This window comes from Bufo gargarizans, chromosome 6 (assembly GCF_014858855.1).
Source record: "Bufo gargarizans isolate SCDJY-AF-19 chromosome 6, ASM1485885v1, whole genome shotgun sequence".
NCBI lineage: Eukaryota > Metazoa > Chordata > Amphibia > Anura > Bufonidae > Bufo > Bufo gargarizans.
Genome location: NC_058085.1, coordinates 277,059,136 through 277,203,314, shown reverse-complemented (window position 1 = coordinate 277,203,314; position 144,179 = coordinate 277,059,136). Strand labels below are relative to the sequence as shown.

General features: G+C 45.3%; 2 protein-coding genes across 2 annotated transcripts; one reads left to right on the top strand and one right to left on the bottom strand.

Annotated features, from left to right (window-relative positions):
• Nucleotides 1-24,227: 24,227 nt before the first annotated feature.
• Nucleotides 24,228-46,308, bottom strand: RAB22A (RAB22A, member RAS oncogene family). The gene is made up of 7 exons (XM_044298047.1): nucleotides 46,178-46,308; nucleotides 44,488-44,567; nucleotides 42,510-42,591; nucleotides 30,538-30,609; nucleotides 28,696-28,802; nucleotides 26,975-27,084; nucleotides 24,228-25,133 (listed from the first exon to the last, which is right to left on the bottom strand). Exons 1-7 carry the CDS (start codon nucleotides 46,211-46,213, stop codon nucleotides 25,039-25,041), a joined length of 582 nt encoding a protein of 193 aa, XP_044153982.1. The 5' UTR covers nucleotides 46,214-46,308; the 3' UTR covers nucleotides 24,228-25,038.
• Nucleotides 46,309-55,682: 9,374 nt separating this feature from the next.
• Nucleotides 55,683-104,454, top strand: LOC122940087 (serine/threonine-protein phosphatase 4 regulatory subunit 1-like). Its single transcript, XM_044296432.1, has 20 exons — nucleotides 55,683-55,787; nucleotides 58,589-58,633; nucleotides 61,766-61,898; nucleotides 65,077-65,183; nucleotides 65,702-65,844; nucleotides 76,720-76,866; nucleotides 77,023-77,130; nucleotides 82,184-82,249; nucleotides 82,495-82,653; nucleotides 84,698-84,864; nucleotides 87,168-87,547; nucleotides 88,886-89,067; nucleotides 96,766-96,846; nucleotides 97,105-97,290; nucleotides 99,043-99,204; nucleotides 99,384-99,484; nucleotides 101,691-101,811; nucleotides 101,934-102,068; nucleotides 102,247-102,388; nucleotides 103,884-104,454. The coding sequence occupies exons 1-20, from the start codon at nucleotides 55,781-55,783 to the stop codon at nucleotides 104,036-104,038; spliced, it is 2,727 nt and encodes a 908-aa protein (XP_044152367.1). The 5' UTR covers nucleotides 55,683-55,780; the 3' UTR covers nucleotides 104,039-104,454.
• Nucleotides 104,455-144,179: the final 39,725 nt, after the last annotated feature.

Here is a 144,179-nt window from a genome sequence, read left to right as displayed (position 1 = left end):
GGGCGGAGCCTATCAGTGTGATCGTACTGCACTACCGCTCTGCGGCGCTGTGTGGAAAAAAAAAACAGCGTCAGCGATTTAAGATTTTGAAGTTGCAGAGGACAGCGCCCCCCTGCAGTGTGGCGCCTGGGGCAACAGCCCTTCCCACACTACGGCCCTGTTTAGGGGTCATTATTTCAGAAGACTTAAAGGGAATCTGTCACCTGCTTTTACCATTTTAAGCTGTCCCCATCGCTATGTTCACTAAAGTACCTTATTTCCAGCAGTCTTCTTTTTACTTTATTTCGTTTTGTCCTTTTGATATAAAAGCGCTTTTTATGATATGCTAATGAGGCTCCAAGGTGCCCAGAGGGGCGTTTTTTTCCTTCTCCGGTGCCCAGTGACGCCCCCCTGCAGTGCCCAAATACGCCTCCTGATCCTCAAATAACCTCCCACAGCCCGGCAAACGGTTCCGCCCCCTCCCCACGTCATAGTCTACCTTCTAGAAATGCCCCGTCCTTCTTCCTGTTGGCGGCCAGAAAACTCGCGCTGGCGCAGTACCACCTGCGGCCTGCGCCTGCACGATCATCAACCTCCTCAGGTCAACAGCGCTCAGGTTACATCACTGGGCTCAGCGCATGCCCAGTGAGACTTTTGAGGCTGTTGCCCTCAGGAGCTTGATGATTGTGCAGGCCTGCGCAAGTTTTCTGGCCGCCGACAGGAAGAAGGACGGGGCATTTCTAGAAGGTAGACTATGACGTGGGGAGGGGGCGGAACCGTTTGCCGGGCTGTGGGAGGTTATTTGAGGATCAGGAGGCGTATTTGGGCACTGCAGGGGGGCGTCACTGGGCACCGGAGAAGGAAAAAAACGCCCCTCTGGGCACCTTGGAGCCTCATTAGCATATCATAAAAAGCGCTTTTATATCAAAAGGACAAAACGAAATAAAGTAAAAAGAAGACTGCTGGAAATAAGATACTTTAGTGAACATAGCGATGGTGCCAGCTTAAAATGGTAAAAGCAGGTGACAGATTCCCTTTAAAGGTAGGCAGACAATGTCATAGAGCAGCAGGAAACGCTAGCAGAATGCTTGGGTGTATAGGGAGAGGCATTACCAGTAGAAAGAGGGAGGTGCTCATGCCGCTCTACAGAGCACTAGTGAGACCTCATTTGGAGTATTGTGCGCAGTACTGGAGACCATATCTCCAGAAGGATAGTGATACTTTGGAGAGAGTTCAGAGAAGAGCTACTAAACTGATACATGGATTGCAGGATAAAACTTACCAGGAAAGATTAAAGGACCTTAACATGTATAGCTTGGAAGAAAGACGAGACAGGGGGGATATGATAGAAACTTTTAAATACATAAAGGGAATCAACTCGGTAAAGGAGGAGAGCATATTTAAAAGAAGAAAAACTACCACAAGAGGACATAGTTTTAAATTAGAGGGGCAAAGGTTTAAAAGTAACATCAGGAAGTATTACTTTACTGAGAGAGTAGTGGATGCATGGAATAGCCTTCCTGCAGAAGTGGTAGCTGCAAATACAGTGGAGGAGTTTAAGCATGCATGGGATAGGCATAAGGCCATCCTTCATATAAGATAGGGCCAGGGGCTATCCATAGTATTCAGTATATTGGGCAGACTAGATGGGCCAAATGGTTCTTATCTGCCGACACGTTCTATGTTTCTATACCGGAAAAGAACTGATCAGTTATATACTTTCACACTAGCGGCTGTTACCCTGTCGGATCCGTCCTGCCGCTATTTCGCCGCGCCGCCGGCTCCGTCCCCATCTACTACGCAGTAGCCTAAGATGTACACTCATTGCTAGTTTGGATCACATTACACAGTTCGCATGTAGAGAGCTGCCACATCTAAAACACCCGACTGTAGAAAGCCAAGGTTTGTGCTGGCTAGATCCTGTGGAAAATAGACAGGGAGATAAAGCTGAAGCCAGAGTAGGCGCTCTCCTGGCAACCGGTCCAATCAATTCTTGTGCCACATCATCTTGCGCTAACAATGGGAGGTATTTATGAGGTTATGGATGTAATGTGGACCACGTGACTGTATTGTCCTTCTTAGTTCTGTGCTACAAGTCACTATGATCAAGAACTAACGCCTTCTGATCAGCCTTCCCCAACACGTGTGGAGACCATGCCCCCATGTAAACACCCCAGTTATTAGAGTGGATTCATTTTTGATGACTGCAGTAAAAAACATGTGCAAAAGTTGTTCTTGTGGCAATTCTGTGTTTCTGAAGTGTTTTTGTCCACTGAAGTTCAAAATAGCAACAAAACGGTGCAATTTTGTAAAAAAAAACAAATAAAATGCAACCGTTCTTCACAAATAGGAAAATCGAGGCTGCCACAAAAAGTCCAGGGCTGTGGAGTTAGTGGAAATGTACCAGCTATGGCTTCAGGATAGAAATATGAAATATATATAATTAATATCGTATAATTTTGTATTATTTCGTCATTTTTCGAGTGTTTGATATTGATATTCAATATCTGATTGTGGGGGTCTGACACAATGACTTGGGTTATGAAAGAAGCAGTGATAATTAGGAGGGCTTAGGGCTTAGTTATTGGGGTATGTTCACACTGCAGATTTTGCTTCTGAAATATCCACTGCATTTTCTGCGGCACAAACCATGCAGCGGATCCGCTAGCCATTTAGCCCCTCTGAATGGAGCTAAACTGCGAACGGACACCTGCTGCGGCTTCCCGCGCCGTCTGACCGGATGTCGTGCCAAGAAAGGACATGTCTTTTCTAGGCATGGTGGCAGCTTTAAACCACTGGCTACCGTTGGTGGAATTTTGCCACAGAATCTGCCGTGTGAATCTACTCTTAGGCTTCCTACACACATGATTTTGGTCCAGCGTATTTTGCGCAATAAAAAACTCCATGAAAACTGCTTGCGGTTTCTTGCATACCATATACGGTTTCTATGGAGTTTTAAGGCCTATGGAGTTTTATTTAATTTTTTTAAGGCCTTTTCTGTCTAAACAACTGTGTGAACCATGTTTTTTCCTTACGTTTTAAATCCCTATAGAAATGATATCAAAACTCTAGGAAAAAAAAATGGCAAAAGCTTCAACAAACCCCAAAAACACAACCAAATTAAAGGAGTTCAGGGCAACCCTAGGCGGAGGCTTCTGCGTAGCAGGGAGCATAGTGACGTCACCACCACTAATGGGCGGGCTTTAGCGCTGCCCTAGCTTGTAAAACGGCTAGGGCAGCGCTAAAGCCCGCCCATTAGTGCCGGTGACGTCACCGGGAACACTGCTAGGTGGAAGCCTCAACCTAGCAGTGTAAAAAATATAAACAATAAAGCATCTGGTGGCATCGGAGGGAGAGCTTGCTAAGAGCTCATTTGCATACCCTTTTTCTGTAACCTTAGCAGAAATATTTCAAATTTTCAATATGATTTTCAAAACCTATTAGAAACCCCTCATAAATCACCTTATTTCAAAAACTGCACCCTTCAAAGTATCCAAAATGATACGTTACGTTTGTTAACTCTTTAAATTGAAAACATTTTTTGCAGATTTTTTAATGTAATCTCTTTTTTTAAAACACTCTTGATTCAAGAGTGCCACTAATGAAGGTGCACCTTTTGGATTTTGCGGACTCCATTTTGTGAGGAGGAAAGGTACAATTTCATGTTTGCAGGGGCCTTAGGCCTCATGCATACGACCGTTGTGTGCATCTGTGGCCGTTGTGCCGTTTTCCGTTTTTTCTCGCGGACCCATTGACCTTCAATGGGTCCGTGGAAAAATCGGAAAATGCACTGTTTTGCAGCCGAGACCGTGATCCGTGTATCCTGTCCGTCAAAAAAATATGACCTGTCCTATTTTTTTTGACAGACAACGGTTCACGGACCCATTCAAGTCAATGGGTCCATGAAAGAACACGGATGTACACAATATTGGCATCCGTGTCCGTGATCCGTGGCCGTAGGTTACTTTCATACAGAGGAATCCAAAGATCCGTCTGCATAAAAGCTTTTTCAGAGCTTAGTTTTCACTCCGTGAAAACTCAGATCCGACAGTATATTCTAACACAGAGGCGAATCCGAAGATCCGTCTGCATAAAAGCTTTTTCAGAGCTTAGTTTTCACTCCGTGAAAACTCAGATCCGACAGTATATTCTAACACAGAGGCGTTCCCATGGTGATGGGGACGCTTCAGGTTAGATCCTCCAAAAATCAAGGAAGACCCACGGACGAAAAAACGGTCACGGATCACGGACCTACGGACCCCGTTTTTGGGGACCGTGAAAAAATACTGTCGTGTGCATGAGGCCTTAAGGTGCTAAAACATAAGAAAGACCCCATTTTGGAAACCACAACCTCGAGAAATACATCTAAGTGGTGCAGTGAGCATTTTGACATGACAGGAGCCCGGACTTTTAGGAGAGGTCACCATGGCATTATAGTCAGTCATGGGGTTTTATTCTTTTGGCTTTTGGAGGGAACTTTTGTCAGATGGGTTACGGGGAGGTCATCGCTGGGCAAGGGTTTCTGGGATGGTAACGGTCAGGGATTAGGTGAGAGTTGTTGTTGGGTGTTTGGGTAGAATCTGCCCAGGACGGTAACGGCTTTTTATTGGTTATTGTTTTGGACCAATCGTGACTGGGTCAGAATAGAGTTGTCATGTGGTGTATGTTCATGTATAAATTCTGGTGTAGGTGAGGGGAATTTTCACCAGACCCCCCCCCCCCCCTTTTCCGTTGTTTGTCACGGCCTTTTTGGTTAACTGGGATAATATTGCTTAGGCCTCTTTCACACTTGCGTTGTCCGGATCCCGCGTGTACTCCACTTGCCGGGATTACACGGCGGATCCGGAAAAACGCAAGTGTACTGAAAGCATTTGAAGACGGATCCGTCTTCAAAATGCGTTCAGTGTTACTATGGCATCAAGGACGCTATTAAAATCCTGGTTGCCATAGTAGGAGCGGGGAGCGGGGGAGCGGTATACTTATAGTCCGCGCGGCTCCCGGGGCGCTCCAGAGTGACGTCAGAGCGCCCCATGCGCATGGATGACGTGCCATCACATCATCCATGCGCGTGGGGAGCCCTGACGTCACTCTGGAGCGCCCCGGGAGCCGCACGGACAGTAAGTATGCTGCTCCCCGCCCCCCACTACACTTTACCATGGCTGCCTGGACTTTAGCGTCCCGGCAGTCATGGTAACCATTCAGAAAAAGCTAAACATCGGATCCGGCAATTCGTCGAAACGACGTTTAGCTTAAGGCCGGATCCGGATCAATGCCTTTCAATGGGCATTAATTCCAGATCCGGTCTTGCGGCAAGTCTTCAGGATTTTTGGCCGGAGCAAAAAGCGCAGCATGCTGGGGTATTTTCTCCGGCCAAAAAACGTTCCGTTCCGGAACTGAAGACATCCTGATGCATCCTGAACGGATTTCACTCCATTCAGAATGCATTAGGATAAAACTGATCAGGATTCTTCCGGCAGAGGCCCATAGGCTGTCGCACCTATATCTAATTCATAGGGTTTATAGAACTCCTCAATTTCTGTTTAATATTGGACTCTAGTTGGATTCCAAATGCCTGCGATGCGGGTATGTTGCACATGCTGTGGTCATGCTCGGCACTGGAGGGTTTTTGGCGCACGGTGCTGCATCTCATTGATTCTCTGTATGAAGTTACACTGGATGTGACCCCATTTGTTTGTATATTGGGTTATGTGGAGGACTTGCCAATCACTGACCCCAGGAAGATAGCAGTGGCCAGAATGTTGTATATGGCTCGTAAGCTGATTGCTCAACATTGGCTGGATGAGGGTAGTCCTAGTAAAACCGAATTTATAGCCAAGATTAATTGGTTACTTAATTTGGAACGAGGGGTTTATAGGAAGAGGGGTGCTATGGCCAAATTTGAAAAGCTCTGGACTCCTTGGATTGATGCCCCCGGGCTGGCGTCCAGGGAACTTCAGAAATACCATCTGGGATTAGTGTGAGGGTACTATTGCTTGCTGTGCATATCTGGCTCCGTGGTTGGCGATTTCTTGCAGGATATATGGAATGTTTCTACGCTATGTAATGTGGGGAAGTTCTGGCTGATAACAAATGTATATTCCTTTATATGTTCGCAGTTCTGCTATCATTGTTCTGTGGGGAATGCTGTAGGGAAAGGGCATGTGCCTTTGTAATTATTATGCGGGTGTGATGGTGTAGCCGAATGTTGGAAGTTATGAAAGATGGTGGGCATCATAATGATGTTTGTGGGGGGAGGGTATGTGGGTGTTCAGGACTTATGTTTGTTTTATTAAAATGCTAATAAAAGTTACTTAATACAAAAAAAATATACCATACCGCTTGTGATTTCCGTTTACTTTGTCAGCACGTCAGCAGGGAAAGAAAGCAACCCTTCATTCCTTCTCAGACCTACACCTCTTCTGCGAGACGTTGGGACTCCCCGTACCTGCCCTCACTGACTGGGAGAGTGAACCTCCTGTGCCACCACCGCCCTGTTTTTGGTCACAGACGGCAAGGAAGAGAAGAGCGGCTCTAAATGCGGGTCCATCCTCGTCCACACGGAACCCACCATCTCCGGGACATAGACCGCCAGATTGATCCCCCTGCTTTAAGTGGAGAGTGATAGTCTCCATTTCTCTCCTAGGCTGTTTGCCCAAATACCAACTTCCCATGGTTGTGGGCACCTCGCCCCTTTCTGCTCCTCATTGTTACCACTTTTTGCTAGTTAGCCAGTTACTTACATCTTGTTATTCTGATTACTACTTCTATGGTGCAGGCACCCCTGAGCACCGGTTAACTTTAGAAGTTCTTACTAATTAGTATATGCTCCATAGGGAGCCTCGGTCAGTTGACCTTCGACACTACTACCCCAGAAGAGGCCCTGATAACAGCTTCTAGCAGGGAAATAACCCCCTGGGAATTGTCATTTATTGTTGGTTATATCTTCTTCTTTTTTTCTGAAGCTTTGTCTTGTCTTCCCTCCCTCTTGTTCCCATATCCTTTTTTAGCTACCTCACAGTCCTTGATCAAACTCCCCACGGACTCAGTCCTCAGCTTGAGAATCCATCGGGAGTGGACCTCCACGACTAACGGACAAGAAACACACAAACTTATTTCCTGCGGACATTGGTGAGCTGTATCCTCCTTTAACATCACTCCCCTCTACTCTAACATGGTGCAGTATGTGACCTTAAATGTCAAGGGACTCAACTCCAATGCCAAGAGGAGACTTTTGCTCTTGGAGCTGAAATCCCTGAAAGCGGACATTACTCACTTTGCCGAAAATTCCTCCTTCTGTTTTTCATCTCATTTATATCCCATAGTATACTCGGCCACCCACTCTCGTCATAAGGCGGGAGTTGCCATTCTCATTTCAGCTCAATGCCCCATTACAACACTAGACCCCCAGGGGCACAACATCATCTTGAGAGGTAAACTCACAGGCCAGGCAATCACGCTTTGCAATTTGTACGCCCCGAACACATCACAGATACATTTTCTTAGTAGAGTGTTCCATAAGGTCTTCGGAGTCCCTGATTCACTGGTCCTACTGGGAGGGGAATTCAACACTATTTTCTCGGATTCCATGGTAAGGACCTGGCTTTACCGGGCAGGTCCTTACACCCAACACAACAGAGATTAGCCAGGAACTTTCGTAAATTAATACGATGATACTCCCTATACGACTTCTGGCGACTTAACCATCCCACTGATTGGTCCTTCTCATTTTACTCCCACATGGCACCCACACCCGAATTGGTTCCTTTTTTGGAACCATCTCCACCCTCCGGGTGTTGAAGTGGGCTCACATGGGCCAGATCACCTGGTCCGACCATGCACCAGTAATAGACCTTGGGTCTGGTCACACCCGCCAATGTCATTGGTGTCTCAATGACACCCTCCTTAAGACACCACCCCTATGGAACAAACTATGCGGTTACTTAAAATCCTATTTTGAATTTAATGAAGGGTCGGTAGGGGATATACGTTCCTTATGGGAGGCTCACAAGGCGGTAATGAGGGGGCACTGTATCGCCATGGGTTCAAGGTTAGAGAAGGACTCGATAGCCACAGTGCGATCCCTGAAATCCCGTTTGCATGCTCTGGAGGAGATAATGTCTGCTCATCCTACCCGATGTACGCTAAAGCGTATAGTAGATGTCAGAGCTCACTTGCATAGGATAGCCCAAGGCGGGGTTGACAAAATTAATGTTATATACTCAGCAACGGTATTATGTGTTGGGGAACAAACCTCATACAATGCTAGCCAGACAACTTAGAAATCGCCCTCAGCACTCTGGTTCCTGTGCAATTAAGGGCACAGATGGGACAGTTCATTATGATCCGAAGGAAGTGGCAGAGCAGTTCTCGACTTATTATGCCTCGCTCTACAATCTGCCCAGTGACCTCCCCATAAACTTAGGAACCAGAAAGCATCTATTGCAGTGATGGCTAACCTTGGCACTCCAGCTGTGGTAAAACTACAACTCCCAAGATGCCCCCCTTGGCTGCTCTCAGAACTGTATAGAAATAAATGGAGCATGCTGGGAGTTGTAGTTTCACCACAGCTGGAGTGCCAAGGTTAGCCATCAATTGCAATCATACTTGGACTCGTGTAACCTCCCTACCCTCTCAACTGCTGATATCTCTGCTCTTAATAGACCTGTGACTCAGGAAGAGATAGGAGAGGTCATTGACCAACTACCGGAGGGTAAGTCCCTGGGCCCTGACGGCTTCTCCTATAAATACTATAAGATTTTTAAGACCGGTCTGATTTCCCATATGGCAACTCTCTTTAATGGATTGCTGGCGGGAGACACAGTGCCTACCCCAATGTCCCACTCATACCTCACGCTGATTCCACTCATACCTCACGCTGGGAAGGACCATCTTGACTGTCAAAACTATAGGCCCATTGCTCTACTTAATTCTGACCTCAAGATTTATACTAAAATACTAGCCTCTCATCTAAACGCCCTTTGTCCCGTCCCTGATCCATAAAGACCAGGTAGGATTTGTCCCATGTCGACAGGGCAGTGACAACACAAGATGAAACATCAACTTGTTGGAGGTGGTTAATCGCTCGGGAAAGGAGGTATTGCTCCTAGACGCTGAAAAATCGTTTGATCAATTACGCTGGCCATTTTTGTTTGCGACCTTGAGAGCATAGGGTTTCTCTGGCCCTTTTGTTCAGGCTTTTCAAGGCTTATACTCCTCCCCCACAGCGACAATCAAGCTCTCACACGCTGAGTCGCCCAATACGCATAACCAATGGGACAAGGCAGGGATGTCCCTTATCCCTTTACTATTTGCAATGTGTATTGAACCCCTTGCGGCCAAAATTAAGACCTGCCCAGATATTAGGGGAATTATGGTCAGGGATAAGGAGTTTAAGCTGTCACTATATGCGGACGATGTTCTCCTTACCCTGACTAATCTTCATGTCTACCTCCCAAACCTCCACTCCATTTTGCAAGAATTTGGACGTCTTTCGGGGTATAAGGTCAACACCCATAAAACTGAGGCCCTCCCCCTTAATATACCTCAGTCGACTCTTGATATCCTCCGTGCAAACTTTCCGTTCCGATGGAAGGACTCCTTGCGATACTTGGGCGTGGATCTTACCCCCCATTACGCGGACCTCTACAGGGCTTATTTTCCACATAAGTATGGCTACTTTCACACTTGCGTTCAGAGCGGATACGTCTGGTGTCTGCACAGACGGATCCGCTCCTATAATGCAGACGATGGGATCCGTTCAGAACGGATCCATCTGCATTATAGTTTAGAAAAAATTCTCTAAGTGTGAAAGTTGCTCAGACGGATCCGTCCAGACTTTACATTAAAAGTCAATGGGGGACGGATCCGTTTGAAATTGAGCCATATTGTGTCAACTTCAAACGGATCCGTCCCCATTGGACGGATCCGTTTGCCTCCGCACGGCCAGGTGGACACCCGAACGCTGCAAGCAGCGTTCGGGTGTCCACCTGCTGAGCGGAGGACAAACGGTGCCAGACTGATGCATTCTGAGCGGATCCGCATCCACTCAGAATGCATTAGGGCAGTACGGATGCGTTCGGGGCCGCTTGTGAGAGCCTTCAAATGGAACTCACAAGCGGAGCCCCGAATGCTAGTGTGAAAGTAGCCAGGAAGAAATTAGAGATCTTCTTACCAAATGGCATACAAAAGAACTTAGAGGCGTGTTTATGTCCGCCCGAAGGATCATATAATTTTTTTATACATATTTTTTTCTTGAGCCTCTCTTTTATATGAAGATTTTTTTTATATAGAAGCTATATGACATTTTTAGGCCGTATTGTGGCGGTAAAAATGACTATCTTACCTAAGCTCCTGTATCACTTTGAGACTTTACCTGTTCCAGTCCTTCTCAAAGATTTGAGATCCGTCCAGTCCCAGCTCCTCAGATTTATATGGGCTGAGAAGCGCCATAGGATCTCTAAGTCGGTACTTCTATCTAGAAACTCTCAGGGTGGTCTGGGAGTACCAGACCTGACCAAATATTATTGGGCAGCTCAGTTACGCTGCATTAGAGCTTGGGCATTTTTGCACCCATATTCTATCTGGAGAGACTCTGGCTGGCCCCTTTACACCCTAACTCTTTGCTATGGACTAACCCGTATAATACACCATCAACTAGAGATCTGCTAGGACCCATGGCTTCCACTAAATCCATTTGGCGGACCTGTAGTAGTAGGTTTCCCCTGGTCTCTCGCCATTCTTCCATGACCTCCTTTTTATACCATCCCCTACTCCCAGCGAACCTCACCACGTCAGTGATGAAACTATGGTTTCAATGTGGCATCTTCCGCTATGCGGACATTGTTGACCCATTCACTAGGCACCTCCTATCCTTCTCGGATATTCAGAAAAAATATGACCTTCCCTCATCGACTAATTATTTCTACATTCAACTTAGGGCTCTTTCACACTTGCGTTCTTGTCTTCCGGCATAGAGTTCTAGAGGGCTCTATGCCGGAAGAATCCTGATCAGGATTATCCTAATGCATTCTGAATGGAGTGAAATCCGTTCAGGATGCATCAGGATGTCTTCAGTTCCGGAACGGAACGTTTTTTGGCCAGAGAAAATACCGCAGCATGCTCCGGCCAAAAATCCTGAAGACTTGCCGCAAGGCCGGATCCGGAATGAATGCCCATTGAAAGGCATTGATCCGGATCCGGCCTTAAGCTAAACGTTGTTTCGGCGCATTGACGGATACGACGTTTAGCTTTTTCTCAATGGTTACCATGGCTGCCGGGACGCTAAAGTCCTGGCAGCCATGGTAAAGTGTAGCGGGGGAGCAGCATACTTACCGTCCGTGCGGCTCCCGGGGCGCTCCAGAGTGACGTCAGGGCGCCCCAGGCGCCCCAGGCGCATGGATGATGTGATCGCATGACACGTCATCCATGCGCATGGGGCGCTCTGACGTCATTCTGGAGCGCCCCGGGAGCCGCTCCCCCGCTCCTACTATGGCAACCAGGACTTTAATAGCGTCCTGGCTGCCATAGTAACACTGAAAGCATTTTGAAGACGGATCCGTCTTCAAATGCTTTCAGTACACTTGCGTTTTTCCGGATCCTGCGTGTACCTCCGGCAAGTGGAGTACACGCCGGATCCGGACAACGCAAGTGTGAAAGAGGCCTTAGACATTTTGCCCAATCCACCTTCTCGAGGTTTAACGTGTCTCTCCTGATGGCATTTGAACGCCTTTGTAGAAGAGGAGTACACATGAAAGGGCTGATATCTGAATTATACTTTATCTTATTTACATGGTCAGATGGGAGGAATACTTTGGGAGAGTTCTCCCAGATGCACTGTGGCGCATTATATGGAGGAGAGCAGCAAAATCCTCAATGTTGGTTCTTTGTCAAGAGAACCAGTATAAGATCCTGATGTATTGGTATCACACTTCCGATCTTCTCCATAGACTGAACCCAGCAGTGGTGCGGGTCTGTTGGCGATGTGGGATACATAGGGGTACGTTGCATCATATCTTCTTGGATTGCCCTCTCATACGCCCCTTTTGGACTAGAGTCAGTATTCTTCTTAGGGCTCATGCACACGACAGTATTTTGCGTTCAGTATACTGGCCGTTTTTGTAGTTCAGTATGCGGAACATGTACTGAACCATTCATTTCAATGGTTCAGCAAAAAATACTGAAGTGTCTCAGTGTGTATTCCGTTTCAGTATTTCAGTATTTCCGTGCCGTGAAAAGATAGAACATGTCCTATTCTTGTCCGCAAATCACGGTGCTTGGCTCCATTCAAGTCAATGGGTCCGCAAAAAAAACTGAACACATACGGAAATGCATCCGTATGTCTTCCGTATCCGTTCCGTTTTTGCTGAACCAACTATTGAAAATGTTATGCCCAGCCCAATTTTTACTATGTAATTACTGTATACTATACCGTATTTTTCGCCGTATAAGACGCACCGGCGTATAAGACGCACCTAGGTTTTTGGGGAGGAAAATAAGAAAAAAAATATTTTTAACCAAAAGGTGTGCTGTGGGTTTGGAACTAGGTGGTCTGTGGATGGCACTATTACTGGGGATCTGTGGATGACGGACACTGTTATGGGGGGATCTGTGGATGACGGACACTGTTATGGGGGGATCTGTAGATGACGGACACTGTTATGGGGGGATCTGTGGATGACTGACACTGTTATGGGGGGATCTGTGGATGACGGACACTTATGGGGGGATCTGTGGATGACGGACACTGTTATGGGGGGAACTGTGGATGACGGACACTGTTATGGGGGGAACTGTGGATGACGGACACTGTTAGGGGGGAACTGTGGATGACGGACACTGTTAGGGGGGAACTGTGGATGACAGGGGGATCTGTGGCTGGCACTGTTACAGGGGGGGATCTGTGGATGGCACTGTTAGACATGTGTCATCCACAGACCCTCCCAGCCCATAACTGTGCCATCCACAGATCCCCCGCCGCTCCTGTATACTAATATCATATGTCTTATTCAATTAATAGTTTTTAAATATGCCTCTTTATTCCTAAAAGTACCTTAAATCCGAAGCGCTTCAGTACAATGCCGGCAGGCCGGGCAGCCGGCGCGGCGCGTCACTCACTGACGTCACTTGCCTGCGCCGCCTGCTTCATTCATAAAGTAGGCGGTGCAGGCACGTGACATCAGGGAGTTACGCTGCCGCCCGCCCGGCCTGCATTGTACGGATGCGCTTAGGATTTAAGGTACCATTAGGCATAAAGGGGCATATTTAGTAACCATTAATTGAATATGACATTTTATTAGTACACCGGAGCGGCGGGGCGGGCCTTTAGTACAGTGACTGCACCGCCCCGCCGCTATTGCCGGCCCCAGCTCCTCCTCCCAGTCCCTCCCCGAGTCCCCGCTCGCTTTACATCGCATCCAGCGATGTAAAACTGACTGCATTCGCCGTATAAGACGCAGGGGCATTTCTCCCCCATTTTGGGGGAAGAAAAAGTGCGTCTTATACGGCGAAAAATACGGTATATGGCATACGGAAAAACGGAAAGGAAACGGAAACACAACGGAAACAAAAAACGGAACAACGGATCCGTAAAAAACGGACCGCAAAACACTGAAAAAGCAATACTGTCGTGTGCATGAGGCCTTAGTGACATTTTTGCCTGCAGCATTCCACCTGACCCCATATCCTTCTTACTCAATGTCACCCCTACGCACATAAGGAAACACTCACTTAAACTCTTAGTACAAGTGCTTACTGCTGCCCGCTGCCTTATTCCCCGATTCTGGAAACGCTCCGACCCTCCAAGGATCTCTTATCTATATATTCCAAGGTGTCCGAAATCTAAACCTTGGAATACACGACTGCAATGTTTCAGGACAAAGTAGACCTATTTCACGCTATTTGGGATGGCTGGGACAACTATTGGGCTAATAGGCAAACCTTAGAGGAATCTGAGGTAATGAAATACCCCCCCTTTCCTCTCCCCTTATGTGTCATTGTCTGTACTGTCACATCTTTTTTTGTTTTGATAATTATATAGGTCCTAGATTAGACCATGAGCTCCTCAAGATTAGATTACCATAGCTACTCTTTCATGAGAGTCCCTCATATGCTAGAGTACCACTGATAATTTATTTTCTTTTTCGTCCTTTTTGTTTCTTCACATCTATACTGACCGGTCTCGAAACAAACAAACGCTGGATCTATATGTACCGAATAGCTAGAAGAGCGCTATTCTGTACTTTTGTGCATACGAAGGAGGGGAACAATCGCTGCTAGGAGCCAGGGCACTCCATGTGGTACTTTATTCGTTTTTCCCTTTTACTGAAGTGACCGGCAAAAACACCCAAACTTATGGAACTATTTTGGGCAGCCCACCCAGGGTGAACCGGTCACAGAAGACTTCCATGTCTCTTTGAGAACCCCTAAACCGATCTGGGTGAAATTTGAATATGTTGATCACCCAGATTGGGGCTATCAGGGGACATATGATTTGTTAGGATACCTCATGTATAAAGGGGTGTTCCAGATATTGAGGAAAACTGTGACTTTTCTGCCTAGAGATAATCAAGTTGTTACTTTATCAGGCATGATTATCTCCAGGACTAGGGGAGGTCATTGTATGTTTATGCTGGAAGGGTTTTATGTTTCCATTGTACTTGATTGGCTATACTGTGTCCCTCCATGTGGGATGTCCCCTTGCATGGGGACTTGCATAAAAAGCCTGTGTGTGATAATTAAAGCGTGTTCTATTTGTACCCTTCTTCTTGACTTCGGCTGATGTTTGGGGATCCGCATGCTTTATTATGGGAATCATCTTATAAAGTTATTGGCATTTCAGATGGAATTTGTCTACTTCAACTGCCGAACGGAGCGCTATATTCACCAGGCTCTGGCGGTTCGGGAGGAAAACTACCGAATTTGTTTTAAATATACTTGGTTTCCTTAGGCCTCATGCACTCGACCGTTGTGTGCATCCGCGGCCGTTGTTCCGTTTTTTTCCACGGACCCATTGACTTTCAATAGGTCCGTGGAAAAATCGGAAAATGCACTGTTTGGCATCCACGTCCGTGATCCGTGTTTCCAGTCCGTGAAAAAAATATGACCTGTCCTATTTTTTTCACGGACAACGGTTCACGGACCCATTCAAGTCAATAGGTCCGTGAAAAATCGCGGATGACAATCTTGTGTGCATCCGTGATCCGTGATTCGTGTTCGTTTTTTCCTATCATTTCAAAGGCAGTCATAGTACATGTCCATCTGTTACTTACATCATGGTTATTGCTTGGCTCACTTTATCCTGTACAATTGTGCATATTGTTGAAACTGAATTGTTTTGTTGTACCTCAAAAATACAATTATAAAAAAAATCTAGATTCTTTTTTAATAAAAAAAATAATAATTATAAACTAGGGCACTTGAAGTGGTCTAATAACTGGTAAAATACACTGCCATAATTATCTACTGCAGTGCAATTTACCTGTTTTAGGCCGAATGCACACGGGCTTGTTCCGCGGCCGAGAGCGGTCCGTGGTATGCCGATCCTGTTCAGAGCAGGAGCGCACGGAGTCATTGGTTGCTATGAAGCTGTGCGCTTCATGTCTCCGCTGCACTACAGTAATACACTCGTATAGTGTATTACTGTAGTGCAGCAGCGACATGAAGCGCACGGCGTCATAGCAACCAATGACGCCGTGCGCTCCTGCTCTGAACAGGAATCCAGCCCGGCATACCACGGACCGATCTCGGCCGTGGAACACGGCCGTGTGCATTCGGCCTTACACTGAGATGTCACCTATGAGGTCACCTCTGGCAGGGCCTAATAGGCTGCTGTACTTGACAGACCAGACCTCCGCCTCTGTAAACCACTTAGATTTAAACAGCTGGGATTGGAGCTAGTTCCGATCTCGGGTGTTGCAGCTGATGATGCTAGCTTAGTGCCTGAACTGGTGCTATAAGCTATGCCTTAAAATGTACAGCATGAGGAGGGGCATGCTACTTGCCATGGCGTACAATTTCAGCATGCTGCAGAAGGGATTCAAGTCAATTTTGCAAGAGTCTACACTGCTGTGAATTGTGCCAAATTTATTAAATGTCACACAATGTTCGATACATATGGTGCATCTTTTGGTCTAACACTACTGTCTTGAGATGTTGCTGCACTTTCACTTTCTATGCCACTCCATTACTAGAGTAAGACTACAACTTTCTTAAAAGTCGAAGTTGATGAACCTGGCATAGATCAGCTCAGCAGACTAACCACAGCCACTTTGCTATCCACTTTTCGGTGCAAAATTTTTGCACAAATAAGCCCCAAAAGGCTTTTTTTTGCATTTGCTTTCTTTTTTGAAGTGCAGTCTCCAGTCAGCATGGATTTTATTTCATTCTACTGAAGAGTAGTCCATTTCTGTTTCCAATACAAGGGGATTCGCAAATAAACATAATGTTTTGTGCAATGGTAGACGTATGCAACTATATGCTACATACGGCAGATGTATGCACCGAATATACCATTAGCTTGTGGTGTCAAGAGACGACACTTTATTAAACCTTGTATGAGCAATCAACAACATTAACGGGGTAAAATCCCAATAATCTGGTATGGCTGGGTGTCAGATTATTGGCCTTCGACCCCCTGCTGGACCATGAAGTATTAAGTCATGTCCAGCTAAGGCTATTTTCACCTGAGTGTTTTTGCTGGATCCGTCATGGATCAGCAAAAACGCTTCCGTCATAATACAACCGTCTGCATCCTTTATAAAACGTATCCGGCTGTACTATCTTTAACATAGCAAATCACTGTAAGTCAATGGAGGACGGATCCATTTTCTTTTGTGTCAGAGAAAACGGATCGGTCTCAGACTCTGCTGACTTACATTGTGAGTTATGACTGATCCGTCTTGCTCCACATCCCAGGACGCCCTCAAAAACGCTGCATTCAGTTCTTTTGTGTGCGTCATTGGAACGCAATGAAACAAAACCGAATGCATTCTGGTGCGCTCCGTTCCCTTTAGTTCAGTTTTGTCCCCATTGACAATAAATGGGGACAAAACTGAAGCGTTTTCCTGCGGTATTGAGACCCTATGACGGATCTAAATAGCGGAAAGGGAAAGTGCAGATGTGAAAGTAGCCTAATCCAGCATAGGAATATTTTTTCCAGAATGTCCAAATCAGGGGTGCAGGCGCGGATTGGCCATAGACCTTACAGGGAATTTAACTATATGAAACAGGAAGGCCTGTAAAATGATTTTTTTTTTTGGTTGTCTAAAGTATGAAGAAGCAAATTACGGATCACAAAAAACAAGAGCTTTTTTTTTTATTAGAAATGATTTTACTGTTTTCAGCAAAGACGAGAGACGACTAAAATAGTTTGCGGTCAAAAAGCTTCATTTTTCCCTTTATAATAAACACATTGCTAAATACACAAAATTAAGAAAAATAATATTAGCACAAAACACAATACAATGGTTACATTTTCTCTTGGGACCAGCCCAAGTCTGACGTACAAAAATTACATATTATTTTTAGCTTTGCTGTTTAATATTAAAAACTAAATATTAAGCTGCTGGTCAGGCAGGATACTGGGTAAATGACAGATTAATCAGAAGTTAATTAAATAGAAAGACGTGAAAATTGCTCAGTGTGTTATCTACATAAAGGCCAAAAACTTGGATCGGACAGCAATGTGCAAACTGACCCTAATAAGGTAAATACAAATTCATTTTAGTTAGATCTATCAAAAAATATAGTGATAATCCATAAAAAATGCATCATTCTACATGACCAGTACTGTCACCTACATGTCGGTGAATATTAGTGTTGTCCCATGTAAGGATGCATTCAGTACAATGAGACCTTCTATCTGTCTAATACTGTATGTAAGATGGCTGCTGAGAACTATTAGCCGTATTCATATATATATATGGAAAAGTTACGACATCTTGACAGGACTTCAGTTGGTGTACGCTATCATTTCGTGGTATATTTAGGAATACAAAGACTGTTCTTAAAGGGATTTTCCGGGATTTACAATTGTTGACCCATCTTTAGGATAGTTTATGAAAATCAGACCATCGTGGGTCCAACACCCCACATGCCCAGACAGTCCGTAAAAATAGACAACTTTTTTTCTTGTGCCTATGAAAAAAAATAATTCGTGTCCGTGACTTTTTTTTTTGAGGCTGGTGGTAAATCATTTCACAGCTCACAGTACATGCTGGTAAGGCCTCATGCACATGGCCGTGTCATTTTTCGCGGTCTGCAAAAAACGGAAGCCGCCCGTGTTGCCTTCCGCAATTTGCGGAACGGAATGGGGCGCCGGCAATATAAATGCCTATTCTTGTCCGCAAAGCACGGACAAGAATAGGACATGTTATATTTTTTTTTTAACAGGGCCGCGGATGCGGACAGCACATTGAAAAGAATGGGTCCGCCTCTGAACCGCCAAAACTGCGGCTCGGATGCGGACCCAAACAACAGTCGTGTGCACGAGGCTTAATGAGTTCCTATCGGTATATGGAGCTATAGATATGGATTACTCATAATCTGCATCATTCATTATGGCTTTCTAATTTGTCCGTAAAAAATATTTGCAGATTTAGGGATAAGTTGTCCAGAAAAAAAAAAAAATAATAATATGAAAAACTGGTTGGCAACCCTGCCCGCTGATCAGCTGTTTTGCAGTAGCTTTGGTACTGGAAATAGGCACCAGAACTACATCCACTACGGAGTGGACAGAACTGGTTACTGCAGCACTGCTCCCATTTAAACGAATGGGAGCAGTGCTGCAGTAACCAGCAAGGTCCACTCCACAGTGGATGGAGGTACATAGTTCTGGCCCCAGAAATATAACAGCTGATTGATGTGGTGTTCCCGCCTATACCATACTGACTATCCTATGGATAGGTCTTCAACTTTTAAATCCTGAATAACCCATTTAAAGTGTTATTCCCATCCTATAAAGTGATGGTATATCACTTAATGACTATTGGTGGGGTCCCACCTCTGGAACCCCCAGCAATCCTGAGAATGAAGGGCCCACAGTGCTGGTGTAGCACTGCTTGCCCTTCACTGTTTTCATGCACAGTGGTGCTGTGCGGGGAATTGCAGCACATCTCTATCTCCAGAAGCAGTTCCTGGCACAGCCGGGTGGGCAGAAGGACTGTTGAGCAGGCCCCTTCATTCTCAGGATCATAGGGGTTCCTGAGGTCAGCCCCCATAATCATAAAGTGATGGCACTGCTTTTCCTCCAGTCCATGACAAATCTGACAGGCCCCACTATAAGGGCTCATTCAGATGGCCGTAGTATTTTTCAGTCAGCAAAACATGGATACCGGGCCTGTGTGCGTTCCACAGTTTGCGGACCGCACATGGCAGGCACTATGATATAAATATTTATTCTTTTCATCTTTTTTTAAATGAATGGGTCCGCACCGGTTCCATAAAATTTCTGAAAAAAAGGATGCAGACCCATTCATACGGTCGTGTGAATGAGCCCTAAGGCTAGGACAACATAACATGTGACATAAAGATCACGATGTCGCATTGTGATATCACAGCTAACGGTTTGTGACCCAAGCACAACTGTCACAAAGAAATCTGTCGCAGGTGACATTGCTGTGACTTGTGTTGCAGTCAAACATGTTGCCATGTAGCCCTAGCCTAAATGAAGGAGGGGATATGTTGTACGACAGGACAGGCGCTGCATCATGGCTTCCATTATAAATGAAAACTATGTGAACACAAAGATGTAGAGTTATTTCCCCCCCTTTCAAATCTAAATTCAAAATTCAGCTGATTCTTTGATCCCAGAGAGCAGTGCATTATGGGGGCTTCGAGGATAGTTATACATATAGGGGGGGCATCCATTAGGTCATATAATTGGCAGCACAGTGGCACTAAACCGCTGTCTGTTTCCAAGGGCAACCAGTTGAATTTTAAAATCAGCCAGGAATATGGAATAGAAAAAAACAACATAAAGTTACTCAAAACTACATACAAAAGTACATAACAAGTAAAGCAAAACATTTCCAAAGCCACTTAACTTTTTGTAAATGTGAAAGAGTTGTCCATAGGAAAAGATATCTGTAAAAACACTGAGCATGATGTAAAGGCAAAAAAGAGGAATACCTCCCTGATCTCCCCACTGCTCCTGTTCCGAGACCTCTTGGTCCCCCACCATTCTCTACATTCTGCTAGTGATGACGTCCTGACACAGGGACATGCGACCACTGCAGCCAATCGCTGGGTGCAGCAGTCACATGTCCCTGTGTCAGGACGTCATTGCTGCAGCTGAAGAACAGGAGGGGGCAGTGAGGGGAGTATTTATATTTACTTACACCATGCAGAGCTATTTTAAAGATATTTCAATAGAAAATTCCAAGTGGAATAACCCTTTAAGTTAGTGCAGACACAATGTGTAGGTGATGCCCATAACAATTGAATGGGCACTGCGTGAGGGTACATTCACAAGAAAGTGAATACGGACGTTTTCAGAACCACTGCAGGCTTTTTTAATAGCCCTATTTTTGCTTGTTTTCATGGCCAGACAGACCCCACTGAAATCAAAGGCCCAGTTTTTAACCCATCTAATGGCCACACACCTCACCATAGGCACACGCGGGGACACTTATTCCACACTGGAGGCAGCAGGACCTGACACACTCAGCATTGTGACGTCACATGACCATGCTGGGAGCTTCAGGTCCTGCTCTCTCCAGTGCAGAGCAAGTGTTCCCTTGCATACCAATATATATATATATACACACATATACACACACACACACACACACACACACACACTGAGGGCACGGTGGGGGTGGGGAGAATAATATATATATATAAAAATCTATCAGTTTCTAACAGCTCTTAAAAATGCATGTAAAATGGATGTAAAAAATGGATAGGTGGACAGAAAATAGATACACAAATTGGTGCAAAATGGCCATGAAAAACTGTCAGTTTATCCGTTCCCCCCCCCCCCCTCACTCTTGTGTGAATGTACCTTCCCCTGTGGTGGCGCTGTAGGTAAAACTTAACAATTACTGCCTACCCATTTTTTTACGTGTCATAAAAGGAGGTTATGAGTTGCCTAAAGAATGGAGCTGCTACAAAGAGGGCCTCCCCCCTGTGCGGAGGACCTGCATGTCTGCACATCACATGGATGGCCTACTGATTTCAGCTTCATTCCCGCACCTCATTTTCTAACATACAACGTGCATTAAATAGGGTCTCTAACCTCATCTACTGCAACTACAATGAGCATCTCTCTCTCTTTGGAGGACCCAGCCCATAGTAGTATCACATGAACAACCCCCAGAGTACTGTGTAATGCTTTATTTCCCCAGTGGTGGCACTGCAGGGAAACTTAGCACTTTTTGCCAGATTCTCCTAAGATTAGATCTGATTGCTGGGGGTTTACAGAAGACAAATCTGCACCACTGTCTCCAAGCTTCACCATGGTGGCCTTCTGTGTAACTGCAGTGCCCATCTGGTCTATGACTGCTATAGTAACTATCACGCGTCTTGTGCAAATAACCATCGTGTTAAACATTACTAAGGGTACAATGACAATTATTGATTTCCCTGGCATTTACACAGCAAGGCTCAGTACCTACCGACTGGCTGGAAATGACAAGGAGATCTGAGAAAATGCAAAATATCAGCTAAAACAAGTGTTATTTTCCGGTGTTTGTGGCATCCACACGGAGAGAACAGGCCGGCTGTCACCTATGTGGGTCTCACTAACTGCACTCAGTGTCTAGATTAATGCAATGTGCAAAATTCAGCAGAATTGGCCAAACCGCTTATACCCTCTGACTACTCCATTGGATTCAAAGCAAAGTTATAAGCGGCACACATTCTTCCTTAAATATAGTGTACGGGAAATTGGAGCATTTGACCTTTAACATTTTTAAAAGATAGTCATTATTTTATTTGCATGAATTCACTGTTTGTTTCCAGTGGTTACGACCGCCATGTAATCCAGTGGTGGTCGTGCTTGCACACTATAGAGAAAGCTCCGACCTATGTGCACTTTCATGGTCCTGGCCACCGCAGAGGCCAGCGCCTTTTCTTACAGTATGCCAGCACGACCACCGCTGCTGGAGTGCAGGGTGGCTGTAACCGTAACCATGGAAACAAGCAGTGTATAATGGGATGGAAAAATGATTTAAGCCATCAAAAGAGGCAATATGGACGATCCCAATACATTAGTAAGTGCCTTGTGTTATAAGTGAGACAACCACTTTGAATAAAAGTTGGCCAATGTCAACGTGATCGGCTGGCGATCTAATGTGTATGGGGGCCTTCCGACATCCAATGGCTGCAGATGTCTGGAATTTGAACATGCCTAATTTTTTGCTCCCAAATAAGATAAGCTGCTGTCAGAGGTTTCTGAAATAAACAGGGTCAGTCGAGCAGAGCATGCTTGTTGATGATGATAAATCCGTCCAACAGCTAACTCATGCGTATGGTCAGTTTTAACTATTTCCATTCCTTCAAATGCTGGGGAAAAATATATCAGCCTCCAGGAGAGCTGGAATGGTACTCCATATAGGTTATCACTCAGGAAACTGAAGAACGTACATTTTACTGGTGATTAAATATTTTTCCTATAAAAATAAGTTAAGGGATTGTCAGGTTTGGTAACAACTTTCAAATGGCGAATTTGGGAAAGGGAGCGGTCTCCGATTCAGGTCCGACGTCTATTGTCCATGACTCAGAGCAGCTACAAGAAGCGTTTCTCTCTGAAGGACCTGGCATATCCATGCATTATACATACAGCACATGGATTTCAGTGGAAACGATGTAATTCTTCATTTCACCTGTTGTGGCACTGCAGGGAAACAGAATACCTGTAGATTCCTCTGTAGCTTACAGCTGATCACTGGTAATCCTGTAGCTGGACACCCTGTGATCAGATTATTGTTGGGGGAGCCTTCTAACAAAAAATGGTTGTCAGACCCCTTAACGTTTTAATTAAAAAATATATAAAGTAAAACAGTTAAAGGGGATGTCTGCTTTTGTTATATATACCTATAAGATAGGTCATCAATATCAGATCAGCGGGCAGCTGACACCCACGCCAATCATCTGTCGATTATACGAGCCCTGTGTTCGTCTCAATGTTTACCTCATTGCTGTCAAAGATAGGTCAGGATAGATCATCAATATAAAAAAAAAGCGAACAATCCCTTTAACACTAGTACAGCTGAATAGCTAAGGACACCTTTGGAGGCAATTTTCTTATTCTTGCATTCTACTTACTTTGGGCTAAAACTTTTTTTTTTTTTCCAGTTAAACTTTATTACATTTTTTTTTAGCTATTTTCCCATTATTCCTTCTGAGTAACTGCAGAGTAGCAGGCTTTGTCTTTAGTCAAGGAACTGATCTGATGGCTCATGTGAAGCTCTTATCTCTGAACTCCTGACAGCTCATGAACACTTATTTAAGTCATATTCTTATCAGTGTAATAAGAATTGAGCTATAGTAAGTGATTATGAGCTGTCAGGAGTTCAGAAATAAAGGCTTCACATGAGCCATCTGATCATTTCCCTGATGGGACAAACAGAAAGCTTGCTAACCTGCAATTACTTAGAAGCCAAAGGCCATACTAGGAAAATGGATATAAATGTTAATAAAGACTAATTGGGATTTTTTTTTTTTGCCCAATATGAGTAGAATGCCAGAATGAAAAAAAAACTGTCCCAAAGGTGTCCATAGCCTTTAATCCCAAAATAGGAGTAATAGTTTAGGTGGTAACTAAACATCCTTCTACACTAAGATTATCTACTGGAAATGCTTTCCATTTTGATCTGTTACATAAGTGTGCTGCTAGTGTGATCAGAGCCATAATCATGGTGTACTAGTTCACAAGCCTGTGGCTTGTTAGAAGACATGTTCAGATGCTGCAGAGTAAGGCTACTTTCACACTAGCGTTTTTTGCGGATCCGTCATGGATCTGCAAAAACACTTCTGTTACAATAATACAACCGCCTGCATCCGTTATGAATGGATCCGGTTGTATTAAGTCTTATATAGCCATGACGGATCCGTCATGAACTCCATTGAAAGTCAATAGGAGCTGGATCCGTTTTCTATTGTGTCAGAGAAAACAGATCCGTCCCCATTGACTTACATTGTGTGTCAGGACGGATCCGTCTTGTTCCGCACCACATTCGCCAGACAGAAAAACGCTGCTTTCAGCGTTACTCTGTCCACGATGGGGATGCAACCAAGCGCATTCCGTTTCGTTCAGTTCTGTCCCCATTGACTTGACATGAATGGGGACAAAACTGAAGCGTTTTCTTTTGCTATTAAGATCCTATGACGGATCTCAATAGCGGAATTAAAAATGCTAGTGTGAAAGTAGTCTTAGTTGTATCTTACATTGCAAGTGAACAGGGTTCACAGAACCATATTCACATGCAGTGGGAGATGCCTGCACGGATTTTAGGGCATGCTGCAGACTTCCGAATCCAGAGCATGTCTTATATATTGCAGCTTTGTAGCTCTTGCAAAGCAAAAGGAAAAATCCATGGCAGAATCCGGATTTAAGACATGCAGATTTTGCCTCAGGGAATGTTTCCATTCACCTACAGCAACGAGTGATCTTGAAAGCTACAAAAGTTTCATTATCAGGGGTGTAACGATAATGGTACAGAGGATACGGGGAACTTAAAGGGTCTACAAGGTCCCTCTGTAAAAACCAGTTACAAGGAAAATCAATGATGATTTCCAGAAAAAATTGGCTTATGAGATTCAGATCAACTACCGGACGGCAATTGGCTCCTATTCTGTTGGCGATCAATGTCCTCCTAGAGGACATACGTGAAAACTATGCGTTATACTGCAAAGTAGGGGAAGAGGGTGAGAACATAGATTCTGTTAATGCACCTAGCAAAAAATAATATGGACGGTGTACACACAACATTTTCCCTTTAAAGTAGATAGAGTCTGTGCAAAGCTTGTAGCGGAGGAAGCGTACACACTGTGTGCATAGTGGTGATCAGTTCGGTGGAGGCTTGGGTGCCATATAGTGTCTACCGCTCCATATGCGTCTGGTCAACAGCACCTGTGATCAGCCTCTGATGATTGTCTTCGAAGCTTGAATCCCTTCCCGGCACCAGCATTGGCATTACTGGAGGGTATCCGTCTACCTAAAAGGGTAAAACAAAAGGTTCATTACTGCTGCACCGCATCCGATTTCTTCATTCCAGGAGAGCTGCAGTGAGTAAGTGCTATGAAAGTGCTCCCCAACCTGTGGTTCTTCAGCTTTGGAGAAACTACAACTCCAATCATGCCCTGACAGCAGAGTCGTAGTTTTCCAACATCTTCACTGTCAAGGTTGGCAACTACTTTGACTCTAATAGATCGAAAATCATCAGTTCCTATCCACTTCCCTTTTATTAAAGGGGTTTTCTCGGAGTACAAACAATATCAGATTGGTGAGGATCAGACTACCAGCACCCCCACAATCAGCTGTTTGAATGGGATGCAGCACTGGGACAAGTGCTGCAGACTCTCCACAGAATACCAATCACAGCGCTGTACACTGTATAGTGGCTGTTCTTGGTATTGCAGCCCAGGCTCATTCACTTGATTGGGACTGAGCTGCACACAGGCCATGTTACCTATGATCCTGACCTCAGTGGATTAGGAGGTTGTGGGGCTCACCAGAACATGGCGGCTTCTTCTTCTGAGGATAGTTCATCAATATTTTACTCTCAGAAAAACCCTTGAAATAGGCCATTACGTAGTGGTGGTTAGAAGCATCTACTACTAATGTCCTTTGGGACTTTTTAACACCTATTATTCCTGCACCTACCAATTGCCTAAGACTTAACTTTTAATACTTATTGAATAAAACTTTTGGTAATGCGCCGACATACATTTGTGTTTTAAAATTTCCAGTATCACTGGCCTTTATTTGTCACTTATGACGTTTTGTCAGTAGTCTTAACTGGGGGGGCAGCGTGAGGCTCTAATTTTAAAGCAGCAATCACTGGAGCCCATGTATACAAATGAACACTAGATACAGTGCCGCTAACAAATACAGGCAGGCGCGCAGCCTGTTATGGCAACAGTGTGTCTAGTTATATGAAGTCAGTTAAGACTACTGACAAAACGTCATAAGTGACAAATAAAGGCCAGTGATACTGGAAATTTTAAAACACAAATGTATGTCGGCGCATTACCAAAAGTTTTATTCAATAAGTATTAAAAGTTAAGTCTTAGGCAATTGGTAGGTGCAGGAATAATAGGTGTTTAAAAGTCCCAAAGGACATTAGTAGTAGATAGTTGTTGATTAACACACCTTATCCTAGCACTTAAAGGGAAAACGTAGAAGTTGTGGTTAGAAGCACACTTAAAAAGGATAAGTGCCCACAAAACTTTTAATTAATAAAAAACAAAAAAAAACTGGAAACGCTATAAAATAAAATAAGATAAATAACACTACCCAACTCCACAATCCACCTCCGATCCAGTGTAGACACTCCAGCAGTCCCCCCTTTCTTTATTTACAACTGGCTGGGACATGACCACTGCAGCCAATCAGTGGTCACATGCCAAATTATATTTAGTTTTACAGCTCCTTTAATTTTTGAAAAATATTTTTAGAAACTAATTAACCTTTTAACTGCTGTTGTCGGTTACTGCTAATAAATGATATAATCCTGCAATCGTATATTACTCCTCTGATTTTCTGTAATCAACTTATGAGCTCTTTAAAAACAGCTGTGGTCAGAGCAGGTTGGCATCATGATTTATATTGCAGATTAGACCTGTGAGCTGAATTTCCTCCCAGAATTCATAGCATGCATCGTCAAAATGACAGATGGGGAGGAGACATGGGCACACAGGCTAAAGCACAGAGAGGGCATGCTTTACAGGGAACGCCCACCTCTGAAAATACGGGTAAGACGATTCCCAGCATAGCCCCACTATGTAGAGGAATATTCACAACTACCCTGAGAGCCCTAGTCACTTAGCTACTTACTAATTTCTAAGAAGAGCTCATTGATGTTGATGGCATTCTTGGCACTTGTCTCCACAAACACAGCATTAATGGAGTCAGCGTAATCCTTGGCATCTTTTTCCAGCACTTCTCTAAAAAAAAAAAAAAAAAAAAAATTGAAAAATACATTTGGTCGCTGCCATGGTTTACTCTCCATGTTGTTTAGGGTGTATTCACGGTCCACACCCGATCCGCATTTTTCGCGGATTGCTTGCGGACAGGGGTGCACCTAGCCTTTCTACTGCCTGAGGCGAAAACTGAAATGGCCATGCCAATTTCTTAACCTAATCCCTTTGCCACAATGAAAGCGCTCATTGCCCATGGCCTTTCCGCTGCCCCCCTTTTGCCCCTACCTTGTGCTGCCTGAGGCGATTGCCTCACCTGGCCTCTTTGGTGGTGCACCCCTGCATGCGGACACATTAATTTCTACAGGACCGCAAAAAATACGGACAGCATATCGATGTCATCCGTACCGCTGAGCCGCAAATGATATGACATGTCCTATTCTTGTCTATTTTGCGGACAAGAATAGGCATTTTTTAATTGAGGCCAGTAGAAAGTGTGGGATGCACACGGACTGCATTCGTGTCTTGCAGTTCTGCAATTTGCAGACTGCAAATCGCGTGAATGTACCCTTAATTTGAATGGAGCTGTGCTGTGGTACTGGATACAGACAGATGGACATAGACATCACTGTGTTTGAGATCAGTTATTTAAAAGGGTTGTCTGGGTTCACAGCTGAACCCAGACATAACCCCTTCTTCACTCATTCGGCATGATGTGCTGCATCGCGCAGGCCAAGGGCTTTTTCTTTGCCTCCGGTGACTTTCCTGGATTTTCATGGGTATGCTAGGCAGAGGCTTCCGCCTAGCAGTGATCCCAGTGACGTCACCGGCACCAACGGGCAGACTTTAGCTCTGCCCTAGCCTGTAAAACAGGCCAGGGCATCGCTATAGACCGCTCATTAGTGCCGGTGACATCACTGTGACCACTGCTAGGAAGAAGACTCTGCCTAGCAGTGTGACGATGTGAACAAAATAGCCCTTGCCATATGCATTGCAGCGCAGGGCAAGGGGGAGCATCTGTGCATGAAATGCTTCAATGCGCCACTCATTGATGCCGAATGAGTGAAGAAGGGGTTATGTCCGGGTTCAGCTCTGAAACCGAACAACCCCTTTAAAACTAGAAAAGCTCCCCCTTAGGGCTTGTTCACACGACCGTTGGTGTCCCGTTCCCGTATTGCGGACCGCATTTGCGGATCTGCAATACACAGGCACTGTTCCGTTGTCATTCCGCATCACGGATGCAGACCCATTTATTTCAATGGGTCCGCAAATCCGGAGATGCGTAATGGAAGCACGGAGCGGAACACTACGGAAGCACTACGGAGTGCTTTCTGGGGTTCCGTTCCGTGCCTCCGCACCGCAAAAAGATAGAACATGCTGTATATTTTTGCGGAACGGAGGGATCGCGGACCCAATCAATTTGCGGTTCATAGCACAGGCACGGGCCACCAACGGTCGTGTGAACAAGCCCTTACACATGCATGCTTGTATGAGGGAGGCGGGAGGAATAGCTATCAGCCAATCAAGCATTCAGCTAGGTAATATATCAGCCGTCACTTCTCTAGCGCAGAAAAGGTTCGCACTGATCTAACAGATTATTACTTCCATTACTCTGTCCTGTATTCCTCACTCAGTTACCTGGCATCATTCAGGTCACACTTGTTTCCAGTTATTGCCACCACTATGTTAGGGGGTCCGTGCTGACGTAGTTCTTTCACCCAGTTTTTTAATGTTGAGAAAGTCTCCTGGAAAAGATACAGTTATATTGGGCAGATTATTATTTTTTGGGCAAAAGGTAAAATGAAAAATTGCAAATCCATAATGATGGTACAATGGCGGTGACAACTACATTTTAGGCCGGATTCACACAGCTTCACACCTTCATTTTTCCACATGAACCAAGAACCATATGTGGAGGAATTCGGAGAAGCACTACTTTGGTCCATTTCTCATGGAACATGGACCAGGAAACCATTGGAGACAAGTGTTTGTAGGGGTCAACAGCTCCGTTTCCTGCACGGACATGTGGCCCTGACTGCATATTAATACAGTGGTCCTTCAAGTTACCATATTCATTGGTTACAGGACGACCATTGCAAGTGGAAACCAATTGTAACTGGAGTCCATAACTCTATGGGAAACCAGAAATTAGTTTCAAAGCCCAAAAATGTCAACCAAAGTAAGAAAAAGTGATGTTTTAAGAAAAATAAGCAGATAACCAAGACAGATAAAACAAGCCCTTACGTAAAACAGACAGGAATACATGCTGGAGAATGTAAGCCATTTTCTATGGCGAGGACGGGAGCTAGCATAGTACACAGTGTACCAGAAAAATAAAATGAAGTGGCCGCTCACCTGTCGAAAGGAGCAGACACTGGGCAGTACAGCACATATAGTGCCGCAGAGATGCTACTAGACAATAAAGGTGTTTTACCAGAGAAATGGCCATGTTGATTGGTTGCATCTCAGTCTGAGGCATTGTATGTCGAGTCTAGTTTCAAATTCTGATGTCCCAGAAAATATTGTATCTTGAAGCCATTGTATCTTAGGGGACCACTGTAATCATTTGTGGGTTTCAGCCACAACATGGACGACTTTGAATACAGCCGTCTGAATCCCACCATAGAGAGATTCTCCGGATCTCAGTATCGGATTGGTGAGGGTCCCATGCCTGTTACCCCCACTATCAGCTGTTTGGGGCTGCTGCAGTACCTTAAACGAATAGAAAGCTCTGTACACCATGTAGTTTCTAGTGCCGACTTAGGATACTTTCACACTAGCGGCAGGACGGATCCAACAGGCTGTTTAGTCCGACGGCCTCTCGCCGCACTGCGACGGAGCTCTGCCCCCTGTCCCCATTATAGTCAATGGGGACGGAGCGGCAGGGTGAACAGCCTGTCGGATCCGTCCTGCCGCTAGTGTGAAAGTACCCTAAGTCGGCACTAGAAACTACACGGTGTACAGAGATTTCTATTCGTTTAAGGCACTGCAGCAGCCCCAAACAGCTGATAGTGGGGGTAACAGGCATGGGACCCTCACCAATCCGATACTGATGATCTATCTTGAGGATAGGTCATCAATAGCTGTAGCCTAGAGAACCCCTTTAAACAGGATCTCTCACAAACAAAGACCACCTATATGTGATACACTCATTACACACTGAATGGTGTGCCCCTCTCAGCTGTATGGTCGAGAGAGATTACACTATGCCCGAGGCACAGCATAACCGTCAGCCAAATGACCCATTTACAATTATTCAACCCAAATCGCCAGATATGCATGTCATTGAAGTAGAGCCTAGGGATAAGTGGCTGCCAGACACATTTGGAGCCCCTTATCCCAAAGGAAACATAAGTGATAGAGGGAATTCATCCAGTGGGATTCTTGTTCCCCCTGAGGTCAGCCCTCAGACAAGAGATTTTCAGTGACCCTGAATGCTGAACAACCAGAAACACCGTACAAGTCTCAAGGATTTCTTACCTCTTTTGTGATGTCATATACTATGATGGCTGCGGCTGATCCCCTGTAGTACATTGGCGCTAAGGCTCGAAACTGCACCCAAAAACAGAATAAACCAAATAATCACAAATCTACCCAAAATCCTTGCAACCATATAGAGAGTTATATAGATTATTAAAACCAAATGTTATTACAGTACCAACCATTGCCAGTAGCCAGGTTTGTGTCTTTGCAGCCCCAAACCTCATGCAACTCACGGGTTTTCTGAGATTTTTGTTTACTGATCACCTATCCTCTGGATCTGTGGGGCTCCTGGGAGCACTGCGTCCTTCTCTCTGCTTTTCCTAGGCCAAGGACATGTTCATCGGTCATGTGGCCTAGGAGCAGCTCAACCTCATTCAGGTGATCGGGGCTAAGTGCGATACCTGGCAGAACGGCTAAACAATGTACAGCGCTGTGCTAGGTGAGCAGAGAGAAGGTGGCAGCGCTCACAGGAGCACTGGTGCCTCCTCAAACAGCTGATTAGCGGGGGTCCCGAGTGTCGGACCCCACTGATTAGATACTAATGACCTATCCTCAGAATAGGTCATCAGTAAAAATAAAATCTTGGAAAACCCTTTTAAAGCCTTGCATCATTTTCCAATTCTACTAGTGCAGTTGGTAGTGTAGAATGGAGGTTTTAATTCTGGATGTCAAGGCTATGTCCAAGATTAGATAGATACATAATAGACAGATAGATAGATAGACAACATATAATAGAAATTCCACGGCATTCCCATAGGTCGTCGTCAAAATATGCTCTTTAAAGAGGACCTTTCATCGGTCCAAACATTGTGAACTAAGTATCATGATCTGTACAGCGGCGCCCAGGGATCTCACTGCACTTACTATTATCCCTGGGCGCCGCTCCGTTCTCCCGTTATGTCCTCCGGTATGTTCGGGGTCTCGGTTATAGTCGGAGGAGACTGCCCTTGTTCTTCTGGGCACTCAGCTCATAGCCTGGGAGAAAAAAAACTCTCAGGCTATGAGCTGAGCGCTGCGATTGGCCAGCGCTACAGCCTGGGAGAAGGAGACGCACAGGAGAACTAGAGCAGGCTACCGGAGAACTAGATACCGGAGCCTATACCGGGAGAACTGAGCGGCGCCCAGGGATAATAGTAAGTGCAGGGAGATCCCTGGGCGCCGCTCTCCATGTCTGTATACTTAGTTTAGATTTTTTATCGTAATGAAAGGTCCTCTTTAAGTCACATTATTATGACCACTTCCTACCTTCGACACGTGACGTGTGGTGAGCTGGCTTGGTGGGTATATAAGGTGTGTGATAGGCTCTCTGCACACATATACCTTATCATTGTCATGGGTAAAAGGGGCAATTTATCAGAGTTGCAAAATAGGATGATTATTGACTTTCGGGCCAAGGGTGGTGGTATTTCTGAAACTGTGCAGTGTGTAAACTGTTCTCCTGCTGCTGTGGTCAACATGTTAGGCGAGTGGACAAATGGCAGCATTGTGAATACGTGACATGGAAACTGTGGAGCACCACGTGCCACTGATGTGAGGGGTGAATATCTGCTTTGAAGGTGCATGAGGTGTGTCAGGTGAGAAACATCAGAGAACAAACACCTTGCCACCATTGCTGGAAGAACACAAGCCGGTGGTGGCAGTGTTATGGTCGAGGGGAATGTTTTTGAGCATTCTCTGGGCTAACTCATCCATGTGGAGGCATTCTCAACCAATTTGGGTATGAGTCCATCCTTGCAGATCACATACACCCATACATGCTGATTGTCTTCCCTGGGGTCGATGGGATCTTTCAGCAAGACAATGCAACGTCACACGGATGTCTGACATTGGTTGGAAGAACATGACCAAGACTTCCAGGTACTATCCTGGCCCACTAATTCCCCAGACTTAAACCCAATTGAGTATCTGTGGTACCACCTCGATCGTCGTGTTCGCTCTATGGATCTTCCCCCACACACCCTCCAGCAGCTGTGGGATAAACTCAGTGTCAGCAGGGTCGGTGCAAGGATCTTTGCCAACGCAAGCGAAGCTACATTTTGGCGCCCCCCCCCCACGCTTCTCCTCTCTGTGGTCCTGGTATCTTCTCCCTGCTTCAGACAATGGCTGGTTTAAGGACCATATTTTTTACCCTCTAAGACACACCTAGGTTTCAGAGGAGGATAATAAGAAAAAAATATTTTCCATTACACCTCAGGTCAGACCAGCAATCAGACCTCAGCTCACAGCCCCAATCAGACCCCCAATGTTAATCAGACCTCAGATCATAATTTCATGTCAGACATCATCCCCCAGCCATCAGACCCCCATGTCACATTTCTCCCCCTCAATGTCACATTTTTCCGCCCTCCCCCAGGGTGCGCCCTAAGGCGGCCGCTTGGTCTGCCTTATGGTAGCACCGGCCCTGAGTGTCAGACTGGGGTGCCTAGGGCCCACCAGTAAAATTTATTTGGGTGCCCACCGTACAGATACATTCAAATATAATAAATAATCTAACAAGTTTTTATATGAACATAGGGGGGCCCACCGAGGGATTTACCTGTACCCCTGTGGGCCAGTCCGAGCCTGGATGCACTGCAGTCAGCATGGCTCCAGAGACCTGTGACAACCTAACAGGACCTTACTGTGTCACCCCAGCCCGTCTGGCTGCTGTCCGTGCTGCACACTGTGGTTACTCCGGATATTACCGGGTGTCATAATAATATGACTTGACTGTATATATAAATTCATGTAGCACTGCTTTTAGCGAGTCCTCCTACACAAATTGCTCTCCCAGAGGTCTTTTGCTATTTCAGTTGCAGCATACATTCCTATCTCTCACATTCAAGTCACTTGCCCTCATTCCTCAACTATGTGTAAATGAAATCCCTAGCGTGACTGTAGTTAGAGCCCTCACCCTGATAAGGGCGACCCCAGCCGTCTGGAACCACGGACCTGCTCTGACTATCCCTCTCTTCACATCAGGATGGACAGGGTTATGAAGCACTCGCCCTGTATATTATAATATTATTGAGCCCTCTGCTGTAATTTTAAGGGACCTGACTGCATCTCTCATCAAATAACACTTTTTTAGGCGTATACCTTGCACGTTTATATGTATGTTATTAATCATGCATACTGTATATATATTTTTATTTACCTATATAGCGCTGACATATTCCTTTACAGACATATATACCATATTTTTCGCCCCTATCATGTATACTGTATATATATTTTTATTTACCTATATAGCGCTGACATATTCCTTTACAGACATATATACCGTATTTTTCGCCCTATAAGACATACTTTTTTCCCCACAAAGAGGGAGGAAAATGTCAGTGCATCTTAAGGGGCGAATAATAATAATGAAAGCTCTTAGGCTACTTTCACACTAGCGGCAACCTTCTCCGGCAGGCTGTTACGGGGGGTGCACTAGTTCCAGCATGGATCCGGCAGGCTGTTCACCCGCCGGAACAGCCTGCCTGGGAAGGCTGCCGCTAGTGTGAAAGTAGCCCAATTGGTACAGGAGGACCTGGGAACAGTAAATGTAGCGCTCCCAGTGCTTGATCTGTACTCAGCGCTTCCTGGCCTTTGTCTGCTGCACGCTGTGCTGTGACATGCGCAAAGCATGAGGATGTCAGAGCACTCTGTTACCTCACGCCATGGGCGTTGAGTCATAGCGCAGGAACAGCAGGAGTTGGATCACAGTAACGGCGGGTCCAGAGCAGGAGGTTTTATTAAGGCCACTTTCACGTCTGCGTTTTTGCTGGATCCGTCATGGATCAGCAAAAACGCTTCCTTTAGCATTATACAACCGGCTACATCCGTTATGAACAGATCCGTTTGTATTATCTCTAAAATACCCACGACGGATCTGGCACTAAAACCATTGTTGATGGGTGCCAAATCTGTTTTCTTTTGTGTCCGAGAAAACGGATCCGGCACCATTGACTTACATTGTGTTTCATGCCAGATCTGTTTTGCTCCGCATTCCATGAGTTTTCCTCTGGTATTGAGATCCTATGATCTTAATAGTGAAAAGGGAAAACACAGATGTGAAAGTAGCCTAACATGGGGCTCTGATCTGAGGTCTGAATGGGGGTCTTATATAAACATTAGAGGCCTCATTGGTTGTCTGATTAGGGTTCTGAGCTGAGGTCTAATGAAAAATATTTTTTTCTCATTTTTGGTGTCTAAAACATAGGTGCATCTCATAGGGCGAAAAATATGGTATACAGTGGGATGCGAAAGTTTGGGCAACCTTGTTAATCGTCACGATTTTCCTGTATAAATCGTTGGTTGTTACGATAAAAAATGTCAGTTAAATATATCATAAAGGAGACACACACAGTGATATCTGAGAAGTGAAATGAAGTTTATTGGATTTACAGAATGTGTGCTATAATTGGTTAAAAGATAACTGTCACACTTAGACCCTAATTTCAGTTTTCATTTATGTAGTTACTGATAACACGATATTCCAGAATCAGTTACTATTAGACTGACTTACCCCATATTTAATAAGATTCAGCCCTTAGCAACCAGTCTGCATAAAACTGCAATTTCAATATTCAGTTAAGATGGCTGCCACTGCCCTCACCGTGAGGCTAATCCCGCCTGCCCTCACTAGCCAGTAACAATAGCCCCCCAAAAGTGTCAGTAACCACAGCCCTCCCCCTAAAGGGTTAATCTCCTGCAGCACAAAGGGGTCCTCTGACCACATCTTGCCTTCATTTATACACTGAGCAGACGGCAGATCTCCCTTCCCTGGTCTGCGCTGCACCAACTCTGCATTCTCCAGGTCTGCTGAGTGAGGGAGCGTCTGCCAAGCGCATGGACAGGGAGAAGTGCACACAGCCCAGGCACTGTTATCAGCTGCTGGGGAGGACCTGGCTTTAATCATTTACTTATAGTCCCTGGCTGTCAGTAATCTGACCTTGCAGGCTGCGTGCTTCTGCGTCCTCCGTCCTTCAACACCTAGACGGACCATGCCTAGAAACCTGATTTTAAGCAGAGGTAAAAGTAGGCAGTACAGGGAACAAAACTGTGGAATTAAGGGGTAATTGAGTACACAGTGAAAAGTTGAAATAGGGCCACCAAGATAGATATTAATCACCACAATCCAATACTCCAAAAAAAAAAAAAAAAAAAAAAGATGACAGTTATACTTTAAACAAAATTAGGCAGGTGCATTCATTTGGGCACCACAAAAGAGAAATTAAATCAATATTTAGTAGATCCTCCTTTTGCAGAAATTACAGCCTCTAAATGCTTCCTGTAGGTTCCAATAAGAGTCTGGATTCTGGTTGAAGGTATTTTGGACCATTCCTCTTTACAAAACATCTTTAGTTCATTCAGGTTTGATGGCTTCCGAGCATGGACAGCTCTCTTTAAGTCACACCACAGATTTCCAATTATATTCAGGTCTGGGGACTGAGATGGCCATTCCAGAACGTTGTACTTGTTCCTCTGCATAAATGCCTTAGTGGATTTTGAGCAGTGTTTAGGGTCGTTGTCTTGTTGAAAGATCCAGCCCCGGCGCAGCTTCAGCTTTGTTACTGATTCCTGGACATTGGTCTCCAGAATCTGCGGATACTGAGTGGAATCCATGCGTCCCTCAACTTTGACAAGATTCCCAGTCCCTGCACTGGCCACACAGCCCCACAGCATGATGGAACCACCACCATATTTTACTGTAGGTAGCAGGTGTTTTTCTTGGAATGCTGTGTTCTTTTTCCTCCATGCATAACGTCCCTTGTTATGGCCAAATAACTCAATTTTAGTTTCATCAGTCCACAGCACCTTATTTCAAAATGAAGCTGGCTTGTCCAAATGTGCTTTAGCCCACCTCAAGCGGCTAAAGCGGAGAAAAGGCTTCCTCTGCATCCCTCTCGCATACAGCATCTCCTTGTGTAAAGTGCGCCGAATGGTTGAACGATGCACAGTGATTTGACAGAGTGGATTGGGGCTTTATGCAAGCTACCCTTGCAAGGTTCGGCTTTCCCCAGATCTTCATTTCTGCCGTGCTCTCTCTGTACTCCTCCCCCCATGCCAGAGTACGTGTCAACGGGATACTATCCCCCTCATTCCCAATAACTAATGGGACGCGGCAAGGCTGCCCGCTATCCCCCTCCCTTTTCATCCTATGTCTGGAGACACTGATCCAGGCAATACGTCAGGAGGAGGCGGTTGAGGGGCTGCAGGTGGGTCCTGTGACACAAAGTGGCAGCATTTGCGGATGACATGCTCCTCCTGTTGTCCGAGCCTGCGGCAGCTTTCCCTGCCTTGCCTAATTTACTGGAGACTTATGGGGCCATATCCAATTTTAAAATAAATCTTGCTCTCTCCATTAATCTCCCTCACAAAACTGTCTCAAACCTAGCCGCTAATTTCCCCTTTGTATGGGCCCCTTTACATATTAATTATTTGGGGATAAAGATCTCCTCTAAGCCTTCGCAGCTATGTGACCTTAACTATAATCCGATACTGATAGAGGTTAAAAAACAATTAGATGACCTGTGTATCCCATTCATGTCCTGGTTAGGCAGGGTACACATGATAAAGACCTATGTGCTTCCTAAAATGCTCTATACTATACAGACACTCCCAGTTTATGTCCCCGAACAATTCTTCTCATCTCTGCGCAAAATTCTTTCCTCCTTCGTCTGGAAACAAACTAAACCTCGTTTAGCTCATGATACGTTGATACGCCAGAAACATAAAGGTGGAATCGGATTGCCAGACTTTAGATACTATTATTTATCCTCCTTCCTTCGGTTACATTCAGAAATACTAAATCCTAATAATCACAAATTAGGCTGTCAAATTGCGAGAGTAGTTCTCACCACTTCGGAAATTGCTAGGCTTTGGAAGGTCAAGAAGGCATCTAGTTCACCCACACAACGACACCGCTGGGTCTTGGCTAATTCCTCACCCTTCTACCAAGGTGTCTTATCAGCCTGGCAGAAGATGTCACATCTTTTAGGTCTCCAGACTTGTCCTTCGCCCTACATGCCGATTAAACTCCTCCCATATTTCCTGCTTAACGGATATTCCGACACATTCGGCATGTGGTCGAGGATGGAGAATCACACTGTTGGGGATGTACTGACTAACAACTGTGTACCATGTGAAAAGGATCTCCTGGAGTCTCTCAGGTTGGTTAGTTGGTCCACATTACACTACGCCCACTTCAGCTTTTTCTGTAGGCAATTTCTGAACTTGACCCACGCGGCATATATCCCCTCCTGGTATGATGTCCTTCTGACAACAAAATTGCCAGTGAAGAAAGTTCTTTCACTAATACAGACGTGGACAAAATTGTTGGTACCCTTTGGTCAATGAAAGAAAAAGTCACAATGGTCACAGAAATAACTTTAATCTGACAAAAGTAATAATAAATTAAAATTCTATAAATGTTAACCAATGAAAGTCAGACATTGTTTTTCAACCATGCTTCAACAGAATTATGTAAAAAAATAAACTCATGAAACAGGCATGGACAAAAATGATGGTACCCCTAGAAAACACAGAACATAATGTGACCAAAGGGACATGTTAATTCAAGGTGTGTCCACTAATTAGCATCACAGGTGTCTACAACCTTGTAATCAGCCATTGGGCCTATATATATGGCTCCAGGTAATCACTGTGTTGTTTGGTGATATGGTGTGTACCACACTCGACATGGACCAGAGGAAGCAAAGGAAAGAGCTGTCTCAAGAGATCAGAAAGAAAATTATAGACAAGCATGTTAAAGGTAAAGGCTATAAGACCATCTCCAAGCAACTAGATGTTCCTGTGAGTACAGTTGCACATATTATTCATAAGTTTAAGATCCATGGGACTGTAGCCAACCTCCCTGGACGTGGCCGCAGGAGGAAAATTGATGACAAATCTAAGAGACGGATAATCCGAATGGTAACAAAAGAGCCTAGAAAGACTTCTAAAGAGATTCAAGGTGAACTTCATGCTCAAGGAACATCAGTGTCAGATCGCACCATCCGTCGTTGTTTGAGCCAAAGTGGACTACATGGGAGACGACCAAGGAGGACACCATTGTTGAAAACGAATCATAAAAAAGCAAGACTGGAATATGCCAAACTACATGTTGACAAGCCACAAAGCTTCTGGGAGAATGTCCTGTGGACAGATGAGACAAAAATCGAAGTTTTTGCCAAGGCACATCAGCTGTATGTTCACAGACGAAAAAATGAAGCATATCAAGAAAAGAACACTGTCCCTACTGTGAAACATGGAGGAGGCTCTGTTATGTTCTGGGGCTGCTTTGCTGCGTCTGGCACAGGGTGTCTTGAATCTGTGCAGGGTACAATGAAATCTCAAGACTATCAAGGAATTCTAGAGAGAAATGTACTAGCCAGTGTCAGAAAGCTTGGTCTCAGTCGCAGGTCATGGGTCTTGCAACAGGACAATGACCCAAAACACACCGCTAAAAACACCCAAGAATGGCTAAGAGGAAAAAATTGGACTATTCTAAAGTGGCCTTCTATGAGCCCTGACCTCAATCCTATTGAGCATCTTTGGAAGGAGCTGAAACATGCAGTCTGGAAAAGGCACCCTTCAAACCGGACACAACTGGAGCAGTTTGCTCATGAGGAGTGGGCCAAAATACCTGCTGAGAGGTGCAGATGTCTCATTGACAGTTACAGGAAGCGTTTGATTGCAGTGATTGCCTCAAAAGGTTGCGCAACAAAATATTAAGTTAGGGGTACCATCATTTTTGTCCATGCCTGTTTCATGAGTTTATTTTTTTACATAATTCTGTTGAAGCATGGTTGAAAAACAATGTCTGACTTTCATTGGTTAACATTTATAGAATTTTAATTTATTATTACTTTTGTCAGATTAAAGTTATTTCTGTGACCATTGTGACTTTTTCTTTCATTGACCAAAGGGTACCAACAATTTTGTCCACGTCTGTATATAACAAAACTCTGGAGGCTAGCTCCGAATTTACCCCCTCGTTTATTACTCAATGGGAAAAAGATTTGGGCGATCCTCTTGAAGACGCGGACAGAGGGGACATTCTCAGCCATTCCCATGGCTTCTCTAGGTGCGTCCGTATCCAAGAGAACTCTTATAAACTTATAGCCCACTGGTATCATACTCCTGCTATTTTGCATAAAATGGACCCCACTTACTCCCCATATTGCTGGAGATGTAACGGGGATCTGGGCACGGCTTACCATGTGTGGTGGACATGCTCGGAAATTGCAGCGTTTTGGGAAATAGTGTCGAAGGACATACAGGATATATGCTCCATAAGTACTCCTTTGACTCCCAAGATTGTACTACTGAATCTGCCAACTAAAGACTACCCTCTTTCCAAAATTTCATTAGTCTCTCACCTAATAGCCGCAGCCAAGATCCTTGTTCCACGACATTGGCTATCGACGGACCCTCCGTCTAGAGGGGAGTGGATAGATGAAGTGAGAGAGGTTTGTAGATTTGAAGAGTTATCCAGTTGGGAAACCTTCACCCATGATAAATACCTTAAACTATGGGCTCCTTGGTTTGACTGGTGTAGCTCCAATGGGTAAGATAACTTGCATTCTATCCCTCCACGCATGGTATAGCCCTCTCTGATTGCCATGACCTCCAGACCAGCTCCATCTAATTAGCTCCTTTACATGGTTATCTCATAATATGGTAACTCAACTGCAAGTTTTAGGGAATTCGCTCATCTGAATTCAACTCGCCAAACCAGCTGCAGCGATTCTGTCTTGCCCTTCATATGTGTTCCACGACTTGTACCTAGTTTATTGTTTATTTTTACTTTATTGGTTTTTGTTTAACTGATACGCTTATAGCCTGTCCGACGGAATCAGGCTTTTGTTGAACAGGGATGTAATTCTGCCTATAAGATTTACTATTGCTGTGCTGTGTATGTACAAACTGGAATGTATACCCTGTACCTTTGCCATGCATCAATAAACAAAGATTTGAAAGAGAGAACGATGCACAGTGACTCCATCTGCAGTAAGATGAAGTTGTAGGTCTTTGGTGCTGGTCTGTGGGTTGACTCTGACTGTTCTCACCATTCGTCGCCTCTGTCTATCCGAGATTTTTCTTGGTCTGCCACTTCGTGCCTTAAAGGGATTCTGTCACCTCCCCTCAGCCAAAAAACTATTTAAAAGCAGCCATGCAGCACAGCTTACCTGGATTAGGCTGTGCTCTTTTATCTTGAAATCCGTCCAGCAGTTAGTGCAAAAAACGACTTTGATCGATATGTAAATGTGTCCTGAAGGTGCCCAGAGGGGCGTTTTTTTCTTCCTAGTGAGCCCAGTACCGCCCCTCTTTCAGTGCCCAGCCCGCCTTCCTTGTACTTTCTAACCGCCGCCCCCAGCCTGCCACAGCCTCTCCTCCCTCTCCTCCCCCTCCCTCACGCCGAACGAAGTCTCGCACAGGCGCAGTACCCACTGAGGGCTGCGCCTGTGCGATCAGCAGGAGACTGAGGGCGGCAGCTTCATCTTCGTCACTGGGCATGCGCCGAGCCCAGTGACGTCCGATGTTAGCGCTTTCCCTCAGTCAGCCTGGTAGGAAGCGCAGAGGATTGCCGATCGGCTGCTGCACCCTGCGCTTTCTCCAGTCTGCCTGCTACAGTGAAGACGGCCAGCGATTTCTTTCCCCACCCTCCCTTCAGGAAAGAAATAAGTATTTGTTGGGGCGAATTAGGTATTATTATATTAAGTAAAGGCAGGCAGACTGGAGAAAGCGCAGGGTGCAGCAGCCGATCGGCAATCCTCTGCGCTTCCTACCAGGCTGACTGAGGGAAAGCGCTAACATCGGACGTCACTGGGCTCGGCGCATGCCCAGTGACGAAGATGAAGCTGCCGCCCTCAGTCTCCTGCTGATCGCACAGGCGCAGCCCTCAGTGGGTACTGCGCCTGTGCGAGACTTCGTTCGGCGTGAGGGAGGGGGAGGAGAGGGAGGAGAGGCTGTGGCAGGCTGGGGGCGGCGGTTAGAAAGTACAAGGAAGGCGGGCTGGGCACTGAAAGAGGGGCGGTACTGGGCTCACTAGGAAGAAAAAAACGCCCCTCTGGGCACCTTCAGGACACATTTACATATGATCAAAGTCGTTTTTTGCACTAACTGCTGGACGGATTTCAAGATAAAAGAGCACAGCCTAATCCAGGTAAGCTGTGCTGCATGGCTGCTTTTAAATCGTTTTTTGGCTGAGGGGAGGTGACAGAATCCCTTTAACTTGAACTGAGCCTGTGGTCTTCCATTTCCTCAATATGTTCCTAACTGTGGAAACAGACGGCTGAAATCTCTGAGACAGCTTTCTGTATCCTTCCCCTAAACCATGATGGTGAACAATCTTTGTCTTCAGGTCATTTGAGAGTTGTTTTGAGACCCCCATGTAGCTCTTCAGAGAAAATTAAAAAAGGAGGGAAACTTACAATTGACCCCCTTAAATACTCTCTCATAATTGGATTCACCGGTGTATGTAGGTCAGGGGTCGCTGAGCTTACCAAGCCAATTTGAGTTCCAATAATTAGTTCTAAAGGTTTTGGAATCAATAAAATGCCAACAGTGCCCAAATTTATGCACCTGCCTAATTTTGTTCAAACAATTATAGCACACTTTCTGTAAATCCAATAAACTTCGTTTCACTTCTCAGATATCACTGTGTGTGTCTCCTATATGATATATTTAACTGACTTTTTTTATTGTAACAACCAACGATTTATACAGGAAAATCATGACGATTAACAAGGTTGCCCAAACTTTCGCATCCCACTGTGTGTATATATACACATACACAGATCCACAATTTTGTTTTTCTCTGGTTTATAAGCTATATTTCATTATTTCATGTGTGAAGTTTAGTTGCTGGAGATTTATACACAAGTGACATCCCCCACTGTTTACAATGCCGGCTGCAAATGGGAAATAGAAATGACGTTTTAACTGTGAATGGATTGGTTACTGCAGAGAACAGTGCTTTACAGTGCAGTACTTACCCGCTCCTGCCCAGCAGTGTCCCATATAAGAAACTTATGCAGTTCATTCTGGTACTGCACAGTCTTGGTCATGAAGGATGCTCTGGAGGGAATGGGATAAAAATATATTATTTTGCCTTGAAAAAATATATTTCTTAACCCAACTGTCTCTGTTAATATATTCTGATGAATGTCCCAGTTATAGTAGTATTTTTGGTGGGTTATTACTTTAACCTCTTAAGAACCCCGTCCACTTTTCCTTTACGCTGGGTTCACACCTGAGCGTTCGCGATGGAGCGCTCTGTATGCGCGATTGTACCGGTGTTTGCAATCGCGCATACAGAGACAAGCGAACGCCCATTGTCGCGCATTCCCGAAAGTCTATGTACGGGAACGCGCGACAAGACGCCCCAAAGAAGCTCCTGTACTTCTTGGGGCGTTGGGCGTTTTACAGCGCGATCGTACGCGCTGTAAAACGCCCAGGTGAGAACCATTCCCATAGAGAAGCATTGGTTTCTCCTTGTTGAGCGTTTAACAGCGCGTAGGAACGCGCTGTAAAACGCTCAGGTGTGAACCCAGCCTAAAGGGGTATTCTGTTGTAGCAAGTTATACCCTATCCACAGGATCACGAAAACGGGGAAAAGTGCTCGGCTATTTTCCGAACTCCCATAGAGATGAATGGAACAGCAGTGTGCATGTCCGACTTGCCATTCGGTCATTTTGGGGGCCCTGCTGGGTACAGGGGCCCCATTTTTGTGATCAATGGGCGTCTCAACAATAGGACCCCCTCTGATCTAATAGTTATCCCTTATGCTGTGGATAGGGGATAACTTACTACAACCAGAATACTCCTAAAAATTACATTAAAATTGGAAAAACCCTCCCAAAAATGTCACATTTTAATTGTAGATTTTTAATATGTGTCTGCAATAAATCTTGTTGGCGCACAACTCAGGGGACACAATAGCATTTTTAACCCCATAGTGACATAAGTAATTTTAAATTTAAAGAGGACCTTTCATCGGTCCAAACATTGTGAACTAAGTATCATGATCTGCACAGCGGCGCCCAGGGATCTCACTGCACTTACTATTATCCCTGGGCGCCGCTCCGTTCTCCCGTTATGTCCTCCGGTATGTTCGGGGACTTGGTGTGAATGCACCCTAAAAATAATACCTGTATTGTTTCTTTCACTTTATAATGATATGCAAATTAGGGCCTGCAAGTGCCCAGGCGCCTCTCTGATGTGCCCAGATAACCGCTCCCCTTGGATTCCTTTGGCCCGCCCTCCTCTCATTATTCATCCTCCTCTGGCTTAGATCTCACGCGAGCGCCGGTCACCGCTGGGGCCATGCATGCGCGCTGTTAGTATCAGTGCCTCTGCCCATAGTAGGCAGAGCAGTGCGCGGGCCCAGTGGTGACCTGCGCTCGTGTGAGATCTAAGCCAGAGAAGGAGGATGAATGAAGAAGGAGGTGGTTAGAGGGCATCTGTCAGCAGATATGTACCTGTGAGACTCGCTGACCTGTTACATGTGCACTTGGCAGCTGAAGACATCTGTGTTGGTCCCATGGTCATATGTGCCCACATTGCTGAGATTTTTTTTTGAATATAGGCAAATGAGACAGTAGGAGCAATGGGGGAGTTGCCATTACACCTAGAGGCTGTGCTCTCTCTGCACTTTGATTGACAGGGCCAGGCAGTGAAAACATAATTATGCCTGGTCCTGTCGATCAAAGTGGAGAGGGTGTAGCAGTTACAGAGAGAGCAGAGCCTCTTGGTGTAATGGCAACGCCCTCGTTGCTCCTAGAGGCTCATTTGCATATATTAAAACATCATTTTTCTCAGTAATGCGGCACATATAAACATGGAACCAACACAGATGCCTTCAGCTGCCAGGAGCACATGTAACAGGTCAGCCAGTGTCATAGGTACAAATCTGCTGACAGATGCCCTTTAAAGCAATCAGCTCTCAGTCATCCATTCTCAACCAACTCTTACCCGATAGTGGGATTAATGTTAGGGTCAAAGCTGTCCTCTACAAACCGCCACACAATGCTTGATTTGCCAACCCCTGTATCCTGCAGAAAAGGCAGAGAATTAAAAGTCAATGATGGATGATATTTACACACTGTACCCTACGAGCACTGGACAGGAGGGGTTGTCATTTCGGCTTTTTAGAAATCAATTATACTTTTCAGTGTAGGTAAAAATGTTTGGGGTCATTTAACAAACTGGTGTAAAGTAGAACTGGCTTAGGGTACTTCCACACTAGCGGCAGGACGGATCCGACAGGCTGTTCACCCTGTCGGATCCATCCTGCCGCTATTTCGCCGTGCCGCTGCTCCGTCCCCATTGACTATAATGGGGATGGGGGCGGAGCTCCGGCGCAGCACGGCAGTTCGCGGTGAGAGGCCACCAGACTAAAAAGTCGGACATGCAGTATTTTTAGTCCGGCGGCCTTTCGCCGTGCACTGCAGTTCTGCGCCGGAGCTCCGCCCCCGTCCCCATGGTCCGGATGTCTAGAAGCTCAAGTTCTCGCGACAACTTGAGCTCCTTCTCCCTGGCTAAGAGCGGGGCGCTGCGATTGGATGTGCTCGCTGCCAGGGAGAGCATAACCGCACCCACCAGAACTTAGAGAACAACGCCTACTATAACTTTGTCGCCTCATTTGCATATGAGGCAACGAAACTAACGGAGAGCGTAGCGGCCCAAAGGGGGGGTCCATTTGAAAAAAAAAATAATAATAAAGTGTCCGGACTTCCGTGAGAGCAGCCCCATAAGGTCGTATTTTCTGATGAAAGGTCCTCTTTAAAGTATTTTGGGTCCAGTATAATTATCCAGCACACTGTACGACACCATATAATTAGTAGATATATAGTAACTCACATCTGCATTAGGAATTTGATTTCTCTGTTCCGTCACAGGAGCAGAAAGCCGAAACTCAAACTCTGACGGATCTGTAACATAACGGAAATAGCAGCGACCCATAATGGGGTCTTTTGCGTTTCCATCATGGTGTGCGTCATTTCACTGGAAAATACGGTCTAGACTCCAACGCAGATGTGAACACAGCCTGACACACGTCAGCCGACAACCTGCAGTGTCATCTGTGTAAATAACGTCCATATGGAGTCACAAGGTGCCAATTATACAGAACCTACGGCAGAAGTCTTCTGTATGGAACACTACAGTATACAACATCAGGGGGTCTTCAGGGGCCACAATGTGGAAAGGTGGGCACTTTTCATAGATCACAGTATAAAAGCCAACCAAAGGATGTCCTTAGAGTATCAGATGGTAGCACAATGGGCACAGCCAGTATTAGGTGGCAGCAGAAGGGGCACTGTCAGTATCAGGTGGCAGCAAAGGGGGCACAGCCAGTATCAGGTGGCAGCAGAGGGGGAACAGCCAGTATCAGGTGGCAGCAGGAGGGGCACAGTCAGTATCAGGTGGCAGCAGGAGGGGCACAGTCAGTATCAGGTGGCAGCAGGAGGGGCACAACCAGTATCAGGTGGCAGCAGGAGGGGCACAAGCAGTATCAGGTGGCAGCAGAAGGGGCACTACCAGTATCAGGTGGCAGTGCAGACATGTATGTAGGACGTGATGTAATGTCTTACAAGGGGGGCAGGGAGCGGGTACCGGGTATTTGCATGTATTTCCATATGGGCACCGTCCCCCTCACACTCACCCCCAGTAGGCAGACCTTCAGCTCCCGCAGCGCCATGGCATCTATGCCCACCACTACGTAGCGGCAGCCCCTGGTCTACAGGCAAATCTTCGGCCTCCTTGGGCCCTGCTGCAGCCGTGCCCGCCTCCCCATCCCGCCCAGCACCGCCTCTCCTCCCAGGGCAGTGCAGTCAGCCGAGCCCTCCTCCATTGTCCTCGCCGTTACCGCTGTTTTCTAGGGGGCTGCTCTTATTGACCCAGTGCCCACTGGCAGTAGATGTCACAGTGGCACTCAGCTACAGTGTGCCAACTTAATGCCCCCTCCGATTGTCCACTGCCATGAGTTCCACCTTTGGTGCATGATCCAGGTGGTGGCTTTCAGATTTATCAAAACTGGTGTAAAGAAGAACTGGCTTAGTTGCCCATAGCAACCTTTTATTTTTCAGAGCTCCTTCAGCAAATGAAAGGTGGAATCTCACTGGTTGCTATGGGCAACAGCCATTTCTCCTTTACAAAATAAATCTACCAGTATAGTATTTTTCAGAACTTTTGTGTCATATTTTTTGCACCAGCGTTTTTAGCATTGTTTTTTGCTCCAAGGCCCCGTTCACACAGCATCCTCGCAGATTCCGCCTCCCTCCATGGCACCACGTTTGTCTGTTCCGCAGGCCCACTAAAGAGATAGAACATGTCCTATTCTTGTCTGCTTTGAGGAGGGGTAAAGAAAATGAAGGGGATGCAAACAGCGGGATCTGTGTTTTGTGGGTCTGTTTTTTGCAGACCGCAAAACGTATACCATTGTCTGCATAAGGCCTCCTTCATAGGGCCCCAAATAAGATGGGGCCCCGACCACCTAGTGTAAGAAAATTAAAACAACAGCAAAAGTGGCAGTAATTAACAGTATGTATATTAGCACCATATCCCAGAAAACCCATATTACAGCAAGAAGCCGCCATATTGTATTCCCCACAAACGGTACAATGTCCTTGCACCTGATTGAGCCCCCCGCAAGTGCTATGGCTATAGTTACACCCATGACGCCAAGATGAGACGTCGTTTCTTGGCGTGTGGTCTGGCTGGAAGCCGCATGCTGGAGCTCTTGGCGGTTTTTCAGATTTTTTTACAGTTCTTCTGTATAGGGGAAAAATGCCATGGAAAAAACACTAGTGGTAAGACCCACTGGGGGTCATTTACTATTACCCTCCGTGCCAGAAACTGACAGTCAAAAATTGTGACATAGAGGCACAAATGGCGCCTCTATGTCGCACTCATCACTTTCTGAAAAGTTGAGGTGAAGAGGTGTGGGCGGAGCCATATGTCTTCATTTACACCAATTTTTCTGGCATAAAAGATGACCGAAATCTACGTCAGCTACGAGCTAGTGTATAATTCATTCTGGGCACATAGACTGGCAGAGGATGCACTTAATTGATGATGAGGTGTGCGCCTTGTCTTAAATTAAGCGCATCCCTCAGCCGGAGCAGAGTACAAATGCCGGTCTTGATAAATGAACCCACGGACTAAAGTAGTGCATATCTCCCTCGTTTTTCCACTGACTCACGATCAGTGATTGGTTGATATGGGCTGTAAGAAGGTACCTGGAATTATCGTGGATGGAAGGTATGTATCATCGAGGTTCCTGGCCTCGGTGAAGTAAGAGCCGGTATTTTATGTGTCAGCAGCAGCTATTGCTAATTGACACCTTGAGATTTAGCATGGCTGTCATGGCTGATCCGGGACAGCTCTTACTGGGAGTAGTCAAAGTGCTGGGTTGCTGACTACACCCCATGTTCCAGGCCGGGTTTTGCCAGGCATAAAAACCAGCCAGCACTGGATCGAATCCGGACAGTGTGTGGTGTCCGATTATCTTGCACATTGAGGTCCTCTATGCGAACCATTTGGAGCCTGTCATTAGGCTGGAGATAAGAATTGACATTCCTAATTTACGAAATTTCTCCTGCGACTATTTTTGATTTCTAAAGAATCGCTCCAATGAGTATTGTGTAGACTGCCATATATTCACCATCACGATTTTTATGGAAAGCATTTCTATGAGTAACCACGTCTTTTCCTATGATTGATTAAGATCCTATTTTTAAGTGTTTTATGGCTGTTTTTATTATTTTATGCACTGGCTTCTTGTGATGTATATGTAATAAATATGTACTAATATTGACTTATCCATTGAGCATCTGCTGCTTTCTTTTCCCAAACGTGGAGTGCCCCTCATTATTTATTGCTCTACTTATTTTAGTGCATATCTCCCTTATTTTTCCACTGACTCACGATCAGTGATTGGTTGATATGGGCTGTAAGAAGGTACCTGGAATTATCGTGGATGGAAGGTATGTATCATCGAGGTTCCTGGCCTCGGTGAAGTAAGAGCCGGTATTTCATGTGTCAGCTGCAGCAATTGCTAATTGACACCTTGAGATTTAGCATGGCTGTCATGGCTGATCCGGGACGGCTCTTACTGGGAGTAGTCAAAGTGCTGGGTGGGTGACTACACCCCATGTTCCAGGCCGGGTTCTGCCAGGCATAAAAACCAGCCAGCACTGCCAGGTGTGTGGATTTGCCTCCCTCTGACAGTGGAGCTCAGGAGTCTGTGTTCTGTGAACTGAGGGCTGTGCTGGGATTTGAGGTTTAAGCCGGGCTGAAGGACTCATCCCCCTGTAAAGGCGAACAGGCTGCCTATGGATTAATGAGGCTGTACGGCTAAGGCTACTTTCACACTAGCGTTCGGGGCTCTGCTTGTGAGTTCCGTTTGAAGGCTCTCACAAGCGGCCCCGAACGCATCTGTACTGCCCTAATGCATCCGCTCAGAATGCATCAGTCTGGCATCGTTTGTCCGCCACTCCGCTCAGCAGGCGGACACCAGCATTCGGATGTCCGCCTGGCCGTGCGGAGGCAAACGGATACGTCCAGACTTACAATGTAAGTCAATGGGGACGGATCCGTTTCAAGTTGACATAATATGGCTCAATTTTCAAACGGATCCGTCCCCCATTGACTTTCAATGTAAAGTCTGGACGGATCCCATCGTCTGCATTATAGGAGCGGATCCGTCTGTGCAGACACCAGACGGATCCGCTCTGAACGCAAGTGTGAAAGTAGCCTTACAGGGTGTAAATTAACACCAAGCAGAAAAAGGTGACTTTTATTGTTTATGGACTTTCCTTGTGGGTGAACAAACACCAAGACACCTGCGTTTTGTGACACACCTTATCTACATTTTGTTATACACCAATGTGTGAATAAACACCGCTGTTTGATTCAAGAACTGTGTACTTTGCCTCTATACTGCATCCGCTAGTCCTAACTACCAGGATGAAATGCAGGGAGATGAGAGAAAGGCTGAAATGCAGGGAGATGAGAGGCAGGCTGAAATGCAGGGAGATGAGAGGCAGACTGAAATGCAGGGAGATGAGAGGCAAGCTGAAATGCAGGGAGATGAGAGGCAGGCTGAAATGCAGGGAGATCAGAGGCAGGCTGAAATGCAGGGAGATCAGAGGCAGGCTGAAATGCAGGGAGATGAGAGGCAGGCTGAAATGCAGGGAGATGAGAGGCAGGCTGAAATGCAGGGAGATGAGAGGCAGGCTGAAATGCAGGGAGATGAGAGGCAGGCTGAAATGCAGGGAGATGAGAGGCAGGCTGAAATGCAGGGAGATGAGAGGCAGGCTGAAATGCAGGGAGATGAGAGGCAGGCTGAAATGCAGGGAGATGAGAGGCAGGCTGAAATGCAGGGAGATCAGAGGCAGGCTGAAATGCAAGGAGATGAGAGGCAGGCTGAAATGCAGGGAGATGAGAGGCAGGCTGAAATGCAGGGAGATGAGAGGCAGGCTGAAATGCAGGGAGATCAGAGGCAGGCTGAAATGCAAGGAGATGAGAGGCAGGCTGAAATGCAGGGAGATCAGAGGCAGGCTGAAATGCAGGGAGATGAGAGGCAGGCTGAAATGCAGGGAGATGAGAGGCAGGCTGAAATGCAGGGGCGATATAAGATCCAACAGACTTTATTCAATGGGCAATTCCAAAATAAGTGCAAAGATTTTTCCTCCGTGAATGGGCACCTGTGGCAGTAGCAGGTTTTGCTAATTTTGTAGGCATGACCAAAGTGTTAGGGTGGCCATACACATTCAATAGCTGTTGGCCAAATGATCAGCTACCTGTCTCCCCTCTCAGCTTCCCCATACATATACACATTTCACTTGGCTGAACGTATATGTGTATTCAGGGGAGTAGCGTTGGGGGGGCCAGGGGGGCCATTGCCCCGGGCGACAAATTGTAGGTGGTGCCAGGCAGAAGGCAGTATAATGAGGGTGATGGATGCCTATGGCTCTTATCCCCTTCGTTCCGCCTGGCCTGAAGCAGTAAAGCGGTGCAGGAGATCGCGATATCACCCTGACCTCCTGCGCCGGGTCTCGCGAAATGACGCGATGACATGATGCAGGAGGGGCAGGGTGATGTGTTCCTGACTGCCTGGGCCGGAACGCCCAAGCAAAGACTACAAGAGGTGATGAAGAGAGGTGAGTATATACATATTTTTTTATATAAGTACTGGGGGCACTATGGAGGTGGACAGAAGAGATACAAAGGAGGCCAGTATATTTAGAGAGAATGGACACCGTTTTATATTATACAGAGGGGCCATTATATATTATACAGGGGGGCATTATATATCATAGTTATACAGAGGGGCCATAATATATAATAATTATACAGAGAGGCTATTAATAATGGGCCCTCTGTATAATTCTAATATATAATGGCCCCCCTGTATAATTATTATATATTATGGTCCCACTGTATAATTATAATATATAATGGCCCCTTGTATAATTATTAGATATAATGGCCCCCTTGTATAGTGATTATATATTATGGCCCCTCTGTATAACTATAATATATAATTCCCCCTGTATATTATATATAGTGACCCCTCTGTAATATTAGGATATATATAATGCCCCCTCTGTATTATTATTATATATATATATATATATATAAAATGGCCCCTCTGTATAATTATTATAATGACCCCTCTGTAATATTAGGATATATAATGGACCCTCTGTATAATTACTATATATATTGACCCCCCCCCCCGTGTATTATTATAATATATAATGTCCCATTATATATCCGAATATTACATAGGGGCCATTATATATAATAATAACTAATAATAATAAAACTCTGCAGAGATGAGACGCAGCAGAAAGAAGGTATCATGGCGGTCTAATCTCCGAATGAAGACGCTGAGAAAAGTCTACATCACTGGAGACGTCACTGGATGGATGAGGTATGTGGTGCTGTATTATACTGTATATTTTTTTGTGATGTATGTAATGTCCAAACACATATTTGTTTCACGGTAGGGTTGGGGGGTGGATTGAGAATTTGGCCCACCCTGCCCCCAGACTTTGGGTCACACTGTGTGTGTTCTGGGGCCTTATACCCATCTACTACATCATCTGTACTTAGAGAGTTACCACCATGTTATCTGTGGTGTTATATAGGACTGCTACATTATCTGTAAAAAGGTCGTGTCCACAGGTTGGGGGGGGGGGCGCAATACATGGCTTGTTATGTCTAGTGAGCCCTTAAAGGGAGTCTGTCAGCAGATTTACCCCTTTTTAACAGTTGCCATTCCGCTGTAGCCGCAAAACAGATGATTAACACAGTACCTTTATATGCTTTGGTGGACTTTTAAATATGCCAAAAACGAACTTTGATGAGGGCTCGCAAGTGCCCAGGGTGGAGTCCACTGGGTTGGAGCCCAGGCAGCTCTGCCTCTTCGGCTCTTATCCCCGCCCAGCCTCCTCCTCTGCTCGCCTATCTGTTGTCTCTCCCCCTCAGCGAGATCCCGCGCCGATGCGATGACTTCCTTGGCCGGGGCATGCGCACTGCCATGCCCATTGCTGACACGGCATCGCAGTAGCTTATGCGCATGCCCCGACCAAGGAAGTCATCGCATCGGCGCGGGATCTCGCTGAGGGGGAGAGACAACAGATAGGCGAGCAGAGGAGGAGGCTGGGCGGGGATAAGAGCCGAAGAGGCAGAGCTGCCTGGGCTCCAACCCAGTGGACTCCACCCTGGGCACTTGCGAGCCCTCATCAAAGTTCGTTTTTGGCATATTTAAAAGTCCACCAAAGCATATAAAGGTACTGTGTTAATCATCTGTTTTGCGGCTACAGCGGAATGGCAACTGTTAAAAAGGGGTAAATCTGCTGACAGACTCCCTTTAAAGCAATTAAATATATAATTTAATCTTGTGCTGTTCTGGTATCTCGATCACGAATCCCCACGTCCGTGTTTCGGCCTAGTTATACGCTACTGCGGGTTGGTTTCTCACCCTATATAATCCTGTTAGCGGACCGGGCTTATATCAAACGAGAAGCTGGTGTCAGTCTTCCCGGGCAGTGACCAGGCTCCCCCAGCTTGTTGCCTCTCTGAGTCCGTGTGGACAGGAGGAGTCTGTGAACACTGTACCAAGCTGACCTTACCTGATCCTCAGGGACGGCGTAACGTCACGCCTTGATAACCAGTGACTAAACCGTATCTCGCTGGCTCTACATATTTGACATCTGGCAGCAGCGAGGTGCGGTATTCGTCACACCATCCAATTCAGCACCGCCACGCTGCTTCTCCCTGCCGCGCAGCCATGTCATGTTTTTGACAGCACTGACGGTGCGCCCGTGTACGACCTCAGTGGTATTCCACACAAGACCGATGAGGCCGGTGTTTGCAGTGGTCATAAGGACTACACAGGCACATCACCGCTGCACTCACAAACATAAAGCTTGGAAGGGAGGATCGGTGCTGGAAAGGAAGTTCAGAATGGCCCAACTTTTTTTTTTATTGTGACAATATAACTCCTTTGCCTTTTGCAAAAAATAAATACAAATATTTGAAACCTCCAAAAACAACCTCAGCCCCCCTAGCTTAAACACCCTTAAAGGGGTTGTCCAGGTTCAGAGCTGAACCTGGACAGCCCTCCATTTTCACCCCAGCAGCCCCCCTGACATGAGCATCGGAGCAGTTCATGCTCCGATGCTCTCCTTTGCCCTGCGCTAAATTGCGCAGGGCAAAGGCATTTTTCTGAGTTCCGGTGACGTACCGGGCTCTCCATGGGGCTGACAGGAACCCCGGTGACGTCACCGGCACTGATGGGCGGGATTTGGCTCTGCCCTAGCCAGTAAAACGGCTAGGGCAGAGCTAAAGCCCGCCCCTCAGAGCCAGTGACGTCACCGAACACACTGCCGGGCGGAAGTTACCGCCCGGCAGTGTGTTATTGAAAACACAAGAGCCTGTGCCCTGCGCGATCTAGCGCAGGGCACTGGAGCGCATCGGAGCATGAGATGCTCCGATGCTAGGCTCAGGGGGGCTGCCGGGGTGAAAATAAGGGTATGTCCGGGTTCAGCTCTGAACCCGGACAACCCCTTTAATGACCACTTTTTACACTTCTGCACTACACTACTTTCACGGTTTATCGCTCGGTCATGCAACTTACCACCCAAATGAATTTTACCTCCTTTTCTTCTCACTAATAGAGCTTTCATTTGGTGGTATTTCATTGCTGCTGACATTTTTTGAAAAAATGACATTTTTCACTTTCAGTTGTTAAATTTTTTTAAAAAAACGACATCCATATATAAATTTTTCGCTAAATTTATTGTTCTACATTTGATTAAAAAAAAAATGTTTGGGTAAAAGTTATAGCGTTTACAAACTATGGTACAAAAATGTGAATTTACGCTTTTTGAAGCAGCTCTGACTTTCTGAGCACCTGTCATGTTTCCTGAGGTTCTACAATGCCCAAACAGTAGAAAACCCCCACAAATGACCCCATTTCGGAAAGTAGATACCCTAAGGTATTCGCTGATGGGCATAGTGAGTTCATAGAACTTTTTATTTTTTGTCACAAGTTAGCGGAAAATGATGATTTCTTTTTTTTCCCTTAAAAAGTCTCATATTCCACTAACTTGTGACAAAAAATAAAAACTTCCATGAACTCACTATGCCCATCACGAAATACCTTGGGGTGTCTTCTTTCCAAAATGAGGTCACTTGTGGGGTAGTTATACTGCCCTGGCATTTTAGGAGCCCTAATGTGTGGTAAGTAGTTTGAAATCAAAATCTGTAAAAAATGACCGGTGAAATCCGAAAGGTGCTCTTTGGAATGTGTGCCCCTTTGCCCACCTTGGCTGCAGAAAAGTGTCACACATGTGGTATCGCCGTACTCAGGAGAAGTTGGGGAATGTGTTTTGGGGTGTCTTTTTACACATGCCCATGCTGGGTGAGAGAAATATCTCTGTCAAATGACAACTTTGTATAAAAAAAATGGGAAAAGTTGTCTTCTACAGAGATATTTCTCTCTAGTTCCCCCGGCGCGTCCAGGAGGAATAACAGGGCCGCCGCAAAGACGCAATCCTGCGTGCCGCGGTCCTGAGCTGGTTAAAGGGGTTTTCCAGGAGTAAACTATTAAGACCTATGTTTAGTATAGGTAATCAGTATCTGATCGGCACTGCCACCAATCAGCCCCAGTGCTTCACAATCCTGATAACGCACCAAGCACAGCGCCGTACGTTGGTTAGTGGCTGTGCTAGGTATTGCAGCTCTTCGCCATTCACTTGACTGAGCTGCACATGACCTATGAACGTGACGTCACTAGGCCACAAACGGACCACATCACCACAGAGCTGCAAACTCTTAACACAGCTGATTGGTGGATAATATCTGATTGTCGCACCCCCACCAATCAGATATTGACAACTTAGGGCTCATGCACACAAACATATTTTATTTCCGTGTCTGCTCCGTTTTGTTTTTTTGTGGACCGTATGTGGAACCATTCATTTCAATGGGTCTGCAAAAAAAACCCAAAAAAAACGGAAGTTACTCTGTGTGCATTTCGCTTCTGTATGTCCGCACCGCAAAATACATACGGTCGTGTGCATGAGCCCTTAGGATGGGCGACATTTCATATAATTTATCTTAATGGTGTCACAATGCGGCGAGACAGTCCATCCAAGTCAGATTTTTCGGAGCATATCGCTTTGGGACACCATTGAAATACATTATATAAAATGTCGCCGAACACTTATCCGGAGGATAGGCCATCAGTACAGTATTAAAGCTGCGTCATTCCTAAATGTACATAGACCCCAGCTTCTATGTTATAATCTGCTGCAATGCTGTATTCCAGGGATGCTCAACATGCAGCCCTCCAGCTGTTGCAAAACGACAACTCCCAGCATCCCAGGAAAGCCTACAGCTGAGCATGATGGGAGTTGTAGTTTTACAACCGCTGGTGGACCGCAGGTTGAGCATCCCTGCTATATTCAGATGATTTTCGTGCCTGTACGCAGGTTTACCACATACATGGGGAGAGACCGGGCCTCATCCCTGCAACCTCTCCAAGTGTTAGGAAACTACAACACCCAGCATGCAGCAGTACAGCCCCGCCGTATACAGCAGTGGTCGGGGGCGCGCACGCTGCTAGCTCTCACTGTGCGCGCCCACGTCCCCCCTCTGTGGTGCGGAGCTCGGGGGCGCGCGCGGGCTGCGGGGAAGAGCAGTGCGATTCTCGGGGGCGCGCTTCCGTCCTCCCGGCTCAGCCCTCAAGATGGCCGGTAAGTGAAGAATCCGGGTAGACGGGGGTTGCACTGGGGATTGCTGGCGTGACATGGGCGCGGGGTACCCGCAGGCGGTGGTGCGGTGCCGTCCTCCCCCTCCTGTAATGACTGTGCGGGGGACCTGCAGCCATTGTTGTTCCGGGGAACTTCCAATGTAATGTTGTTGTTGTGCAGCAGCTCTGCCATGTGTGCGGGCTGGAGTACGGCAGCCCTATAGGTCGGTGCCGGGATGCGGTGCCGCTCACATTGCGGCTGTTACCTGAACCGCGAGGTTTTGTGCCAAAAAATGGTGAATGCCAGCTATGGCCACGCCCCTTTGTTTAAATCCGCCTGGAGCAGCCCCCATGCCATAGGTCACCTGCCCCCTTTTCTATGCCTTTCATTTGGTTCATGTGCCCCTATGTGTGCGTAGCAATAGAGGGCGAGAGGTTTTGGGGATTTTGTATCCAACCCCCCCCAATCAAAAAAGAGATACCCAAACAGTGCCCTGTGTCTATAAAGTGCGCCATTGTAGGCCTCTTTTCCTAAAGAAACCCGCTATAATGTGTGCAGACACTGCACGGGACAGGAGGTGTGTGTATAGGGTGGGGGCCTGACACAGGGCTTCAAGATTTGGGGGGATACTACCGTATGAATATATAGAGGCAGAACTTGCTACAGGGGTGCAAAACGCCCCCAGAGAGTTCCGGTGTCATGCCCTGCCCCCTTATAGCCTGCGCTGGGTGCAGAGTGTTCTCTGTAAGGTAGTAACCAGACACTTCGGGCAGGACTCTTGCGGTATATATGGGTTAGGTTCTCCACGGAACTCTCGCGTTGTCTCTTCACACGTCAGTGGTTTTTCTCGGATCTGCCACAGAATTAGGCCGCATGCACACCACCGTGGTGTGGTTGGCGGTCCGCAAAACACGGATGGCGTCTGTGCGCGTTCCGCAATTTGTGGAACGGCACGGACGGCCTTTACATATAACTGCCTATTCTTGTCCGCAAAGCGTGGACAAGAATAGGACAGGTTATATATATATATATATATATATATATATATATATATATATATATATATATATATATATATATTCTTTTTGCGGTGCCACGGAACGGAGCAACGGATGCGGACAGCACACGGAGTGATGGCCACATCTTTTGCGGCCCCATTGAAGTGAATGGGTCTGCATCTGAGCCGCCAAAACGGCCCGCCCCCATTATAGTTAATGGGACCGGACTTCTGGTGGCAGCACGGATCCGGCGGGCCTTTCCCTGCCCAAGAAGGCTGCCGCTAGTGTGAAAGTAGCCTTAAAACGCATCTGTCAGCAGATCTGTACCTATGACACTGGCTGACCTGTTACATGTGCTCCTGGCAGCTGAAGGCATCTGTGTTGGTCCCATGTTCCTATGTGCCCGCATTGCTGAGAAAAGTGATGTTTTAATATATGCAAATTAGCCTCTAGGAGCAACGGGGGCGTTACCATTACACCTAGAGGCTGAAGTCTTTCTGCAACTGCTGCACTTTGATAGGGCAAGGAGCGATCAGGTCATAACACCTGACCTTCTCAATCTTAGTGGAGGGTGGCAGCTGAGAGAGCAGAGCCTCTAGGTGTAATGGCAACGCCCCCGTTGCTCCTAGAGGCTCATTTGCCTGTATTAAAACATTATTTTTTTCAGCAATGCGGACACATATGAACATGGGACCAACACAGATGCCTTCAGCTGCCAAGCGCACATGTAACAGGTCAGCCAGTGTCATAGGTACAAACCTGCTGACAGATGCCCTCCACTCCCCTGTCGCTGCTCCGCCACTTCCAGTCTCTGCAGAACCAGCGCCAATCACAGCCCTCACAGCAGCTTGAATGCTACTTTGCTTTGACATAGCGTTCAAGCTACCGTGACTCCTGAGATTGGCTGCAGCAGTCACAGGCCCAAGCCGTTTCTAGGTCCCGAGGATCGCGGCAACCTAGCAGCAGTGGGACTGTGGACAGATGAGTGGGGTTAGTTATGTTTAGGGGCGCAAGTTAGGACCCCAGGGGTTACTGGCTCCAAGCCCGGACAATCCATCAGGATGTGGATTCTTTCTGCTGTAGGTGGAGGAGATTTACTAAAATTTCATCTACTTTGCTGATCCTGTAGTACACTGCATGCAGTTTTAGAGCTCATGCACGGGCATCGGCCGTGTGCACCACGGATCGCGGACCCATTGACTTCAATGGGTCTGCAATCACGGAGATGCGGAACGGAGGCATGGATCGTAACCCCACGGAAGCACTACAGAGTGCTCCCGTGGTCTTTCTGCCTGTGCCTTCACACCGCAAAAAGGTAGTGCATGCACTACTTTTTTGCGGTGCGGACCCTATTCAAGTGAATGGGTCTGCGATCCGCATGCAGCTGCCCCACGGTCGTGCCCGTGCATTGTGGGCCACAATTTGCAGTCCGCAGCACGGAGCCCTTAGGTTCGTGGGCATGAGCCCTTACAGCGAGAAATAGGCAGCGTATGTGCCATGTGTAAACAAAACCCCAGTGGGCAAACTAGTAAATCTAGAGATGCCTCATGGATACTCTATTTCTCATACTGTATAGACCCACGTTTTTTGAAGATTGCACACAGACCTATAAATTTCTATGGGGGTCACAAAAAATGTGGACAGCAGATGGATGACATCCACAAAATATAGAACACGTCCTTCCATTTGTATGAAAGGGACCAAGGAAGGTGCGGCCGGTATCTGTAATTTGCGGACCCCAGAATACATATGGTCATGTGTAGCCTAACATGAAGTCGTACTAATTTTTGTTCTGCTTCTTTTTAGGGATCCCACTGTATTTCGTGGACCTGCAAGACGATCTGGATGACTGTAAGTGTGCGCCGGTGTCTGCACTTCCTCCTTCATGTCCTCCCCACTTCCTGCATCCTCTCGTGTGTCTCATTACGTAATACATGCGCAGGGTTCATGACAGCTTCTGCCGTCCGCTTCAGTAATGCAACAAGCCATGACGTTGGGATTGGGCCTGGTGTCGGTGGGGTTGGATCTCCCCAGTCCCTCTTAACCCTGGGAGACCCCGGACAGTCCAGTGATTTCAGTCATTGTCTTAAAGGGGTTTTCCAAGACTTTCTAACTGATTACTTATCTTCTGGATAGTTCATCAGTATCTGATCTGACACCCAGGAACCCCACCGATCAGCTGTGTGAGAAGGCAGCAGCACGCCTGTTACAATACGTTCGTTGGTCACGTGGCCTAGGGGCAGCTCATCCTCATTCAAGTTAATGGGGCAGAGCTGCAGTACCAAGCATAACCGCTATACAATGTACCGCGCTGTACTTGGTAAGCTGCGAGAAGGCAACGGTACCCACCAGAACAACTGATCGCACGGATGTGCTGTCTGCATCTTTTGCGGCCCCATTAAAATGACTGTATCCACACTCGTTCTGCAAAAGTGCAGAACGGATGCAGACCCAGAAATACGGTCTTCTGAAAGCACCCTTAATGTAATGTTTCATTCCTGCAGAGGGAAAGATGGCGTAAAGGGGCTGTAGAGGATCCGATTGCTTTGTCCCCCCCGCCCCCCACTCCCCCCAAAAAAAATGGTGCCATCCTTGTTCATAGGTTGTGCCTGGTATTGCAGCTCAGCTCCATTGAAGTCAATGGAGCTGAGCTGCAATACCACATGCAACCTGTGGACGGTTGTGGCGCTGTTTAAGAAATCAGTCATTTTTTTTATCCTGTAGAATCTTTTTACTATCTACAGTACTTCCTCTGACAATAGCAGCTGGTAAAAGGGACTTGGCTGCCCAAAGTGGGCAGCCCTTTTAACAGGTAGTTTAACCTTTTTGTGGAACTGATCGACCTGTACATAATGAAATATACATATATCACATGAGTCTGACCTCCCTGCAGTGGGCACAGTCTGTTTTATGTCTACTACAACATAAGATGAATCCAAGCCACCTGTAGTCTTTTGATAGTTTATTAGGGCAGTGCCAGCCACCCGCCGGTGCCCTGATGAAGGGTGCAGTCCCAGTAGTAGACCTAGATAAGGGCCTGCGGACTTCTAGTGGACGAGCATAGGTCAGCCAGTCTCTGACCTCACAGGGCCATCGACTTGGAGAGGGTAACACGCCCTAAACATAACGATCTATAGATTCCAGGTTTCCTGATTGCCCTATGTGGTCAGTGCCCTTAGACTTCTAATGGGTTATTTATTAACCTAGGTTGGCAGTGTACAGCATGGTGCCGGACACCCTAATGCGCAGACCCCTGCGCTGTCAGGTGGACATATTCCTTTTTTGCCTCCAGGATACTTATTGGCATTCTTGGTGGAGCACAGCTTCCCAGTCATTTCAGTCACAGGAGTCTATAGGTTCACTGGTTAATCATTTACCCTTAATGCTCCAAGCATGTGACTACATATGGAGAGGAAGGGACTGGGTCTGTATGGAGGCCGGCAGGATTATGGGTCCTGGAAAGGAAAGCATGCTTCCTGAATGGTAGGGATGCTCCATCCTAGAACCACGTAAATGGGGATGGACATCTGACATACATGTTTATAAAAGGGCATCTGTAGGTACCGTAGTAGTGCCAGGTGGGTACACCCTGAACGCCCTTTGAACTTCTGATTAAGTAGGGATGCTACCACCGTGTGTAAAGCATTACTTGCATTTCACTGATAGGATCGGGGATCACCTGACTTCACCCTCTGCAAGTTTGTGAGCTGGTCATGTGATTCCTTTGCAGCCAATCATGTGCCTACTTTCTGTCCTTCTCCCCCTTCCCGCTACTAAGTTTGCATGGGTCCAGTCGGTGCACCCGTAGGTCTGTTAGGGCATTTTATAGATGCCCCTTATACATTTTCTTAATTTATTGGTCGGTAGGACCGGAGATTTCAGAGTAAGGGCTCATTCACACGGCCGTTGTTCGGCCATTTTGTGCATTGGCGGCCGCAATTTGCGACATCTGCGCAGCTGTGCTAACTGCCTCTGAACTGTTCTTCTGTGCCTCTGTTCTGCACCGCCCATTCCGAATTGTGTACACATTCAAGTGAATGGGTCCGTATCTGTGATGCAGGGAGCACTCTGTCGATGCCCGCATAATTTGGACCCACTGTTTGCGGGCCTCAAACGGGCATGGCCGAACAACGGCCATGTGAATGAGCCCTAAGGGTCCATACACACTACCTTATTTCGGGGTTCGTATCCGTCCGGGTACGGACCCATTCATTTCAGTGGGTCCGCAAAATATGCGGACAGCTCATCCTTGTGCTGTCCGCATCCGTAGTTCCGTTCCGCGGCCCCCCTGCAAAAATATAGAACATGTCCTATTGTCCGCAATCGCGGGCAAAAATAGGCTTTCGATCAATTTGCAGACCACAAAACACTTTGTCGTGTGAATGTACCCCATTCTAAATGTGTAGAGATGACCTAGTGTAGAGGAGCTGTGCAGTCCCCTGTGTATCCCGTAGTGGTGACCAGTCCTGTTCAATGCTACATCAGACTGATTCGATGTTTGCCGGGTTTTATAGAGAGAGCTACAGGAACATCAAGTACCACCGGTTATGTCCTGACAAGGTCCTCTGCAATTCGTAGCTCATAAATTGCGTGCCCGCAGCCTGGCTAATCGGTAGACACACTTTAAAGGGCTGTCTAGAAGCCAAGTAAAATCTGTCTGCCTTGGCTTAATTCCACTTGAGATGGAATTAACATTCTGCCCACACTTCAGGTTAGAAGAGATTAGTGTCCTGCTCTCGGAACCTGTGGAGCATCACTGAGCATCTTAGCAGATCACCGTCTCCGGGCTGGAGGCAAATTAGCGTAAAGGAGCCTTGTGCCGCCCAGTGCCATCTATTATTCTGTAACCTAAGTGCTGTGTATATCTCTCTGGATACATGACTTGTGCCACCTGACCTGCAGGGTCTCGCATAACACCTGTGTGGGGCCGCTCCTTGGTAAACGGAGAGATAATGTGTCTTCTCGTCTTCTTTATCTCCAAAGTTGGCTTTGAGGATTATGGACCAGACTGTGAAAGCATGAGGATAAGCGCTTTCCTAGACATTCCGGGACAGGACAACCTGACGCCTCTCGCACGCCTGGAAAAATATGCTTTTAGTGATAATATATTTAACAGGTAAATGTGGATCTCATTAGACGTTCATTTTTAAAAGTTTAGTACGGTGGAAGGAATCTCTCACTTGGATATTTTTCTTTTTGCATTTGTAAGATGCACATGTTATAGAGCAGGAGGAGCTGAGCAGATGGATATTATAGCGTTCTAGGACAGGGATCAGCAACCTCCGGCACATCAGCTGTTCTGAAACTACGACTTCCAGGATCCTCCATTAACTTGTATAGGAGTTACAAGAACAGCTGAGTGCAGGTGTGCATGCTGGGAGTTGTAGTTTTACAGCAACTGGATTGCCAAAGGTTGCTGACCCCTGTTATAAGTAATGACTGAATATAACTTGTATTTTATTCATTTATATCTGTACTCATTCTGTGTTTTGAAGTCCAGGAGTTGGTCCTGTCAGTGATTGGCAGCCTTCCCCCTATGACTGTGCATACAGATATACCGGTCAATCACTGATAGGACCGCCTCCTGGACTTCAAAACCCCAAATCAGCAGGAATTTATCCCGTTAGCAACTCCTTACCATATATATGTCAGCGGTATAGCTGCCAGGTGCCTGCTGTTTTAAACAGCAAGCATTCGGGGCTAATGAATGCAATTGATGTCAGTCACACCCATTTAAAGAGGACCTGTCACCACTCCTGACATGTCTGTTTTATTAGCTTTATGCCTTCCCCATGTACTAACAATTCTGGAGCATCTGTTCTTATGTCTGTATTTTGTGCCATTCCTCTATTATTTCTACTAGAAGTTATGAATAATTACAGGCAGTCTGTAGTAAGGGTACAGAGGGTGGTAACCAGTTGGGGGGGGGTGTACCTACACAGACGGAAAATGGCAGCACTGATTGGATAGGGTCAGTCTGTGCAGGTACACCCCCCAACTGGTTACCCCCCCGTCTGTACCCTTACTGAAAGCTAATAGCAATTCATTCATAACTTCTAGTAGAAATAATAGAGGAATGGCACAACATACAGACATAAGAAGAGATGCTCCAGAATTGCTAGTAGGTGAGGAAGGCATGAAGCTAATAAAACAGACATTTCAGGAGTAAGGTAGCCAGACGTCCGGTTTTCTGGATCCCTGTCCTCGGTCTGGCGCAGGGCCTGGACGGACACAGGGATGTCCACCCTTTCAGTAGCTCACTCTCAGACAGCGGCAACTGACGGAGGCTTCTCTCACCCAGGAGCAGGGGGTGTGGTTTATCTGTTTGGGGGCGTGGCTGGTGAGGTTTGGCTTTCTGGGGTGAAGCCAGTGGCCATCCTAGTCAGGAGCCGTGAAAGGTCCTCTTTAAAGGGAACCTGTCACTGGGATTTTGTGTATAGAGCTGAGGACATGGGTTGCTAGATGGCCGCCAGCACATCTGCAATATCCAGTCCCCATAGCTCTGTGTGCTTTTATTGTGTAAAAAAAAAAAAGATTTGATAGACTGGGTATTGCGGATGTGCTAGCGGCCATCTAGCAACCCATGTCCTCAGCTCTACGCTCATGTACACAGACACATTGAAATGAATGGGTCAGGATTCAGTGCGGGTGCAATGCGTTCACGTCACGCAATGCATCCGCGTGGAAAACTTGCTTGTGCGAAAGGGGCCTTAATTGACCATCAGACATTCCAGGCAGTAACTAAAATGGTCTGAAATAGTAGCATAGTTTATAAGGCTGAGACAAAGACATCTGTCCATCCAGTTTAGCCATTATCTTGCAAGTTGATCCAAAGGAAGGCAGAAAAAAAAAAAAACACCTTTCCCTCCCGACTACAATGAGGCAGAATAACTCTGTGGATTAACGACCTCTCCAGAAATCTAGTAACCTGTAATATTATTATTGCATCCAGGCCCCTCTTGAACTCTTTTGGTGAACTCACCTTCAACATCTGCTCAGGCAGAGAGTTCCATAGTCTCACTGCTCTTACCTTAAAGAATCCTCTTCTATGTTTGTGTAGAAACCTTCTTTCCTCCAGACGCAGAGGATGTCCCCTCATCACAGGCCCGGGTGATGGGAGAGATCTCTGTACTGTCCCCTTTTTAAAGAGGACCTTTCACCTGGAAAAACATTGCGAACTAAGTATCCTGACATATACAGCGGCGCCCAGGGATCTCGCTGCACTTACTATTATCCCTGGGCACCGCTCCGTTCAGCCGCGATGTCCTCCGGTATCTTCTCTCACTTGGTTATAGTAGGCAGAGTCTGCCCTTGGTCTGCTGGGCGTCTCCTCCTCCTAGGCTGTAGCGCTGGCCAATCGCAGCGCAGAGCTCACAGCCTGGAAGTAAAAAAGCTCCCAGGCTGTGAGCCCTGCGCTGCGATTGGCCAGCGCTACAGCCTAGGAGGAGGAGATGCCCAGCAGAACAAGGGCAGACTCCGCCTACTATAACCAAGTCCCCTAAGTCTCCGCCTACTATAACCAAGTGAACGAGAATACCGGAGGACATCGCGGCCGAACGGAGCGGTGCCCAGGGATAATAGTAAGTGCAGTGAGATCCCTGGGCGCCGCTGTATATGTAATGATACTTAGTTCGCAATGTTTTTCCAGGTGAAAGGTCCTCTTTAAGCCCCACCACAAGAGGGAGCACAGAGCTTACTGCATGCTGTGTTATTAAAATCAGTGTATGCAGTAAGCTCTTACACTCCCTCTAGTGGCAGCTGCAGGTAGCCAGAACATAGACACCACTGTCATTGATAAACTAGGCATTGCCTAAACTGTGCTTATCCCTCTCTGAACCCCCCACCCTTCTCCATTAAGATGTTACTTTGGCTCAGGTGAGGAGACGTCATTATTCTGGAGGAACAGAGACAAGTAGTTGCTTTGTTGCAATCATTGGGGTCCCCAACCCATTGCTTTGATTAAACCTCTATACCAAGTGGGATCACATGACTTCTAGGTGACCTTCTCTATGCGAAGCTCCTCGTTCCTGTTGGGTTAATTCCATTTGGCCCTTGGCAAGGTAGACATGCAGAAGTTGGCTGGAATTTGCATAGTTTTTGCCAGTCTTATGTAACAGGGCATGCTGGAAGCTGTAGTTTTTCCAGTGCTTTTAGACCACTGACCTAGAGAGTCGAGCGTGCTCCCCCAGCCATGACTAATAGAGCTGTGGTGGAAGAAAGTCAAATCATATGGCTGTGTGCTGCCTGCGCTGTATAATCCGGGTAATCCTGTCATTGACTCTTCTCTCTTACAGACAGATAATTGCTCGTGGATTGCTGGATGTGCTGAGAGATTTTAGCAGCACAGAAGATGACTTTCTCACTGTCATGGAGATTGTTGTCCGCCTCTCGGAGGATGCAGGTCAGTTCATCTGTCTTCTGCAAGAAAAAAAACATTGCTTTAAGTCATGTCCTACCTTTGACACTTGGGAAGCCACTTTCCTTTCACTGAAAGATATGAAACAGAGCTTGGGAACATCATCTAGTTCTATGGGATAGGGGCTGACTGGCTGATCGGGACCTCCACAGATCCCTCTGTACTCGGCTATGTATTTATTTGACTCGCTTATATAGCGCTGACATATTCCCCAGCACTTTACAGACATTAGCATCACTCGCTGCCCCCAATGGAGTTCACAGTCTAAGTTCCCTATCAGTATGTCTTTAGAGTGTGGGAAGAAACCGGAGTATCTGGAGGAAACCCACAAATTCCATGCAGATGTTGTCCTTGGAATCCAACCTAGAACCACTCCAGCATGGTGGTGGGAGTCAAGCATGCACCCTGGTGCTCCGATCAGGGGTGCCATCCCCTATTTTCTTGCTTTTGAATTGATGAAACTTTAATTTGTAGCAGCTTCTGTTCTTTTCTTCTCCATCCAGAACCTACAGTCCGGACAGAGCTCATGGAGCAGATCCCGCAGATCACCATCTTTCTGCAGGAGAGCCGGCCTCAGTTTCCCAAAGCCTTCTCTGAATACCTGCTGCCTATTCTTGTGCGCTATCTCACTGATCCCAACAACCAGGTGAGGGTGGGCACAACATTTTAATGTCTGGGGGGCTCTGTCTTTGACAAAATATGCTGCTTCCTCTTAAATCTGTGCATATATGAAAGACTGTGAGGACATGGATGTATCTATAAAGTGGCACAAATGAGATTTAAAGGGTTGTCCAATCTCAGCTATTTAGCTATGATACCCCACCACTAACGGACAAGCTCTATGATAGCTGCTATGTTTGAAGTGGTTTTACCATGTGCAATACATCTGTCCCATTCCACAGGATAGGGAATAAATGTCTGATTGGTGGGCGTTTGATTGCTGGGACCCCCACTAATCACAAGAACCTTGGTTTTGTGTTTCCCAGTTTGAATGGAGCAGCAGCCCATACATGTCAATTATTCCAGGATATCGAAGAAACCGCTTGGCGCTTGTCTTAGGACAAGTCCACCGTCTTTTATTAGCTCCACAGCGGGTACATTACACGGGTATAACTCGATACACACAGACATTGATTTCCTGGGACTTTTGGTTCCTCAGTGTCCAGAGGTGCTCAGTGCACAAAAGAAAATACTCCAATTAATCTAGGTCAAGTCCATTGCTTCTCCATTTAAATAGTTCTCCAGGCTTTTACTATTGATGACCTATCCTCAGGATAGATAATCAATATCAGAGTGAAGGGAGACGGCACGTGCACACTGCGCACTCCGTCTCCTCACACAGCTGATTAGAGGGGGTGCCAGGTGTGGGACCCCCGCCGATCTGATATTGATGACCTATCCTGAGGATAGGTCATCAATAGTAAAAGCCCGGACAACCCCTTTAACATTAAGGGTCTGCCTGAGGTATCCTAGTACAGTGCATTCTCATAGAGCTGAATGGTACTGCGGCGCATGTGTGCAACCACCGCTTTGTTCATACAGGGGAACACAGGGCTCCCCGTTCTCATGATTTGGTGGGGGTCCCAGCAGTCCGATATCCACCAGTCAGACATTTATTATTTGTGGGTGACTGGAGGGCCATTGGTGGCCAGTGCTGTACAGAGCATGTATTTCAAGAGATAAATACATATCTTGTATACTTTAACCCCTTCAACCACTGTGACTTCCCAGTGGTTGATATGTATGGAGCGTGCTGCTGTGGTGAGCCTGCTCCATATGTATCATATAGCAGGCACCCGGCCACAATGATTGGGAACTGCGATCCCACCAAACTCCGTTGTTTAACCCCTCAGTCGACATGATCGGTGTTGAAGTAAGGCAGAGGGATGAGACTCCCTCTGCCTTAGGATCACAGTCCCCACAGTGAAATTGCGGGACTCCAATTGGTTACCATGGCAGCCTGGACACTTCTGAAGCTTACCAGACCTGCCATGGTAAGCTCCCTGCTAAGCTATGCACGAGGCACAGCTCAGCAGGGAGTTCATCAAAATCCTATTCACTCTAATAGCACTCTGTTAGGGTGAATGGGACAAGAGATCAAAAGATCCTAGGTTCTAGCCCCCTAAGGGAGTTGAAAGGAAAAAAAAAAGGAAAAAAAGAATATGAACTTTAAATCACCCTCCCTTTCCCAATTTTACAAATAAAACTATATTAACAATAAAAAATAAACCACAAAAGACAAGCCCTCGTACAGCTCTCGACTGAATACAAGAAAGAAAGTTATGGATGGCAGAAAATGTCGATGCAAAGAACATTTTTTGGAAGCCTCAGAACAAGGACTTTGTAGTTTTTTTTGTGCACAGTGAACGCCGTGATGTTTAAACCTCAAAAACTTTATCTACATTTTTTTTTAAATTTTTTTTCTTTCAATTTAACCCCGCAAATAATTTTTCCCCCATTTTCCAATAACAAACATGTTAAACTAAATGGTGCCCTTAAAAAATACAACTTATCCCGCCAAAAAATAAGACCTCATGGCTATATGAACGGAAAATTAAAAAAGTTATGGCTATTGGAACTTGGGGAGGAAAAAGCTAAAATGCAAAACAAAAAGTGGGCCTGGTTCTTAAGGGGTTAATGTTTCCATTTCAGATCATCAGACTGATCACTTGCCCCCAAGTAATCAATACAGTCTAGGTGATGTCAGGACCTCAGTGTCCTATGACACAGGCACATCATTACATATTCCATAGCGTTCCCAACCGAAGGCCATGAATGATGCAGGAATACGCAGATTATATGTCACATCATCTGAACATTAGGAACTGCATTACGGTTTTCGGGAAGCTGCTGTTCTGCAGATGTCATTGGTTGCAGTAATATAAGTTCCGTATCCCATATAAATGAGCATTTTAGCAGGTCATGTCGCTGGTTTTCTTCTAAGCCTCGAGGTAAAAGTCTGTATGTTCCTTTCCAGTCATGTGCACAGTTATGAAAGGTCTGTGCATCCCAGCAGTGAATGTTGTCTGGTGACCCACAAACCGGTTTGCCTACTTGATTCTAACCTGAGAAACTAAAGGGCAACTCCTAAGCTATTCCATGCCTGAGGTGCAGTTTCCACTGGTAACATGGCGGCAGTAATCTTGCCTGTCGCTGCATGTAGAAGATGTCAAAGTTTTCCAAAGCAACAATAATCATTTTAGAATTTAGCACCAAGACATTCCACAGGACTTTGCAAGTCAGAGGGTATGTGTACAGACAAGATCAGACATTATGGAATATTTAACAATTCAGGTGATAGAAGTGAGGGGCCTGCTCACAAGAGCTTACAATCTCGGGTAGTAGGGATGGCACAAAAGATAAAAAAGTGCTTGTTGTGTACAGTGATCCGGCCATCTTAACTAAATAGGGGAGCATATATAAAGGTGTATGAGCCAGTCACCATACAGTACCTCAGGGGCGTAGCTATAGGGGAACTCAGAAGGGGCCTACCCAGGAGGAGGACTAAAATATTTTATTGTCAGAGCCCCCTCAACAATATTATAATATAAAATGAGATCATATACAGAGACAGTGTAGGAAATGGACGGAGTAGCTACCAGGCCTCTTCTGGGAGAGCGATTTTGACTAGCTGAAGGAGTGGGGGTTGCTTGGGGGGGCCCATTCAAAAATTTGCTGTGGGGCCCAGTCATTTCTAGTTACACCTCTGCAATATCTGCAGTGCTCTAGTCTTCAGTACATGGGCTGTGGTGGATAGTGTTGGTTGAAAGGATCAGAGGAATGGTAAGTAGCGTAGCGATTAGGGACTGTGTAGAGTCTGCTGAGTTTTGGGGTGCCAGATATCAGTAAATTACCAACAGTACTGGATCTTTAAAAGGGTATTTATTCATGTTACAGGGAATTATACATAAAAGGTAAACTATCTACCTAAAGGACATGAACATATACGGGTAATAAGTAGGGAAGGAAGTGCCTAAAGGCTGTGTTACACAGCCCGATTTCTGCAGGTGGTTATCGAGAAGGAAGCGTTTTCTTCCTGGCAAGCGCCTGCTCGCTAGCGGAGGAGATCTCTTCCACAGCTTAGGGAGGAGCGATCATTATGCCATTGCTCGTCTCCGTGCTGTTTAGTTGTTTGCCGGTAGCAGATTGTGATTAGACATCACGATCTGACGCCGAAAAACAAGGATTTTTAAATGTGCTGAAAGGTCCCGATGGATCAATGATTGACTCAACAATTTCCTGGTGTAATGCAGGCGTTACTAGCTATGTACAGTTATGTATATCAAAAATGAATTTGCGATCACACCCACAACTCCACCCATTACTAGGTTTTCCATATCACCATGACGGCCACAAGGAGATTGAGCTCTGTAGGGGCAGGAACAGGGAAAGGTTAAAACACCCCCTTCCTCCACCATACACTAGTGTTTCCTGTCCCTACAGAGGCCAGAGCAGAGAAAGGTCTCCCTGTTCGTCAGGGAGATGAAGGAAGAACATTTTCTTATTTTTACATGGAACGTGGAACTCCCAGTGGGGAAGTGTTCCTGGCACTTATCTGACTAAGTGTCGTTCCCCCTGCTCGCCGGCGGTCCAGTACCAATGCTGAGCAGGGGAGAGACGGGTGGGTTCGCTGTGGTTGATCCGGAGCCTGCTCCCGGGGTTGCGTCCTCCTCCTTGCCCCTGGTGGGTTGAAGCTGGAGCGAGCGCTCCGGCGCGCGATGCGCTTGGAGTACATCACTTCCGGCGTGGCCAGGAAGTGACGCAAGAGGCAGGCAGTGCGCAGCATTGGCATCCAGGTTTGAAAATGTCGGTGAGCATATCGGTGTAGCCACTTGTCGGCTCTGATCTGTGGTCTGGAACAAGATGTCTGGTCCTGAGCCGCACTCCTCCAGAGAGCTTGATGCTCCAACTATGCCTCCTGTAAGCTCCCTGCGGGGATTGCTTTTTATCCTGCGGGTTTTATTTAATCACCATCTGATTATTATGGAGAGGGGTCTTTTCCCCCCTCCCCTCATCAATATCGCTCAGTGGTGTGTTGCACTGGAGTGTGTGTATGTGTGTGTATATTTTTATATATATATATATATTTATATTTATATATAAAAATTACTGTGTGTGTGTATATATGTATATGTATGTATGTATATATATATATATATAATATATATTTCTCCTATCCTCCTAATTTTGGTCTGTTCTCACCTCAGAGGTAATTAAAGAGGCACAGAATAAAACCTGCAAAGTGTATCTCCGGTTTCAAAACATTACTGGACGGTTATCCTAAAAAGATCTGCAGGGATTGTATCGCTAACATTGTCCGGGAGGAACGGGTCTCTCTAAGGGACTAGATCCGCTCCGTGATTCAGGAGGAGGTGGTGAAGGTTACATTATCCCAGAGGTCTGAGTCTGACCAGGGACCTGAGAGGAGGCTAGGGGTGTCCAGAGAATACAAGAACCGTCTGTTTGATCTGGCAGAGTCTAAACTATTTGACGAGATCCCCAAGATATTTTACATGGAACGTGGAACTCCCGGCGGGGGAAGTGTTCCTGGCACTTATCTGACTAAGTGTCGTCCCCCTGCTCACCGGCGGTCCAAGTAGCCAAGGTCAATAAAAAAAAAAAAGTGTTGCCCTTCGAGGACGCATCACAATTGAGAGACCCCATGGAGAGGAAAGCTGATGGCTTATTACGCAAATCTTGGAAGGCGTCTATGTTTAATCTCAAATCTAACATCGCTGCGACCTCAGTAGAGAGATCTATGTACCTTTTGGCTGAACGAGTTAGAATCCCATTTGAGGAATAAGACCCCCAGGGAGGAAATAAACTCTATCCCTCTCCTTAAATCGGCAACAGACTTCTTAGCGGATGCTTCCGTGGAGTCCATCAGATTTTCTGCCAAGGATGCAGGTCTTTCTAACGCGGCACGTCGTGCTCTCTGTATGAAATCCTGGTCTGGGGACAAAACTTTGAAAATAAAGTTATGTTCTATCCCTTTTACAGGTGAATATGTCTTCGGGCCAGTCTTAGACAAGATCCTGGAAAAAGCTTCAGATAAAAAGGGATTTCCAGAGGATAGACCTTTTTATAGGAGGAAAATTCCCTTTTGTCCTTTCAGTGCCAAGAGAGATCCTACAGAGGGAAAGGGAAGCCAGGAGGCTGGAGTTACCTCAAAGGTGGGAAAGGGTTTCTCCTTAACCCCCAGAGTAAATCCAGCGATAAACAAATACGCCAGAGTGGGGGAAAGACTGAAGAATTTTTTTATTCGCACGGGAAAAGAGAACATCAAACCCCTGGGCCCAGGAGGTAGTCAGAGCGGGCTACAATATATAATCTCTTCATTCCCCCATTGAGATTTTTTTATATCAAATCTGGAGTCAAGGAAAGCTCAGAGCGGCATTTGGCAAAGTATCAAGGACCTCATAGGGCTAGGTGTCGTAATTCAGGTCCCAGTCTCAAAACAGGGCCAGGGATTTTACTCCAGTCTCTTTCTGGTAAAACAGAAGGAAGGATCATTCCGTATGCTCATAAAAATGAGATTCCTCAACAAGTACATTGCCTACAGGAAATTCAGGATGGAATCCCTGGGATCCCTGATTCCCCCAATGAAAAAGAACGCATGGATGTGTACTGTGGACTTAAGACGCATACTATTACATCCTGATCCACCACAACTCTCAAAAATGTTTAAGATTCGCCATAAAAGACCAGCATGGCAACACTTGCCATTTTCAATTTACGGCTCTTCCGTTTGGAGTTTCCTTAGCTCCCAAAATATTCACAAAATTGGTGATGGAGATGGTCGCATTCTTGACACAGAAGGAGCTGAATCATAACCCCTATCTAGATGATTTCCTACTGGTGGGAGATACAGTAGATCAATTACTAACTGATCTAGACACATTTCTATCCACTCTAGGGGAGCTGGGTTGGATTGTCAATCCTCAGAAATCCTGTTTACATCCATCGACCAGAGTACGGTTCCTGGGTGTTATCCTGGACTCGCAGTCACAGGCCACCTTCCTGCCCACAGACAAGATTCAGGCTTTGGGGGTTAAAATCGTGACCTTCCAGAGGAAGAGAATCTGCTCTGTGAGAGAAGCTATGGGTTTGCTGGGAACATTGACAGCCTGTATCCCATCAGTAATGGATTCCCGTCCCATGCAGTCCTGGATTCTGGACATCTGGGACAAACAGAAGTCGCTCGATCGCAAGGTTCACATTCTAGGCTACGTAAAGACCTCCTTAAACTGGTGGAAGGTGAGCAGCAATCTCTCACAGGGAGTGGCCTGGAGGAAGTCTCCGTATATCCAGATCAAGACCGATGCCAGCCAGTCGGACTGGGGTGTAAAAATTGGGGACTCCTATTACCAAGGTTCCTGGGCCCTTTGGGTAGGCAGCCAATCCTCAAACTTCAGGGAGCTGAGTGCAGTGTGGGAAGCTTTAAAGGTGGCGGAAGAGACCCTTCAGAATCACCACCTGAGGATACTGTCTAACAATACAACGACGGTGGCTTACCTCTTGCATCAAGGAGGCACAAAATCAAAGAAGCTCCTAGACCTTTCAAACATGATATTTCACTGGGCGGAAAGGAATGTGAGGTCTATCTCGGCGACAAACAGAATGGTCCCTAAATCCAGAAGTCTTCAAGATGATAGTAGACCGATGGGGGACACCAGACATACTTATTTGTGTCAAAAGACAACAAGAAAGTGAACAGATTCTGATCCCAGGGGCAATCCTTGGGTGTTAGACGCATTTGCCACGACATGGGACTGGAACCTGTGTTATGCATTCCCTCCAATACCAATTATTCCAAGAGTAATTCAGAAAATCCTACAAGAGAATTCGACTATCATTCTGGTGACCCCCTTCTGGCCAAAAAGGAGTTGGTTCGCCCTCAAAAGACTCTCAATCTTCCAGCCATGGTCTCTCCCACTCAGGAAAGACCTTCTACATCAAGGGCCGATCCTATATCCCCATCCAGAATTCTTAAAGCTAACCGCCTGGAGCCTGAGGTTGGAATTCTGAGGCATCAAGGACTTTTAGATAAGGTCATACTTACTCTCAGGGCCAGTAGGAAAAAGGTAACATCGGCCATATACCTGAAAATCTGGAAGAGGTTCTGCTCTTGGTCAGGGGAATCTTCTCCTAACCTAGTTAGACCAAAGATTCAACAAATCTTAGATTTTCTCCAGCAGGGCATAGAGTTAGGTCTTAAGCCATTACTCTAAAAGTACAGGTATCGTCACTCAGCTGTTTCTTTGATGCGGACTGAGCAAATCACAGGCGGATCAGCAGATTCATGAGCGCGGCAGCAAGACCCACACTAAAATCACGAGTTCCTTCCTGAAACCTTAATACCGTTTTAAATGGCCTAACCACGAGTCTGTTCGAACCTCTGGAAGACTGTCCGCTCAAATTTCTATATTTTAAGACAGCCTTTCTGATTGTGATAACATCTGCTAGAAGGCTGGGTGAGATACAGGCGATCTCAATTAGGGAGCTCTATCTTAGAATCCTGGATGATAGGATAGTACTCAGACTAGACCCAGGGTTCCTTTCCAAAGTCGTATCTGACTTCCACAGAGATCAAGAGATCATTCTCCTGTTATTTTGCAATAATCCAAAAAATAGCGGGGAGAGTTCTTTTCACTCCTAAGATGTTAGACGTACGGTTTTAAAATACTTGGCGGTCACAAAAAATTTCAGGAAGTCCGATAGACTTCTGGTTCAGTTCTCGGGAAAGAAGTTCTCTAGGTCTTCCATTGCTAGGTGGATTAAGTGCACAATTTCCAATTGCTATTCCTCCAGGGAGTTTCTTGTCCAGCTAACTTAAAAGTGCATTCAACTATAGAGCTATGTCCTCTTCTCAGGCGGAAAGAGCAGGTGCCTCCCTGGAAGACATTTGTAGAGCGGCAACCTGGTCCAGTGTACTTCCTTTTTTATAAAGCATTACCGCCTAGATTTTTTGAATACTGCTGATCTATCTTTGGACGTAAAGTTCTTCAGGCAGTTGCCCCCCCCCTTGATATTATAATTTTGGATATCTCCTTGTGGCCGTCATGATGGTGATATGGAAAATCGGAATTAGACTTACCGGTAATTCGGTTTCCATGAGATCACCATGACTGCCAGTTATTCCCTCCCCAATTTATTTTTCCTTTTGTTGAGTACGGATATGAGTCCATACCTGCCAATCAGATAATAGGAATACTATAGATTGTCTCCACTTTCACGCTGATAATTTTGGAAAGCATCGGTGTTTGGTGGAGGAAGGGGGTGTTTTAACCTTTCTCTGTTCCTGCCCCTGCAGATGTCAGGGGTCAGTCTCCTTGTGGCCGTCATGGTGATCTCATGGAAACCGAATCATTACCGGTAAGTCTAATTCTGATTTTCTCCGGCCTTTCCTCCAGTGAGCGTCCAGCAGCACAATGAGGGCGTCCTGGTTATAAACATCTTATCTTCCTGTGGATGCCGTTCTTGCACTTAAAACTTCCTTTTTGGTAGTCTCCACTACCCCAGGGCCATTGTACAACATTCTCCAAATGTTTGCTGAGACCACAGAGACAGTTTCTACGACCCTTAAAAACAATAGGTATTCATCTGTATCATTTGGCTTGTTGACCTTTACAGGGTGTAGATCAAAGGCAGGCAAAACCATAACCCAATACCACTTGGATCATGCCGCTGTTCGTAGTCGAGTAATTGAATTATATGTCACGTTTCTGAAAATATTATAAACCTTGTCCATGTTGGCTTCCAACAATAGTGTGATGGGCCACCCTAGAGATGTCTTTTTAGGGAGTGTGGTTTCTGGGGGTTAACCTGATTGTCTGAGCTAGTGAACAACAGGGTCCAGATGTATGGTGGTAGATGAGTGAGAAGATGTGGGAAGGTGCAGCGCTGTGGAGAACTTTACTGGTGAGACTGGGAAGCTTAAATTCAATTCTATGTTGTATGGGTAACCAGTGCAGTGAATAGCACAGGCTGGTGGTATAGCCGTTAGACCGATGGATGAACCTGGGTGCTGCATTCAGGATAGTGTGGAAAGGGGAGAGTTTGGTGAGAAAGGAAGATAATCGGCTAGTAATGAGTAAAGGTGCCACAGTAAATGAAAAAGATGGGTCTGTGCTGGCTAACCTCCGGCACTCCAGCTGTGGTAAAACAATTTTTTCTAAAATGCACAATTGCTTGGCTGTTCTCAGAACTCCATAGAAATGAATGGAGCATGCTGGGACTCGTAGTTTTACCACAGCTGTGGTGCCGGACCCGGAAAGGAAGAGCGGAGCAGCACGACTTGCCGGGGGGATGGAGGAGCAGTGAAGCTGGCGCATGCGCAATGATTTCTGTGAGGCCAATGCCAGGACACCACGCGGGCGCTGACATGTGTATCCAGGGCGCATGTGCGGGATTACGGGCGCTGCACAAACATTACGTTGGCGAAGAGGAGTGAATAAATTAGCAGTGGGGCCGTGCTGGGCTCCAACTTCCGGAGGGAGGTTCCCTTGGGCTCCTTATTGAGGTACTTTGCATATTAATAAAAACTGATTTTATCGACAAAATAAAAGACACAGGGCAGTAATACTAGTGTATTTTAATGTGAATCGTGGAGACTGATGTGGTGATGTTGTTAGTTCAGTAAGTAAAATCCAGGTGACCCTTTAACTATAATACATTTGTGGTCTGTATATATGCGCTGCCTTCTCTTCACTGTTTACCTGCTCGCCGCTGCAACTACCGGGGTGAGAAGGTGTAATTACATCTCAGCCGTCACATTCACTTCAATGGGATGGCTCTGTAATATTCACTTAAATAAGAAGGATCTGTCTTATTGAAGTGAATGGGACACTATAGCTGTAATTACACCTGCTCACTGCAACGGCGAGCAAATAAACTGTGAAGAAAAGGCAGCACTCGTATGAGCGCTGCTTTCTCTTCAAACAGCTGATGGGCAGGGGTGCCGGGAGTTGGGTCCTAGATGATCTGATCAATAGCAGAAAAGCAGACAACCCCTTTTAAGGCTCCATTTAGACGGGGTAGAATGGGTCCGCATCCGTTCCGCAATTATGCGGAACGGGTGCGGACCCATTCATTCTCTATAGACCCGGAAGAGATGTGGACAGCACACAGTGTGCTATCCGCCTTTCCGGAACTCTGCCCCGATCTTCCGGAAAAAAAATAAAGCATGTCCTATTCTTGTCCACAATTGCGGACAAGAATAGACATTTCTATGGGGGTTCCGGCCGGGTGTATTGCGGATCCGCAATGCACTACGGACGTCTGAATGGAGCTTAAGTGTGAGTTCACTGCAGGTTTGGCTTAATGTCAGATCTATCTGTCACAGCTATGCATTGCAGCTAGTGTCTAGCACCAGAGGTTTCACACATGAAAATTGCCTGTCTTCTATCACTGCATATGTGCTCCTCCATAATTTGCCTGCCAAGAGCAGTTCGTAGAAGCCCCATCGTCACATAACACGTGTACGCACCAATTTTACTTTGATCTTTTTTTTTTTTTGTAGGTGAGAAAAGCGAGCCAGGAATCTCTACTGATACTTCTAGAGCAAGACCTGATTGATCAAAGAGACCTGGAGAACAAAGTCTGCCCCATCCTGCTGGAACTCTCCACTCCTGACAACGATGACGAATACAAAGTGGAAGCTGTGAACGTGAGTAAAAGGGCAGGAATTGGGAAACTCTCCCTTTTGCAGGTTTACACAAGCGCCCACGTTCTGCATAGTTCTTGTAGATCTGACTACATTACAGCGGCATGACTGTATCATGTCCGTTCTGCTGCCTAAATAACTTCTCTCTCTCTCCCTCAGATTATCTGTAAAATGATTTCCATGCTCGGCAGGCAGACAGTGGAACAGATGTTACTTCCCCGTTTCTGCGACCTCTGCAGTGACAGCAAATTGTTCCAAGTTCGGAAGGTACAGCAATGTCTTGTTTGTGGCCGTGGACCTAGTAAGGTCAGGACTGAGGCACAAGATCCAAACTCGTAGAAATGCAGTAAATCTCAGTGTGTAATGCCTCAAGACCACTGCAAGATTTGTCTAGTACCATGGCCAAACGTGAGCTCAAACATATATTTTACCTATGACACCGACCTAGAGAATTGGTTCTATTACATTTTTGGCATTCTGACAGGCACTCATTATGTCAGTAGGGTCTATCGGATGGCATTTTGATCCGTTATACAATAGTTCCGACACAGTATCTATGCTTTTGATGTGTACAAAGCTTTATAGATTGACGTCTGTCATATAAGAGCACCAGTCTGATGTCTAGTTGCGCTGCAATGCAGTGACGTGTCGGTTCCATGTTTCATCTATGTAGTATTTTAGTTTTTTATAATACAGCCCTTTGCCTGGACTGCAGTACTGAAAAGTTTTTCATGACGCCATGTCCCCTTATGATCTTGGTGTAGTGTTGTCTTGGTGACCTCACGTGATGGTAGTCAGAAGAAGGGACATGTTGTCATCAGGTTCCTCAGTAGTGCAGCTTTTACAGTTTGGGCTTTTCAGGATTTCCCAACAGATGCCTCCAATGTATGCCACTGTATAGGCGCATACAGTGGCATATGTCACCCATAGACTCCTGCAGTATGCATTGTTTTACTTAATGCCTTAAAACAAGGTTATTAATGCATACTGGTCCAGTGGAGGCCTCTGGATCACTGAAGGCCTATGCGTACATTTGAAATATACGCTGGGAACTTTTCCATGGTACCATGTGAATACACCAAAGGGCACTTTTTTTTTGGTAGGTCTCCTTTTTAAAAGGGGAAAAAAATAAATAAAAATGTAGAACAGCCAAACTGTTGTAATGTTTGCTGGAAAGAATGCCGATCGACTATGTTGCTGTGGGCAGCAGATTATTCAGCACGCCAGTTTTGTGACTTGTGCATTCTTCCTTACCTCCAACTACATCAGGATAACAGTGACATTGTTCGTAGTGTCACTTTGCCTTTGTTCTGACTGATGTCATGTCTGTGTATCATCCGATCTTCTCTAGTGAACTTCATAATGTCACATATTGGAAGGTTCGGCTACACAGTCGCGGCTTTGTTTCCCAGTATAAAAACCAGTTAAACCAGTTAAAGAATCTGTTATATTCAGGCAGTAGGTATACAGAACGGTGTGGTAGTCTGGAATCTCACAACACCTGCTTCACAGGTCAATTTCTGCTCCAGATGTTGCCACTGCACGTGGATGACATTTAGTAAAATGTCACCCACTTTGCTGCTACTGGAATACGCAGCTGATTTTTGCTGCCTTCAATTCCGTGGCGTATCCACCACAAGAGAACATAACCTAAATGGTTATACCCAGACTCCGCTTATGAAAAAGAACAGTCATTGTGATTTCATTTCTAATAGTATTTGAGTTTGCACACTAATTAGGATGTCAGGCCTTTGTGTGCTGGCCTCTGGAGGAAAGATAGTCTGCTCAGTACTTACCCTCCCTTCTGCTATCAATTCCACCATCATCGCCGCTCTAATGTGACTGCCAGAACTAGATGCGGACACTCGGGCTCAGATCTCAGCCACCTGTGTTCCTGAGTCTTCCTGTTCAGCCACATTTACCAGATGCCTTCCTGAGTTTGGCCGCATTTACCACCTGTGTCCCTGAGTCTTCCTGTTCAGCTGCATTTACAGAATACAGCTGACCAGGAAGACTAAGGAACACCTCTCGTCGAGAACTGAGCAGAAAAGCGCACATCAAGTCCCAGCGGTCATGTCGGTGCAGTGGAGTAAGCGGAATTGGCGGCGCGAGGGAGGGCACGCACTGAGCAAACAGTCTTCCCTCTAGAGGGCAGCACACAGAAGGATTTTCACCAAAGTCCAGAGAACCACTTTAATACCTACTTTTTCCCTTCACCCATGACAGCACCATAGAGAGATGGATCCGCCTCCACAAATGGACAGGAAGCCCCAGAGAAATCAAAAAGGGAACACCCACTTCCTCCCTCTTAGGTTATACAGCGAATATTTGTGTTGTGTGGTTGGTATGAATCTGTCTGGTACCTTTAGCATGATGGGTTTGAATATTTGTTTGGCTTCAGGGCCTGGTTGACTGCCTCCTTGGCTTCAGGGCCTGGTTGACTGCCTCCTTGGCTTCAGGGCCTGGTTGACTGCCTCCTTGGCTTCAGGGCCTGGTTGACTGCCTTTGATCTTATGTTGGTTTCATTGAATTCCGATGCCCTGTGCATGCTTGGCTGTATGCCTGTTTGGCTGAACTTTTTTGCATCTATGCCGGCTTTGTTGAACGCCTGGTTGGCGGTCCACTTGTGCATCTATGTTTGCTTAGCTGAATGTCTTGCATCTATACCTTCTTCGTTGAAAGCCTGGTCGGCTGGCGGACTGACTGCGAGTCGTTGCCTGGTCGGCTGGCGGACTGACTGCGAGTCTTTGCCTGGTCGGCTGGCGGACTGACTGCGAGTCGTTGCCTGGTCGGCTGGTTACCCCTTTGGGTCCATGGTTAAAAAATGATGGCTGTCTGGAGCCAGAGACTTTCTGGTTCACTGCCTTGAGCCCGTGGTCATAAAAAAAAAGTCAGTCTCTGTGGGTGACCATTGTGGCGGTCTGTATGATGAACTGGTACTGTAGCTATGCCTGATTTACAGTTTGTAGTCTAATGATCTACAATAAGCATAGTAAACCAAAAAGGCCCTATAAGTCTCCTTGTTGGGAGTGAAGATATGGGCTGGACCATGTTGTTTGGATGGCCTACAGGTACATATGGCGTACCAACAAAGCCCTATATGGCTCCTAGTTGGGAGTAAGAAGATGGGCTGGTCCATTTAGTCTGAATGGCCTACAGGAGGTATGGCTCACCTGCAAAGCCCTATAAACACTTGCCGCCGACCTAGATCTTCACAGGGAGTCCCTGGTGGGTCGGCGGTTGTCTGCTGGGGTCCTTCATGCAGTCGTTTCCGGTGGTGGGGACCCTAGGAGGTCTGAAGGGTCCAGGGGGCTCTTTGCACCTCTTGCAGGAGATCCGTGAGCTCCTCCAGATAAGGGATTGATGCCACGGTAGGGTTCCATCATGGATGCCAGATTGCGAGAAAATTTGGAGATTTTGGCATCTGAAGTTCTTCTGGTCCTCTAGTGGATCTTGGATCACTGGGTGAGGAGCATTTCGGGTGAGTTCCCCGCTACGTGCTACCTGAAGATTCAACAGTGCAGGTGGCGTGCCTTGGAAGGGCCTTTCCTGAGGAAGAAACGTCTGTCACGGAATATAATCTGCACTAAAGGAATCGATGTTCAGCAAACATCTTCAGCTTGATCGTTCTGCGTCAAGATAAGTACTTCTCTAAGATGTGTTAAATCTGTTAGGATTTATGTTAACACTTGATGAGAAACCCATACAAGATTTATTTTAATAGATTATCCTGGGTTTAAGATATAATGTTGAAATTCCTAGGTTAGGATGTTTATTGTTCCCACTTTTTTAGTTGGACCTCTTGTTAGCATTTGGGGTCTTCATAGCTTAGGATTGCTTTTCAAGCACTTTCCTCTGAGGGGTGTTTATCTCTGGTAGTTAATCTTTCTATGGTGCTGTCATGGGTGAAGGGAAAATTATAATTGCATTTACTGGTAATTGGATTTTCCAGAACCCATGACAGCAGCCCTCTAATTCCTTCCCTGGTGCTTATGGTTGATGAAAATTGTTTCTGTCTTTCAAGTAAAAAGAAAAAGGAAGAATGTGGTTATAGGAATTTGATTTTGTATGGCTCCTACTGAATCAACACTGAGGGAGGTAGTGGGTGTTTCCTTTTTGATTGCTCTGGGGCTTCCTGTCCAGTTGTGGAGGCGGATCCATCTCTCTATGGTGCTGTCATGGGTTCTGGAAAATCCAATTACCGGTAAGGGTAATTAGAATTTTTACTACTTTGTTGCACGGAGGTCCAACATTTTGTGTGATTTTTAACTTCCTGATATTTCTTTTTATAATGGTTAAAGATCTTTCTCACTCTCAACACCTTTTACCTGGCATAAAATTCTGGCTGTCTGCAACTCATACAGTATGTAGTAAAATCATAATCTCCCACTAGTGGTGACTGCAAGCAGCCAGAAGTGTAACAAATAGCTATGCAGGTGATATGTAGCTCAGTATTAGGGAAGAAAGACTCCAGCCGCTAATAAAGGGGTTTATGGGAGTTAAATATTGATCACCTGTCCGCAGGGTATGTCAACGATACCAGATCATGAGTCTCTGACTCTTGGAACCCCGGCCGATCAGCTCCCTAGGGGGCTGGTCAAATATTTAATGTGTATGGGAGTGCACAGACTCTCCTTGTACAGCAGATGTTTGGGGAGAGAATGGTCAGACGTGTTGAATTTCAGCAGCTGATCCTTTTATTCTGGCAGGACATAACATTTTTTGGGGGAGTTCTACTTTAATGAGGAGAGGGAAGTAAGGCAGTGGCTTACTTCCCTCTCCCCATTAAAGTAGAACTCTAAAAAAATAAATATTCTCTGACCTGTTAGAAAGGTGCATGATGTAATCTGTAGCTAATGTGATCTTCTCATGAGTGACTGTATTTGTGAGCTATCCCCCCTCTTCTAATTGTAGCTGTATCTCTGATCTCCAACTGACACAGGACAGGAAGCCAGTTACGTCTCTCTTCACTTCTAGGAGAGTGAGGCTCCCATAGGAATACATAGAGAAACTGACTTCCTGTCCATGCATAAGATGCTGTGTCAGTTGCTGGTCACATGGCACAGATGAAAAGCAGAAGGGAGGTTATAACTCACAAATACAGCCACTGGTAAGAAAATGACATTCACTACATATTACATCAAGTACCTTTCCAACAGGTCAGAGGATAACATTTTTTTGCGGGAGTTCTCCTTTAATAGAGCCAAGCATGCAGGTGTGGGAAAAGGGACACTATTGCGAGGCTTCTTGGTGGAAGATTCCTTTTAATGGCATGTTATTACATATTGAAGGAAAAGTTTATTTTTTTTATTTTTTTTAGGTCTGTGCAGCAAACTTTGGAGATGTATGCAATGCTGTTGGCCAGGAAGCTACTGAGAAGTTTTTGGTAGGAGAATTTACTTTACCTAACCATACCGTTTTGACCATGTACTTTAAAGTAGATCTCTGAATGTTGGTGGTCATGTTTGATTTGATGTTCCATGTGACGGTCATCATACATGCATTGTTTTTTGGGGACACAGTGAGGCATCTGTCACATAAAGAAGTTAACAGTAGATGCCAGAGGAATAAAGGGAACCTGGTATTTATTATAGATAAGTATAGCCTATCTAATGATGGTTATCTTTGCAGATCCCTAAGTTTCTTGAGCTGTGTTCTGACAGCGCTTGGGGGATGCGTAAAGTGTGTGCAGAATGCTTCATGGCTGTGTCCTACACAACATCCAGCGAGGTCAGAAGAACCAAACTCTCCCCTCTGTTCATAAACCTGATCAGCGATCCCTGCCGCTGGGTAAGTTGCTAATTTTTCACTTACTATTTAGTTAGTCTGTTGGCAGTTTTGACCTCTCAACTTGAAAACATACCTTTGTGGATGGTCATACCGAGAAAAAGGTGTAGTTCACCCTGCGCTACAATGCATAGTGTCTGCTGAGGAGTTTCCTAACTGTGAAATGAACATTTGGCGCAGTGGATAACACTGATTCCTTGCAGCGCTGGGTTTCTAATCCTACTAAGGGCAATATCTGGATGGAGTATGTATCTTCTCTCTGTATTGGAGTTTCCTCCAGGTGTTTATCTCCCACATGCCAAAAACATACAAATAGGTGAAAGGGATTTTCCAGGTAGGTATACCTTATTTTCGCTTTATAAGATGCACAGGATTATAATACACACCAAGGTTTTATAGGAGGAAAATTGGAAAAAATAATCTGAGCCCCGCATATCGGGCCTCAGATCAGAGCCCCGCATATCGGGCCTCAGATCAGAGCCCCGCATATCGGGCCTCAGATCAGAGCCCCGCATATCGGGCCTCAGATCAGGCTAAAAATAAATAAATGAACTTGCCTCTCTGGACGGTGCCACCAGTCTGCACATCCAGCCGGTCTTCCAGCACTCGCCACTTCCTGGCCTTCTCTGAACTGCACTGTGACCTGACGTCGCACAGTAATAGTGCGCGCACGATGTTCTAACACTGTGTGCAGTGCGGGCCCAGAGAAGATCAGGAAGCAGTGAGTACAGCCAACCCTGGCAGCGCTACACTCACCGCTCCCTGCACCTCCTGCATACTAGAGATCGCTTCCATAATGGAAGCGCTCACTAGTATTCGCTTTATATGATGCACTGCCATCTCCCCACTACTTTTGGGGGGGAAAATTGCATCTATATAGAGAAAAATACAGTAATTTTTGTTTTCTCAAAATGACCAGAAAGAGGTAAAAACTGAAAAAAAGTATTGCTGATCTTACTGATTCCTCGCTACTGATGTATTGGTGCTGCTCTCGTTCCCGCTGCTTCACACTTCCTGGTCCCACTCAGCCAATTTCCTGTGTGTCGAGTGATGCTTACAGGGTTTGAGGGGTCAAAAACTCCCAAGAGTTTGCTCGGCATCTCATCATCTACAGATTACAGTAATGATTTATAACCGGGGAAGAATAGTATATATCACTGTATTATCCAAATTTTAGATGAGGTTATCATCCGTAGATACTAGTACTGTAGGACAATGTATCCTGGGCTGTCTGGCGGGGCTGGGGGAGATACTTTCAGATATTTATGCATTGATTCAGTAAGCAAAGGGCAACAGAATGTCATCTACTAAATGTTTCTTTTAAAACTTATATCAGTGGTGCCGTTCCTAGCAGTTTGGCTTAACCTTGGCATTTAAAATTCTACCATCATCAGCAAGGCAGGCGACATTATATTTTATCGTCTCTGACAATGTAGTATTTCCTATTTCTCCTTGCTTCAATGGAGCATGCCCTTTAATTCCACTACTATGGGCAGAAGCGCCAAGTCTACTTTACCGGAAGCGGATTGGCCAGTGGGCAGGAGAGGTTTGCTAGTGGGCAGGAGAAAGGAGTGCTGCAGAGCAGATGTAGTCCGTCAGTTACCACAAAATAAGTGCTTCCAAATAGCAAATTGCTGACAGCAGGCTGGATATTTATAATGCTGGCGTCAGAGAGATGCACTCATTAACAGAGAGACTGCTCAGATTGGAGACACGAAGAGGCTCACATCGCCAAGTGAACGGGAAACCTAATGATTCAGAACTTTTCCTCTGTGTTTGCACTCAAGAAATTGCGGGAGGGCCATTACATTTATCTCTGCTTTATGTATCAATTGTATTCCTGCCTGGAATTGTGTGCATTCACTTGGAATTTATTTTTATAGTTTTTAGAGTTGTTTTATTTTTATATTTTTTTTCTGGAAAAGGCTGTATGTTTTTTTTTGTTTTTTTTTTTTGTTTTTTTTTTTTAGCCTGCGTGCGAAGTGTATCACGATGACCTTGCATTCTGGTTACTAAGATGATAACTTTTCTCCGTATTATGTCACAGGTTCGTCAAACTGCATTTCAGTCTTTGGGACCGTTCATCTCCACCTTCGCTAACCCGTCATCTGCCGGTTTATATGTGAAGGAGGATGGAACACTGAGCATAAGGCCACCGACAGATGACATGGTAGCTGGTTCCAGTGCTGTAGAGAGTGCACCTTGTGGCTCCAGGTAAGACCGGCGATATGAGTCTTCTGCTTTAGAATACAGATTGTGGCTATTCATAGGGGACAAAGCACAATTTGGTATAAACCCTGCCACCTCCTACAGGTGTTATACCCCTCCTGCAGGTTAAAGGGGTTTTCTGAGGTTTTAACTGATGACTTATCCTCTGGATAGGTCATCAGTATCTGATCGGTGGCGGTTTGACATCCGAGACCCTTGCCGATCAGCTCTTTAAGAAGGCATCAGCACACACAGTAGTACCACTGCCTTCTCCAGCTTTATCTATGCTGATAAATGAGACGTCACATGGCCTAGGATCAGCTTAGACCCATTGAAGTGAATATTAAGCACAGCCGCTATACAATGATGTGCTTGGTGAGCTGTGAGAAGGCCGTGGCACTACTGCGAGCTCCAGTGCCTTCTCAACGAGCTGATCAGCAGGGGTCCCGGGTGTCAGATCCCCACCAATCAGATACTGATGACCTATCCAGAGGATGGGTTATCAGTATAAAAAAGTTGGAAAACCTCTTTAATGAGTTTTTAGTCTAGTGTCTGTAGGAGGCAGACTCATCACACACCATCATTAATGGGTGATCCTTTCCTCAGCCCCTTTTTCCGTCATGGCCAGTACATAGACACAGAAGGGGTTTGCTTAGCTATTTAAATGGGCACAATTTTAGGTACAAGAGAAATAATTTCTTTCTTTCTAGATGACCACTTTAAAATGGTCAGTTCATTCTGATTCTATGAGGGTGATTGAGACCATCATTATCTTTGGGTGGTCACATTAAAGGGGCTCTCTAGGATTTAACAACTGGTGACCTATCCCTGGGCATAGGTGATCAATATAAGATTGGCGAGTGTCTGGCACTCTGCACCCTCCACTTTGTTCGGGAGGATCTTTGACTCCAGAACTACACAGCTCTGTCCATTGTGTAGTGGACGCAGCGTGTTACTGCAGTGCCGCTCCCATTAAGGTGAATGGGAGCGGCACTGCAGTAACCAGTCTTGGAGTTAGGCTACTTTCACACTGGCGTTTCTGGGTCTGCTTGTGAGATCCATTTCAAGGCTCTCACAAGTGGCCCAAAACGGATCAGTTCAGCCCCAATGCATTCTGAATGGATAAGGATCCGTTCAGAATGCATCAATTTGGCTGCGCTTGGTCTCCGTTGCATTTTTGATGCGGTCACTAAAACGCAGCTTGCAGCGTTTTGGTGCCCGCCTGACGATGCGGAGCCAAACGGATCCGTCCTGACTTACAATGTAAGTCAATGGGGACAGATCCGTTTTTCACTGACACAATATGGTGCAATTGAAAACAGATCCGTCCCGCATTGACTTTCAATGTAAGTCAGTACGTATCCGTTTTGACTTAGACTTTTTTTTTTTTTTTTTATGAATAATGCAAATGGATCCGTTATGAACGGATACAATCGTTTGCATTATCAGTGCGGATCTGTCTGTGCAGTTACAAGACAGATCCGCACCGAACGCCAGTGTGAAAGTAGCCTTACTCCCAAACAACTGATCGGCAGGGTGTCACACCCTGCCTGTTATTGGTGAACTAGCCTTGGTCATCGGTCGTTAAATCCTGGGTACTTTAGGCTTGGGAGCTACCAACTGTTTTTGACTATGTGGCAGTCAGCTTTCTACAAAACTGTCCTTTTTTTTTTTTCTTTTAAGATCTTATGAAATAACATTATGGGGTCTAAGAGCTCAAATTATTCAAATTATAAAAATGTTTTTCTGAAGTGTTGTACTTCTTCTGAAACACACAATTCTGGATATAATTCGATTTTTCTGACTTATTTTGATGATGGTATTATACTGTACAGCTGTGTTGACTTTGGTCTTATTACTAAACTCCTTCCTTCTATACTGTGCACATTTTATAATCTATAGTGGAAAGCAAAGGGCCCCTTTACATAGCCCAAAGACTGGGGCAATTATCGGGAAGGAGCATTCCTAGGAGTGCTCCTTCCCAATAATTGCCCAGTGTAAAGGTGCCGCCAATCGCCCAATGAACGGGCAAATGCTTCTTAATAGGGTGAAAGCATTGTTGATGTGGTCACCTCAATTATCCTCCTGGGCAGCAGATCCTCCTGTGTAAACGGAAAATTGCTGCACAGAAACAATCACTCCAGCGATCGCTCATCCCAATACATGTAAATGCAGCTCTCACCTCCTGTAATGATCAGGCAATTATCGGGACAAAATGTTTATTCCCAATACTTGCCTGCTGTGTCGGCTCTTGCTTTCCTATCTGTGTGTCAGTGACCTACTGTGGTTTTCATCATTCCTGTCTCCAGCAGCGAAAATGGTGATCTCTTCACTAAAGCAAACCAGACCAGTCCTAATTCTCCAAACTGTGACTCCAGCGATTTCTCCAGTAATAGTGGACATGTCTCAAAAAGCCCTGCAGTAGGTGATGGCAGCCACAGTCGCAGACCACCATCTAGCCCCCCAACAGAAGGGCGCCCAGGCGATGTGTTTAACTCCTTCCTGTACTGGAGAAGTCCATTACCTGATATAAGCGAAGAACTAGATTTACTGCCTGTAGACGAATCAAGGAAAGATTCTGACCTGGAATCTGAATCGCACCCAGTCTGCAAATCATACATGGCCAGTAGTGACATAGAGAAGGTTCTCCAGAGCTTGCAGGAGCACATGGATGATCCAGATGTTCAAGGTAATCTAGATATTTTTGCAGTATTGTTGGCATCCATTGACATATTTATTTCCTTTCTTTCTCTATAGCCCTCTGTATAGTCTGTTATTTGCTGCCATTTTCTGTTATACTCCATATTTCCAGCTGTCACTGTCTAATGTATACAGAAAGTGTTTGCTGTAGTCCTCTATACCTCTTGCATTACCTTTAATGCTATCCACTATGGTCTGTACCTTCGATGCACTGTATATGTTACAACTTTTACTTAAGGGTTGTGTCACTTCAGCTAATAGTGTTTATCATGTAGAGAAAGTTAATACAAGGCACTTACTAATGTATTGTTATTGTCCATATTGCTTCCATTGCTGGCTGGATTCATTTTTCCATCACATTATACACTTCTCGTTTCGTGATTACAACCACCCTGCAATCCATCAGTGGGGGTCGTGCTTGCCACACTATATAGAAAAAAGAGCCTCTCTGGTGGCCTGAGACCATGGGAACACACTTGGGCTCTTGCTTTTTTCTATAGTGTGCAACCACGACCACCACTGATAGATTGCAGGGTGGTTGTAACCACGGAAACGAGCAGTGTATAATGTGATGGCAAAATGAATTCAGCCAGCAAAGGAAGCGATATGGATAACAATACATTAGTAAGTGGCCCCCTACAGGGGGCATTTCTTAGCGGGAAAGGGCCGTGGCTTGGCTGGAAAGGGGTGTGGCCCAAAACTACAAAATGCTGTCTCAATCTAAGCCAACCAATAGATGGTATAGAATTAAACAGAAAAATCTAGCCTTACACTTAGCAGTCACTATAATGAATCTTCTGGAGATCTAGAAGGTCTATCTAAGGCCTGTATTACACTGGCCGGCCAGATCATCGCTAAAAACATTCATAGGACCGCTTGTTATAAATTATCTGCTTGTATAAAAGTGCTGCCAATTACCTGATGACTGAGCAAACACATGTTCATCGGTCAATCGCATCTTTTATGCAGGCACAAAAATCGTTTGCCGGCAGCAAATCATGCCATTTAAAAACCGTTCTACTGGCGGCAAATAATGATTCTATATGGGGACGAGTGATGGCATTAGCGATCACTTCTCCTCATACTGTGGAGATCGCTGCATGAAATTGCAGCAGTCTTTCACTGACTAGCAGGCGATTTAGCCGGGAAGGAACGCATCCTTCCTGACAATTGGAATGCGCATCTTCCAGTCTAATACAGCCCTAAGGTTCACTATCTGTAGGGGTTATACATCTGCCCCAGTGTCGGTAGTGGTACAGGGGCAACCCTTTGATATCGCTATAATTTAGTAGAACAAAACAGATTTCTAGTAAAGTTTTCCTTTTAGCCCAGATTCAGGTTCTGTCAGCTGCCCTACGAGCAGCAGAACTGGATTCGGTAACTCCAGAGGAGACTGGAAGTACACAAGAGATCAGTGAACAGTCCGAGGAGGCCCCAAGTAGTGTCTGCACCCAGTGTCCCAGCCCTACACGTCAAGAAGAGGAGCCCGACCTTGCTTCTCAAAGCCCAGTGAGTGTTCCTTCTTCTGTTACGTTGACTCATTGTTTACTGCAAACCATGACTACATTGTCTTGCAAGCTCTGATTTTTCTTAAAGAGCGATCCCAGCCGTAACCATTGGGATTATATCAATGGGAGAGTAAACTTTCCCAGGTTACAAGGTAAAGACTTTTTGAATGACAGTCTGAGCTAGATACCTGTTTTTGTGAATGTCACAGCGATCATGCCTCAGGATGGGGCGCAACCTCCAAAAATACATTACTGACAGTCAGAAAACCATTATTTTATTTTATTTTTTAAACACACCTTTTAAAAGACCCCTCCGTTTCAGAACAGAGGCTCATGTTCCACTGTTTCAGGTCCTCAGAGGACCAAAAGTAAAGATGTAGTGGCTGCTGCAGCCTGTTACTGGCTTCAGTGAAAGCCTGAGCCTTGTTCACATTCCACTCATGCACATGTCACTGCAGAGGCCAGTGATTGGCTGCACTGGTCATGTGACCCTGCCTGTTGGTAAATTTGTATTTATTTCTTGGATGTCAGATAACCCCTTTAAATCTTTTGAGAGCTTAGTCTGCGCCACACCTTGTTTGGTATTACATTTTTTATGATTAGTAAAGACGAGGGGTGTGACACCTGGGGTTTTGTTTTACATGCAACAAGCTCTAGCTGCTAAAATACTGCCACCTATGGACAAAAAATATTTTTACTTCCTGGTAACAGGATCCATGAAAGATCTGTTTGGATCCATTTCATAATGGATACTGAGGCCCATTTGACACAATTGGTCCATCGAGAAATGCAGCAAGCTGTCGAATTTATAGCATTAAAGGGGGTGTCTGAAATTTTTATGTTGGTGGCCTATTCTCAGGATAGGTCATTAGTATCCGATCGGGGGGGGGGGGGGGCACAACTCCTGGCACCCCCGACAATCAGCTGTTTGAAGAGATTTCTCTTCCTAGGCCTGTGACGTCACTTGACCTAGGCACAGCTCCGTCCCATTCAAGTAAATGGGGCCAAGTTGCAGTACCAAATAGAGCCACTTTCCAATGGACGGCACTGTGCTTGGTAAGTTGTGAAGAGGCCATTGAGGAATGCTGTGGCCTCTTCAAACAGCTGATTGGCAGCAGTCCTGGACCACCAATGATCAGGTATGGATGACCTATCCTGTGGATAGGTCATCAGTATTAAGCACCAGGACAACCCTGTTTAAAGGGTTGTCAGAGTGCCAAGTTTTTCAGGGTAAACTGTATGGAGGCAGTCAAAATAATAATTGCATTCTGGACCCCCTCCCATCCAGCGCTGCCTCTTAGTCCTCTCTTCTGGGCAGCAGCTGTGGCTAAACTACCTCTACAGCCACCGACCTCAGCAGCCTTTTGCCGTACACCATTATTGCCACGCCGTACAAACTGAGAGCTCTGAGGGGGCTCCAGAAGTGAGTTTTTAAATTTTTTTTTTTCATTTTTTTTACTATTTACTATTTCTCGTGCATGGCATTGGGGGACACAGCACCATGGGTATATGTCCAACTACCACTAGGAGGCACTAGACACAAAAAGTGTTGGCTCCTCCCAGGTGGGCTATACCCTCTCCACAGGCACGAGGCTATTCAGTTTTAGTCTAGTGTCCGTAGGAGGCAGACCTGTCCTGCTTTTTTGCAGGTTCTGCTGTTTTTTATTTTTATTCTTTTCTTTTTTCTCTCTTCCGCAGGTCTCGGTGTTCTCCACCGTTATACCTGCTGCAGGCTGGGGCTCCATCGTGTTCCACTTTAGTTGCCCCCCTGCGGGCGCGTACTTCGGTACCATCGCCGGTCACCCAGTCCCCACGGACTGCATCCGCAGTGGCTTGCCGGCATTCCCACGGTTTCCGTGTTGAGTCTGCCGAAGGGGTGACCCTGCTGCGCCCGAAGACATCGGATGGTGAGTATATCTGATGGTGAGTATACTCCCCTGTGTCCCTGCCCCAGGGTTAGGTTCCCTCCTGTGGCCAGGGGGATGGGATCCACCTTAGCTGGGGGTCCTGGGGAGCCTCCATCTTCCCCCTAGCCAACCCCCCCTTTTTTCTGGGGGGGGTTATATTCTTGTTTTCCCTCCCTTCTCTTCCCCCTTGGTTGGTCTTTTCTCTCCTCCCTGGCCACACAGTCTTCTCCCTGGCTTCTCCGCTACTTTAGTCCCCGGCTTCTGCCGGGACTAGGCCTCATCTTCTGTGGCCCGTTCCCGGCTCCCAGGTGCTCCGTTTGCCCTGATCCACCTGTCCCTAGGTGTCGCTTCTCCCCCCCTACCCTCCTCACCTATTTTTATGATTCGGTGGGCCCTCTGCCGGCCGCGGTTCGCCCCGCCCCCCTCGCTCCATTCCCGGCCGCCTTAATAAATCGAGGCCCCGGCTTTTGGGCCTGCTAGGCCGCAATCTTCCCGGCCCCTCCTCCTTGCTTCCCGGGCTTTTCTGAGCCCCGCCCGGCCCTTGGGAGGGGCTATCTCTTCACCCTTTCCTGGGCTAACGTGTTTTTTCTGCTGAAGGGGGTGGTTAACCCCTTCCCTCCCCTCAATTGCTTTATGTCCCCTGCAGCCCTACTGACCACCTCTTTTGGGGGGACAAGCTGCTGCAGCGCCTCTTTGGGGGAACAGGGCGTCCGGGTCAGGATAGACAGCCTCTGCTGGCTGCTTTTTGAGCATCTCCTCTCCCAGCCTCTCCTCGGTCGCCACGTGTTTTCACGTGCGTCCGCTGTCTGCACCTCTCTGGGTCTAACAATGGCTGCCGTGCGGTCAGCCTGTCCCTGCTGGGTGCAGTACCTCTTCCCAGATCCTTTCCCCGAACAATCCCTTTGTGTCGGTCCCCCATGAATGGGCTCCCTCCGTGTCAATGCCATGGGAACCTTGACCGCCTCTCCCTGGCGGTGTCACTGGCCGCTACCAATCCAAATTGCGGCCACCTCTGCCCTCCCAGGGTCCTCCCTGCAGATGGGGCACGCTCAGTTAGGGGTACCTGCACCCGGGTTCGGCTAGGGGTAGCTCACGGTACTCCCTCGGGTGGTCTCAACGGGGTACCACCCCTCCTCGGCATCCTCGGATCCCCCCCAGGACAGGCCTGAGGCTGGTGACGAATCCTTCCTGTCACCCCATCCGTTGCCTCTGGGGACACCTCTGCGCCGATTCCCTCGGAACAGAGCATCAGGCGGTCTTCCTCCATACAGAAGCCCTCTGGGAGGTCAAGACGAATGTGGACGGAGGAACCTTTCCTACCCAGGGTTGGTATCCCCTCTAGTGGATTTTCGGATGGTGCTCCCTGACCACACAGGTATTCAACCGCACAGGTAAGGCAGCCGTCCCCGTGTTTAGCATACTGAGTCACCTACGCGGTGTCTCTGATACGTACGCCTTCTCCTTAACAGGGGGATGCCTGCACCACTGCCATAGGCTGTCCCTGACAAGCCTTCCTGGTTCCCCTATACCAGGGGCTATCCTCTACATATTTGAGAGTGTTTCCACAGGGTCCCCATCCTGGTGGTGGTGTTCGCCACTCTACCTCATTACAGGGGGTTCCTGTTCTGGGCAAGCGGTTAGCTCGGCTATCGCCTCCTGTAGGTTGGGGAGTTAAGAGCAATTGTACAGCTGCCTTGCCCCTTTTCATAGGTAGTGTACCTACACCTACTCCAGATGCTGGAGCCATTACTCCTGGCTGGCTCTGGGGTGTTCCATACAGCACTATTTCTCCCTTCCGGGCGAGATGTACAGGCCGCTTCGATTGCCGTTGCAATTGCACCTGTCTGTTCCCAGCCACTTTGCTCCCGTCATAGGTAGAGTATCTACGCCATCTCCTGATGCTGTAGCCAATTCCCCTGGCTGGCGCTATGGTGTTCCGTGCGGCACTATTTCTCCCTTTCTGGCGAGATTTACAGGCCGCCTTTAATTGCCGTTGAAATTGCACCTGTCTATTCCCAGCCATTTTGCTCCCTTCATAGGTAGAGTACCTACGCCATCTCCGGTGCTGTGGTCGATACCCCTGGCGGGCTCTATTGTCTTCCAGGCGGCAACATTTCTCCCTACGGGCGAGATATAGAGGCCACTTTCTATTGCCATAGAGTTGCCCCTGTCCGGTTCAGTTACACCTGTCTGTTCCCTGCCACCTTGATCCCTTAACAGGTAGAGTACCTGCACCATCTCCGGATGTGGTAGCCGTTCCTCCTGTCCGGCTTTATGGTGTACCATGTGGCATTTTCTCTCCCTTACAGGACGAGATTTTGAGGCCTCCTCCAGTTGCCGTGGCCATTGCACCTACCTCATCATAGTGTGCACCACACAGCCATCTTACTTCCTTCATAGGTAGAGTTCCTGAACCGTCTTTGATGCTGCAGCCGTTACACCTGTCTGGCTTCTATGGTGTACTATGCGGCCCTGTTTCTGTTGCCATTGCACCTACCTGATTGTAGTGTGCACCTGTCTTGTTCTTTGTGGTACCGTGCGGCCCTATGGGTTCCATTGTTAACGCGGTTGCTGTTGCACCTCTCTGGGTCTGGGGTGCACCATGCGGCCACATTGCTTCGATCTTAAATGAAGTTCCTCTTCACAGCCATATTTCTACTTTACAGGTTGTGTACCTGTACCCTCCGAATGCTGTCGCATCCCCAGATGCTGTGGCTATGTTTCCACTCTCCTTGGTCGGCAACATGCAGCCACTTTACCTTTATTTTAGGCGTGTGTTTGTAGTACCCCAAGTGCTGGGCCCTGTGGTGCGATCTGTGGCCCAGACAGTTTCTTTCTTACTAGGTGTTTTCTGCCCACGGGTTCTAATCTGTGCTGCAGATGTTGGTTCCATCCGTTTGGTTCTTCCATACGTCTGCCACTCCGTTACTGTCGTCCTCATTGGTCTCCTTGTGCCGCTCAAGGCACTGTCAGCACCAGGTCACCCTTGTTCAGCATGTGCATGGTTACCATATCTGGCAGGGGTGGTTCAGCCCATCCCCCACCTTATCGGTCTAGTGCTGCTTCTGGTAGCTCCAGTATATGACTGATCTGTCTGGTCCGGCGGGTGGTCCTCATTCAACCTCCTACTCCATGGCCAGGTGGTTGTTGGCCTTTGTGCTAGAGTTGCTCTTGCTTTCTCTTTAAGGTCCTACGGTATGCTGTGCTCCGCGTTACCCCATGTTATAGGGGAGTACTCACATTGTTTCCTATTGCTGAGTGGGCCATTCCTGGTGTAGTACAAGGATCTCCACTGGATCTTCTACCTTGTTTGGACATGTTGCTGGTGAGCATCGGCCGCGGCAGTGGTTTTCGGTCATCGCTGGATGTCCGCCTCACGGTATCCTTCTGGGTCCACGGCTTTTATCATTGCTGGACGTCCTCCCTGACGGGTCAAGGACAGGACCTCTGAGCGCCACACACACCTGTCTGAATTTTCAGCTGATTGCTCTGGTATCGGACAGGGCCCCGTAGTTCCTTCTGGGTCCAGGTGTTTTCGGTATTCCCTTGTATTTTCTGCTTAGTTGTGCTACATGGCGAAGGGGCAGTCCTCTTGGACCTTGCTGTCGTCTGCACCTGTCTGGTACTTTCTCCCCCCTGGAAGTTTTCTGTATGCCGGTCGCAGCTGGTTTCTACATTTCTATGTAGGCTACCCCGGTTTTTTCATGGCGACTTCTGCATTCCTTATGCATATCGATGTCTGTCGTTTTGTGGTACCTCCGAGCTGCTGTACTTGCCCTCTCTGGGACAATGTTTACGGTTTGCTGGTCAATGTTTTTGGTGCGGCTAGTTGTCCATGGCCAATGTCCCTTCCCCTATGGCGGTTTCTTTTCGCCTTTCCTGGATATGCTGGCTTGCGTTGTCTTCCGGTGGTTCAGCTCCTGGTTCCTTGTGATCCCATCTGGGTACTCCTTTCTGGAGTCCCTGTCCCTGTTCATTTGAGGTCCTCTTAGGATTTGTCTTTTTTTCCATCCTCCCACGTAAAGTACCTGGTATTGAGTGGTTTGGTGCTACGGTTTGCAATTCCACCGTATGGTCTCCTTCGGGAGGGACCTCCTCCTGTTGTAGACCCCTTCCTCCTTAGGCTGTTTGGAGTGCTCTTCTTCTACTCCCATGTCTGTCAGTCCAGTGTGTTCCTGCCAAGGTTGCCTGGGCCTGTCTCTGGTTCCTTTTTTCCATGATACTTCACATGCCCAGAGTTTCCTCTGGTCTTGCGCTTTACAGTGCTATCTTGTTTTCGGAGGCTTGTGCCTCGTTTCCTGTTTTTGGGGACGCAGGAGCGATCGTTCTTTGTTCCTGGCTTTTACCTACAACCCCCTCCTTCTCCAAGGGTTGGCAGTTTCCTCTAGCAGCCTTGGGTTTTCGCCTTTACATGGGGCGCTTGGCTTCTTCACCTGGCCTTGCGGTGAGGGGAGTCCCTCTCCCTTCACATGTGAGCCTTGCTATGGCTTCCCTCACTCGTTTGGTTTCCAGTGCTTCCCTGTTTCTTTTCTCCCCTGGCCTTTCAGGGGATGGCCACAGGTTTATGGGTCTGAGACAATGTAGGGCGTTGGGTCGATCCAACACGCAGTGCTGTCCTAATTTTTTTCTCCAGCCCTTGGCTGCGCTTGGTGTTCCCTTTTGCCACCTTCTTGCATTTGGGATTTTCTTCCAGACATTTGTCCTGGGGTGCTGGCAGCCTTCCCTGCTTCTTCTGAGGTTTCTTCCTTGTTATGAGACCTCTTGCCCATTCCGTGTTTTTTCCTGTTGGGTCACATGGTCACATTCTCCTGCACCTGTATGCCCAGCCGGTGGCACGTCTCTTCTTTTCCCACCCTCAGGGACTGCTTTGGGACGTCCCATGGTGCTGTGTCCCCCAATGCCATGCACGAGAAAATTGGATTTTTTGTACTCACCGTAAAATCCTTTTCTCGTAGTAGGCATTGGGGGACACAGATCCCACCCTATGTTTTTACTTCCGCTTCTCCGGGCTGGTCTCTTGATCTTTCCCGGTACGGGAGTTGTTGGTTCCTTGCTTTTCTTCTCTCTCCTACTGCTTTTGGTACAAACTGAATAGCCTCGTGCCTGTGGAGAGGGTATAGCCCACCTGGGAGGAGCCAACACTTTTTGTGTCTAGTGCCTCCTAGTGGTAGTTGGACATATACCCATGGTGCTGTGTCCCCCAATGCCTACTACGAGAAAAGGATTTTACGGTGAGTACAAAAAATCCAATTTTTTTTTACTATTTTATTTACTATTTTTTTACTTTTAAAGGGGTTCTGGAGTTTTTTTTTAAACTGACTATCTATCCTCTGGATAGATCATCAGCATCTGATGGGCGGAGTCCGACACCTGGGACTGCTGCCGATCAGTTGTTTAAAAAGGCAGCGGCGCTCCAGGTGCGCCGCAGCCTTCTCACTGTTTACCGCAGGCCCAGTGACATCACGACTAGTATGAACTGGCCTGGGCGGGGCTAAGCTCTGTTCACTTAAATGGAGCTTAGCCCTTCCCAGGCCAGTTGATACTAGTCGTGACGTCACCTGCAGTAAACAGTGAGAAGGCCGCGGCGCTCCTGGAACGCTGCCTCCTTCTCAAACAGCTGATCGGCAGCAGTCCCAGGTGTCGGACCCCCACCGATCAGATGCTGACGATCTATCCAGAGGAGATCATCGGTTTAAACAAACTGCAGAACCCCTTTAAATAAAATGCATCTTCGACGATTCACATTATATTCAGCGGATATGAGAAATGACAGTCTGTCTGTTATGTTTCAGGCATCAGACGATGAACCACTGCTTCCTATAGTTTCTCTCCAGGAAGAGGAATGCCATGAAGACGAAAAGATTAAAGTCCAGGTAAGCATTTCACTTTTCAGACAATTTCTTTCAGTTATTGGGGGAGATTTATTAAAAGTGGTGTAAAGGAAAATTGGCTTGGTTGTCCATAGAAACCAATCGGATTCCACCGTTCATTTTCCGAAGGAGCTCTGATAAATGAAAAGGATAAAGCCAGTTTTCCTTTACACCAGTTTTGATAAATCTCCCCCAGTTTGGTTCTATTGCAATAAAAAATGTTTTACATTTGGTCCTTCTCTTTTTTTTCTCTCTCCTCAGGATGTTGTTCCACAGCCATTGCTTGACCAATATCTCTCCATGACTGACCCAGTCCGCGCTCAGACAGTAGATACAGAAATCACAAAACACTGCGCATACAGTCTACCAGGGGTGGCTCTGACCCTGGGAAGGCAAAACTGGCATTTTCTGAAGGATACCTATGAGACCCTGGCTGCTGATGTCCAGGTATGACAAAAAACGGATTATGGAATCTAGAAGATTTTACCCTGTGGTCTCCTGTCAAGGAAAAACTAGATTGAACTGGTTGGGTTTTAGCTATCTGATGTCATCGATTTACCTGGGGAGGTGTCTAGTCTCGGCTCATCTTCTTTTTCTCAATGGAATTTAAAGCGCCCCTAGCCTTTCGAAAACCTTGCATTAGGGTCCATTCACACGTCCGTGGTGTATTGCGGATCCGCAATAAACCCGGCCGGCACACCCCATAGAACTGCATATTCTTGTCCGCAATTGTGGACAAGAATAGGACATGTTCTATTTTTTTTTGCAGAGCCGCGTCCCGGAAGTTCAGGGCCATAGTGTGCTCTCCGCATCGATTCCTGCCCCATTGAGAATGAATGGATGCTGACCCATTTGTGGAAGTGTGAATGGACCTTTAATCAATAGCACAGTTTGTGTCCATGAAGATGATATGACTTGTGGCATTTTTAGCAGTTTTCTCTTATGTATTCTAGATCTTTGTTTTCAGTTCTCCCAGATCTGGTGGGTGAACACTAGCTCCCACCTAATGCACATAGAAAGTAGGAGAGTATCTACTTCCAAATTTTCTCACTCACTCAGCCCCAGGATTATAGAGACAGTACAGAGAAGTACAAACTGTGGGATATAAAATTTCTATTTAGCTGCAGAAGTCCCTGCTTGATGTCTCTCCTAGAGTTCTGATTCACTCAGCTCTGGCTCACTTCCCCCCCCCTTTTCCATAGACTAGTATGGGATGATGTAATCTGACCCTTCAGTGAGCAGGCAGCCATCCTGATTTCTCATAACTTTCAGAGACAGTCATTTTAGAAAGGGAGAGAGGGGAGGAGACAGCCGATAACTGTAGAACAGGGTTATTTTTCTCTGATGAGATATATTACAAGGTTTCTTACAGTTGCTGGTAGTATTGACTTATGCACAGTTGTGTGAAAAGTCCACACCTTTTAAGCTCTTTTCACATTGGTTTTAGTCTATATATTAGTATTCCCAAAAGGTATAGGTCCTACTTTTGCCACTGTATAGACACTCTACAGAGGCATACATCAGCCTTTGGTCTCCGTGTCAATTCTCCTTCCCCTTGAATACTGCATGGTTTTACATTGTTTATGTGGAGATCTCAGACTGCTGCACTTTCCGATACAGTGGGGAAAAAAAAGTATACTGAAGCTTTTACTCTGGGCACTCTCCGAACATGTTCACCGGACACAGGGTGGATCATGTATGTTACTGGTCCAGACTTGGTTTGGTCCATAGCAACATCCAGTAATATTTTTTTTTTTAAAGTTACTATTTTTGTAATGTATAGGGGCAATGATACTGACCATTTTTGTAATATACTTTTATTACTTAAATCGTACATTTTTATTAGAAAAATAGCTCTAAAGTGGCCTATTTTGGGCCTTACCAGCGCTCCTCTGTCTTCTGTTTACATAACAGTGGAGACTTGCTCAGCATTGACTGTGTAATGTAAACAGAAGACAGGAGCGTCGCTAAGGCTCAAAATGGGCCACTTTAGAGCTATTTTTCTAATAGAAATGTACGATTTCAGTAAAGAAAGTATATTACAAAAATGGTCAGCATCACTACCCCTACCCATTCAAAAAAAAATATATATATATGACAGTTACACTTTAAAGGATCTCTAGAAGTAGGAACACCATTGTGCAACAATCTTCCATGCATCAGAGCATTAGGTACGAGGTAATGAATGCTTCTTCTCAGTGGAAGGTTCGTCGGACGCTGGCCTTTTCCATCCATGAGCTAGCTGTGATTCTCGGAGATAAGCTGACTGCAGCAGATCTTGTTCCCATTTTCAATGGATTCCTGAAAGACCTGGATGAAGTCCGCATTGGTGTCCTGAAGCATCTGTATGATTTTCTAAAGGTAATGCCAAAGTTGTGGGATACACATGAGAAGCCTCTGACAAAAAGTGGCCTCCAAGCTCGTAGAAACCAGCTAGAGTCCATATCATGATTTATTTCTCTGGGCCTCCTTTCATACATGAGGGCCAATAGCAGATGATTGGAGTGATCTAGTGAAGGACTGCGTTTGTTTCTCTGCAGCTTCTCCATGCGGACATGAGGCGTGAATATCTATACCAGCTACAGGAGTTCCTTACCACAGATAACATCAGGAACTGGAGATTTCGATACGAGTTGGCAGAGTGAGTGCGACACTTTTATCTGTATATCTTGTTTTTATGGATTTATCATATGAGGAGGAACAAGATAGATAGATATATATATATATATATATATATATAATATATAATATATTTATTTATGGAAGCATTAGAAGCATCAGAAGTCAGATTACAGCAGTGGCACAAAATAATGTACCAGTATCTGCACTTGTTCACCTCTGACTTCCTTGTACTACTCTAAAAAGAAGGCATTGTTTTATAACTTGGAGTTGAGCAGTTCCTGTTTTCATTCATTTGCCTTGGTGCTTTCTGTTTGCTGGCAGTGAATAAAGACCGTAAAGATGCTATTAAACTGCCCAACGTACAGTGTGTGCGAGCGCCAATGCACTGGCCGGATGCCACAGGCTGATGCCAACAGAATGCTGGAGGAACGATGACTACCAGTCGTTTCCCTCCTCATTCTGTTTAATTTATTATTGGCAGCTCATCTCCTAATTGCACAAGGAGATGTGCTGCCGATAATTTACCATCTTTCGTCCTGAAGAAAGATGCCCAGCAGCTGATAAATATGAAAGCGCTTATTCATCGGCTGTTCCATTATATGAGCCAGTTATCGCAACGAGCATTCCTATGAGCGATTGATCGCATTAATTTGCTGAAAATCATATGGTCTAATAGGAGCTTTATGTACTTTTGCATGTGTGTGAGCTGGACTAGACAGGTTTCCAGTCTGTGAATGCAAACAGGAAAAATTCTGTCCACGAACAGCAAACAAATACATTGCCTTGAAAACGTATTCATGCCCCTTGAACTACAAACTTGAATGTAGTTTTATTGGGATTTTATGTGATAGAGAAACACTAAGTAGCAATTGTGTGTGAAGTGAAAAGAAAATGATATATGGTTTTCAAAAATTTTATAAATAAAAATCTGAAAAGTGTGGCAGCATTTGTATTCAGATACCGCTAAATAAAATCTAGTGTGACCAATTGCCTTCAGAAGTCACCTACTTCGTAAATTGAGTCCACCCGAGTGTAATTTATTCTCATATAACTACAGCTGTTCTGTGAAAACCTCAGAGGTTTGTTAGGCTACTTTCACACGAGAGTTCTGCTGTCCGCTCGTTAGCTCCGTTTGAAGGAGCTCACGAGCGGAGCAGAACGCTTCCGTCCAGCCCTGATGCAGTCTGAATGGATGCGGATCCGCTCAGACTGCATCAGTCTGACGGCGTTCAGCCTCCGCTCCGCTCGCCTCCGCACGGCCAGGCGGACACCTGAACGCTGCTTGCAGCGTTCAGCTGTCCGCCTGGCCGTGCGGAGGCGTGCGGATCTGTCCAGACTTACAATGTAAGTCAATGGGGACGGATCCGTTTGAAGATGCCACAATATGGCTCAATCTTCAAGCGGATCCGTCCCCCATTGACTTTACATTGAAAGTCTGGACGGATCCGTCTGAGGCTATTTTCACACTTAGCTTTTATATGCCAATATAATACAGACGGATCCGTTCTGAACGGAGCCTCCGTCTGCATTATTATGATCGGATCCGTTCAGAACGGATCCGATCGAACGCTAGTGTGAAAGTAGGAGACAAGGAAGCTGGTCAAAGTGAATAAGAAGTTGGATGGAGCCAAATACAGGGCAATCCTGGAGGAAAACCTGATAGAGGCTGCAATAGACTTGAGACTGGTGCAGAGGTTCACCTTCCAGCAGGACAATAACCCTAAACATACAGTCGGAGCTACAATGGAATTGCTTAGATCAAAGCATATTAATGTGTTAGAATGGCCCAGTCATAGTCCAGACCTAAATTCCATTGAGAATCAGTGGCTCGACTTGAAATTTGCTGTACACAGAATCTCTCATCTAACCTGGCTGAGCTTGAGCTATAAAAAAAAATGGGCAAAAATGTCAGCCTTTAGAGGTTGACAGCTGGTAGACATGCAGACTTGCAGCTGTAATTGCAGGGAAAGGTGGTCCTACAAAGTATTGACTTGGGGGCTCAATACAAATGCATGCATGTTTGATCCAACATCAGCCATCTGGGAGAGTTGGGGCACCTCAAAACCGTTATATGGTCTGGTGAACCTGCCAAAATCGTCAGGTTCGACTGACCTGGATCTAAAGTGTTTGGCTAGCTTTAGTCAAGCATTCTGCTAACCAGCGGCTTGTGTTTACTCCAAACTCTGTGTAAAGCAGATAATGAAAATTTAGCATTTTATTTCCAGGCAACTGATCCTGATCCTAGAGCTGTATAGTCCCAAAGATGTCTATGACTATTTACGGGTCCTAGCACTGACGCTCTGCTCAGACAAAGTATCTGAAGTCAGGTGGATATCATTTAAATTGGTAAGTGTGAAATCTCTCTAATCTACTATGATGAGAATAGTTGTAGCAGAACAGACTTTATCTGGCGATATCTGAAGCCCTTGCTGGACTCCTGTGTGTTAAAGTCTCCTATCTCTTTACAGGTTGTCGAAATTTTGCGGAAGTTTTATGCAAACGGTGAAAATGAATTGGCCATCAACTTCATTAATGAACTCATTGTCCAGTTCAGACATTCTTCCAAATGGGTTGGACGCCAGGCATTTGCATTTATCTGCCAGGTAATGTGACCGTTCTGCATGCGGTTGGGGAACAGATGCTTCAGTACAAGGAAATACCATGCATTCTGCTTTAAAGTTGCATATCCCAGTTTTTATGTGGTGCCAAGCCGGGGTCCATAAAATGAATGATTGTGGGGTAAGACTTAATCACAGTATGTGTTTCTGTCGTTTCTTGCAGGCGGTGGTCCAGGAGGAATGCATGCCCGCTGAACAGTTTGCTACTCACCTTCTCCCCAATCTGCTGAGTCTGGCATCCGATCCTGTACCCAATGTACGAGTCTTACTTGCCAAAGCTCTGAAACAGACACTACTGGAGAAAGGTAATCTATTTGCTTAAGGTGCTGCTGTAGTTTGGGAACATTTTTGATATATCATAGCGACATATCAAAAGTTTTGATTGGTGAGGGTCTGAGCGCTGAGACCTCGCCGGCCGGTAGGACAAGGAGAGAGAAGCACTTGCATAGAGTGCTCTCCTCACTGCAGGAGACAAGCAAGATGGACTCAATATAAAGTCTATGGGCCCATCTCAATGCCATCTTCTGCAGTGAGGAGAAAGCGTGTTCTATGTGAGCACGTCTCTGCTCGTTCTAATGATCAGTGGGGGTCTCGGCACTTGGACCTTTACCGATCAAAACTTTTGATATGTTGCTTTGGCATATCAAAGGTTTTCCCAAAATAGAGTGCTGCTTTAATATTTTATTCAATGTCTAGGTTTTCCCTAAAAGTTTCTCATTTGTGTCCAAATGGAGAATGAAGCCTACACTTGCATCCCCTCATAATCTTCTGTATGTCTAGGTTTTGCAGGATTGTGATGACAGCAGCAGGAGAGCAGTGTTCTGACATTGTGGGGAAAGTGACCTGTCTAATCTGATGAATAGAGATTTAGGGGAGGTGCCAGTCTGAAAGTAAAGCCTGTGTTACACCTGCCGATTTTTCAGCAGGTGGTCAGTAATGAGTGTTCGTATGAACTCTCGTTTGCGATCATCTTGCACTTTTATACTGCCGCTGACTGCCCGATGAACGAGCAAGCACTCGATCATTGGGCAATCCAAATCTTTTGACATGTTAAAAAAATAATAGTTTTCAGGCAGCAGATTGTGGTGATGTGCTGTCGGCAATTCACTATACTGTACAGCATGGGGACAAGCTATGGCATAGTGATCGCTCCTCCCCATGCTGCGGAGGAGATGTAATAGCAGCGGTCTCCTCCGGTAGCGAGCAGGCGATTGACAGGAGGGAACGCTTCCCATCAGGCTGTGTAATACAGCCTTTACATAGTGGAGTGAGGAGGCAGATTTGCTTGTTGGAAGAAATTCAAGAGTGAATTCTTTCATTTTGAATGGGTTCTGGAGTAGAAAATTGATGGCTCAGGCTAACAGTATCGTTTTGGTGGGTTTGGCACTGATTTAAATAGGCTGTAGTGTTCCAAATAAGGCCTTGTCCTTTTCATTGTTTAGGCACAACCCTGTACGTTATTAGTTCCTTGGTACTGCACTTCAGTCCCATTCACTTGAACGGGACCTAGCTGCGCTGAGCTGTAAGCAAACCATCTCGCCCGACTCCACAATTAATGCATCAGTTCATCTTAGGGAATCAGCACATCATTTCTGTGTATGGAGGGGGAGGAAATGACTTTAGGATCCATTTTTTTCCTGCACATTAGAAATCCGAGAACCGAGAGTCTATCCTTGTAAGGTTTGATCATTGGTTGTCTTCATTGACAAAGTAAAATGGCATTTGGTAGTGGAGGTTCTTCTGCAGCATATATGATTTGGTTCTGCATCAGCCAGTCTAATTGTGCAATGCTTCTTCCAGCTTACTTCACCAGCCTGGGTAACCCGCATCTTGATGCCGTAGAAAAGACTGTGCAAGCTATGCAGCTGGACCGAGACCAAGACGTGCGATTCTTTTCTACAGCAGAGCCGAAGCGACACCTGCGGAGCACTCCTTTGGAACAATCTGTCGACTGATCTGATAGTGTGTATAGTTTTTTTTTTTTCAATTAGTTTTTTTAATCTTTCCAATAGGTCTGCCATCCCTACGTTGTACATTTCCTTTTTTTTGATCTGGTCCCATGACTGCAACATAACCTACCCTTCTGATGGCATGAGACACGTTCTATATAGAAAATTTTTATAGATACATTTAATACTGCAATGATGCATGTTGACTGCAAAGATGATTAAGCTTCTGTCTCTGAACCCCAATTATTGTAGAACCCAGGTCCTTGAACCAAGGGCTTTAGCCGTACTGGCTTAACAGAAAAAAAAAGCCAATGTTCAGTGTTTGTATGTATATACCTGTATAAGATGGAAAGCTGTACACTATCTACTTCTGTAATATGTTTTGAATATATTTTATATATTTTTTTAACAAAGAAAAACAACCTGTGGTCAAGTAAATTTGGGGGTCGATGGATATGTGAATAATACTGAAGCCAGTCCACAAAGCTTTGGTCATAAATGATCTCATTTGTCTGTCTTTCTACGGAGAAACCTGTTTCGGGGTCAGCCTAAAGTCAGAGGGAGTGTTTCCAGGTTTTTTTCTTAATCAGCCAAAATTAATGACATCCGTTTGCAATACCAGACACAGCCTGTGGACTGGAAGGGCGCTGTTTCTGAAAAAAAGGAACGTTTTAAATAACACGCATCCATCTCAGCTGAGCCTTTTGTATGAGTTGAACAGTTTCATGACTGCAGAAGCCCTTCTCGTTTTTTTTTTAAAACTGCTTCTTAAACGCGGACCCCTCCTACAAGGTGCAAGAAATCTTTATATGAAATCTTCAATTTTTATGACAACTCTATTGAGGGTGAGAGATCAGCAACTCCCAGCATCCTCCGGGAGTGGAAACTCGTAGCTTTACTAGAAACGATATGCAACATTTTCTTCCATTGAGTTTTTAAGGGGGGTTGTCTCTTTTTTGTTAGACGGGACCCACCATGATTAGCTGGTCACGTGCTGTTCCAGTGTGGCGACCCCCAGGAATCGGTTGTAATCTGTGAGGCAGCTCCGCTGCAAGTGTTCATTTTCCCTGCAGCGCCACCACAGAGGCAGTGAGGAATTACATGATGCCAAAAGAAAATATCAGAAGGCATGTATGTGCCAGTCCTCCAGAACCATTGACACTCTGGTTAATATAGGTAGACTCTTAACGCCCCCCACCCTTTATACTGTACATACAGAATTCCTCAGTAGCAGGGGCGGATTGGCCATAGACCCTTACAGGGACATATTCCGGTGGGCAGATGCCCAGGAGGCCACTCAAGCCCCTTTGATGGCCACAGACCAAGGTACATAATGATCTGATGCTCAACTCTACTGTATTACCGTCCTCATGACAGTGATACAGTTAAATACTGTGGCTGGGGAGGCAATATTTTGCGCTGTCCTGTGGTATAAGGTTCTGCTGGGGCAGTATTCTGTGCTGCACTACGGTATTGCAGGCCCTGCCTCCTTCGGTTGTCCCCGCCTACTTGTTTTGGCCTAACTTTAGGTCAAATTGACTATTGTCAATTTGGACCCACTAACGTGTGGCCACTTTGTTTTTTTTCTAGGGCCACTTTAAGTTCCAAATCTGCCCCTGCTAAGTAGTATGTAAAATGAATTGTCTACTTCAGGACAAAACCTGTCAAAATCATGACCTGTACAGTTGTGTTCAAAATAATAGCAGTGTGTTTAAAAAAGTGAATAAAGCTCAAGATCCTTCTATTTTCATACACACAAATGCATTGGGAGCACTACACATTCTATTCCAAATCAAAATATAAAGAAAAATATATCAAAAGTGAATATTAGACTGTTCAAAAAAAAATTGTTTGTATTCTTCTTTACAAACTCAAACATTCACTATATAAACGGAAAAATGTTTGAAGATTTTGCTTTTCTTTAAATCACTTAACTAATATTTAGCTGTATAACCGCTGTTTCTGAGAACTGCTGGACATCTGTGTTGCATGGAGTCAACCAACTTCTGGCCCCTGTGAACAGGTATCCAGCCCAGGATGATTGGACTACATTCCACAGTTCTTCTCTATTTCTTGGTTTTGCCTCAGAAACTGCATTTTTGATGTCACCCCACAAGTTTTCTATTGGATTAAGATCCAGGGATTGGGCTGGCCACTCCATAACGTCAATCTTGTTGGTCTGGAACTAAGATGTTGCACGTTTACTGGTGTGTTTGGGGTCGTTGTCTTGTTGGAACACCCATTTCAAGGGCATTTCCTCTTCAGCATAAGGCAGCATGACCTCTTCAAGTATTGTGATGTATTCAAACTGATCCATGATCCCTGGTATGCGTTAAATAGGCCCCAACACCGTAGTATGAGAGCATCCCCATATCATAGTGCTTGCGACACCATGCTTCACTGTCTTCACAGAGTACTGTGGCTTGTATTTAGTGTTTGGGGGTCGTCTGACAAACTGTCTCCGGCCACTAGACCCAAAAAGATCAATCTTACTTTCATCAGTTCCCAAAATGTTGCGCCATTTCTCTTTAGACCAGTCAATGTGCTCTTTGGCAAATTGTAACCTCTTCTTCAGCACATTTTTTTCAACAGTGGGACTTTGCAGGGGCTTCTTGCAGATAGCTTGGCTTCACATAGGCGTCTTCTAATTGTAACAGTACTCACAGGTAACTTGAGACCTTCTTTGATCTTCCTGGAGATGATTGTTGGCTGAATCCTTGCCATTTTGGCTCTTCTTCTATCCATTAGAATGGTAGTTTTTCGCTTTCTTCCACGTCTTTCAGGTTTTAGTCGCCATTTTAAAGCATTTGCAATAATTTTAGCTGAGCAGCCTATCATTTTCTGAACTTCTTTATATGTTTTCCCCTCTTCAATCAACTTTTTAATCAAGGTACGCTGTTCTTCTAAACAATGTCTGGAACGACCCATTTTCCTCAGAATTTCTGAAAGAAATGCACTGTAACCAGCATGCACATTTGCTGCCTTCCTTCCTTAAATAAGGGCAATAATTGCCACCTGTTTTTCAAAGAATGAATGGACCTCACTCATTGAACTCCACACTGCTATTATTTTGAACATGCCCCTTTTAATTACACAGAATCTGCAGCATGCATGTCATGACTGTTGGGTCTGTTGGATTTCTATTACTCTACTACATCTGCTAGTAAATTATTTGCCATGTAGAAATATCATTTCTACTAAAAACAGTGATTAATCAGGTTAGTGATGTCTGACTGCTATTATTTTGAACACAACTGTATATGCAGTTGACTGGCAGCTAGTTACATTTTAGTGTGCTTTCCTGTGACGAGCCTGGTGTATATATCATTACACATAATTACAAGAATAAATTCCATGTACTGTATATACGTTTAGTAGATATCGTAGGATAAGATGAGACAACCTCGCTGTTAAACATTTTAGAATGTTTTAATTCACTCATGTCTTGTAGACAACACCCAGACTACGACTCCCAGCATGTCCTGAAGAGGGGGGCTCAATTCATTCCTATGCTGATGACCTAAAATGACCCTCCTGCAACAACAGGGCTTGTCTGCCCGCACACATCTGCAGTCGGCCCTGACGCTTCAGGTCTCGTTGCATATTAGCTGCAGCGCCTTCTGCTTGTGAGTTTTGCGGTACATCCATCTCCATGTAATTCATTTTAATTAGCACTTAATGAAATTCCGTTTAGTTTTTTTCGTGTGTTTTTGTTATTTTTTATTTTTTTTTACATTTTTAATGCAACGCACACCCGATTATAATTTATTTGATAAGCACATTGCACAGAACAAAACTGTTGAATAGAAAGAGTTGCACTTGCCCAAAGATAGCTCTCATAGCACAGCCCCCGTCCTGTGATGTCAGAAAACCTTTATTCTACTAACTTTCACCCTTAAACTTTACTCCCTACCAAAAAAAAAGTTATCTATGCGTTAGTGTGGACAGCCAATGGCAATCTGAAGATTGAAGGGGATAAGGAATGCTGCCCTTATTTAGCAGAATGAGTCAGCACGTTACTTGACCTAGAGCTTGGAGAAACAGAAATATTTTTTTTTTTGCTTTCTATAATGTAGGGTTAAAATGCATAATAGAAACCTCCAGTTAGTATGTTGGTTACTCCTGATGGATCTTATTATGGCGTTTTTCTTTTTCTTGTGGCACTGTCAGCTACGCTAAACTGCAGATAGCAGTTGTTTGGTGCCAGGGAGAGCAGGACAAACGTACCATTTGTGGAGTTATGGGGAGTAGTGTGAATATGAACTTTTATTCTGCCAGATTCCTTCTCCATGTGACCGCTGTATCCAGTAGCATCCAGCCAGGAGACCAATTCCTCTGTCAGTCAGTGTGGATTGAAAGGGATGTGAATTAGCACAGTGCAGAGAGCACTTCACAGTGAAGCCCATGACTTGGGCAATTGCAAAAGTAAAACAAAACTTCATATTCACACTGCTCCACAAAAATGGTATTTTGTACTGCTTTCACTAGCCCTTGCCTAATGCTGTCAGCAGTTAAGCATGGTCAACACTTCTGACTGGCTCGTTTTAATATTGGTCTCTTTACGAACGTCACCATAGTGCATCCATGACAGAGACCCAATATAAATGTGGACATCCAGCTACAGAAGCTTGCTGACTGTTACCAGAGAGTGATGCTTGTCTGCACAGCCATAGCAATATACATTCATTAATTTTATTCTATTCAAAGCTTAATAAAGACTGATTTCACATTTTCTGACTGTGGAAACCATTCAAGATGTGGAAGTTAGGTTTGATTTTTGATTTTATTTTTCTCTCCCTTTCATTGATTTAATTTTTTTTGGGCTTGTCAGTCAAGTACTATCAACCATTGGTGATAAAAAAGCACATGCACTTTTTGATGGGAATTGCAAGCTAATGGCAGCACTTCTCTTATATAAGCTCTAGTGTACGCATGGAGCACTTGGCTGACTTGTCAGGTAACTCACACACACATCTGTAAGGTTGTCATCATGTGCGGACGTTTGTGGCCAGCGTTATCCTTTTCATTTTGTTAAAGGGACACTGGCAAAACTAATATTTCGATATGCCTAATGCATGGCCTAAGTGGGCAGAGCATGACACTGGTATTAAAAGAAAAAACAGGTAAAATCTTATTGTCATGCACTGCCCCTTGCTTCTGCCTGGAGTGTTCCTTTAAGAAGTTTGCTGTCCTAGGAAAATCCCCCATTTGCTATTCTTGCAGGAGAACATGCTGGGACTTTAACCTCCCTAGAGCCATACCTTTCTCAGGGATGCAGGGGGGCAAAAGAGAGGTACAGTGGGTACGTTTCGTTCACTCCAGGTTGTATAGGTCACTACTTTCACTGCAGTTTATCTTCCAGAATGAAGAATAAAGTCCTTCATGCATGTGTATTGACCTCTACATATACTTGGCATTGATGTTGCTGATACTTGTGCCATGCTTAGCATCGGTAGCCTATGGAGCTAACCATCATTTTGTTGGTTGAACCTTTCCATTTGCAGATATTACTAGTTATCATTCTGTGACTGCTTCTCTTATCTTGCACTGATTGGATTTATACCATTCCTCCAGTCCCCTCCAGAGCTGTAGGAAAAAAAAAAAAATCTGGTGCTTGCCACTGAAAATCTCACCCTTGATGCTCACTACACATTGCCCCCTGGTGGACATGCTGTGTTGTGTTTTCCAGTGGAATTCCATTTACCTCCCACAATGCATTTCAGCTGGGCATGTTCTGAATGGGCACCAACATTTGAGTACATCTTTGGGTGTGATTGGAGACATGGTGTCACTAAACATCAGTGCAAGGAAGTTTCTTCAAAGAGGAAACAGATGGGTCTTAATATTCTGGCATTTACACTGGTCATCTTCTGTGTGGTTGATTTAAGCCATGCATGTTCATTGAATTTTTTATTTTTTTTTGTGTTTTTAAGAGTTGAGTCAGACTGGTTTATATTGGCGTCTCATGACGCACACCCAGCTAGGAATCATGGGTAACCTCATGCATTGGTATGATTGTTCATCATTACGGCTTCCTCTCTGTATATTTTGGTTTGGTGTAAACCTTTTTGTATTTTGCAGGTTTTTTTTATACAATGGACGACCGTGTGTTTTTTGATCCTTTTATTCACTGTACAGCAGTTACCGGCAGCTATGACCTGGTTACAGTGTTGGCACCGCACTTTGCATCCGATCAGGGGTGGCATCACCTCACCCGTTGATTTATATCTTTGTCTTTTGGGGACGCGTTCACACCTATGTACAGTTATCGTCTTTCATGTTCTTTTTACTTGATAGAAAATTGAGCACTTAATGTTTCTTTCCCTGGATCGAGGATGAACCGTTCCTTGCAGCGGCCGTGTGCACTGCCCCTTTAATGCACTTCATTTAGCAGTGTATTATACACAGTGTTCTGGAAACCAGTTTGTATTAATCTCAATAAAACTAGATTTCTATTTAACACATTTGTGTGATTGTGTTGTTGGGTATGATGTCTGTTTTGGTAGGCCCTTCAGTCCTCGCTTTTTATTATAGTGTTTCAATTATATTTAAAGGGGTATTCCAGTTTCAGTAACAAATTCCTTATGGCTTTCAAGATCACTGCTGTCATTCATTGGTAAGTTTGCTGTTTACTTCTGTAGGAAATAAATCTGTTCTGGTTGTGCGGTGGACACAGTGCCGTTATACATTAGAAGCATTTAAGCGGGCAGATAGGCTAGAGATGGCATGCGTCACAGCTCCTTACTGCAGAAGATATTCATCTCCTTGTATGGTGACAGCTGGTAAAGTCCCTACCTCGGCTATGCCAAGCTCTGATTTAGCTGAGCCTTCCACGCTCCAGGAGACAAAGGAGTCATTCTTCTACAAAACTGAAATGCAAGAAATGTGGGATTTTTTTTTTTTACATAGTTGATACGGTTGAAAAAAAGGCATAAGTCCATCAAGTTCAACCAACGGATAGGTGGGGAGGCGAAACCCAGAAGGAAGTGAGACTCCGATTTCTACACATTTCATAAGCATTAATGTTGTTTACTTTTAAGAAATCATCTAAACCCTTTTTAAAACTGTCCACTGTTCCTGCTGTGACCACGTCCTGAGGAAGTCTATTCCACAGGTTCACATTTCTTACAGTAAAGAAGCTTTGACTCTTCTGGAGACTGAACTTTTTATTCTCCAGTCGGAGGCAGTGCCCACTTTGTCTTTTGTGGGTATTTTACATGAAACAGTTTTTCAACGTATTTTTTTGCATGGCCCATTTTATTATTTGTATAGGTTAATCATGTCCCCCCTCAAGACTAAATAAATTCAATTCTTGTAATCTTTCTTCGTAACTAAGACCCTCCATGCCCCTTATCAGTTTAGTCGCTCTCCTCTGTACTTTTTCAGCTGCAGTGCATCCTTTCTATGGACTGGTGCCCAGAACTGAACTGCATATTCCAGATGAGTCCGCACCAACGCTTTGTAAAGTGATAATATTACATCCCTGCCCCGTGAGTCCATGCCTCGTTTAATGCATGACGATATCCTCATGGCCTTAGAAGCAGCTGATTGACATTCTATGCTTTTATTTAATTTTCAGCCAGATTATTGGGAATGCACATTCCTGCGAATGCTCGTTCCCGTCAATCTGCCCATCTAAATGTGACACCAATCACTCGATGAGCGAGCGAAAGGCTGGTTCATCTGGTGATCCTGACGTTTGTGTAGACACATCAATCATCATTTCTGGGCATCAAATCGTGCTGTCTAAACAGCGATCTGCTGCCCAGAAACAATGATTCTGTATGGGGACAGGCGATCTCAATAGCGATCCCTCATACTGTGAAGGACATCGCTGGATGTAAATACAGCGGTCTCCTTCACTGAAAAAGCAGCCGACTGTTGGGAAGAATTGCTTCCCTCCTGACAATCAGCTGTTACATTGTGCGGTGTAAACCTGCCTTTAGGATCCAAGTATTTCTTAATGCCCTCAAGTTGTTTGAAGTCATTGGGATATCTAGGTTCCTTAGAGAGCCCAAGTTAAAAAAAAAAAAAATTTGATGCCCCGTTGGAACCTCAATTGGGTTTTATCTGGTTTATCATATCCACCCTTCAAACCTCTAGGGAGCGATCCATTAAACTGCTAACTGCTATTTTTCTGGCAGTGAACACATCTGAGCTTTAGGCACTTTCTATTCAACCTCTATTTTTCAGACAAGATTATCTTTAAATTAAATCCTAGTTTTTTTTACCGACGGTTGTCCTCTATAGATTTCAAGACGTCATAATTTTGTGCCAACCCAAAAAATGTCAAAGAAGAAATATTTTAGAATCATCCTTCACTACATTGAAGCTACTGAACAGTAGAGGACAGATACAACTTTATTTGTTCAGTTTGGAGGTCCAGTCAAGGGAAAAAAGGCTGCTAAAAGTTCCATGTTCAAAGCCATCATCGAAGCTTAGAAAGCTAGAGACAAACCAGTCCCTGTTGGTCTCAGAGCCCATTTCACTAGGGCTGTTTCGGTCTCTTGGGTGAAAAGGGTTTCTGCTTCGATTTGATCAAATCTGCAAAGCGGCCACATGGAAAAGATTTCATAAATTCACTAAACATTACAAGACTGATGTTTTCCTGCCAATAAGGACATGGTGTTTGGACGGAAAGTCCTTAGCGTCATTGTCTCCACCTAATATAAGAGATCATTGGTAGATCTCAGGTGCGCTGTCATGGGGAAATAAGTATAAGGGCTCATGCACGCGAACAAGTGCGGTCCATGCCTGTATTGCTGCCCACAAACAGCGGGTCTGCAATATACTGGCACAGGCCACGTGCGCTCCATATCAAGGTTGCAGACCCATTCATTTGAATGGGTCCGCAGGATGCGGAGGCACAGAGTGCTTCTTTGGGATTTCTTTCCATGCTTCCATACCGCAAAAAAATAGAACATCTTGCGGATTACTTGAATGGGCATGTATCTGCAACCGGTGAGCCGCATGTCCATGCATTACGGACTGCTGTTTGCGGTCCGCAGCATGGGGTGCAGCGTTCACGTGCATGAGCCCTTACGCTCAACGGTAATCTGGTTTCCTAGAAGTCTCCATGACAGCACCCATATTTTCCTTCTTTTCAATAGAGTAGAGAGCGGAGGAATTTAACCTCTCTGTGTTTTTCCTGTTCTATTAGGGGAAATTAATCTCAGGTGTGCTGTCATGGAGTTGAGGTGAGTGTAATGGTGGATTATTGGGAAGGAGGTGTTCCTTCCCATCAACTGGCTGCTCATTCAGTGTGGGTGAAGCACTGCATTTACTGCTATCGCTCGTCCTCATACAGCTGCATTGTTTCTGGGGGCAGCAGAGCAGGGGCGTTGCTAGGGTCTCAAAAGATCCAGGGCCCAAGCCCCAATGAATATGGCCCAGTTCTCTGAGTCGTCCCCCCACACACCGCATTTTGCTGTACTCGCTATACAGCAGTACATACCTGCCACATCCAGAGTCTCCCAGGTGACGTCTCCTCAGATGTAGATCTTCTCTGTCATCATCTGCATTCGGTCCGTACAACTTCTCTCAGCCGCCTCGTCTCTGCAGAGTGTGACACAGACATCTTAGCTTCCTCACATTTCTATCGTCATATATTCTGCTGCTCGCTGTGCCCCCCATTACTCCCAGAAACTTTCCAAAAGAAAAATTTGTCCCCCCATAGTAATACTCCCCAAGAGTGCCCCCATTAGTAGAAGCCCTCCAGTATTAATAATACCCTCACAGAGCCCCCAGTACAAATAAGGCCCCCTATTATTCCCCCAGTGCTAATAAAGCTCTCTACAGACCCCTCAGCAGTAATAAATCCCCCCCATAGTGCTCTTAGTAGAAATAAGGCGGATCTATAAGTACCTCCTATAGAGCCCCCAGTAGTAATAAGAACGCCTATAATGTCCCCTGGATTTGCAGTGCCCCCTGTTGTTATATTCCCTCCTCCACCATACAGTCCCATGTAAATAACATCACACCATCTCTCCTCCCCCCTCCAAAATACAGTCCTATGTAAACAACATCACCCCCCCCCTCCCCTCCCCATGACACTTGCAGACTTTAATGTCCCGTATTGACTCTGGAGATTTAATTTGTGGACGTTCATACAGAAGAAACTGTATATTGTGGGGCACTGTGTATGCTATATGTGTATAACAAACATTTTACATGAAAACTTGGCTTGGTCCTTGGGGATCTCGGACACCACACTTTGGCCGGGGGCTCGGTGGAGCTGATGTGTTTTATCCTAGTGAGAAAGATTTCATAATAAGGATTTGGAGAAGGGGCAGAGGAATAGCAGAGCAGGGAGAGGCTGGTGCTGCTACTAGGGGGTCATACCATGGGGAGTAATAAAGCCCACCATAATGCCCCTACCCCGTAGAAATAATTCTCCTTATAATGTGACAGTGCAAAAAATACCCCCTTGTAATGCCCCCAGTTGAGCTAATGTTCCAAATAGTGCCCCCATAATGTGCCAGTATAAAATACCCCTATATACTGCCCCCAGTAAATGCCCCCATAGTGCTCCTCTCCCCCCTCCCTCCTAGTGCCCCCCATAATGTGCCAGTATAAAATGCCCCATATAGTGCCCCAGTAGATGCCCTCAGCGTCCCCCATAATTTGTAAGTATAAAATACCCTTTCTTAGTGCCCCCGTAGATGACCCCATAGTACTCCTCTCCCCCCCCCTTCCCCATAGTACCCACCATAATGTGTCCCAGTATAAAATGCCACTGTACAGAGCCCCCATATAAAATATCCGTTCTTTGTGGCCTCAGTAGATGCCCCAATAGTGCCCCAATAATGTGCCAGTAAAAAGTGCCCCCATAGATGCCCCCATATCATGTGCCAGTAGCCAGAGGCCCCCCCCATCATGTGCCAGTAGGCAGACCCCCCCATCATGTGCCAGTAGCCAGACCCCCCCATCATGTGCCAGTAGCCAGAGCCCCCCATCATGTGCCAGTAGCCAGAGCGCCCCCCCCATATCATGTGCCAGTAGCCAGAGCGCCCCCCCATATCATGTGCCAGTAGCCAGAGGCCCCCCATATCATATCATATGTGCCAGTAGCCAGAGCACCCCCCATATCATGTGTCAGTAGCCAGAGCACCCCCGATATCATGTGTCAGTAGCCAGAGGCCCCCCCTCATGTGCCAGTAGCCAGAGCCCCCCCATATCATTTGCCAGTAGCCAGAGACCCCCCATATCATGTGCCAGTAGCCAGAGCCCCCCTCATATGTACCAGTAGCCAGAGCCCACCCCCTCTTATCATGTGCCAGTAGCCAGAGCCCTTCCCCCCATCATGTGCCAGTAGCCGCCAGTATTGTGTACACACATAAAATAAAAATAAAAAAACACTTCTACTTACCTCCATCACACAGCAATGTGATTCCGGCCTGTGTCCCGCGCTGTATTGCTCAGGCGGTGCGATGACGTCATCTCACCGCCTGCACCAGCCTATCATAGGAACAGGGAAGGGACACACCTCTCCCTCCCCTGCCCCACAGCACAGCCATCTGTATCGCTGTCCTGAGGACGGCGATACAGATGACTATGGAGATGAGTGCTTCCACAATAGAAGCGCTCATCTCCCTGTGTGACTGTCCTGCCTCCGCTGCCCCCACGAAAATATAGTTAGTTGCTGGCTGGCGGGTGCCCCTAAGGACTTGGGGGCCCGGGGGCAATTGCCCTCCTTGCCTATATGGAAGCGCAGGCCCTGCCAACATGCATTCCCATGTAAACATCATCCCCTCAACATTCAGTCCCATGTAAATAACTTAATTCCCCCCACCAGCCACCATTCAACATACAGTCCCACATAAATAACATCACTGCCTCCTCCAGCCCCCTCTGACATACAGTCCCATGTAAATAACATCCTCCTGCCCCATCCCTCTCCAACATACAGTCCCATGTAAATAACACCCCCTGCCCCAGCCCTCTCCAACATACAGTCCCATGTAAATAACAATCTCCTACCACAGCGGCCTTCAACATACAGTCCCATGTAAATAACACCACCCTGCCCCAGCTCCCTCCAACATACAGACCTATGTAAATAACTCCCTCCTACAGCCACTATCAACATACAGTCCCATGTAAATAACATGACCCCCTCCCCAGCCACCTCCAACACACAGTTCCATGCAAATAACATCCCTCCCTTCAGCCCTAACATACAGTCCCAGTTAAATAACAACAACTCCCAGCATTGCTTTGCCTCTCCCTTCACTTACCTCTCCTGATGTAGCAGACATCACCTCAGCTTCTTCCTCTTCACTGCTGCCCTCTCCTGCACTGGTCACTTGATGGTGACTTCATCGCAGGTCCTTCTCAACCACTGACTGTTTTAGTGGTCACATGAAACAAATGCGGTCACCGGGAGCAGGCAGGTCCGAGAACAGCCCGATGAAGGCCCCCGGCGGCTGTTCTTGGAACTGCCTGCTCCCTGTGACCGCATTTGTTTCAGACTGGCTCGCAGCACAGGCACAGGTAAGGACTTACCTGTGCATCGCTGGACTCGTGAATTAAGATGGCAGCCTGCATGTGTTCGTGGGTGAACATGGCAAACTGGTCGCCACAGGTCCTTTAGCTCTTCCACCGCATTAGATTCAATTGTATTGCCGTCCTGTGGATGGCAATACAGTTGTATCTAGCTGGCAGGCAGGACATTCGGGGCCTGGAACAATTTATTTACCTGCAATGAACGACCGTTTCACTCGCTCATTGGGAGCTTGGCTGCACCTTTAGACTTGCAGATTGTCGGGAACGAGTGTATCTAGGAAAGTTTTTCCCTGATAATCAGCCAATCAGCCTGTGTGAACCTGCTGTAATACTTATTTTATCACCTATCCTGCAGGTGGGTAATATGTGTTGATTAAAGGGGTTATCTGGGAATTAAGAAGATGAAAATACTTAAAATATTACTTTATTATAAGTAAATTCCCAAAAACCTTTCATTAGCTATAATGGCTCGTTTTGTCTGGGCAGCAATCATCAGAAGAAATAAAATGGCCGCCATCCTATTAGTACACAAAAAAACTGTCCTAGTCACACAAGAGGACAAGTTACTTCAGAATACTGAGGTAAAGAGCTGCCTCCTCCTCTCCTACTTGTTAGGGATTATGATCCTGTATACAGCTGATAAGATCTTCAGGCGAATCTCTGCAGGAATGGAGCTCATGAGGAGACAACTGAAGTACAGAGAGGACGGACATGACAGACTGTGGTAATGGAGACAACATACAAGATCTGCTGCTCATTAGCAACACCCCCTTCTCATTTCTGTACTTCATGTCTCCTCATTCCTACAGAGATTCAGCTGAAGATCATATTAAACTGCAGAGCAGAGAGGAGGATGAGGCAGCTCTTTAGCTGAGTGTTGTGAAGTAACTTGTCCTCCTGTATGATTAAAACAGGTTTTGTGTGTACTAATAGGATGGTGGCCATTTTATTCCTCCTAATGATTTCTTCCTAGACAATATGAGCCATTATAACTAATGAATGGTATTTGGGAATATAATTATAATAAAGTAATATTTAAGTATTTTCATTTCCTTAATGCCTGGAGAACCCATTTAATGTATTGCTGTTTCCTAATCATTATTGCAATGTAGCACCTGAATGTGGTGCCAGTATTCAAAAAGGGGTTAAAAAAACCAGCCCAGAAACTACAGGCCTGTAAGTTAAACCCCTGTTGTGGGTAAACTGTTACAGATTAGTATCTCATAGAAATCTTTATCTCAATGAAATTAATTGTGCAACTCTGTATCAGTACGGATATATGAGGGGTCAGTCCTGTCAGATTCATCTGATCACTTTCTATGATAAGAGTTCTAGACTGGACTGAAGTGAGTCATTAGATGTCATGTATCTTGACTTCTCCAAAGCATTTGACACTATGCCACATAAAAGGTTTTGGGGAATACAATATCTCCTTATGGAGATTGCCTTAAAAGGTGTGAGGAGTGTTATAGGCCAGGCAATTCTCCTCTGGAATTATGGGAAGAAGGGATGCAAATGAGCTCTTAACAAACCCTGCTTATAATGCTACCAGATGTAAGGCAGCTATCCTATAAGTCAATGTTCGACCTTTTAAAAGCCAATACGCTCTGCACTGGTGAGGCGCAATCACCCCGAAACGATTGTCTGCAGATGAGGTGCTGGCTTAGTTATTATACAAGTCATGTCTCAAGGCCTTTTAAAAGGTTGAAAATTGACTTATAGGAAAGCTGCCTTACATCTGTTGACATCAGAGGCAAAGCTTGTTAAGAGCACATTTGCATATCTTCACATAAAATGTGGGGAAAATGTCTGTATGTGGGTAAGTAACTGTCTCAGTGATAGAAAACAGAGGGTGGTTATTAACAGTACGTACTCAGATTGGGTCACAATCCCCAGTGGGATACTACAGAACTCAGTATTGGAGGGGTCACTGTCAGTAGTGGCGTACCTCAGTAAGTAAGCGTAGGATATTTGGAACCCAGGGGTGGATCCTTTCTCTGACTACCCCCCCTATTCTAGGCTCAAAGTGTCACACTCTAATCAGCTAATTAATCCATACCCCCTGAGCAAAGGGTACCTCAAAATTGTGACTTTCGGATTTCATAAGCTGTAAGCCATAATCATCCAAATTATAACAAATAAAGGCTTGAAAGTTGCATTACTAAAATAAATGAACTTTGCACAATATTCTAATTTTTTGAGTTTCACCTGTATACTACAGAGGACAGTATACTGGACATATATACTACAGAGGACAGTATACTGCTACAGATGGATCTGGATAGTTTGGAGGCTTGGGCAGAAAAGTGGCAGATGAGGTTTAAAGGGCTTGACCAAGTAATTTATAAATTTGCACCATGTCATCTAATGCTTTTAAATAAACATGTATTACATACTCACTCCTTTCTCCTGCGTTGTTCTCTGTGCTGCTGGTCCAGTCCTCCTCCCACTGTTTGTATACAAGGCTGCAGCTGTGGCAAGTATATAGTGCATGACCGCTGCAGCCGATTACTGCCCTCGTGCTGTACACCGAGACGATGGGCAGTGTAATGAAGAGGAAGCGGCGCTCGCATGGAGCGGGACTTCCTCTTCAAACAGCTGATCAGCGGGGGTGCCGGGTGTCGGACCCTCACATATCAGATATTGATGACCGATCCTGACGATTAATCATCAATATTAATGGCTGGACAGCCCCTTTAAACACAAAAAACAAATTTCCCCTGCATTTCTGCCCTGCCACAAAATGATCTCTTAACATCATTTCAGTGTTCTTCTGAGGGGAGTCGTTTTTTTGTCCACTTTTACATCTAAGGTCTCATGCAGATGGCCCTTGTTCTATTTTTTGGCGGTTTGAAGGCGCGGACAGAAACACCACGGAAGCACTCTATAGTGCCTCCATTCCGCACCGCAGCTCCGGATTGCGGACCCATTTAAGTAAATGGGTTTACATACGTTATGCAGGGAGCACATGGCCGGTGGCCGCATATTGCGAACCCGCTGTTTGCGGGCCGCAGTATGGCCACGGCCAGGCAACTGCAGTGTGCATGAGACCTAAAATTAGTGTAAGAGCTCATGCACACGACTGTATGTATTTTCTAGTCCACAAAAACAGATCCAGAAAAAATACGGATGACATCCATGTGCATTCCGTATTTTGTGGAACGGCCTGCCCCTAACAGAACAGTACTATCCTTGTACGTAACACGGAACCGACTTTCGGAAATGGAATGCACATGGAGTAACTACCATTTTTTGGGCGGACCCATTGAAATGAATGGTTCTGCATACGGTCTGCAAAAAAACGTAACGGACATGGAAAGAAAATGCGTTTGTGTGCATGAGCCCTAAATATAAGTAAATATGCTAGGCCGGTAGCGTTGCCGCGACCCCCTCAACCACTCCCAAGTCCTGGAGGCAAGGGCCAGGGAATTATTCTTATTGCCTGATTTACCATTGGGAAGGAATTATTTTTCTTTTTTTCAGCCTTAAAAACGATGTTTATATGAATCAAGCTTTCAACATTATAAAGTGGTTATTTGCCACAATGCTGTTAACAGAAGAATAGGACTCAATGTAAAATACGTGATTGCAATCTGTTTCTAGTAGCGTTATCCTTTTGTATATGTTATACATTTGTTTTGTGCTGCAATAAATATTACAAGAAAAATCTTGTATCACCACTAGGTGGCACCATTGCATTATAAGAGCCAACTATGATTTTTCGGTGGCGGATGGTCCTGTAGTACTGTTTGTACAATACATTATTGCAATACTATGTAAGCAGGTTTGCATGTTGCAGAGGGACAGCTGTCACAATTTCCTTTCATTGAACGTTCCCCAACAGTTGGTCGACCTAGGTCTATTATATAAGGGTACCTGCAGGCTGTGCCTTCCTGTAGAGGTTGTCACCTAGCTTTCGTAAAGTCCTTTTTACCCTTAGAGAACAGGGCGATTTTCCGTTTTTGCGTTTTCGTCTTGTACTCTCTGCCTTCCCGGAGCCATGGCGTTTTTTTTTATTTTTTCTTTCAGATACAAGTATGATGGCTTGTTTTTTGCGAGACAAGTTACACTTTCTAATATCATCATTTAATATTGCATACAATGTAGTAGGAAGCTAGAAAAAAATTCAAATGGGGTGAAATTGGAAAAAAAATAAAATGCAATTGCGCCATAATTTCATGGGTTTTGTATTTACAGTGTGAAACAGTAGGAACCCAGCAAGTATGGTGCCTGGTCCACTCCAGAGTGAGGGCCATCTTTAAAGAGCCAATAGCCGCTGTACATGTACATGTCATCAAGGTGTTAATATAATCAACGTTTATGTAAGAATAATAGTGGCTCTCCCAGATTACTCCCTCGGGGGGTGCTCTTGTCTGGAGTGGTTCACCTGACCACTGGTAGGTATAGAGAATCGAAGTAAAGAAATTGACAGGCACTCTATATCTGGTTATTATAAGGAGTTTTTTTATTAGTATTTTTATTATACAAAGTCTATTTGATTGGTTGTTTTCTTGTTGATTTATATTGGGTAGTGGGACTGTGTTGGGGTTATCACCCGGATAGTGTAGGGGAGAGTGAAGGGGTAGTGAGGTATAAGTGTGTTGGGGTTGCGAATGTTTAATCGATAATTAAATCTGTGGATATTCGCTAAATGATCAAAATATATTAATAATCGATGTGATAAAAAATGTTCAGTGAGAAAGGGTATATATATATATTTTGGTCAATAAAAAGAAAAAAGGATATATAATCGATAATGGTAAGCAAATATATTCGATGAGTCTTAAATATTCGATAAAAAACACATAGGATATAGTAATGGAAAATAATCGATAGTAGTGGTCGATAATATAAGTCAGTAGAGGTATTAAAAATGAAAAAATGAGAAAATGAAAAAATATATATAGACTCACCTAAAGAATTATTAGGAACACCTGTTCTATTTCTAATTAATGCGATTATCTAGTCAACCAATCACATGGCAGTTGCTTCAATGCATGTAGGGTTGTGGTCCTGGTCAAGACAATCTCCTGAACTCCAAACTGAATGTTAGAAAGGGAAAGAAAGGTGATTTAAGCAATTTTGAGCGTGGCATGGTTGTTGGTGCCAGACGGGCCGGTCTGAGTATTTCACAATCTGCTCAGTTACTGGGATTTTTACGCACAACCATTTCTAGGGTTTACAAAGAATGGTGTGAAAAGGGAAAAACATCCAGTATGCGGCAGTCCTGTGGGCGAAAATGCCTTGTTGATGCTAGAGGTCAGAGGAGAATGGGCCAACTGATTCAAGCTGATAGAAGAGCAACGTTGACTGAAATAACCACTCGTTACAACCGAGGTATGCAGCAAAGCATTTGTGAAGCCACAACACGCACAACCTTGAGGCCGATGGGCTACAACAGCAGAAGACCCCACCGGGTACCACTTATCTCCACTACAAATAGGAAAAAGAGGCTACAATTTGCACGAGCTCACCAAAATTGGACTGTTGAAGACTGGAAAAATGTTGCCTGGTCTGATGAGTCTCGATTTCTGTTGAGACATTCAAATGGTAGAGTCCGAATTTGGCGTAAACAGAATGAGAACATGTATCCATCATGCCTTGTTACCACTGTGCAGGCTGGTGGTGGTGGTGTAATGGTGTGGGGGGATGTTTTCTGGGCACACTTTAGGCCCCTTAGTGCCAATTGGCCGTCGTTTAAATGCCACGGGCTACCTGAGCATTGTTTCTGACCATGTCCATCCCTTCATGACCACCATGTACCCATCCTCTGATGGCTACTTCCAGCAGGATAATGCACCATATCACAAAGCTCAAATAATTTCAAATTGGTTTCTTGAACATGACAATGAGTTCACTGTACTAAAATGGCCCCCACAGTCACCAGATCTCAACCCAATAGAGCATCTTTGGGATGTGGTGGAACGGGAGCTTCGTGCCCTGGATGTGCATCCCTCAAATCTCCATCAACTGTAAGATGCTATCCTATCAATATGGGCCAACATTTCTAAAGAATGCTATCAGCACCTTGTTGAATCAATGCCACGTGGAATTAAGGCAGTTCTGAAGGCAAAAGGGGGTCCAACACCGTATTAGTATAGTGTTCCTAATAATTCTATAGGTGAGTGTATATATATAAAAAATTATTATTTTTTTTTTAAAATGTATTAGAAATAGTACAAGATCGTCCAAGATATCTGAGGAATACAGCAATGTTTATCCAAGATAGTAATGTCATAAAGGCTGTATATATCAAGAAGGATTAGGTACGGTACATGTACATAAATACAGGTGATGTTGTCTGCCATCAAAGGGTAATTTGTACAGTGTTCACTTTGTGGTGTTAAATGCTGGTGGCATCCCACACAGCAAATATTTGAACTCACCCTGCGGTCCAAGTTATACCTGTATTGATGGTGCAGTAGCTGTTGTAATCTTCCCGGTGGTTTACTTGTCCACGTTGTGTGTTGCGCGCTCTTTCCTGCCGGGTTGGCGTCTCACGTGATCTAGCACGTGGTTGTTTGCTATTCCGCTTGTACCTTTTTTTTTGTGTCCTTTATTTCATAAGAAATTTGTATAGAATTTGGTGTAGTTTTTCGTATATAGGTTCGTATGTTGTTGCGAAGATCCGAGGTCTTATTAGCAAAAGCGTGGGTATTGGTGGGTAGTCGCTAGGATGATGCCAATTTGCCATACGCGTTTCGAGGTGTTCCTACCTCTTCATCAGTGGCCATATTGAATTCATTCAGACTGCCCTATTTTATACCCATTTATTTATTCTCCCACCAAAAACCCGGCCTGGATGTTGCTAATTGGAATTGGGTATATTGTATTGTCTTGTTTGACAAAAAAAAAGGTTGTTTTTTGGTGTTTTTTCTAATCCTATTGATGCCTTTTTACTATTGATTTAGGTAGAAAGTTTTATTGGATGTGTTTCCCCATCTTTAGTTTTTAAAGTTTGTTATTTTTGTTTTTGTTGTCAGTAGTTTGGATATTTCTATTCTTATAACGTCTCTGACATAATAACGCACCTGCGGTTTTGATGCGTTTTTTTGGGGGTATGTGCGTTTTTTGGTCTATTAGTATTGTTTTGACTCCATGTTTGATCTGGTGTTGTTATTTGATTTCTAGGATCTGGGAAGTCTAGATAATGGTATTTTTTCATGAGTAGTAGAAATTGGTTGTTATATTTTTCATGTTTTTCCATGTAGTTGGTGGTTTTAAGTCTGGAAAGATCTATTGTAAAGATCTACCGAGTGTGAGAGGTACTGTTGATTGGGTATGGTAAGTGAAATTATGATGGAGGAATCAGTTAATGGATGAGGATTGGTAAATAAATTTAAAGAGTTGATTAGTGAATAAATAAAGAGAGAAAAATTTTGAGTGATAGGTGGATGCTATAGGTGAGGTAGCTCATATCAAGGAACGGACGAGGTGCTGGTAGAACAGCCAGACACTTGTCTGTCTGTCGAAGTGGGCTAAAGCCGTAGTATAGCAATTTGTGTTTTGAGGATCATAAAAAACCGAACAGTTCGAGTTCTGCGTTTAGTCCATCTGGTATAATTGTTTCGAAGTAATAAATTCTTCGTGATTCTTGTCTGGACATTTTTGATATGTGGTCTCCCCCCCTCCAACTGGTATCTACTTTTTCAAAAGCAGCAAATGTCATTTGGCTGGCATCTTTGTTATGGTATATTTTGTAATGGTTTGATAACGTATGTTTTTCATAGCCGTTTTTGATGTTATTTCTGTGTTCTGCTATTCTTTTTTTCAATGTTCTTTTGGTTCTTCCTATATATTGTTTATTGCAGGGGCATTGGATTATGTAGATTACGTTTGATGTATCACAAGATAGGAATTCATTTATTTGGTAGGAGAATTTGTTTGATGTTGAGGAAATCTTTACAGTTTTTTTTAGGGAATTCAGTGTTTTTGCAATTTTTGCATCGTCCGCACCTGTAAAAACCCTTCAAGTTGAACCAACTGTGTGGGGTATCTTTTTTTTGTGCCTTATTTTATTTTATTTTTTACTGTAGGTGCTATTTTTAGTGATAAGTTGGGAGCTCTAGTATAGACTATCTGTGGAATGCTTGTTAGGAGAGGACCAATTATTTTATCTTTGAGAATGTAATGCCAGTGTTTTTTTGATGATGGAGAAACACATCCAATAAAACTTTCTACCTAAATCAATAGTAAAAAGGCATCAATAGGATTAGAAAAAAACACCAAAAAACAACCTTTTTTTTTGTTTAACAAGACAATACAATATACCCAATTCCAATTAGCAACATCCAGGCCGGGTTTTTGGTGGGAGAATAAATAAATGGGTATAAAATAGGGCAGTCTAAATGAATTCAATATGGCCACTGATGAAGAGGTAGGAACACCTCGAAATGCGTATGGCAAATTGGCATCATCCTAGCGACTACCCACCAATACCCACGCTTTTGCTAATAAGACCTCGGATCTTCGCAACAACATACGAACCTACATACGAAAAACTACACCAAATTCTATATGAATTTCTTATGAAATAAAGGACACAAAGAAAAAGGTACAAGCGGAATAGCAAACAACCACGTGCTAGATCACGTGAGACGCCAACCCGGCAGGAAAGAGCGCGCAACACACAACGTGGACAAGTAAACCACCGGGAAGATTACAACAGCTACTGCTCCATCAATACAGGTATAACTTGGACCGCAGGGTGAGTACAAATATTTGCTGTGTGGGACGCCACCAGCATTTAACACCACAAAGTGAACACTGTACAAATTACCCTTTGACGGCAGACAACATCACCTGTATTTATGTACATGTACCGTACCTAAAAATATCATTTAAATGATACTGGATTAATCCCATAATCCTTCTTGATATATACAGCCTTTATGACATTACTATCTTGGATAAACATTGCTGTATTCCTCAGATATCTTGGACGATCTTGGACTATTTCTAATACATTTTTTTTAAAAACTTAAAAAATTTTTTTTATATATATATTTTTTTATTTTTATAAATATATATATATATATATATATATATTCACCAAATGAAGAGGCAGCACTTCCAGTCATGGGTGATAGGGTGACGACCCCAAACTTTATTCCCAGCAACGTTTCGGCCTTCTCTCTGAGGCCTTTGTCAAGCTACAACAATGCAAAAATGTGGGCTCTATATACCCACAATTCATTACAAAATCAGTGCAATTAATGAAAACCAGTGTAGACAATTAAGTCACATGACCATCCAACACTATACTGTCACATGACTATACAAGTGCAAATCTTATTTATATCACATAATAAAACCATCGTACAGCGTATTTCACATAATAATCAAAGTGGGTCATACATCATATGTGTCGCATATCATAAATGCGATGTACAGACATCAATATTCAAAATATTACATCCAGTGTTCACTATCTCCTAGGTGGTCACAAGTGTACTAACCATAAAGAGTTAAAATCATTATACAGCTGTATCTTATTATTAAAATCGGTGAGACCAACCGTCATGGCGTAGCCCAGTGTGCCTGCTTCAGCGTCTCCCCGTCTGTCAGGCGCATGCGCCGCGACGAGCGTCATGCCGTCACCCTCCCCATATGGCCGCGTCATCACGCACGCTCCCTGGAACGCAACATCGCCCAGTGGAACGCATCGCTGACGGAGCGGCCACAGGGGGCAGGGCAAAGGCAGACACCCATCCGGATCGCATTACCAGGCGTCTGGGGGGCGTGTTAGTAACCTAGGTGACGACATAGACAGCTATCCCAGAAGGGGACCAGACATAGTCACTCAGCACAATCAAGGGACCGACATAGGATGAAAAAGCAACGATGAGTACAATAGGGGTCATCACCATATTAACGGCAAATATAGCCGAAGTGGTGCCTTCCCCCTTGTCGACATCATTGCTGCCATCTTTAGCTAGTATGCAGATATAGAGGGAGGAATCCTTCCCATCTCCCTGCCTAATACTATAGTACTAGATAAAGAGGCCGTCTGGCTTACAGATTCCCGGCCAGAAATTGCCTCTCAGTTCCTCTGGAAAAATTGCCGGTCGGATAATCTTGACGTGCAGTTTGTGACTTGTCATGGTAGCCCCTCCCGAACAGCAATCTATGGTCACCATCAAGCTTGCACACTGGGGTAGTCCATATACGGTCCGGTCCAACTGTAAGACAAAGGTTCTTCTATTTTCCTCAAATCTCTATCTATAATATAGAGAGAAAAAGGTGTAAGTAGATTCCTACAACATTCTATAAAAATAGCATTGTTGTATATCATCCCCATCAAGCAGGACTAATAGTGTCACCCCCACGCCTGGTGAGCAAGTAGCACATTACCTATCCACATAATTCCCATCTGCACTCAGCATTAAGACCTGCGGGCCTAAGAGTACCTAACTTGTGTATCCACATAATCTCGCGCTGTTTCAACTTTTTCTCCCTGTCACCTCCCCTTTTAAGTGGGGGGATATGGTCAATCACCCTAAACTTAAGGTCCCTTTCCTTGTGTCCAGCCTCAACAAAATGTTTAGGTACTGGGAGGTCCCTTCGTTTTTGGCGGATAGAATACCTGTGATAGTTCATTCTCGTCTTAGCATCACATGTAGTCTCCCCAACGTATAGGAGACTACATGGACATGACAACAAGTATACGACGAATGAACTGTCACAGGTCAGATAGTGTCGGATCCCAAATACCTTGTGCGTAACTGGATGCGTAAACGTATCTCCCTTTAGCATATAGCTACAATTTACACAATTAAGACATGGATAGCTTCCGCATTTCTTACGGCCTATATATGTCTGGACTGTGGTTTTCTCACCCGCTACCTCTGCTTTAACCAATTTATCTCGTAAATTCTCAGTTCTCCTATAGGACATTAGAGGGGGCACTGCAAATTCATTAACATGACCAAGATTACTATGTAATATAGGCCAATGCTTCCTGATGGCCTTGGCCACCTGATCACTGCCCTCTGTATAGGTGGAAATGAATGGTATTCTGGCTTGATTGATCACTTTCTCAGGTCTCCTCTGATCTAAATCGTCCAAATGTTTTTGGACTAATTTTCTTGGGTATCCCCTATGCAGAAACTTGTCGGCCATCTCAGCTAATCTTTTATTTTTCAATGGTGAATCTTCACTATGCGTTGGATACGAAGAAATTGACTCCGTGGCAAAGACCTTACCATAGGCCGTGGGTGGCAGCTTTCAAACTTTAAAAGTTTGTTACAATCAGTCGGCTTAATGTAAAGGTCTGTTACCAACCTATTGTCCTGTTTCATCACCATGGTGTCCAAAAATTGAACCTGCTCGGTGGAGTGCGTCAGAGTAAACTGGATTTCTGGATCCATATTATTCAGGAATAGGTGGAATTGAGCCAATTCATCTTCATTGCCCCCCCAGATGACGAACACGTCATCAATGTATCTCCACCACCCCAGCACATGGCTGAAGTGGTGGGACACATAGACGTGTTCAGTCTCCAGGCCGGCCATGAAGATATTGGCGTACGTGGGCGCCATGTTAGACCCCATAGCGGTTCCACGCTGTTGGAGATAGTAGCCATTTTGGAAAGCAAAGTAGTTGTATCTGAGCACCACACCGAGCAGGTCAATTATGAACTCCTTACATACATCAGTATATTGTGTTGCAACCAGACACTTTCTGACAGCCTCTACACCCCTATCATGATTGATAGAGGTGTAGAGGCTGACCACATCAAATGACGCCAGTATAGTCATTGGTGAAATGACCACCTCAGCAATCTTGTCAAGAAAGTGACCAGTGTCCCGAATGTAGGACTCGGCTGAAATTGCAAATTGTCGAAGGATTTTATCCAAAAAAATCGCCAAATTGGAAAATACAGATTCCCTCCCGGAGACTATCGGTCTCCCCGGTGGGTTACACATGCTCTTATGAATTTTTGGTAACACGTATATCAATGGTGTCTTAGGGTGTGTGATCAATAAAAAATTGTATAGAGACTCATCAATCAGGCCCCCTGTTTTAGCATCATCCAGTAATCTGGTGATAATTTTGATCACCTCAAATTTTGGGTCATGATTGAGACGTCTATATACAAGGGTATCCCCCAATTGTCTCTGTATCTCTGAGATATACCAGGTGGTGTCCATTACAACAACGGCTCCCCCCTTGTCTGCGGGTTTCACAGTGAGGGAACCGTTGTTGCATAGTTCATCCAACGCCTGTATCTCAGCAGATGTCATATTGGGGTGCTTCAGAAGACCACTTTGTGAGGTCTTCTTCAGCTCCTCAATCTCAACTCTTACAGCATTGATATACGTGTCAATAGCTGGACATTTAATCTGTGGCGTGAAATTGCCCTTCACGTGCAGACCAACACCATGAAGTGAAAGTTCACAACCCCTTACATCATTCACATCGGCCATATGTCTATCAGCAAACCAAACTTTCAACTTAATATTCCTAAAAAATTTTTGTAGATCGACTTCAAGCTGAAACCAGTCTATACCCACTGAGGGGCAATATGATAGACCTTTAGATAAAAGATCAGTCTCTGCAACTGTCAAGACATGGGAGGATATATTTACCACCACTGATTTTTCTTCCTCGTGGGCCTGTTCTTTACTACACGTTGTTCTTTTTCTCCATCGGTATTGCCTTTGTCCCCCACGTCTGGTCCTTTTGGATCTAGGAGCGGGGCCTAAAAAACGATCATCATGTCGTTGTTCCATCTGCGTGGGTCCCAGTTTCTGTGGTAGATGTTATCCTCTGGTTGGAATAGTTGCTGCTTCTTTTATTATTAGGAGCATTACCATGAGATAGTGGTCGTCTCTGGATTTCTCTGTTCTTGCCATGTATACACATTACCCCGTTTGTAGTCTTCCTCATCTCGCAACCATTTGCGTCTTTTGATCATTTCTTGCTCTCTCTTATATTTCTCTAAGTAGGCAGAGCAATTAGTGAGGTAGGTATCATAGTCCTGCAGTAGGGAGAACACTTTTCAATTTGACATCAGCTTTCTCAAGCTGTTCACGTGTCGCTCCTAATTCGAATTGTAGGAACTCAAGATTTAACAATATCACATCCAAGGCATACTTGTTGGAAATTTGTGTGAATTTATGAGCAAATGTGCTATCAGCTGGGAACAAACTCGGCTTGAGTTGGGAGCGCATACCCCTTGGGATTCTGTGGGACCTGTAGTATTCAGCTAGGGTCGCCAAATGCAGCTCCATTGATGCCAATCGTTTCCCATCAGCTTCATAGCCCTTCTTAAGCTCAGTGACAGACGGTGTGGATAGGAATGTGCAGTCACTCACCAGGTCATGGAGGATCCTTGTAATGGACACCACCTGGTATATCTCAGAGATACAGAGACAATTGGGGGATACCCTTGTGTATAGACGTCTCAATCACGACCCAAAATTTGAGGTGATCAAAATTATCACCAGATTACTGGATGATGCTAAAACAGGGGGCCTGATTGATGAGTCTCTATACAATTTTCTATTGATCACACACCCTAAGACACCATTGATATACGTGTTACCAAAAATTCATAAGAGCATGTGTAACCCACCGGGGAGACCGATAGTCTCCGGGAGGGAATCTGTATTTTCCAATTTGGCGATTTTTTTGGATAAAATCCTTCGACAATTTGCAATTTCAGCCGAGTCCTACATTCGGGACACTGGTCACTTTCTTGACAAGATTGCTGAGGTGGTCATTTCACCAATGACTATACTGGCGTCATTTGATGTGGTCAGCCTCTACACCTCTATCAATCATGATAGGGGTGTAGAGGCTGTCAGAAAGTGTCTGGTTGCAACACAATATACTGATGTATGTAAGGAGTTCATAATTGACCTGCTCGGTGTGGTGCTCAGATACAACTACTTTGCTTTCCAAAATGGCTACTATCTCCAACAGCGTGGAACCGCTATGGGGTCTAACATGGCGCCCACGTACGCCAATATCTTCATGGCCGGCCTGGAGACTGAACACGTCTATGTGTCCCACCACTTCAGCCATGTGCTGGGGTGGTGGAGATACATTGATGACGTGTTCGTCATCTGGGGGGGCAATGAAGATGAATTGGCTCAATTCCACCTATTCCTGAATAATATGGATCCAGAAATCCAGTTTACTCTGACGCACTCCACCGAGCAGGTTCAATTTTTGGACACCATGGTGATGAAACAGGACAATAGGTTGGTAACAGACCTTTACATTAAGCCGACTGATTGTAACAAACTTTTAAAGTTTGAAAGCTGCCACCCACGGCCGATGGTAAGGTCTTTGCCACGGAGTCAATTTCTTCGTATTCAACGCATAGTGAAAGGATTCACCATTGAAAAATAAAAGATTAGCTGAGATGGCCGACAAGTTTCTGCATAGGGGATACCCAAGAAAATTAGTCCAAAAACATTTGGACGATTTAGATCAGAGGAGACCTGAGAAAGTGATCAATCAAGCCAGAATACCATTCATTTCCACCTATACAGAGGGCAGTGATCAGGTGGCCAAGGCCATCAGGAAGCATTGGCCTATATTACATAGTAATCTTGGTCATGTTAATGAATTTGCAGTGCCCCCTCTAATGTCCTATAGGAGAACTGAGAATTTACGAGATAAATTGGTTAAAGCAGAGGTAGCGGGTGAGAAAACCACAGTCCAGACATATATAGGCCGTAAGAAATGCGGAAGCTATCCATGTCTGAATTGTGTAAATTGCAGCTATATGCTAAAGGGAGATACGTTTACGCATCCAGTTACGCACAAGGTATTTGGGATCCGACACTATTTGACCTGTGACAGTTCATTCGTCGTATACTTGTTGTTATGTCCATGTAGTCTCCTATACGTTGGGGAGACTACATGTGATGTTAAGACGAGAATGAACTATCACAGGTATTCTATCCGCCAAAAACGAAGGGACCTCCCAGTACCTAAACATTTTGTTGAGGCTGGACACAGGGAAAAGGACCTTAAGTTCAGGGTGATTGACCATATCCCCCCACTTAAAAGGGGAGGTGACAGGGAGAAAAAGTTGAAACAGCGCGAGATTATGTGGATACACAAGTTAGGTACTCTTAGGCCCGCAGGTCTTAATGCTGAGTGCAGATGGGAATTATGTGGATAGGTAATGTGCTACTTGCTCACCAGGCGTGGGGGTGACACTATTAGTCCTGCTTGATGGGGATGATATACAACAATGCTATTTTTATAGAATGTTGTAGGAATCTACTTACACCTTTTTCTCTCTATATTTATAGATAGAGATTTGAGGAAAATAGAAGAACCTTTGTCTTACAGTTGGACCGGACCGTATATGGACTACCCCAGTGTGCAAGCTTGATGGTGACCATAGATTGCTGTTCGGGAGGGGCTACCATGACAAGTCACAAACTGCACGTCAAGATTATCCGACCGGCAATTTTTCCAGAGGAACTGAGAGGCAATTTCTGGCCGGGAATCTGTAAGCCAGACGGCCTCTTTATCTATACTATAGTATTAGGCAGGGAGATGGGAAGGATTCCTCCCTCTATATCTGCATACTAGCTAAAGATGGCAGCAATGATGTTGACAAGGGGGAAGGCACCACTTCGGCTATATTTGCCGTTAATATGGTGATGACCCCTATTGTACTCATCGTTGCTTTTCCATCCTATGTCGGTCCCTTGATTGTGCTGAGTGACTATGTCTGGTCCCCTTCTGGGATAGTTGTCTATGTCGTCACCTAGGTTACTAACACGCCCCCCAGACGCCTGGTAATGCGATCCGGATGGGTGTCTGCCTTTGCCCTGCCCCCTGTGGCCGCTCCGTCAGCGATGCGTTCCACTGGGCGATGTTGCGTTCCAGGGAGCGTGCGTGATGACGCGGCCATATGGGGAGGGTGACGCATGACGCTCGTCGCGGCGCATGCGCCTGACAGACGGGGAGACGCTGAAGCAGGCACACTGGGCTACGCCATGACGGTTGGTCTCACCGATTTTAATAATAAGATACAGCTGTATAATGATTTTAACTCTTTATGGTTAGTACACTTGTGACCACCTAGGAGATAGTGAACACTGGATGTAATATTTTGAGTATTGATGTCTGTACATCGCATTTATGATATGCGACACATATGATGTATGACCCACTTTGATTATTATGTGAAATACGCTGTACGATGGTTTTATTATGTGATATAAATAAGATTTGCACTTGTATAGTCATGTGACAATATAGTGTTGGATGGTCATGTGACTTAATTGTCTACACTGGTTTTCATTAATTGCACTGATTTTGTAATGAATTGTGGGTATATAGAGCCCACATTTTAGCATTGTTGTAGCTTGACAAAGGCCTCAGAGAGAAGGCCGAAACGTTGCTGGGAATAAAGTTTGGGGTCGTCACCCTATCACCCATGACTGGAAGTGCTGCCTCTTCATTTGGTGAATATACATGTTGGAGGACAAGCCAGCCTCTCTGAGGAATATTGCACCCAGCGCACAACGTCTGACTGTGCTGCTGCATCATCTGTTGTATTATATATATATATATATATATATATATATTTTTTTTTTTTTTCATTTTCTCATTTTTTCATTTTTAATACCTCTACTGACTTATATTATCGACCACTAGACCACTACTATCGATTATTTTCCATTACTATATCCTATGTGTTTTTTATAGAATATTTAAGACTCATCGAATATATTTGCTTACCATTATCGATTATATATCCTTTTTTCTTTTTATTGACCAAAATATATATATACCCTTTCTCACTGAACATTTTTTATCACATCGATTATTAATATATTTCGATCATTTAGCGAATATCCACAGATTTAATTATCGATTAAACATTCGCAACCCCAACACACTTATACCTCACTACCTCTTCACTCTCCCCTACACTATCCGGGTGATAACCCCAACACAGTCCCACTACCCAATATAAATCAACAAGAAAACAACCAATCAAATAGACTTTGTATAATAAAAATACTAATAAAAAACTCCTTATAATAACCAGATATAGAGTGCCTGTCAATTTCTTTACTTCGATTCGTTAATATAGTCAAGTTGTCATTAACTTAAAGAGGTCTTTTGGGTTCAGAGCTGAACCCGGACATACCCCCGTTTTCACCCAGGCAGCCCCCCTTACTCTCCTTTTTCCCTGCACTGAATCACGCAGGACAAAGGTTTTTTTTTGGGAGATCCGGTGATGTACTGGGCTCTCTATGGGGAAAGCTAGGCAAAGGCTTCCGCCTAGCAGTGAGCCCAGTGACATCACCGGCACTAATGGGCAAGCTTTAGCGTTGCCCTAGCCCAGTGATGGCGAACCTATGGCACGGGTGCCAGAAGCGGCACTCAGAGCCCTCTCTGTGGGCAGGGCCGGACTGGGATACCGGGAAATTTCCCGGTAGGCCGCCGGCCCTGGGGCCGCTTTAAGATGTGTCTGCACTCTTTCGGCGGCCGGCAGGCCGAATCTGAAAGCTCTGATGTAGTGGTGGCCGGTGGGTGGAGCTGAGCAGGCCAGCGGCCGGCCTCTGTGGGAGCGGCACTGCTCCCTTCGACCACCTGGTATCACTGTGAGCAGCAGCCCGTGATCCTCCTGGGCCTGGCTGGCTGTCCTGTGTGTGGCCGCCCCTCTCTTCCTGCAAGTGGCCTCAGGCTCCCGCCGCCTCACCTCCAGATTCAATATGCCGGGCCCAGGCCGCAGATCGGAAGCAGAGCCCGACCCCTGTGTATGCCGCCGTCATGACCGATGCAAACAGCCCTGAGAGGACTTGAGGAGCAGCAAATACTGGGGGTAAGAAGGGGCCAGGCTGTGCCCACATGTGACTGTGCAGGCTGTCAGGGTTATGTAGTGTATATTATTGACATACAGTCTTATAAATTATAAGACTGTATGTACACTAATATACACTACATAACCCTGACAGCCTGCACAGTCACATGTGGGCACAGCCCTGGCATCCAATACATATCACAGAGAGCTATACTGTGCAGTATCGCTTATAATGCACAGTACAGCGCTCTGTGACATGTATTGGATGCCAGGGCTGTGCCCAAATGTGACTGTGCAGGCTGTCAGGGTTATGTAGTGTATATTATTAGTTTACATACAGTCTCTAGTTTACAGGAATCTCCAGGAGTGACATCGGCTGGGCAGATCCGCTTCTAGGATCTGGGCTCTATGGGCACTCTGTACCCTCACATGCTTCTTTATGCGTCACAGCAAGGAGATTGGGGCAGTTGACAGCAGGGCTCTGGCTGGAGGTAGCACTTTGTGAAAGGTTGTCACACAGGTTGTCAGGGGCTGGGAGTGGAGAACATCTTGGTGTGTAACCCGGTGTCACTGTGCTGTACAAAGGACCTGCTGGGCATGGTGCCTCCACAGAGGGCAGATAATCAGATTGACTGAGGAGGGCTTGTACTTTGGAGAAGAATATGTGGCTTCATGTGACAGAGCAGAGGAATCGCACAGAAGAGTGTGTGGATGAGGATACGTCGTGTCTCCAGGAGATCTGCCCCTGACATCTCCAAGTGACAGACCCTGCTGGACTCCCCAGCCGATGTCACTCCCGGAGAGTCCCTTGCTGCTCTCTGTACAGGAGGGGACAGTGATCACACAGCTCTCTGCATCCAGCAGGCTGCTCAGCCTCCACACAGGCAGCTCCCAGCAGTCTACTGTGCCTTCATACATAGAAGCCTGGAGGTCACTTCCAGGCAGCTGAAACTCCATGCATGATGGTCAGAGTGGCTGTGAGAAGCTTGGAGCCCACCACCTCCAGGCAGCTGCACTTCAAGAACTTTTCCAGGAGAATCCAGCAACTCTGTGACAGCAGGAAGGGGTTGCCAGTCACTCACTTGTCCCTGTGCAGCCTGCAGCTCCAGTCCTTCTCCTGGTGCTGCTGCTGACATACATTCAAGGGGGACAGAAGGGGAAGGGGGGTGAGGAAGAGGGGGACAGAGGGGGAAGGCCAGGTACTTACAGGAGAACTATATCTGAGTATAAATTAAAGGGGTTTGTTCGGGTTCAGAGCTGAACCCGGACATCGATCCATTTTCACCCAGGCAGGCCCTCTGACTTGAGCATCGGAGCAGGTCATGCTCCGATGCTCTCCTTTGCCCTGCGCTAAATCACGCAGGGCAAAGGCATTTTTTGAAGATCTGGTGACGTGCCGGGGCTCTCCATGGGGCTGCCAGGAACCCCGGTGACGTCACCGGCACTGATGGCTGGGATTTAGCACTGCCCTAGCCAGTAAAATGGTAATATGAACAATGGGGTTCTACAAAAGAGCTATTGTGGGGCAAAGTTCATATTCGTGTTTACACACGTGTTTTAAAATGAATGCTTTCCCCTTTTATAAACAAGTAAATAATGACGCAACGTTGTGGGGCTGGTATGCAACTTTTTCCAGGGCTGGTTTTTATCCCCAGTCCGGCCCTGTCTGTGGCACCCGCCCCCTGGAGAAAGTCTATGGTGTACCAATATGCCTTTGACTTTTCCTGCCGTTCATCAGTGCAGGACATGCTATGAACAGCACAGGCAGCACATTGAATGTAGGCAGGTTATTATAGCTAAATGATAAAGTACATGGAAGATATATGAAATTGGTGTTCAGGTTAAATTGCCGTGTTGGCACTTTGCGATAAATAAGTGGGTTTTGGGTTGCAGTTTGGGCACTCGGTCTCTAAGAGGTTCACCATCAGTGCTCTAGCCTTTAAAACATCACCGGCAACACTGCTAGGCGGTGTCCTGCGCAATACAGTGCAGGGAAAGGGAGAGCATTGGAGCATGAAATATCAGGGGGGCCGGGAGGTGAAAATGGGACTATGTCTGGGTTAAGCTCTTAACCCAGACAACTCCTTTAAAGGGTATATCTATGTTTCAGCAGCACTTTACAGTATATACATAAATTGGAAACAGTCAACAAGCTTGTTAGGCTCGTATTAGGGCTCATGCACACAAATGTATTTTCTTTCCGTGTCCGTTCCGTTTTTTTTTTTTTGCTGACCGTATGCGGAACCATTCATTTCAATGGGGCCGCAAAAAAAAACGGAAGTTACTCCAAAATATGGAATGCACATGGACGCCATCCATATTATTTGCGGATCCGTTTTTTGCGGAGTGCAAAATACATACGGTCATGTGCATGAGTCCTCATGCAGGGGGGCACTTTTTCCTATATAAAACTATTCAAGCTTTCAAATATGCAGTTCACTGGAGCGAGCAAATTGTCTCAACTTCACATTCAGTCTAATTCTATATGAACGTGTCACCATAAAGACATGGTGCAGTCTGCAGGCAGCATGCTATAGAGCAGGAGGAGCGGAGCAGAATGATATATAGTTTTATAGGAAAAGATGCATTATGACTTAAACATATTTATTTAAATCTATGTTAATTTTGAGCTTAGGAGTCATGTGGGCAGGTCTATCCCTGAATAGGACCACCCACATGACTCCTAGGCATTACTGCATAATGAATCTTTTCCTATAAAACTATATATCAATCTGCTCAGCTCCTTCTGCTCTATAACTTTATGGGGCACATTTACTAAGCTCGGCTTTTTCTGCCCTTTTTTTCCCCCATAGTGTACACGCATTAAGGGTTTGATTTATTATTTATTTATTATCCAAGACCTATAATGCCCCCCCATTTGCCTGGGCCCCTCACACAGATTATACTTACCCCGCTCCCCGGCACCTGTGTCGCTCCTGCTCCCGTATGGCCGACACTACATCTCCCCGTCGCACGGATAAAAACATCCGGTGATGGGGGGGCGCCAATAGAAGGCTGTGACGGGAACAAGCCTTCCTAGCATCGCAGTGGCGGCTGTGCCGGTGTTCTGCCAGATTCCTATACCTTGCTAGAACGCTATACCGGAAGTGACGCGGCCGCACAGGAATCAGCTGGAGGAGGGGGTGTGCGGCGCTGCACAAGCGCACATCCACTGGTTTAGCAAAAAATCATTGCAGTGCCGCGGAGAAGGACTTCATGCGCATGCGCGAAACCATACACCCCGCGTGCACACTTAGGGGTAGGTAGATTTTCCAGTGCAAAATTCCATCAGATCTCCCTACCCCTGAGTGCGCAAACGTGCACAAATCATCAGGAGCAGTTCTTCCTTACCGCAGAGCTGAGTGCAGAATATCAAGGTCTCCACATAGCAGAGCTGAGTGTGGGATATTGGGGGACACCACTTATGTGGTGACCCCAATATCCAGCACTCAGCTCTGCGGTGTCCCCCAATATCCCGCACTCATCTCTGCTATGTGGAGACCTCGATATTCTGCACTCATCTCTGCAGTAAGGATGAACTGCTCCTGATGATTTGTGCGCACTCAGGGGTAGGGAGATCTGATGGAACATTTTGCGCTGGAAAATCTACCTACCCCTAAGTGCGCACGCGGGGTGTATGGTTTTGCGCATGCACATAAAGTCCTTCTCCCGCGGCACTGCAATGATTTTTTGCTAATCCAGTGGATGTGCGCTTGCGCAGACCCGCACACGCCCTCCTCCAGCTGATTTCTGTGCGGCCGCATCACTTCTGGTATAGCGATCTGGCAGAACACCGGCATCAGAAGTGACGCGGGTGCTGGGGAGCGAGGTAAGTACAAATCTGTGTGAGGGGTCCGGGCATATGTGGGGGCATTATAGGTCTGGGACAACCCCATTTTGTCTGCAGCGCAGGTGTTTTATGCCTGATAGTACTCAACAATTGTGTTGCAGGACTTTTGCAGAAGAAAATCACACAACTAGTATTGCTGTAGTCAATGCTATGTGTATATCGGAGGTAACCGTAACTCAAATAACAATTCACAGAAATGGGTAACCGCAATTAAAACTTAACATTTAATTAGAGCCACGTTAAAAGATGTGGGCCCATGAATCAACTCCTTTTTAATCAAAAAGCATATAGCCTAAAACCTGGTAAATGCGGCTCTAGCTACCATGCGATAAATGTCATCTAAAAGTGACAGACAGTAGAAGAGAATAGATGTTGAAGAGACAGGGATACTGGGTCGCTAGCCCTGTGTGTCCCTGCACCTACCCTAAAGACACTCTAGATGACCCTTGATATCCCTCTTCCAATTGACAGTGACTGCCCAGTTTCGTCAAGTAATACAGAAACAGTAAAAGGGCTCCCTCTTCCTGTTTCTGTATTACTTGACAAAACTAGGCAGTCACTGTCAATTGGAAAAGAGATATCAAGGGTCATCTAGACTGTCTTTAGGGTAGGTGCAGGGACACACAGGGCTAGCACACGGGCCGGGCGAGCTGCACTTCCACTTCTCTGGTAAAACAGTTGGATTAGTTACTAGTTAGCAGCTATTCCTCACTGTTATATGTAAGGACTTGTTTTTTCTGTGAATTTCTCTTAAATATTCATTTTCCCTTACCTTGGATGATAACTTGGGGCTTTGGAACTGATTACTCAACTTACAATTGTTTCAGCATACAATGGTCGTCCTGGATCCAATTAATGTTGTAACTTGAGGGATCACTACATTAGAAAAATGTTCCCTACACATTAGCCAAAGAAATATGACAGTAAAACGTTAAATTTATTGTACAAAAATCTGTTCAAAGAATACATTGTAGAACACATCTGAAAAAGTGCACCACAAAATCACACACATGTGGATAAAAAAACAAACCACCCCCAGAGTGTCATAGTTTTAAGCCACTGGGGAGATTTATCAAAACTGGTGTAAAGGCAAATTGGCTTAGTTGCCCATAGCAACCTATCAGATTCCACCTTTCATTTTTGACAGCTCCTTTGGAAAATGAAAGGTGGAATCTGATTGGTTGCTATGGGCAACTAAGCTAGTTTTCCTTTAAACCAGTTTTGATAAATTTCCCCCACTGTGTACGCCAAAAAAGGATGGACAAATCGGCGCACTTGTTAAATGTGTCCTAAAATAAGGCATACCTAAGTGCGCCTATAGAATTTGTCGTAAAATCTGAAAATGGCGCAGGCGTCGCAAAACAGGCACAACAATGTCAATAAATTGTGTGGACACCAAAAAGAAAAATGGTATCGAAGAGAGAATACAACAAAAAAGTGGTGCAGAGCCTTTAGTAAATGTGCCCCTATGTGTTTGGGAATGTCATAAATGCTGGCTCAGTCCAGGGGCGTTGCTAGGTCAAAATATTTGGGGCCTGCGCCCCTGATGTTTTGTCCCAGGCGCCAAATGTCCTGCCTCCCTGTTAGATATAACTGTATTGCCATCCTCAGGACAGCAATACAATTGAATCTAATGCCCTGCAAGAGCTGAAGGACCTGTGATATTTTTTTTTTTTCTTTCTTTTTTCATCACATCAATGACATAATATAAACTGTTCCACTTTTCCATATTACTACAAAAATAAATATTATTAATTATCCCCCTGACACCCACCCACCACCCCTAGGGAAAAAAAGGGAAAGGAGAGGAACGGGACAAAAAAAAAAAAAAAATCAACCTAAAATGGCCATTTATTCCAAATCTCATCGAGTCCCACTGGATTTTTGGTGTAGCACCCAGAAACCCGTTGGATTTTAATAAGGTTAACTATTGCTTCCCGCCACTGTCCCACTGTGGGCGGATCTTCTTTTATCCAGTTTCTAAGTATAAGGAGTCTAGCTTGAAATAATATTTTACCCAAAACCATCCGTACTTCCTTCTTTAATTTCAAATGTTCAGTTGCTCCCAGTATACAGACTACTGGATCTTCAGACACCTGAACTTCCAGAAATACCAATACAATCTCTGCTATCTCCTTCCAATATCTGAAAAGTCTGGGACACCTCCAAAAACAGTGAATTAAATCTGCCTCCTTTTCCCTACATTTTGGACAATTATCCGACGTTCTAACCCCCATTTTCTTTAAGATCTTAGGAGATCGGTGTAACCTATGTACTATAAAGAACTGATATTTTATGTGATCCCCTGTCCGACACTATTGGATAACTTCTAAGGGCATCTTTCCATTTCTTATCAGAAAAGAATGGCTGAAGTTCTTTTTCCCATTTTTTTTAGCTAGTATTGTAATCCGTTCTTTCTTTCCTTCCATTAGTATCCCATATCTTTTTTTTGTTGTACCTCTTTTCTCCCCTCCATCGGTGAATTTATATATTAGATCTGATTGTTCCTTTCTATATTTGTCTAGTTTTACCCCTAACCTCAAAGCATTCCTAACTTGGCAGTATTTATAGATATCCTTTTGGGGGATCCCAAACTCCCTAGTAAGTGTATTAAAATCCTTCAATTTATCATCTTCAAATAGTTGGGCTAAATATTTTATCCCCTTTTTTTCCCCAGTCAATATAGTTCCTGATTGTTTGGAGTTCCTTCAAGTTTAAGTTTTTCCAAATGGGTATATATTGTAAAAAACCTTTTATCCCCAATTTTTTTTTAATCTGCCCCCAAATGTGATCCATTGCATTCATAATTCTATTTGCAGTATTATTTTTATGAAGTGAACCCGATTCCATTATCTCTAAGTGATTAAGTTCCCCTCTCCAACCCATTTCTTTTAATTCCTGTCTTCCCACTAAACTGTTCAAGCTATCTCTTATCTGACTATATTGTGTTATCAAGTAATACATAAACCAGTTAGGAACCGCCAAACCACCCTCTCTTACTGGGAGCTGCAACACTTCTTTTTTTATCCTAGCGATAGAGCCTTTCCATATGAATTCCCCCATTATGCGATCTAATAATCTAAATGTCTTCTGCGGGGGTCTTATTGGGGCGTTTTGTAACACATAGAGTACCTTTGGTAGAAAAATCATTTTTATTAGATTTACCCGACCTTGAATAGAAAGTGGTAATCTTTTCCATATATGTATTTTAGTTCTAAATTCTTTTATTACAGGAAGTACATTTAATTTTTCGTAGTCTTCTATATTACCGGAAATTTGTATGCCGAGATATTTAAAACTCTCGTGTTTCTCAAGTACGTGGACCCTTGAATCCCTCCCTGGCTGCCCATCACCCAATACCATCATATGGGACTTCGCCCAGTTAATATTTAATCCAGAAAAAAAAAAAACGTATCTATTTTTTCTAATACTCTACTAACCTGCTCCCCTGTATTGTGCATAAATAACAAGATATCATCGGCATACATTAATAATTTTTCATCTCCTTCCGCAAATTGAAAACCTTTTATCTCCCTATCGTTTTGTATTATATTTGCAAAAGGCTCAATTGCTATAGCAAATAATAGTGGAGAGAGAGGGCATCCCTGCCTGGTGCCCCTCTGAAGGGCAAGAGGCAGGGACAAGCTCCCATCCACCATCACTCTAGCCGTTGGGTTGGAATATATAAGCTGAATCCATTTTATGAACGCCTCGCCTATACCAACCCTTTTTAAGACTGCCCATAAATACTCCCATTCAATACAATCGAATGCTTTTTGAGCATCCAATGAAAGTATTGCTTTATCACCTGATTCTGTTCTATTAGCCTCAATATTAAGGTACAACCTTCTTATATTTGAGTATATATTTCTACCGGGTATAAAACCGGTCTGATCTTCTTGAACTATACCTTTAATCACTTTGGAGAGCCTCCCTGCCAAGACCTTTGCCAGGATCTTAACATCCGTGTTTAACAAAGATATTGGTCTATAAGATCCAGGGTCTAGTTGTTCTTTACCTTTTTTTGGAATTAAAGGGAGTCTGTCACCAGATTGTGACCTTATAGACCGCTTACATAGCGCTCTAGCATAGCAGTCTATGATTCTAATGGTACCTTTGATGTTTGCTTGTGAAGTTCCCCCAAGGCAAAATTTTTCTTTTATTCATATGTAAATTAGGGCTCACAAGTGCCCAGGGAGGGGTTCACCTCGTTGGAGCCCAGGCTGTTCTGCCTCTTTTCATCATATCCCCGCCCCAGCCTCTGCCCGCCCCGCTCTTCCTTTGCGTCCTCCTTCTCTGCAGCGAGATCCCACGCCTGCACTATCCATTGCTTGGCTGGGGCATGCGCACAGCTACTACGCATGCGCCGGCCAACGGCGAGAAATAGCGGCGGGGAGGCGGACCAGAGACACCCACAATGGGCATCTCAGTGTTCATGCCTCGGCCAAGCAATGGATAGCGTAGATGCGGGATCTCGCTGCAGAGAAGGAGGACGCAAAGGAAGAGCAGGGCGGGCAGAGGAAGAGGCTGGGGCGGGGATATGATAAAAAGAGGCAGAACAGCCTAGGCTCCAACGAGGTGAACCCCTCCCTGGGCACTTGCGAGCCCTAATTTACATATGAATAAAAGTCAGTTTTTGCCTTGGGGGAACCTGACAAGCAAACATCAAAGGTACCATTAGAATCATAGACTGCTATGCTAGAGCGCTATGTAAGCGGTCTATTAGGTCACAATCTGGTGACAGACTCCCTTTAATGTAATAATTGCCTCTTTCATAGAGTCTGGTAGATCCCCTATCCTTTGCGCCTCCTTCAATGTTGTTACTAATTCGGGTATCAAGACAAGGGCAAAGGTCCTATATATCTCAAAGGGCAGGCCGTCACACCCTGGTGTTTTTGCGGGTTTTACTTTACCCAAAACTTCATTAATTTCATCAACTGATATTTCTCTATCCAAATATTCTTTTTGGGCCTGAGATATCTTTCTCCAAGCGACTTGATCTAGATATACAGCCAACTCCAATCCTGAATATCGTACCCTAGTTTTATAAAGTTCCTGGAAGTAATCCCTAAAAACCTTCCTAACTCCTTCCGGTGAACTAATTATTTTATCCTTGTTATCTCTAATTACCCCCAACCACGATTTACCGCTTTGATTTTTTACAATACCTGCCAAAATTTTTCCAACTTTTTCTCCCTCTGAAGCCAGTCGGAATCCTTGGAAGAGCAATTCTTTCCTACTTTTTTCGAGCTTATGTAATTTTAGTTTTTCCTGTTCTTCCTCCCATTCCTTCCTGTTTTGTTCAGTAGGATTAATCATACATTCCCTGCTTACTTCTTGTAATTTCCTTTCCAATAAATTACCTCTTTCCTTATTACTTTTTTTTCCAATAGTTTACTTTTTTGAACAAAAGTCCTCTCAAAACTGCCTTGGCTATATCCCAGACTATCAGTCTATTGGCAGAGTTATTGTTCTCCTGGAAAAAAAAATATGATTTCCTCTATTATGCTGTCTATATCTGAGATGAATGACAACCAATGGGCATTAAACTTAAACAGTGGTAAATTGTTCTTCCTATTCAGCTCTAGTTCCATTACCACTGCACTATGGTCCGATAGGACCATAGGTGCATACTTTATCCTAATCCTACTTTGAACCATTAAATTTCTGTTCCCCAGCACCATATCGATTCTTGACCAGGTTTGATGGGTTTTAGAGTAGCAGGAATACATAGTTTCCTCCGGATTCTGATAGCGCCACACATCTATCCAGTTAAATTCAACGGCCAATTTAAACAAATCCACATTCTGTGCTCTTCCCCCTCTGCTAGAGAACCTGTCCCTGAGTGGGTCCATTACAGCGTTAAAATCTCCTATCGCTACCATTATACATTCTTGTCTATTCACCATAAATCTGTGTAGTTCTGTGTTTGGGAGTGTCATAAATGCTGGCTCAGTCCAGGGCGTTGCTAGGTCAAAATATTTGGGGCCTGCGCCCCTGAT

Excerpts from the sequence above, each read along its gene's own strand:
- RAB22A (XM_044298047.1), bottom strand. The coding sequence starts at position 46,213 with ATGGCGCTGCGGGAGCTGAAGGTCTGCCTACTGGGG. Across the intron at positions 30,610-42,509 it reads ACACTGCTGGGCAGGAGCGG|TTTCGAGCCTTAGCGCCAAT; the intron begins GTAAGTACTGCA and ends TTTTGGGTGCAG. Across the intron at positions 28,803-30,537 it reads TATATGACATCACAAAAGAG|GAGACTTTCTCAACATTAAA; the intron begins GTAAGAAATCCT and ends TATCTTTTCCAG.
- LOC122940087 (XM_044296432.1), top strand. Across the intron at positions 65,845-76,719 it reads TCACTGATCCCAACAACCAG|GTGAGAAAAGCGAGCCAGGA; the intron begins GTGAGGGTGGGC and ends TTTTTTTTGTAG. Across the intron at positions 97,291-99,042 it reads CCCTGGCTGCTGATGTCCAG|TGGAAGGTTCGTCGGACGCT; the intron begins GTATGACAAAAA and ends GCTTCTTCTCAG.